Source organism: Brassica rapa, chromosome A09, assembly GCF_000309985.2.
Source record: "Brassica rapa cultivar Chiifu-401-42 chromosome A09, CAAS_Brap_v3.01, whole genome shotgun sequence".
Lineage (NCBI taxonomy): Eukaryota > Viridiplantae > Streptophyta > Magnoliopsida > Brassicales > Brassicaceae > Brassica > Brassica rapa.
Window position 1 is genome coordinate 29,750,028 of NC_024803.2, and position 116,017 is coordinate 29,866,044.

The 116,017-nt window shown below is 35.4% G+C and overlaps 12 protein-coding genes, 3 long non-coding RNA genes, 1 other non-coding gene and 1 pseudogene across 23 annotated transcripts; 9 read left to right on the plus strand and 8 right to left on the minus strand.

Annotated features, from left to right (window-relative positions):
- Positions 1-5,130: 5,130 nt before the first annotated feature.
- Positions 5,131-10,927, minus strand: LOC103840551. Its single transcript, XR_004451383.1, has 2 exons — positions 6,469-10,927; positions 5,131-6,398 (listed from the first exon to the last, which is right to left on the minus strand). It is a non-coding gene; the product is annotated as an uncharacterized LOC103840551 (long non-coding RNA).
- A 1,487-nt stretch (positions 10,928-12,414) lies between these two features.
- On the plus strand, positions 12,415-16,357 carry LOC103840552 (WAT1-related protein At1g25270). Its single transcript, XM_033279999.1, has 8 exons — positions 12,415-12,565; positions 12,793-13,113; positions 13,534-13,596; positions 13,715-13,831; positions 14,178-14,436; positions 14,799-14,957; positions 15,056-15,207; positions 15,308-16,357. The coding sequence occupies exons 2-8, from the start codon at positions 12,884-12,886 to the stop codon at positions 15,474-15,476; spliced, it is 1,149 nt and encodes a 382-aa protein (XP_033135890.1). The 5' UTR covers positions 12,415-12,565; positions 12,793-12,883; the 3' UTR covers positions 15,477-16,357.
- A 4,062-nt stretch (positions 16,358-20,419) lies between these two features.
- On the minus strand, positions 20,420-29,581 carry LOC117128504. Its single transcript, XR_004451812.1, has 2 exons — positions 29,345-29,581; positions 20,420-22,324 (listed from the first exon to the last, which is right to left on the minus strand). It is a non-coding gene; the product is annotated as an uncharacterized LOC117128504 (long non-coding RNA).
- LOC117128626 lies at positions 24,455-24,561 on the minus strand. The gene has a single exon (XR_004452020.1). It is a non-coding gene; the product is annotated as a small nucleolar RNA R71 (small nucleolar RNA).
- An 8,394-nt stretch (positions 29,582-37,975) lies between the features above and the next one.
- On the plus strand, positions 37,976-40,897 carry LOC103840554 (tubby-like F-box protein 10). Of its 2 annotated transcripts, none has more exons than XM_033281030.1 (5): positions 37,976-38,286; positions 38,656-39,049; positions 39,126-39,213; positions 39,721-39,847; positions 39,921-40,897. In XM_033281030.1, exons 2-5 carry the CDS (start codon positions 38,696-38,698, stop codon positions 40,660-40,662), a joined length of 1,311 nt encoding a protein of 436 aa, XP_033136921.1. In that variant the 5' UTR covers positions 37,976-38,286; positions 38,656-38,695; the 3' UTR covers positions 40,663-40,897. The 2 variants fall into 2 exon arrangements, with proteins under 2 accessions (XP_033136921.1, XP_009115300.1); XM_009117052.3 differs by having other exon boundaries at positions 37,982-38,286; positions 39,715-39,847.
- LOC103840855 lies at positions 40,739-41,789 on the minus strand (annotated as a pseudogene).
- Positions 41,790-49,683: 7,894 nt separating this feature from the next.
- Positions 49,684-50,115, plus strand: LOC103840857. Its single transcript, XM_009117379.2, has one exon. The coding sequence runs from the start codon at positions 49,684-49,686 to the stop codon at positions 50,113-50,115; it is 432 nt and encodes a 143-aa protein (XP_009115627.2).
- A 2,017-nt stretch (positions 50,116-52,132) lies between these two features.
- On the plus strand, positions 52,133-52,954 carry LOC117127805. The gene has a single exon (XM_033278474.1). It carries the CDS (start codon positions 52,133-52,135, stop codon positions 52,952-52,954), a length of 822 nt encoding a protein of 273 aa, XP_033134365.1.
- A 3,239-nt stretch (positions 52,955-56,193) lies between these two features.
- On the plus strand, positions 56,194-59,629 carry LOC103840555 (receptor protein kinase-like protein ZAR1). The gene is made up of 2 exons (XM_009117053.3): positions 56,194-58,267; positions 58,811-59,629. The coding sequence occupies exons 1-2, from the start codon at positions 56,815-56,817 to the stop codon at positions 59,446-59,448; spliced, it is 2,091 nt and encodes a 696-aa protein (XP_009115301.2). The 5' UTR covers positions 56,194-56,814; the 3' UTR covers positions 59,449-59,629.
- Positions 59,630-62,505: 2,876 nt separating this feature from the next.
- Positions 62,506-69,304, plus strand: LOC103840557 (transcription factor MYB62). Its single transcript, XM_009117054.3, has 3 exons — positions 62,506-64,754; positions 64,926-65,055; positions 65,207-69,304. The coding sequence occupies exons 1-3, from the start codon at positions 64,616-64,618 to the stop codon at positions 65,769-65,771; spliced, it is 834 nt and encodes a 277-aa protein (XP_009115302.1). The 5' UTR covers positions 62,506-64,615; the 3' UTR covers positions 65,772-69,304.
- Positions 69,305-70,809: 1,505 nt separating this feature from the next.
- On the minus strand, positions 70,810-76,105 carry LOC103840558 (glutamine--tRNA ligase, cytoplasmic). 4 transcript variants are annotated; one of them, XM_033281026.1, is made up of 22 exons: positions 75,844-76,105; positions 75,558-75,608; positions 75,406-75,477; positions 75,174-75,273; positions 74,917-75,042; positions 74,728-74,789; positions 74,531-74,641; positions 74,367-74,459; positions 73,992-74,144; positions 73,835-73,890; positions 73,648-73,738; positions 73,475-73,561; positions 73,136-73,333; positions 72,951-73,049; positions 72,483-72,614; positions 72,265-72,401; positions 71,976-72,171; positions 71,786-71,886; positions 71,599-71,704; positions 71,441-71,530; positions 71,232-71,364; positions 70,810-71,095 (listed from the first exon to the last, which is right to left on the minus strand). In XM_033281026.1, exons 1-22 carry the CDS (start codon positions 75,964-75,966, stop codon positions 71,001-71,003), a joined length of 2,412 nt encoding a protein of 803 aa, XP_033136917.1. In that variant the 5' UTR covers positions 75,967-76,105; the 3' UTR covers positions 70,810-71,000. The 4 variants fall into 4 exon arrangements, with proteins under 4 accessions (XP_033136917.1, XP_009115303.1, XP_033136919.1 ...); XM_009117055.3 differs by having other exon boundaries at positions 74,917-75,012; positions 75,844-76,104; XM_033281028.1 differs by lacking the exon at positions 75,406-75,477 and having other exon boundaries at positions 74,917-75,012; positions 75,174-75,242; positions 75,844-76,103.
- Positions 75,624-99,097, plus strand: LOC117128503. Its single transcript, XR_004451811.1, has 3 exons — positions 75,624-75,715; positions 98,598-98,605; positions 99,087-99,097. It is a non-coding gene; the product is annotated as an uncharacterized LOC117128503 (long non-coding RNA).
- On the minus strand, positions 77,201-81,086 carry LOC103840559. The gene is made up of 3 exons (XM_009117056.3): positions 78,022-81,086; positions 77,855-77,920; positions 77,201-77,776 (listed from the first exon to the last, which is right to left on the minus strand). Exons 1-3 carry the CDS (start codon positions 78,793-78,795, stop codon positions 77,771-77,773), a joined length of 846 nt encoding a protein of 281 aa, XP_009115304.2. The 5' UTR covers positions 78,796-81,086; the 3' UTR covers positions 77,201-77,770.
- Positions 82,655-85,668, minus strand: LOC103840560. Its single transcript, XM_009117058.3, has 12 exons — positions 85,302-85,668; positions 85,069-85,216; positions 84,817-84,962; positions 84,562-84,744; positions 84,320-84,395; positions 84,153-84,224; positions 83,991-84,076; positions 83,811-83,884; positions 83,684-83,729; positions 83,336-83,445; positions 83,040-83,214; positions 82,655-82,943 (listed from the first exon to the last, which is right to left on the minus strand). The coding sequence occupies exons 1-12, from the start codon at positions 85,560-85,562 to the stop codon at positions 82,755-82,757; spliced, it is 1,566 nt and encodes a 521-aa protein (XP_009115306.1). The 5' UTR covers positions 85,563-85,668; the 3' UTR covers positions 82,655-82,754.
- Positions 92,828-95,448, plus strand: LOC103840561 (nicotinamide adenine dinucleotide transporter 2, mitochondrial). Its single transcript, XM_009117059.3, has 9 exons — positions 92,828-93,127; positions 93,224-93,319; positions 93,765-93,871; positions 93,986-94,034; positions 94,183-94,286; positions 94,382-94,476; positions 94,562-94,650; positions 94,747-94,841; positions 94,934-95,448. Exons 1-9 carry the CDS (start codon positions 93,046-93,048, stop codon positions 95,300-95,302), a joined length of 1,086 nt encoding a protein of 361 aa, XP_009115307.1. The 5' UTR covers positions 92,828-93,045; the 3' UTR covers positions 95,303-95,448.
- On the minus strand, positions 95,850-98,594 carry LOC103840562 (LEAF RUST 10 DISEASE-RESISTANCE LOCUS RECEPTOR-LIKE PROTEIN KINASE-like 1.1). Of its 4 annotated transcripts, none has more exons than XM_009117063.3 (5): positions 98,343-98,594; positions 97,594-98,277; positions 97,480-97,515; positions 97,142-97,384; positions 95,850-97,060 (listed from the first exon to the last, which is right to left on the minus strand). In XM_009117063.3, exons 2-5 carry the CDS (start codon positions 98,234-98,236, stop codon positions 96,087-96,089), a joined length of 1,896 nt encoding a protein of 631 aa, XP_009115311.1. In that variant the 5' UTR covers positions 98,237-98,277; positions 98,343-98,594; the 3' UTR covers positions 95,850-96,086. The 4 variants fall into 4 exon arrangements, with proteins under 4 accessions (XP_009115311.1, XP_033136920.1, XP_009115312.1 ...); XM_033281029.1 differs by having other exon boundaries at positions 97,594-98,271; positions 98,343-98,593; XM_009117064.3 differs by having other exon boundaries at positions 97,480-97,512; positions 97,594-98,594.
- A 441-nt stretch (positions 99,098-99,538) lies between the features above and the next one.
- On the plus strand, positions 99,539-101,522 carry LOC103853428. The gene is made up of 4 exons (XM_033281031.1): positions 99,539-99,741; positions 100,097-100,145; positions 100,242-100,532; positions 100,752-101,522. The coding sequence occupies exons 2-4, from the start codon at positions 100,134-100,136 to the stop codon at positions 101,391-101,393; spliced, it is 945 nt and encodes a 314-aa protein (XP_033136922.1). The 5' UTR covers positions 99,539-99,741; positions 100,097-100,133; the 3' UTR covers positions 101,394-101,522.
- Positions 101,523-116,017: the final 14,495 nt, after the last annotated feature.

Here is a 116,017-nt window from a genome sequence, read left to right on the forward strand (position 1 = left end):
TTTTGGTTACAAAGTAGATATAAATCAGATACATTTAAACTGAAGAACTGAATGGGACCCGAACCCGAAAGTACATCGGGTTATACCGGTTCTTTGAAGATTTACTAAACCCGACCCGAACCCGATAGAACCCGAACCGGTCCCGAACTGAATTTTCATATAACCCGAATGTGGTTGATTTTGATAAATCCGAAAAACCAAAACCCGATTGGACTAAACCGAAACCCGATTGGGACCCCGAATGCCTAGGCCTAAGTAAAACTATGTTATACATATGTATGATTATTCAATCTATTTTGTAAGCTGCTTAGCAGATTCCCCTTTTCGTATACCTGAATATTCTTAAATACAAAAAAATTGTACAGTTCATCAAGTTGTGTTACATGAACCGGATGCTAACCTTTGCACTTCATAGAAAAATTACGAAGATATTTATTCTTTTTACAGGGAAAGAAGACCAAAAATAACATGGAAAATTATTTTCCAAGGCTTCCTGTGTGGCTTATTCGGGTAAATAATTTTGAATTGTTCCATCTTTCAATTAACTCTAAGCTGAGGTATCTTAATTAATCTTGTAGACATATATGCATGCGGAGCTGTGCTTATTTTTGTGAGTGGATAAAACTTGCCTAAAACTTCTGTAATATATAAAATTTTATCAACAGGTCATAAAAGTTATTTTACTATTGCTCTTGCTGGGTATAACATATATGTTTCTATATATATGCTGCGTATTACTGCATATAACTGATCGTTGAAATAGAGAAATATACAAAAAAATGCTACTAGATCAAGAATATACAACGAACGGTAGAGATGGCAAAAGAAGAACCTGCCCGCGGGCCAGGCCCGTGTGAACTTGCTTCGGGTCGGGATTGGGTTCTAAGACACAGGCCCGAATTTTAAGCGGGCCTTGCGGATAAGGCTTCTGCGGTTTTGGGCCAGACGCGGGATTGGCTCGATGTGTACCGCGGGACGCGCGGGGCTCCGCCAAAGACGATCTCCTCCAGCTCGATCGGTGAGAGAGATGGCGATTGGAAAGCCGATCTCTTCTAGCTCTCACCGTGAGAGAAATGGCTTCTCCTCTTCTTTGATCCGTCACTAAGCTCCACTTCTCTATGCATGTTCTTCATCTTCTCGTTTGATCCATCTCTCATCTCTTCGCTGTTTCAGCTTAATTCTTTTCTTTTGAGCCACGATTTAAGAACTAAGGGCCTTTTGATGTTGCTGATGAACATCAATGCATTCAGGTAAGGATAAAGTTTTCGATTACATGTTCTTTTGCTCATTACCGTGATTTAATTTGTAAGGACAGATAAAAATTCATTCCCTAATTCTTTATTGTGGATTACATGATCTTTAGTGAAAGAAGAACAAGATATTGGGTCTGTTTTGTCTCTAATCAACCGGCTACACAATGACCAATCGTGTAAGTTGTCCTGTCTCATTGTTATCTCTTATCAAACAGCTTCTTATCGAGAATATATGGAGCTTCTTTTGCGATGTTTGCGTGAACAAGAATATTGTTGTTTGTTCTCATCATGAGTTAAACACAAGTGTTTGTAACAATCCAAAGATTTTGATGTTTGCGTGAACAAGAATATTGTTGTTTGTTCTCATCTTTTGCGATGTCTGCGTGAACAAAGAATATTGATGTTTGTTTTTATACTCTGTTTTCGCTCTGTTCGGTCTTGATATTGAAATCAGAAGTATGTTCGGCCTGTTGTTTCTTAATGTCCTTATCATATAAACTCAAGTGATTTTAGTCATCTATTTTCTAAAACTTTTTCTTTATAATGACATGTGGTGAGTGGGGGATTGTATTATGATCAAGGAGGAGAACGATATGAGAATGCAAAGGACACTTCACACTTGCATTCCGATCTATAAGGCAAAGGACCTCAGGTTAGTCTCCTGTTCTATTTTTTTTTTATGTCGTCTCCAGTTCTTATGATAAGAGCTGATAGAATTTAGATACTTGGTTACTAGTACATAGATCTCTTTGTTTCTTGTGTTGTTGTGTTCTTGTGTTCTTATAGCTGATAGAATTTAGGTAATAGGTTACTAGTACATAGATCTTTTTGTTTCTTGTGTTGTTGTGTTCTTCTGTTCTTATAGCTGATAGAATTTAGGTAATAGGTTACTACTTACTAGTACTTGATCGTCTATGCGTGGATGGTTGCTTGTTCTTGATCGTCTCTTACATATGATATGGTTGCTTGCTCTTGATTGTTTAGTTTGATAGTTTGATAGGACTTGAGTATGAGACTTGATCTTTACGTCTGATAGTTTAGATAATAAAAATTTCTTATAATGGTTGAGTCTCTGACCAATGAGAAATAAGAGAATAGTTGCTATAATTTTTAAAATTGCAAAAAAATAGAAACAGAACCCTAAACAATATTACCTAAACTCACGACCTAAGCAAAAAAAAAAACGACGCAGAAACCTAAACTCTATCTCTAAGTCTCTAACGAAGAAGAGAGAAAGAGATGACAGATGATGGTTCAAGTTTCGATCCAAATTTCACACCGTTGAATACAATGGATTTTGAGAGCCAGCGAGTCCTTGGAGTTATTTTGGCAGCTGATGAGGCTGATGATGGTTCATCTGATGGAGCAAAAAAGAAGCAAAGAAAGAAGAGAAGGCTTATTCAAGCTGATGATGATGAAGATGATAGTGATGTTGAAATCACTCCTCCACCAATACAAGCTACTACTCTGCGCAAACAAGCCACCTGCGGAACCGTGCGAGCCTTGAAATCAAAGAAACCAATGTTGCAGTCTACTCTAGACGGTGGCATTGGATCGTCTTCGTCTCCTAAGGCGAGTAAAAGGAAAACCAAAACCAAATCTATTCACTTTACCATCCGTGGGGGGAGAAAAAGCTCCAGGCCGACACAAGGTAATGGCAAGAATAAGAAGAAGATTCAAGAGGAGCAGCTTGATTCTGAAGGTGAATTTGAAGAGGACGAGATGGAGAACGAGATGGAGAACGAGAAGGAGGGTAGGCAGTGGTCTGATGTATGGCCCCATTTTACTAAGATTCGAAATTCCAATGGTGAGCAGAAAGCTAAATGCAATTATTGTAAGAATGACTATGCATGGACTTCCCACGGGCATGGAACAAGTGGTTTGAGAAGGCATCGTGACAGATGCAAACTCTTTCCAAGGAATCTCCGAACAAAAAAACTTGATGCTGAAGCCAAATTAGTATATGGCAAGTATGATCATGTTGTGTTCAAGCAGCTGGTAACCAAGACTATAATCCAGCATGACCTACCTTACTCATATGTTGAGTATGAGCAAGTCAGAGAAACTTGGAAGCACTTGAATCCTGACGTCAAATTCTTTTGTCGGAACACAGCTAAAGCAGAGGTCTATCGGTTTTATGAAAACGAGAGAGAGACATTGAAGAGGGAATTGGCTAGTCTTCCAGGAAGAGTAAGCTTCACTTCTGATTTGTGGTCATCACTGAAACGGGAGGGTTATATGTGTCTGACAGCACATTACATTGACCGAAATTGGAGGCTAAACAGTAAAATACTGACTTTTTGTGCTCTCCCACCGCCTCACACAGGTATGAATGTTGCTTTAAAGCTTCTTGAATCTGTGGAAGAGTGGGGACTAGAGAAAAAAATGTTCTCTCTCACATTAGACAATGCTACAAGTAATGATTCGATGCAAGATATAGTGAAAACTCAGGTGCTTTTGAGCAATGATTTGTTGTGTGGAGGTGAGTTTTTTCACGTCAGATGTGCAGCTCACATACTCAACCTCATTGTGCAAGATGGTTTGAAGGTTATTAAAGACTCTTTGCACAAAGTTAGAGAGAGTGTTAAGTATGTAACAGCGTCAGAAACGCGTGAGATGACGTTTGCAAAATGCGTGGATGCTGCTGGTATAAAGGAGAATGCTGGTTTGATAATGGATGTGCAGACAAGATGGAACTCGACATTCTATATGCTTGAAAGAGCCCTTCCGTACCGTGAAGCGTTTGTTAAGTTGGAGATATATGATAGGAGAAACTATAAGTTTTTGCCTACAGCTACAGAATGGAGCAGAGCTGCGAAAATATGTGTTTTCTTGGAGCCTTTTGCTAAGATTACTAGTTTGATGTCAGGTTCGAAATACCCAACATCGAACTTGTATTTCTATCAGGTATGGAAGATCCATAATTGGCTGCAGATAAATGAGGAAAGCGATGATGAGATTATCCGAGAGATGGTGATACCGATGAAAGAGAAGTTCGATAAGTACTGGGAAGAAGTCAGTGATCTTTTTGCAATGACAGCTGTCTTTGATCCACGCTTGAAGCTTCCAGTTGTAGAGTATTGTTTAGGGAGACTTGACATGAGTACACGTGATGCGAAAATGAAGAACTTGCGTCTGAAGCTGGAAACTTTGTTTCAATCATACGACAAAAAATCAAAGTCAACATCACCTTCTGCAGAGCCTCGTGAGATGGATCAACAAAATGTTCATGGAGGACCGAAAGGAACATTTGAGAACTATGGTGTAAGTCTCCTGTTTCGTTTTTTTTTTTTTTAAATTACTTATGAACCTGCGGTAGATATAGATAGCTTTGAAAGTTTTGATATTCCATCAAATTGTTTTTAAATTTTTTTTTAAACACTACAGGATTTTTTTGCGTTTCGCAAAAGTAGTGTTGCTGCGAGTGGAAAGACAGCTCTCCAAGCTTATTTGGATGAACCTGCACTAGATATGGATAGCTTTGAAAGTTTGGATATTCTCGACTGGTGGAAAGATAATACTCACAGGTTTGGTGATTTGCCAGCAATGGCTTGTGATCTGCTTAGCATTCCGATCACAACAGTGGCTTCAGAATCCTCCTTTAGCATCGGTTCGAGAGTTCTGAACAAATACAGGAGCCGTCTACTTCCCAAAAATGTGCAGGCTCTGATATGTAGTAGGAATTGGATAAAAGGATTCGAAGCTTATGAACATGGTAAATTATTCACTTTGTTATATATTTTAGGGTGTCATGTTCTTTAAATTTAATTAACTTCGATTTTTAATATCTACAGAAGATGAAATGGATGGTGAAGAAGAGATAGTTGAAGTTGAAGAAGAAGAAACTTGATTTTTATTTTGATCTGGTGTTTTTTCTTTATTCGCATTATGGATTTTGTGGCGCTCTTTTTCCCTTGTCGGGTTTTGTCCCAATGGGTTTTCTCGATAAGGTTTTTACCGAGGCCACGTTACATTGTTTGGATTTTGTTTGGGTGTTCATTTACATTACTTGGATATGATTACTTAGATTTGGTGTTGTTACTTAATGTCATTCTTATGCATACACATCAGTGCATACGCATCAAAGATTATTTCTGTTTTAGTTTCTTGTTGATACTACATGCCATTCAACACAAGAATAATGTTTTCCCGATAAGGTTCAATATGTTTGTATTGAACACAAGAGTAATGTTATGTAAGATACGTAGAGATGAAACGTATGATAGAGGTTCATATACTTCTTTTGTTGATCTGTATGACTGTATCGAGAAGCATTGACTCAAAAGCTATAGTTAAGCATCAAATGAGACGTTCAACTTCTGGATGGTGACCCGCGGGCCTACCCGCAAAGACCTGTGCACTAGGCGGGGCGGGATTGGACATTGCTTCTCGATACCGCATCCCGCGGCGGGCCAGCCCGCTGTGACCCGACTGAACTTGAGCCCGTGGCGGGGCGGGCCATTTGGTTGCGGGTGGGCTCGTTTGCCATCTCTAACGAACGGCGTCCAAAATTGTAGGGTGGCATCGAATCTGTACATCATTGTTATTAACTTTCTCATTGAGATCTCTACCTTATTTATAATTAAACACTAGGATAGTACCCGCGCTTTGAAAGCGCGGAATTATTTTTGTTAACAAATTTATTAATATGTTTAATTTGTTCAATAATATGTTTAAGTGCAGTCATCATTTTTTTATTCGCTTCCAAACTGTATTTTTTGGTTTTCAATTTGGTTTCGGTTTGGTTGTGGTTTTTGATTTTTATATGAAAAAATATAGGAATCATTCAATTATCTATAAATTTGGGTTTAGTTATTTTGGTTTTTGGATTGGTTCAAAAAAACAATTTTAGTATCTGCGATAAAATTTTGAGCGTGTTAGTATAAAATTTAAAATTTCTCTAGTATGTATTTATGCAATATGAACATGTCATCTGCTTTCTGAAATAGTAAGCCTTAAACTTTACTATAACAGCTACTCTGAGTAAACACATTACATCTCGGTCTTGTTGTTTACAACAACTATAGACAAACTTTTTAGAATCAGTAAGAATAATCCTGAAAATCCCATCAAGCTCATCTTGTATCTCACATGTATTTCATTGATTCAAACTCTTCTCAACATCTTCCCCATGTACACGCAATTCTATTCATATGAAAAACTGTTTTTAGTATGACCAAATATACCAAAGCATACAAATCTTGACATTTTTTACCTTCCAAGCATAGTCAAAGTAGCTTGTGGATTAGTCTGTGGAGAGATATTGAAAGTTGGAGCTCTGATGAAAATAGATCATAACAGTGACGCAAAGGAGATAACACTGGAAGTAGCCTTCAGAAAGCACCTTAGCCCAGTTTTATTTCATCTTTGTGTTTTGGATCTTCTTGCGCATAACCATTGCATGGATGTCTGAAGATCATCTTGCGACATGCCATCTTCCATTTTCAGTCTCCTACATCAATCTATCATTTAGAAAAAAATGCAGACAACTTTTTGTTATTGTAAATTAGAGTTTGTGTAAGCAGAAAGCAACCTGTATAATAATAGAGTATGGTGGTGCTTGACACTGATATCCTAACCTGCAACATTGGAAACCAATACAATCATTTATATATATATACTCGTTCTATAAACTCACAGATGATAGTGTTGCATATAGCATACCTGATGATTTTCTTTCGAGCTTGGGAAGAAACTTCTTCCCAGTAGCTGAAAGAGAAGGTCCCCCATCTCATTGTCTGTCACCAATAAACACTTGCAACTTTGAAACATATTCATGGGAATTTCCTCATCCTCTGAATCAAAGTCAGCAAGAACATAGAAAAAAGATTGGCTTCGATAAAACAAAATCATATTATTAAAACATTGACTCAAGAACTGGAACTCAATTCCAAAAAAAAAGAAAAAAGAAAGATCATAACCGGAACTCACCAGAGTTAAACTGCCCATCCATAGACACCGGTGGTTTAGCACTCGTGGGAGATCTAAAATTCTTGCTCGAACATGAGATTAAGAGAAACTCGAGGAATATTCTTAAAGAGGTTTCCGAGGAGAAGCTTTTGCATATTATCACCACCAACCTTCACAAATATCTGAACAATCTTATTCTCCCACTTTCTCGCCTCATCAAGTATAATCTGAGACAGAACACGCCACATCGATCAACACATATCATTGATACATAACACACTACCTACATAAGCACATATGTTAAACAAAAGTTCACAGACTATAATGTTTTGAAACTGAACAGGCTATTCAGTATTCACTTATCACCAAACCCAAAGCCCAATTCTAACAAAAGACAATGCTTAGAGAGAGGTTTCAATACAGAGAAAAGCAATACATGCATGAGCAATAAGGAAAAGTAAAGTCGTATCTACATTTAAATCTCACAACAAAAAGAATTATAAAACGATACTCATGGCAGGAACAGTCAAAAGAAGAGGCCACACAGGTGTTGGATAGAAGTTATAAAAGGTTATTTCCAGAAATACATCTCAAACTTCCACAGGTGGCGGCTTGAAGATGAAGAATACATTAGGGTTTAGGAATTGTTTGAAAATAAGTTAGGATGAATCCGATTTTTTTTTAAGATTATATGTTAATCTAAATATAAATCTAAATATAAATCTAAATACATTGGTGATCATATAAGATAGTTAAGTAGCGTGTCTTTTAATTATATTAAGTCACAACATTTTCAATAGGTCTAAAAAAAAATATGCCATGGTAAATTTCAAATAGGACTCTAATTTAATAGATTAGATGTGAATGACAATATTCTAAATTGATAGTAATAATAATCACTAATCTGTACCACTATAATTGATTACATGATATTAAGTATGCCAATTTTTATAATTGTGAACTTCATATATGTCATGACATTTTGTATATTTTCCAACTATAACTACGATTAGACATAAATACATATATATAAACTAATTAGACATAAATACATATGATATTGCAGAGAATCTCTAGGGCACCATCTATATATGAAAAGTATGGCACTAACGTCGGCTACATTCATAACTGCAATGGAAAATCTTATACCCGCCGTAACTTTTGTCATTGGCGTAATAGCAAGGTAATACAATATAACATCTATAAATTAATATTCGATAAATTAATAATCTCTATAAATTAATAAATTTTGCCGGACTCAATTTAGACCGGTTAAAAATTTGACATGAATCGATAAAATAACAAGATAATATTTTTTAGAAAATTCTATGTAAATATATGGTTCCATTAAAATTATTCACAATGAATTATCTTTATATTGTTTGTTTTATATTCACAATAAAATTATCTTTATATTTTTATATTGTTTGTTTTATATTCACAATGAAATTATCTTTATATTTTCTAACACTTAATATATTTTCGATGAGATTTAGTAATATTATATCTAAAACCACATTTAAGTTATACGCAATATATATTATATACACCGAATAATATAATAAAATTAATATAAATGTCAAATTTCAAAGAATAACAATTAATGTGTATACACTAAAATCAAATGATTTTCTTATCTTAGAATAAAGGTATCTTAGAATAAAAAAAACTAAATAAGAAAACTTTTATAAATTAATATCTCTATAAATTAATAAAATTCTAAAGTCACAACATTATTAATGTATAGAGGTTCTACTGTATATATATATATGATGTGTGTGTGTGTGTTTATTTGTATAACATACGTACATGTTATATCAAAGGTTGGAGAAATTAGAACAGCAGTAGGAAAAACAAAAGTATTCGGGACGTTAATGGGAATAGGTGGAGCGATGCTGTTAACCTTTTACAAAGGCTTTTCTATTGATTTTTTGAAGTCTGACATTAACCTTCTTTAGTAACATATACTATACATTATTGTTAGGGTCTTGTGTGTAAGCTGAACGATCTGGTCGGTCTAAGATGTGCGGTTATGAAAAGAGAATATATATATATATACACATCGAGTAATGAAAGGACATGTATGAGTTGTTTTTGGCACACAAATTTTTCAATACAGGCAAAGATGAGTGAAACATTTCCATGCCATTACGCGAGTACAGGATTGATGAGCTTAATGGCTTTCTTCCAATCGACTATATATGCATTGTGTGTGGAGAGGGATTGGACACAATGGAAGCTCGGCTGGGACATTAGGTTATGGACCGTTGCATATTTGGTATATATCCCATTTCCATTCTATGACATTTTTGGAATATAATATATGCTATCAAACCTCTTTATATTGAACTAACACTATTACCAAACGAATAAATATTGGAACTAAAACAACTAGGGAACAATGGGGGTCCACTCTTCGTAGCCGTCTTTAACCCCCTCCTGCTCGTGATTGTTGCGTTAGCTGGTAATTTGTTCTTGGACGAAAAGCTTTACTTAGGAAGGTAAAATGCAATATACATTTAGGAAGGTAAATGCAATATACATTTTGGAATTTAATTAGACATATATATATAGTAAAACGCATATACTAATTATATTTTCAAAATTTTAGTGTACTTGGAGCAATCTTGATTGTATGCGGGCTATATGTTGTGTTATGGGGAAAGCATAATGAGATGAAGAAAAAGCTAAATGGACTAGTTCCACTGGAGGAAAACGAAGTACAAAAATCAGTTAGGACTATTGTTGTCAGTGGTAACAACAGCAGCGGTTCTATAGAAATGAAAATGATGGAAAATAGCACAAGTGGAAGAAAAGAAGTGGCGATGGCGTCATGTCATTAATTAAGTGGATCACTTCTTAAACTTTTAACCCTTGTTCAAAAACTCGTCCACAGATCGAGCCGATTATTCGGCCGAGTATACGTGACGCAGTGGATCACTTCTTAAATTTTTAACCCTTGTTCAAAAACTCGTCCGCAGAGCCGATTACTCGGCCGAGTTTACGTGATGCATAGGTGGAACGTGGTGAATTGGGCAAAATCGGATGCTTTCTACACTTAGCCATGCACTAATGCTTGACTACGCTGAGCCGAGTACTCTCCGAATTTTCTTCGTGCTTTTAAATAAATCGCTAGACCTGTATGCACCGCATGCGTAGCGCATAGCGAGTTTCCGAACAAGGCTTTTAACTAATGCTTGACTATTTAGCTACTTTGTTAAGGGAAATTGGAGCTAGATGTTTTCATCAAATTGATATATATATATATATATATATAAAGCTTTTTTTTTGAAAATATAAAGCTTTTTGCACAGTTAAAAATCTACCAGTTATAAAAGTAACATTTATATTAGTGTACAGGACCCTTGAGTCAAGAGAAATGATGTTTTTACCATTAAAAGGAAAATTATATTTGTGCACAAACCCAAAACTTCTAAATTTGGATCAATACCAAGTGTACATGGCTTTACGAGTTGCTTATTGACGCAGGAGCGTTTTCCTCTATTTTGGAATTTTCTTGTGAATGATGTTTACAAGGTTGGCTTTCTTTGGTCTACCTAAAAACGGTTCTGAAGGAGAAAACTTTGTCAAAACGTTGAAATAAAAATCCAATGAAACTGTCAACTATCCAATATTTTAGTTGATTTAAATATAAAATATTATTAATATATAACAAAAATATTTTTTTAATTAGAGAATTTGTTGGTAGATGCTCATACCATGAGAACATGACCATTTAAATTTTCACTAAAAGAAGCTCACAATAATAGAAAAAATTAAATTAAAATAATTATTTTATTAGGTGGCAGATATTTTTAAATATTTCAAATGAAAATTTTCATATTGCAAAACAATTATTAATAAAATAAGATTTTTATTTATAAGATATTTTGGTAAGAAAAAAAGTACAGTAGAAATTATATAAATTGATACTCGATAAATTAATAAATAATATAATAAATAAATTTCGTCAGTTTTGAATTAAACCGGTTCAAAATATGACAAAAATCGATAAAATAATATTTTTAAAAAGATCAAATGTAAATATTTAGTCCTATTAAAATCATAAATTAATAACTTAGATATATAATTTATATAAGTATAAATAATATATTGTATTAATTTTTATATTTAGAATATATTTTATTTCTGTTTTTATCAAAATTTAATAATATTTTGATTGTACCTAATAAAGTTATATCTAAAAACACATTTAAATTGCATGAGGATTGAATTTATAAATTTTAATGAGTATGTAAACATGTGAATCAATTATTTTTATCATGCAAAAAAAATATTTTTTATAAATTAATAGCTCTATAAATTAATACAATTCTATAGTTATAACATTATTAATTTATAGAGTTCTTATTGTATTGTGTTCAGATAAAACTGGACAATCCATACACGAACATTTTGCTAATTAAATGAAACACACTATAAAAATGGAAGATAATCCAAATCCAAAACTAGGCATGGGCGTTTGGTGGTCCGTTGGGTTTCGGTTCGGGTGATTCGGATTTTTGGATTTTCGGTGTTATGCTCATAAGTACCATTCGGTTTTTACTAATTATCGGATCGGGTTCGGTTCGGTTTCTTTAGATTCGGTTCAGATCGGATTTAACCAATCTTTAAAATTGTATAAAAATATATTTTTAAAAACCTCGAAAATTGACTAAAAAAATTTCAAAATATATAAATTATTTACAAATATAATTAAAAATTAGTTAAACTATCTAAATTTACTTAAAAGTATTCAAAATAACAAATAAAACAAACTACAAAAATATTTTGAATACTCTAAAATATCTAAATCACCTTAATATATATAAAAATATTAACATATTTAATTAATTTTGGATATCTTTGAATCCTAATTCGGATTTCGGTTCGGTTCAGGTTATAACCAAAGTCCAAAATAGTAAGCTCATAAGTCCCATTCGGATATTTTTGTAAAACAGTTCGGATTCGGTTTCGGTTTTTCTGGTTCGGATTAAGGTCGATACTTCGGGTTGAGTTAAAAACGCCCACCCCTACCCAAAACTTCCAAATTTTGATCTTTACCAAGTGTACCAAGGCTTTTATCTCTTTCGGAATTCTCTCGTGTGGCAAGCCACGGAAGGGAACCATATATAGAGCATGCTTAGCACGTGTCAACATCAACCCAATATGTCGCTTTTATAATCTTTTTAAATTTACAACTAATGTTAATAAAACGAATTACCCTGAGCATGCATACAAATGTTTGCGGCACCAAGGCAATGTACATGTCCAATATTTTTTCTCTCTTTTCTTTTAATAAAAGATAAAAAGAAAGATGCTTTTGCAACGACTACAAAAAGATGCTTCTGCGAACGCTCTTAAGATCTCGTGGTCGTGGAGGTCCATTGATTTTAACGATAGTTAAATAGTTCTTTCTTTTATTATGCATAACCGCTTCACTTACGTATTCTATTTCCCTTTTTCATCATATATTTGTATACATAGCATCTCTTTCACACTCACTAAGCCTTCAAAGTTGTATCCTTAACAACTTTGCTACTTTGTTCACAAGTTTCCATAAACAAACACTTGAATTTCACATCTTCTTATATCACTTAATTTTTTTTCATGGTCTCTAAATTTTAAGTGGAGCACAATGGAAAAGGTATAGGAATATAATTAAAGACGAAGACACGTTGGCTAGATAAATAAGCTCATCCAACTACAAGGGATAGTTAATGGTTAGACTGGGTATCAAAGTACAATATAGAAGTTGTGGGCGAATTGGAGATATGTTGAAAGAAGTTAAAGCTATAAGTATAATGCTGGTGGTCCAGTTTATTTTCGCAGGAATGTACATTTTGTTTAAGCTAACGGTCGATGATGGTACAAATCTCAGAATCCTCGTGGCTTATCGTCTCTCCTTCGCCACCATTTCCATGCTTCCCCTCGCCCTCATCTTCCAGAGGTTTCCTTTTTGTTACATATTGTATATAATTGTTATTTTTGCATTATATTAAACCATATATTCTTATATATGCCAAACCGGATTTAAATACACTTTGGGTTACATATTCGCATCACGACAGTTCTTCAAATTTTAGGGGTGATAGACAAATTAAAAAGATTTTAGTTCAAAAATAATAATAATTTTCGGAGGCTATATTATGTAAATTATCTCTTAAAATTTGGTGTTTATAGTGAACAATGTTTTATTTGCTCATTTGACCATGACCGGCTCTGATTTGAATGACCATGTTGGAATCTGGCGTCCAACAGATCTACTACATTAAGTCATACATTTGTGTGTGTGTGTTCATATTCAATAAATTAAATACTCTGGTGTTATTTCAATCATTTTTTTTGTTTTTGGACTCTATGTGATCAGGGATAAGCGGCCAGAATTTACATGGAGACTGCTCTTTCTAGCCTTTCTTTCGGGGATGCTTGGGTACTTAGAACTTAGTACAGTAATTTCATTTGAACTGTTACTGACAATCATAAACTATTATAAATATATACATGGAATTTTATAGATGATGTGATTCATGTATTTGACTTCTTTACAGAGCGGCGATACCAAATTTTCTCTATTTGCCAGGACTTGCTCTTACATCAGCTACCTTTTCGACTGCGGCCAGCATCCTTGGTCCGTTGATCACCTTGGTATTGTCAGTCGCTTTTAGGTAAGGCACCGCACATCCAATGCTAAACAATAACCTTTTGGAAAAGTATGATATATTCATTTGGTTCCCAAAATTATACTCTCTCCTTTTCAAATATCTGAAATTTTAGAATTTTTTCTGTTAAAAATTAGATGAAGTTTTCAGTTTTCAATGTAAAACTTTTTTAAATTGTACAATATTTATTGGTATCTAATAAAAAATGGAAGGAGTATATTTTAGTTTTTTTTCGTGTTAGAATGGAACTTCTTAAAACTAAGAGAATATGAATCAAGGGGTTCATCTGCAAACTTGGCCTGTCGAGAAATGAAATGAAAAGGCTAACTAATGATTAATTCTCATTTAACAGGATAGAGACTCTTCGGCTGGGAACGAACGAAGGGAGGGCTAAGCTTGTGGGGACGTTGCTTGGTGCCGGTGGGGCTCTCGTATTTGTATTCTATAAAGGTGTTGAGATTCATATCTGGTCAACACACGTTGACTTACTTAAGAACTCGAACGCTGGTCAATCTTCTGGCCAAGCCACTGAGAACCACCACATCTCAATTCCAGGAGTTCTTATGGTTTTTGGATGTAACGTTTCCTTCTCACTTTGGTTAATATTGCAGGTAAGTGCTGCTTTTTCATATACCAAACGATTATCTTAAAACAAGAAAAAGAAATCTAACGTATTCGACATGTTTTATGTGTGATTGTGTTTCAAATCTGAATAGAAAATTACCATATTACTTCCTAGACATTTAATTTATATTAATAACTACAACTAAATACATATTCTTTGTGAAGAATACACATGTATTTTTATGTACCCATTAATATATATATATATATATATATATATATATATATATATATACAATATATAATTTAATATGTTGAAAAAGAACCTCTGTATATTGGTCAAGAATTTTCTTTCATGTTTTTGGCGTTGATATGATGTTTCAAGAGACGTAAATTTTTTTCTTTACAGGCAAAAATAGGCGATCAACTTGGAGGAAGTTATTGGAACGTAAGTCTGATGAATGCGATGGGAAGTTTGGTTTGCATGATTGTTGCTCTCTGTTCAGAACGTAACTGGAAACAATGGCGATTAGGATGGAACATCAGCCTTCTTGCTACGGTTTATTCGGTATAAAACAATCTACCCAATGATTAAGGATCATTTAAGACGTGTTTGTGTATACTTGATACACGTTTTTAATTGAATATCTTGTCCGTGACTTGTAGGGAGTCGTGGTCTCAGGAATGGTCATACCTCTTATTGCTTGGTGCATTAAAACAAAAGGACCGTTATATGTTACGATGTTTAGCCCTATAAGGCTTGTGATCGTAGCCCTCGCCGGATCATTTGCTTTAGAGGAAACGCTTCATTTGGGAAGGTACACCCAAATCATGCATGTGTTTCATCAAACTAATGTTTTGTGTATGATATATATAGTATGTAAATTTCATTCTCTTTTTATTTTGTGGAACGTACAGTATAATTGGTGCAATGATAATGGTGGGAGGTGTATACCTAGTTATATGGTGTAAAATGAAGGAAGCGAAGAGTGCCTCTGCTACATTGGACCACATTGAAACAAACAAGAATATCAAAGAAGTGAACCTTGGCAATCTCTCAGCAATAAATAATAGAGATGTCCCGTGAACCAACCATATAGCTACATCATCAAATAAAGTCCGTAGAAATGGAATATATATGGACTACTAGATGGAGAATTTGGACAATGTCTTTGATTTTTCACCCTGACTTCAATATTAAAACACTATCTATAACTTGCTACTTATATCTCTTAAAAAGCTATGTTCTATGTTATATCGTGAAAATTTCTGTCAACTAATTCAAATTGCTCATGATACAAATAGAGTCCTAAGTGTGTAGCTATTTTTAATCGGCTTAAATTTAAGAGCATCATTAACGATAAAACTTTGTAGAACCTTCTTTCACATGTATTATATTGATATACTCCTATATAACCTTTTTTATTAAACTTTAAAACAAAAAGAACTTAACCAATGAAACTGGAAAAGAACAAATGAAAAGAGAGTATCTCGAAAGTGGTTGAAAATCTCTCGCTCAAAAAACATTTCTTGTGATTTTCTGTCTTTCTCATTTTATGATTACTTTACCTGTTTGCCCGTTTTTCTTCTCTTTTATAGAAGACTTCCGACTTCTTTCAATGAATATGTAGCTTTTGCTATTTGTTCATCTTGTCATTTGGGAGTCGTCAGATAAAAGCAAGGTCTTCTCTGAATTTTCCTTAGAGACCAGTTCAATTCGGTTCATGGCATGGCTCCTATAGTGGAATTGGATTAGTGTGGTTTAGAGCCTTAATAAGAGTGTCATGTCTGGTCCTTCAATAATTTCAACTGTGGATGTTGACGTTCCTTTATGTCTTTTTATCATGTTTGGTTCTAAATTGTATTGTTAAGTTCTTAGCTTGTATATTTGTTTATGGTTTTGGGGACTTGCAGTTCATCCGCCGACTTAATCTCTAGGGAAGTTTTTTATTCGGATAGATGTTTATGGGGATTGTGTGTGTTCGATGGCTTTGTCATTCTACCTTGTAATGTTGTTATGATCAATGAAATTTACCAAAGAAAAAATGATTACTTTCCATCTGTAGTAAAGTTCTCTAATGTAATTGTCAAAAAGTCTAGTTATAAAAAAATTATCATTGTCTTCTTCCTATGATAGTTCAAAATTTCAGGTTTACGACTATGATTACTTTCCAACATGTAGTAAAGTTCTCTAATGTTATTATGACTATGATTACTCAAGTTATGTGACACGTCAATCCATTGGCATCTTAATAGTCTAGTTATAAAAGAGTTAAGATCAAAGGAGACTAAAAAAAATTTTCATGGTAACACGTATGGAAGATAGCATAAACGTAAATGATTTACCTTTTAAAGCTTACTCTTTTAATTTGCTTCTGCTTTAATAACAAGGGGATGTTGGAATATTTTTTAGGGGGTTCTCTCTCTTCTCTCTCTAAAAATCTTTCAGAGAGAGAACTGTTTGTGGATCAAGTCGCCGGTTCTTTTAACGGCAGTATCATTCCCAGGTTCGGGATCTGTTTCCGGTATAAGTGGTCTTGTTGACACTTTATACTCGGATTTTGTCTCCGGCGAAGCTCCATCTCGTTGGAGTTGCGGCCGGCTTTTGACTCTGGCGACGTCGACTTGCTTTCCGGTGGCGTCGGCCGGCTTCTTCTCCGGTTCTTTTCGGAGTTTGTTCTTTTGTTTAGATCCTCTCCTCTCTCTCCTCTTGTTAAAGTTTCAGCCCTCTTTTGATTTTGGATCCAATTGCTTCATCCTTTCCTTGTTAAGGCTTATCCATCTTCATGCTTCTTCTTATCTTTAAAGATGGCTTGTTTTAGATGCAGGATAATTGGATCTTTGAGATCGAATGGTTGCGGTTGATTTTTATTTCGTAGGTGAGGATTCAAGTTACGGTGTAGACGGTTAGTCTACTTGCTCTGATTCGAAATAGTGTTGTTGACGACGGTTCTTATTGTTGCTCCTGTTCCGGTAAGCTCCGGTGGACGGCGATTTGTTTTCCGGTCACGACTCTCAAGTCGGTGTAGTTTGGTGACGTCTCATCTCCTTCCGCCATATGTCCTGCTGTTGCTCAGAGTCTGACGCGTGGTTGTGTTTTGCTGGAGTTAGTCACCGCTCATCTTTGGGCTTTTATGTTTGGGCCAATAGTTTGGACCGTTTATGGCGTTCTCGTGTTGCTGTCCTGCTTGTTGGGCCATTCTCTTTATGTTTATGTTTTAACCATTTTCGTTTGGGCCTTGTTGTAAAATTTGTTCTTGTTCAATAAATTTCCGGTTGACAAAAAAAAAATAAGGGGATGTTGGAAAGCGGATCAAATTTACTTTCCTGCAAACTAGAAATTCTTTTAGTAAAAAATACGATTCACATAGTCTGCACAAAAAATATTGTACGTGTCTATTTAAATTGACGAGTGATCTAGGAAATCCGCATAATATTAATTCTAATAAGATAATTATTTATATATTTCTAATTATTTTTAGAAAACAAAATAGTTCTATATTTATAATTAAAATTAAATAAATATTTATAATTTTACAAAATATTTTTTAGATTTTTTTTAAAAGAAATTGTGGATTATCAGGTATCAACTGTTTAGTTCGACACGGTTGGTTCCACATAAAATAAATTTAATCCGTATCTTTATTTGCATCTCAAACATTTTAAGTTGGTCAGCGTGCATCTGCCTGCGGTAAATTAAATAGTAGGATCTTACTAACTAGTATGACTCAAATTTCCAACTGTAATTAATTGGTATCGGCAATGTTTTTAAACCCGACCCGGACACTGAACCGGACGACTTACCGGATCGCTGAGTCACTGGGTCGACCACGGGTGAACCGCGGGTTAATATATGAATTAATTTTATTATATAATAATATATTAGCTATGAAAATAAATATATAAAAACAAAAGTTTTATATTTTTTTAATGTTTTTTAAAACATAAAATAATAGTTTCGATATGTATATACTATGTTTAAAAAGTATTTAACAAATACTTAACTTTAGTTTTTATATTTTTATTTTCATTTGACATGCAAAATATAAAAAAAATAGTTTAGACTATTTAAAATTTTCTGTAACAAAGTAAGAGTTATGACATCTAAAAAAATCAAGATATAAAACTCACAAATATTTAAATATATAATTTGAATAATAAATTAACTTCAAATTCAAAATAAACTAAAAATAAAAGATCATTGCAATAAATTGTCAATAAAAGAAATAAACTAACACCAAATCACATCAATTAATTTTGGTTTTCTCTATCATCGTTCACTTCATTTTTTTTAGGTGGCATAGTGAAAAATCTTTTCAAAATCTAAAAATTACAAATATAAAACTGAAAAGGAAAAACCTAACTTTTTTTTTGTCAGCACTTAACTTTTTAATTGAAAACATAGAATATAAAACATAATCTAAAACTAAAAAAAGAGTAAAAGTTATTTATTGGTTCAACCGGCGGTTCAACCGGTATCGGGTTCTGGGGTTTATTGGGTTTTTGCGGGTTTTTACGGGTTTTTGCGGGTTTTTAAATATTGGGTTTTTCATAAAACCCAAACCGGATTTTTTCTGGGTCACCGGGTTTACCGGTTCAACTATGGGTCTGGGTCGGGTTTTAAAACACTGGGTATCGGTGAACCATTAATCTAAAATAGTGGAAGAAAATAAAAAGAAGTAGACACTTTTGCAGTAGTATTAAAGGGATCGATAACGTTAGGAGAGGAATATGCGCAGCACATGGACTAGCGGTCAAACCTGGCAACGGTGACATTTCTATAAACATTCACAAAAGCTCACATTAAAAGAGAGAGAGAGAAAGAAACCAGAAACAATAACAAAGAAGATCTAAAGAAAAATAAGAATGATGAAAAAGCAAGTGACAATAGTGGCGGCTCTTCTGATCATAATGGCTTTTTCTTTCAACTTAGATATGGTTGCGGAGGCTCAGTTAGGCCCCGGAGACTGCTACGATGGTTGCTCCACAGGCTGCGTCCAGCGCGACTGTGAGCACTTTCTTCTTTGTCAATAAGTTTTTCTTTCCCTTTATATGAATCCTAGATGCTATAAAACATCGAAGCTTAGTCTCAATTTTGATTCGAGATTTCTGGTTACAAAGGAAAAAAAAAACATAACCTTTTAATATTCTCTTTTCTGTCTCCAGCGAGAAAGATGGCCCGATGCGATCGCAAGTGCTCCATTCGGTGCGGCCCAGGTAAATTAATGAAACCGGATCCTTACCAGACCGGGTTGTGATATACTTTATATAGTCGATAGCAACCATAACCGAACCGGGTCGGTTAGGTTTGTAGATTATCATACATGTAATGTACTTAAAGACCATGTTGTCTAGCAGAATCGGATCATACGATGTGGCCCGCGGCATGAGTTTTTGGAGCTGAATGAAAACCAAAAGCGGACTTGGAACTAATGTGTTTTTTTTTGTAATTGCAGATGCTAAAAAGGCAAGAAAGACTGGTGCATAAATCTTTATATCCACTATGATCCAATTAGATTCAATGATGTTGTAATCTCCGTTTCATAACTGTATCGCTTCAAAACATATTTCGTATTGTGTGTTGTTATCGTAATCAGTCAATAAGGCAATACAGCTACAATGCTTGATTTCACTTCTAGTACAATAATGTATTAACAACTTTGAAATGTAATGAAAACCGGACCAACCGGTTTACTAAAAGGCTGTCAATCATAGGGATGGGCATTTCAGTTTAATTATGGTTCAGTTTGGTTTGGGTTATTCGGGTGTAAGAAATCTTGAACCAAAGTCAACCCAAATTAGTATGGTTTGGTTTAAATTTGGTTTGGTTCGGTTTTACTTCGGTCCGGTTTGTGTTCGATTCAGTTTTAATTTAGTTTGTTTTGTGTTTGGTTCGGTTTAATTTGGTTTAATTTGTGTTTTTCACTTCAACCGAATTAATTTTTTAGTTTTATTCTAGTTCAATTACAAAAATATGATCTATAAAAACATAAACAAATTATCATTTGATACTAAATCATTATTTCTTTCATATTTAAACGTAAAACCAAATATCACAATAAATATGTAGAAAATGTAATTCAATACTTTTATATTATTATCTTCAAACCTAGTATAAATATCATAAAATAACTTTTTCGTTTTGATGTTAATGTATGAGATTCATATTTCTTTTATTTTATTTTTAGTTGTGCTTATTATATTCACTTAAAAGTAAAATGTATAAATTATGTTTAGTTATTTATGCTAAATGGTTAAATACATTAAATCTTAATATTATTAGTATATGTAATTAATCTAATTAAAAAACACTTCGGTTTTTCGGTTTGGTTTTAAACCAAACCGAACCATTTAGTTTGATAAAATCTTGAACCAAACGAGTTACACATATACTTTGGTTTGGTTTAGATCGGTACGGGTTTGGTTGGGTCGGTTTGGTTTGGTTCGGTTCGGTTCGGGTTTTTTGCCCACCCCTAATCAATCATACGCTGTCTACTATATTTTCCCATTTTCGGCTAAATCTATGCATCTACTAGTTTATCTCCTTTTCACTGAAACTGAAACTAATATTTTAAAATGAGGGAGAGTAGTTTAAGCTTGTACTTTTCATTAACATCAAAGTATCAATTAAGCTAAAGAGAAAAGGACGTCCTTTTCGTTAAGTGGTTTTTCCTTTCTCAAGTAGGATTGTTTATCTATATATGTTTTAACGATTGTGTGTATTAGTGTAGATAACCATGTAATCAATGTTGGTTTAATGAGGTTTAGCTATTATGTCATGTAAACTAGAGATAAACTCATTATATAAAAACAATGTTGTACTCATTTACGGATAAGATGAATGAGGAAGTGCGTCAGAGAGAGAGTTAAAAGAAGAGAGAGAGAGAGAGAGAGAGAGCAGAGAGAGTCGCGTGTAAGGTAGCTCCGGCGTCCGGCTGCGCGTCTGAGCGCGTGCCGGCGCCGGTGGCTCTCTTCCTTCTCATTTCGGTCATTTCTTCATGCGGTAGGCTCGGATCTGTGGTTTCTCTCCGACATGCTGGTGGATCTGGGTTAGGGTTTTGTTCCGGGAAGAGCTCCGCTCTTGGCAACTCGTCTTCCTCTAGATTCACGGCGAGGATGAAGGATTATCAGATCTTCAGTTCAGGTTCTGTCTGTTCCGGATGTGGAGGCTCCCGTAGCTCTAGCATCGCCGATAAAGATCCCGGGTTGGTGAAGGCTTCTTCAGCTTTGCGGCGCCGGCTAAGCTTCCGGAACGTGGAGGCTCCTACAGTTCCAACGTTGTCGGCTTTGACTCCAGGGGGTGAAGGCGTCATGTGCCTTGCGTCGCCGGCTCTGGTTCCTTGGTTCGCTCTAGGATTTAGTTTCACTTTTTTAGATTGTCTTGTTATGGTCTAGTTAAGTGTTTTCGGTGCGGTTGCGGTGGATGAGACCTCGTCGGAGGACGAGTGAAGCTCTCCGATGAAAGGGGTGATGTTTGCGCGAAGCCTTCTCTTTGATGTCTGTGCGGATCGATGGTGGATGAGATCTCGAAGATTCGATTGATTCTCTCCGATTTAGAAGCATGCGAGAGTTTGACGGTCGTGGTTAAGATAGTATGGAGTGGAAGAGTTCCGGTGTGGCTCGGTGAATCGGTGGGTGGTTCTCCGGAGGTGAGCGAGGCGGAGGTGATGCTGCGGTTCGCAATGGAAGAAGGCCGACATCACCTTCTATTGGGCCTAGGGCTCCTTTTTTGAGCTTGTGCCTGTTGTGTTTTTTAAGTTAGCCCGTTCAAAATTTGGGCTTTTGTAAGACTGTGGGCATGGCCCTATTATCAAATAAAATCTTGGGGAAAAAAAAAAGTGAACGAGGAAGTGTGTTATACTTTTTCTTCCTCCAGTTCATCAACTGTACTAACGTTAAGGTTCAAACCTCCAATCGACCTTTTTTGCTTTTGACCTAGTGATATCTTGCATATTTGCATTGTTTTATCCATTCATCCATTAGCATTTTCATCATATAGATTAGGATTTAACCATGCCTAGGTTGCATTTTGCATTCATTGTCCTCATTAGGTGTTGGAGTGCCACATGGAGTTCTTGGGGACATTTGGATGCATTTGGAGCTTAAAGGACGTGAAACAGGTGATCATTGGACGAGCAGAGCATGGGAGCGAGGTTCCGCAGCGACGTCATGAGGTCACTCCAAAGCACCTCTCAGAGCGACCTAGCTAGAGCGACCCCGTGAAGTCGCTCGCCATATTCATCCCGTTGGAAGCCCAGAGCGACTTGCCCAAAGCGACGCACCGAGGTCGCTCGCATCTCACACCCCTCTCGGAGCGACCTCCCAAAGCGACACCCCGAGGTCGCTCGCGTCTCTATGGCGAGACGACAAGAAGCGAAGCCCGGAGTGACCTCTCAGAGCGACCCACTGAGGTCGCTCCCGAAGGCCGGAGCGACTTGTCGGAGCGACATGCCGAGGTCGCTCCGCGTCTATTGTTGGGTCGATTTCTATTTTACTTAAGGGCCTTTTGGTCATTTCATTATGCACGTTTTACATTTCTAAAACCTATGTTTTAAACATCTTTTGTAGCCACCAGAGGCAGATTATCTTTTATCTTTTGATCTATTGAGAAATACACAAGAACTCTCTTGAGAAGTTCATCTCTTGGGTTTTGATTTGTTATGTTCTTGTGTTGATTTCTTATCTATTTCTTTACATGATTAATCTGAAATCCAATATGGGTTTAAGAGGAATCATGGAGATTAGTGAGTAATCACCTTTTGAATTCATGGGTTAGGGAGATTAAGGGTGATTAGGTTAGAGCTAGGATGTTTTAGTGTAGATCATTCATATTTCCTTGCTAGTAGAGTAATCATAATGCATCTTCTGAGTTGGCCACTCAGTTGTTGATCCTTAGGCATTTCTCACCCGAAAGGTGTTCGATGAAATGCCCGAGACAACTCTCCTAGGCTTTTAGTATACTTTGCCAAAGACATTTGTTGTTAAAGGTGCTAAGATAGCTAATAGACTTGTTAGTAATGATTGCTTTCATATTATTCAACCAAAGACATTTGATGTTTGAGATGTGTTAGCAAATGAGCATTCATCTAGACATAGAGCTTGCTTAGAATTGTGTCTAGGCTTAAGGTTGATAGTTTGATTGATCATTTGCCATCCTTAGTTCGATACTTGATCACCCAAGGTCTAATCCCTATGCCCATGAATTCTCTTTTCCCTTAGTCAAGAAAGTATCATTCTGTTATTGCTTTTTAGTTTTAGTCATAGCTTAAAACCCATCTAAATCATTGGTTGCACTTAGATTAAGTGAGTACTTGCATTCTCAGTGCTTTGATATCCCTCAGAACTGGTTCGACAATCTTCTATACTACAACATTTGTCTTAGGAGCCTTGAAAACTCCTAACATCAAATTGGCGCCGTTGCCAAATTCTGAGTAGATTTAAACATTGAGATTTAGTCACTTGCTTGAGACTAAGTCATTTTTATTTTCTTTTGTTATTGATTCTCTTTCTTCACCTCCCTTTAATCTACAGGTGTATGAACTTGAGGAGCAGGGGTCCATCAAACCTAGTTCCAAGAGCTGCAGACATCAGAGCTTTAGAGAGAGAGTGTGCTAGAAAGAGAAGAGAAGAAGAGCAACAGGCTCACTTGCAGAGATTGGATACTGATATGGGAGACATACCTCAAAACCAACAGCGAGCAGCTCGACCCATTGGCACTTACGACCGCCCCAACATTCATGGTCATAGATTGGGAATCCGAGCACCCGCTGTGGCAGCCAACAACTTTGAGATCAAATCAGGACTCCTCAACGTGATCGAGAACAACAAGTATCATGGCTTGGCTCTAGAGGATCCATTTGATCACTTGGACAGGTTGACAGCTACTGTGGGTTGTCAAAAACCAATGGTGTGTCCGAAGATGCCTTAAAGCTCAAGCTATTCCCTTTCTCTTTGGGGGATAAGGCACGTCAGTGGGAGAAGTCTCTACCCAGCGACTCCATCACCACTTGGGATGACTGCAAGAAAGCATTCTTGGAGAAGTTCTTCTCTACTTCAAGAACTGCTAAGCTGAGAAACGAGATTTCCAGCTTTCAACAGAAGAACTTGGAAGGCTTCAGTGAAGCCTGGGAGAGATTCAAGGGCTACCAAGCTCAATGCCCACACCATGGCTTTCTAAGGAGAGCTTGCTGAGCACATTCTACCGTGGTGCTCTTCCTAAGTACAGAGCCAGACTGGATACAGCTAGCAATGGGTTCTTCTTGGGGAGAACTGAGGAGGATGCAGAAGAGCTGGTTGACAACATGGTAAAGAGTGATGCAGTCTACAGTGGAGACCACGACAGAGGCAGTAGAACAGATGATAAGCAGACGAGGAAAGAGATCAAAGCTTTGGAAGACAAGATCGACCTACTCATTGCTGAAAAAGCCACCCAAGAGCAGCTGAAGTTTGTTGGTAACTCCAAGCAGGAAGATCCACTTGCTGTCAATGAGGTTGAGGGTTTGGAAGGTCAAGGAGTTGTGTTTCATTAACAACAATGGTAGCTGGTACAAAAAGGAGCCCAACTTTCAGTACAACAACTACCAACAGAAATCCTATCCAAACAACCAACAGAGTGGCTATCCGCCAAGAAACAACCAGCAAGGCAGCTATCAGCCTCAGCAAAACCCCTCGTCTGGTTCCTCTGCTCCTCAAGAGAGCAGCACTGATACCTTACTGAAACAAATCTTGGAGTCTCAGACTAGAAGTGAGAAGCATGTTGGTTATGAGTTGAAGAACCTTCATTACCAAGATTGATGGGAGCTACAATGAGCTCAACAACAAATTCTCACACCTTGCTTCTACAGTCAGGAATTTAGAGAATCAGTTTGCTTCCATGAACACTCACCAGAATCGCCAGCAAGGATCTCTACCTGGAAAGTCTGACCAAAACCCAAGGAGGCCAAAGCTATCACCCTTAGGAGTGGTAAGCAGTTACCTCCTAGAACCCTCACCAAGGATGCTGAGAAACTAGGTGAGGGGGTTGCCATCAACATAGATGATGAAGTGGTGATTGTTGATGAGAAGATCAATGACGAGATCTTGGAGAAGATAGTGGAAGCCAAAGGTAAAGGAAAGGTTGGGAAGAGAAGAAGACAGTAAAGGATGGTGAAGTTGTTACTCCAGCAAGTGAAAGTTCTTTTGTTCCTCCTCCCTATGAACCCAAACTTCCATTCCCTGGTAGATTCAAGAAGCAGCTGCTAGAGAAGTACAAGGCTCTGTTTGAGAAGCAAATGAGTGAAGCTCAGGTTGCAATGCCCATCATCGATGCTTTCATGTTGATTCCTCAATACAACAAGTTCCTGAAAGATGTTGTAGCTGCAAAGAAGAAGGAGATGGAAGGCATGATGATTCTTACCCATGAGTGCAATGCCATCATCCAGAGGCTTGATGTTCCAGAGAAATTAGAGGATCCAGGAAGCTTCACACTACCTTGTGCTCTTGGACCTATGGTATTTGAGAAAAGTCTCTGCGATTTGGGAGCTAGTGTCAGCTTGATGCCTTTGTCTGTTGCAAAGAAGCTTGGATTCACTCAGTACAAGAAGTGTAGACTCTCTCTGGTGTTAGCTGATCGTTCAGTGAAGTATCCTGTGGGCATCTTAGAGGACCTCCCTGTGAAGATTGGAAGGTATGAGATACCTACAGATTTTGTGGTGCTTGAGATGGGTGAGGAGGCTCAAGACCCATTGATTCTAGGAAGGCCATTCTTAGCTACAGCAGGAGCTATTGTTAATGTGAAGGAAGGCACGATTGATCTCCATTTGGGTAAAGAGAACATCCTCCACTTTGACATCAAAGGGAAAATGAGGAAACCAACTGTGTTCGGGCAAGCCTTCTACATTGAAGAGATGGCCACTCCTGCTGATGAGCACCTTGAAGAGTTACCACCTGAAGACGATGAGGAGGGAGCATCTCCCTCTACTCATTCCCCATAGAAGGTAACCCACCACACTCCCCTGTATATACCTTTTTATTTTTGCATATTAGTCTTCTTTTCGGTATCTCTCTCTCTACTTGACAACACAGAGACTGTGTAACTCAAGTTTGGGGGAGGTACCAAGTATTTGATCATGTTTGCTTTGATGTTGTTTCATTGAGTCATGCATGGCATACCTATTTGCATAGATAAAAAAAAAATCAATCATTTAGTTTGCATCATTTGCATTTTTAGGAGAGTCTAGAGCATATAGGTTGCATTCACTTGCATTGGGAGCAATGATTTTGAATGCCTTGTAAAGAACACTACGTTGCACCTGAGTAGCTTTTGCACCTCTCAAAAAGACTTGTATGTTTCGAGCCTTGAAAACTCTTCCTGAAACTTGTTGATTGCTGAAACTCAGTCTTTGAAGCCAACTACAACCTTATTTGAACTGAACGAACTTAATGCTTCTTGCTCATGGTCCCTTGTGTACTGAGTCATGGCTATATACACTTGAGTTGTCACATCTTTTATACCAATTTTTTTTGACAAACTCTAGTGGTAGACCACTCCCAAAACCTTTTCCTCCTTTTAAGCTTTCATTGTTTGATGAGTGAGGCCTTTTTCGGAAAGTCTTACATGTGCATAATGTTGAGAGTATCGGGAACGACAATGCTTGATCTTCATTCTTGCTAGATTGGGCACTCTATTGTCTAGCTATAGGTGGGGGTGAGTGTTGTGATTATGACTTGGGAGAAATGAAAAAGGAAAAGAATAGACTCTTTGTGCTTAAGTGAATTGTTCTATTGGGACCAGTATAGAAGCCTCTAGCTCAAGTTTTGAAAAGTCTTGGCCCCCAGCCTAAAAAAAAAAGGGAAAAAGAAAAACGAAAAAAAAAAAAAGAGAAAAGAAAAAAAAAAGAAAAAAAAGAAAAGAAAAAGGGGGCTAGCAAAGTTGTTAGGAGCTAAGAAATGTTTTGAGGTTGTGAAAAATCCCTTGTAGATTTCAAAGAGAAGAAGTTAAAGTTCTTAGGATCTTTTGGTGAGAGATGTGAGTTGGGTTTGACATTTGGGAATGATTGTGTAATTGTATGTTTGGGAAAAGGGTAGAACAATGGAGATTGAGCATTGTATGCATGAGTTGGTCCATTTCTTAGATATATTATGTGCAATGTCAAGGCTACTTGTTTTGAGAGTAAACCACCTTAAAGATCATATGTTTTGAACCTCTTGAATCACTTGAATAAAAGCTTTCCCTTATCCAACCAAATGACTTGGACCAACTGACCATTTGCAAGAATTCACCTGATGTTTTGTGCTTAATGAATGTGAGAGTTGGTTGATTTGAATGTGTGGATGCTTGATGATGAGTGTAAGAACAAAAAGAGTTAAGATAGGCCTAGAGAAGCTAGAGTGTAATAAGAGAGTGTGCTAGTTGTGTTTCTTTTGGCTATGTGCTCCCTCCTTCAACCTCTCTCCCTATGAGTTCTAGAAAGTTCACTTGTGGACAAGTAAAAGAACAAGTTTGGGGGAGTTGATATCTTGCATATTTGCATTGTTTTATCCATTCATCCATTAGCATTTTCATCATATAGATTAGGATTTAGCCATGTCTAGGTTGCATTTTGCATTCATTGTCCTCATTAGGTGTTGGAGTGCCACATGGAGTTCTTGGGGACATTTGGATGCATTTGGAGCTTAAAGGACGTGAAACAGGTGATCATTGGACGAGCAGAGCATGGGAGCGAGGTTCCGCAGCGACATCATGAGGTCGCTCCAAAGCACCTCTCAGAGCGACCTAGCTAGAGCGACCCCGTGAAGTCGCTCGCCATATTCATCCCGTTGGAAGCCCAGAGCGACTTGCCCAAAGCGACGCACCGAGGTCGTTCGCATCTCACACCCCTCTCGGAGCGACCTCCCAAAGCGACACCCCGAGGTCGCTCGCGTCTCTATGGCGAGACGACAAGAAGCGAAGCCCGGAGTGACCTCTCAGAGCGACCCACTGAGGTCGCTCCCGAAGGCCGGAGCGACTTGTCGGAGCGACATGCCGAGGTCGCTCCGCGTCTATTGTTGGGTCGATTTCTATTTTACTTAAGGGCCTTTTGGTCATTTCATTATGCACGTTTTACATTTCTAAAACCTATGTTTTAAACATCTTTTGTAGCCACCAGAGGCAGATTATCTTTTATCTTTTGATCTATTGAGAAATACACAAGAACTCTCTTGAGAAGTTCATCTCTTGGGTTTTGATTTGTTATGTTCTTGTGTTGATTTCTTATCTATTTCTTACATGATTAATCTGAAATCCAATATGGGTTTAAGAGGAATCATGGAGATTAGTGAGTAATCACCTTTTGAATTCATGGGTTAGGGAGATTAAGGGTGATTAGGTTAGAGCTAGGATGTTTTAGTGTAGATCATTCATATTTCCTTGCTAGTAGAGTAATCATAATGCATCTTCTGAGTTGGCCACTCAGTTGTTGATCCTTAGGCATTTCTCACCCGAAAGGTGTTCGATGAAATGCCCGAGACAACTCTCCTAGGCTTTTAGTATACTTTGCCAAAGACATTTGTTGTTAAAGTGCTAAGATAGCTAATAGACTTGTTAGTAATGATTGCTTTCATATTATTCAACCAAAGACATTTGATGTTTGAGATGTGTTAGCAAATGAGCATTCATCTAGACATAGAGCTTGCTTAGAATTGTGTCTAGGCTTAAGGTTGATAGTTTGATTGATCATTTGCCATCCTTAGTTCGATACTTGATCACCAAGGTCTAATCCCTATGCCCATGAGTTCTCTTTTCCCTTAGTCAAGAAAGTATCATTCTGTTATTGCTTTTTAGTTTTAGTCATAGCTTAAAACCCATCTAAATCATTGGTTGCACTTAGATTAAGTGAGTACTTGCATTCTCAGTGCTTTGATATCCCTCAGAACTGGTTCGACAATCTTCTATACTACAACATTTGTCTTAGGAGCCTTGAAAACTCCTAACATCACCTAGATTAATCGGTAAGTTTCTCGATTAATTCTTCTTAGCTTGGTGAGAGTCCTTCCGCAATTCCATCAAAACTCGGTTTAAATCACGAACAAATGATCGACATTCATAGTGTGTGTATACTCGTCTGGGGTATCTGTTTTTGTTAGGCTGGTCTGAGTAGAAGTTAAATAAAAGCGGTTGATATATTCCCTCTGATTTTTTTGGTATGATGTTTTAGAAGATAGTTTTGTTTCTATTTGTACGATGTTTTGGAATTTTCGATCTACCAAAAAAAAATGTTTTGGAATTTTCTATGCAAAACTATTTTAACAATTGATTAAAATATTTAAAGTTAATATGTAGTTTTTGTTTGTTCAGTATAACAATGATTAACTATTTTTAGTTACTTTTTTATTGTAATCAAGTAATTTTATCGAAAGTAAAAATTTTCTTAATTTATGTGTTTATGCTAAAACATCTTTAAAAAAAAAGAAGTATAATTTTGCTATTAATATTGTGAACAATGCTGATAGATAAGAGCATCTCCAATGGTGTTACCACTATTAGAGTCCTGAGCATAATTAAACTATTTTTTTCTAATTTTTTTTTGTTTGAATAGTTAAGGACTCTAATCAAAATTGTATGTCCAATGGTATTTTCTAATTTCGAGTTCTTAGGAATTAAAAAATATTAAATTTTAAAACATGTGAAATTAAAATTTTTATTTATTACATGATTAAATATAAAGATATAATAAAATATTAAGATAAAATATTAAATTTTAAAATTTTGGTGAATGTTAAATAGATTTAACTCCATTAAATTTTTTATTTATTACTTGATTTAATATAAAGATACACGATTAAATATAAAGATAAAATTTTAAATTTTAAAATATGTGAAATTAAAATTTCTATCGACCCAATGGCACGATGCCACGTCTTTAAAGACCAAATCCTTAGGGCATCATTATTGGTGTCCCTTAAATTGGGTCCTTAAGCGTAGGGTCCTTTAGCTTTTAACTAAAAAAGTTAAAGAACAGCCTTTAAATAAGGGACTTGAGAGAAGTCCCTTAACATTTTTAGTTAAAAGTTAAGAGACCCTACGTTTAAGGACCTCAACCTAAGGGACACCAATAATGATACCCTTATAATCCTTAATTAAAGACCAATTCTTAGCTAACATAAGTTTTATAATATTATTGTATTCATATTAACCTAGGATTTTGTGCTAAAGACTTGTGATAAACTTCCATTGCGGATGCTCTAACACTAGGTGACAATAATGACACATGTACATGTACTAGTGGTCAAACCTGGCGACATGTACATTCTATAAATACCCACGAAGGCAAATACAGAAAAAGTAAGAAAGGAACTCGGAGAGAGAAAAACATGAAGACGCAAGTTATGATAGTGGTAGCTCTTCTGATTCTGGTGGCTTTATCTTCCAACTCGGACATGGTGGTGGAGGCTCAGTTAGGCCCCGGCGACTGCTACGACTGTTGCGCCACCGGCTGCGTCCAGCGTGACCGTGAGTATATACTCTCTTCTTTCTTAATTGCCACACACACATATTCCATTTCTATAAATCTTTTTAATACTATTTCATTTTCAGCCAAAAAAACGTCCAAATGCGAATATCAATGCGCCAAACGCTGCGGCCGAGGTAAATATACTTTATAACACTAGTTAGAAGAATAATGAAACCGGTACCATGTAATGAAACTTTTACGGTGTATGTCTACTAAGCCGATCATATATAAGTTGATTTTGTTTTCCAACTGGGTGAAACCAAAAAGGGTTTTGGAACTGATGTTGGTGTACTTTTTTATTGCAGGTGGTAAAAGAGCAAGTGGTTAGTCTGGTGCTTAAACTTTGTATTCACTAAGATCTATATATACAATATGTTGAATCGTATCTCTTTAAAACATAGTATGCAATATCGTAATCAATAAATCAAGTGGTTGTGGTTCACTGTTGAGTTAGAATGGTAAAAGATTTGTCTATATATGGGTCAAAGCCTCATACCAACTATGGACCTCCCTTGTTGGGTTTCTAAACAGTCTACGTAAACCGTAAACGCTTTGAGAAGCAAAAGGCATGCGTTTCTACATGCTTCTGGGATTATCACAAATTAGCATATAATCCAGTTCGGCTATAATAGCTACAATGTTTGTGTTGGAGATAAGCTTGAAGAAAGCTTGAGGAGCAAGTAATCTATTTCCTATTTGGTTTATGATCCATTTGAGATAAGGATCATAATATGATTTGTGTTTATCTATTAGGAATAGGAATTATGAGTTATATATAAAGCAATGCCGAATGAGACATATAGCTACGATTATTGTGATTGAGTTTGTGAGTTGTGATATTGAGCTTTGAGGTGATTGAATAAAGAAGAGGGACTTCCCATTGTGATTTACTGTGTTGCTAGCTTGATCTTCTGTTTCTATATTTGGTATCAGAGCCAGACATTGAAAGCATAAGATTATAATGGCAGACATAAAAGATGAACACGAACTTGGCAACAAAGAGGCTCGATCCTCATCCATTAAGTTTACAATGTTAACATCTACAAACTATACGGTGTGGGCTATGAGAATGAAGATTCCGTTGAAGGTTCACAAGGTTTGGGAAGTTATCGATCCTGGAAACAAATCCGAAGAAAAAATTAACTTAGCTATCGCACTCTTGTTTCAATCAATTCCGGAGGCATTGACTTTACAAGTAGGAGATCTAGACACGGCAAAAGCCGTGTGGGACGCTATCAAAGCTCGCCATATAGGAGCTGAGAGAGTACGAGAAGCTAGGTTACAAACACTGATGGCAGAATTTGAAAGAATCAAGATGAAAGATGGTGATACGATTGATATGTTCGTTGGAAGATTGTCTGAAATAACTTCAAAATCTGCATCTCTGGGAGAAGTCATTGAGGAACCAAAGCTGGTAAAGAAGTTTCTGAAAAGCTTGCCGAGAAAGAAATATATACACATGGTTGCTTCTTTAGAACAAGTCCTGGACCTTAATGAAACAAGTTTCGAGGACATTGTTGGTAGAATGAAAGCGTATGAGGAGAGAGTTGCTGAAGATGAAGAAGACGACATAGCAGTTGATCAAGAGAAACTGATGTACGCAAACATGGACTATAGTCAAGACGGCAATAGCGGGAACTATGGCAGAGGCAGAGGACGAGGTGGTCGCGGCTCATGGAAAGGAAGAGGTCGTGGCCGCTCTGGATCTTTTCATCAACAGAGAGATGCATACAAACAAGGAAAAGGTCGTGATCTCTCTCATATTACATGTTTTCAGTGTGATAAACAGGGCCACTATGCGACTGAGTGTCCAAACAAAGTACTAAAACTTCAAGAGACCACTGAGAAGAAGGATGAAGAAACTCAAGAAGCATATGAACTAATGATGAATGAAGTTGTCTTTCTCAATGAAAACAGAGTGAACCCTAATATTTTTGAGGCTGAGACTGATTCAAGTAATGTTTGGTATCTCGACAATGGAGCGAGTAACCATATGAGTGGTAATCGTCACTTCTTTTCAGAGCTGGATGAGACTGTTACTGGTAAAGTACGGTTTGGCGACGACTCCAGAATAAATATAGAAGGAAAAGGCGCAGTATGTTTTATCTTCGATGGAGGGGAGATGAAGATACTAAATAATGTTTACTACATTCCTAAACTTAAGAGCAACATTGTGAGTCTAGGCCAAGCTACTGAGGTAGGCTGTGAGGTACGAATGAAAAATAATACACTGCTACTCTATGACCGCGTGGGACAACTAATGGTAAGGACAACTAGGTCAAAGAATAGGCTATACAAGGTCAATCTACAAGTCGACCTTATTCGTTGTCTTCAAGTAAAGTCTACAACAGATTCAACTAAATGGCATGCTCGGTTGGGTCATATTAATAAAGAAACGATGAAGATGATGGTGAGCAAGGATCTTGTTGTTGGGATACCGGAGATTAAAGTTAATAAAGAAATGTGTGTGTCTTGCTTGCGGGGAAAACAAACTAGAATGCCATTCCCACGAGCAACGTCCTTTCGAGCAACTGATCTACTTGAGCTGATTCATGGGGATTTGTGTGGGCCTATTACAGCAGCAACACCAGCGCACAAACGGTACATATTCGTACTCATTGATGATCACTCCCGTTACATGTGGACTGTTTTGTTAGGTGAAAAAAGCGAAGCCTTTGAAAAATTCAAAACATTCAGATCGCTTGTTGAACAAGAAACAAAGACAACGATAAAAACGCTCCGTACAGACAGGGGAGGTGAGTTTACCTCCCACGAGTTTCAAGCGTACTGTGATAAGAATGGGATTAATAGAAACTTGACGGCTCCCTACTCACCTCAACAAAACGGAGTTGTGGAGCGACGTAACTGCACGTTGTTGGAGATGACAAGAAGCTTGCTGAAACACATGAACATGCCAAATGCATTGTGGGGTGAAGCAACGAGACACGCTACCTACTTGATTAACAGAGTGGCAATGAGATCATTAGAAGGAAAAACGCCATACGAGGTCTTGAGAAGTCGAAAGCCTAATCTATCTCACTTAAGAGTATTTGGTTGTGTGTGTTATGCGAAAACAGATACTGCAGGACGAAAGAAACTCGATGACAGGACGAGGATACTTGTTCATCTTGGAACAGAACCTGGATCAAAGGTGTATCGCCTAGTTGATCCGGTAAGCAAACGAGTTGTAGTAAGCCAGGATGTTCTCTTCGATGAGGAAAAGGAATGGAGCTGGAGTCATGGAATAAACTCGTTAAACACTGATCTAGGAGAGTTTAGAGTTAACTTAAAACAGTTGAGTAATGGTGAAGAAACTCCAGTGGAGTTGACTGATAATGGTGAAGAAGATGAAGAGGAACAGAGCAACAGCGATGAAGAAGAAAGCGTGAATCAACCAAGAAGATCATCTCGTGTAACCACTAAACCTTCTTACCTTGATGATTACGTTATGCTTGCAGAAATCGAAGGTGAACGTTTGTTGGTGATCATAAATAATGAGCCGTGGGACTTTAGTGAGGCTAAAAGTTTGAAAGTCTGGATTGAGGCTTGTGAGGATGAGCTTTACTCGATAGAAAAAAATAATACATGGACTCTTGTGGATCTACCCGAAGGAGTGAAGCCAATCGGATTAAAATGGGTATTTAAAATCAAACGTAATGCAGATGGAAGCATCAGTAAGTATAAAGCTCGCTTAGTAGCTAAGGGGTACGTCCAGAGGCATGGTGTGGACTTTGATGAAGTATTCACTCCAGTAGCTCGTATTGAAACCATAAGATTGATCATTGCACTTGCAGCCTCGAGTGGATGGGAGATACATCATCTCGATGTAAAAACGGCCTTTATCCATGGAGATCTAAAGGAAGAGGTATATGTTAATCAACCTGAGGGTTTCGTTGTTGCAGGACACGAAAAGAAAGTTTACAAGCTCAAGAAAGCTTTATATGGCTTGCGTCAAGCTCCTAGGGCCTGGAACATTAAGTTGAACCAGAGCCTACGCGGACTAAACTTCGAGCGATGCTCGAAGGAACCATCACTCTACCGAAAGGTAGTGAGTAAGGAGCTTCTTGTTGTAGTAGTGTACGTAGACGACCTGCTTATCACTGGATCCTCGCTGAAACTAATTCATGAGTTTAAACTTGAGATGGCGGCTAAGTTCGAGATGAGTGATCTTGGTAAATTAACATATTACTTGGGTATTGAGGTTCATCAACATGAGGGAGACATCATACTAAAACAAGACCGTTATGCACAAAGAATACTTGAGAAAACTGGTATGAGTTCTTGTAATCCGACACATGTGCCGATGGAGATGAATGCAAGATTCTCTAGAGCGCTTAAAGAGAAGAGCATTGGAGAAACAGAGTATCGCCGCAGCATTGGTTGTCTCAGGTACCTACTACATACTCGGCCTGATCTATCATATTCTGTTGGGGTCCTTAGTAGATATATGCAAGATCCAAGGGACTCGCATGGCGCAGCCTTAAAACAGGTTTTAAGGTATCTACGGGGAACATGTTCGCTTGGCCTACACTTCAAACGCAACCTGAGTGTGAAGTTAACAGGGTTTAGTGACAGTTCTCATAATGTTGATGAGGATGATGGAAAGAGCACAACTGGCCACATCTTTTATCTTGGAGAGAGCCCTATCACCTGGTGTTCGACCAAGCAAGAGATAGTAGCATTGTCCTCTTGTGAAGCTGAGTTTATGGCTGCAACTGAAGCAGCTAAGCAGGCCATTTGGCTCCAAGATCTCTTAAGTGAAACCGTAGGAGAAAGAAGCAAGCGTGTGGTTATAAAAGTTGATAACAAATCAGCAATTGCATTGACAAAAAATCCAGTCTTTCACAGACGGAGTAAACACATACACCGAAGGTTTCACTTTATTAGAGAGTGTGTTGAGAATGAACAAGTGGAGGTGGAGCATGTACCTGGAAGTGAACAGCGAGCTGACATACTGACGAAATCTTTTGGAAGGATAAAATTCAAGAAAATGAGAGGCATGATCGGAGTGAAGGATGTGAATGAAATTGAGTTCAAGCTTAAGGGGGAGATTGTTGGAGATAAGCTTGAAGAAATCTTGAGGAGCAAGTAATCTATTTCCTATTTGGTTTATGATCCATTTGAGATAAGGATCATAATATAATTTGTGTTTATCTATTAGGAATAGGAATTATGAGTTATATATAAAGCAATGTCGAATGAGACATATAGCTACGATTATTGTGATTGAGTTTGTGAGTTGTGATATTGAGCTTTGAGGTGATTGAATAAAGAAGAGGGACTTCCCGTTGTGATTTACTGTGTTGCTAGCTTGATCTTCTGTTTCTATAGTTTGATTAAAAGTTACTTCCCGGTTGTTTTAACTTTTTCTTTTTTGACGAACGGTTATGTTAACTCGTAGCCAATATAACTCAAAGCCCATGTTAGAATCACGTCTATTTCACGTCTTGTCTTCTCTTTCTTCAATAGATACAGTTCTAGAGTATGCCAAGCAGAAAGGCACATGGTGTATTTTCAAATTTACAATATTATTCCAACAAATAGACCTAAAATTCTGTGCATGTATTGTCAAATGACTTCAAAACTTTCACTAGAATTTGATGTCAGATTGACCTAGCGGTTTATTAGATGGGTAGATGACTCCCTAAGTTGGAAAAGGCAACAGAATGAGTTCCACCATCTACACAAATTGTTTACTTTTTGCCACTTTGAACACTTTTTTTTTGTGCACCAATGTTTTCATTAAGAGATTCAAACCTTTACAAGAATAAAAACAACATCGTACAAACCACGATGTGTGAACTGATCAAATAAAACCCCGACATTTAGTTCAAAGAAGTACAAAGATAGAGACACAAACTTCAAAAAGTTTGATAAAGCATGAAAGATATATAAGTTGCCACCTACGATCAAATCTAAGGAAGACTCAAACCGCAGTTCTAAATGTTCAAGTAATACACGATTAATCACAATAGCATATGACGTCGCAACATCATCCTTAATCACAATAGCATATGACGTCGCAACACCATCCAAAACCTCGACTCTAGTTTGAGTTTCATCCTGGGATCTCTCCCTATTGTTAAATATACTTCATATAATTAAAATTAAGCCAGGTCAGATCTTAGTTATTGACAATTTAAGTGAAATTTGAACTGTGAAAGTAATTTTGTGAGGTAAGGGATCTCAGAGATACATGGAAGAATAAAACATGCATGCAACAGGTTTTAAAAAGAACGGATAACATAATTTTGAAACAAATATATTACATTTCTAGATCTAGTCTCATTTGCTAGTGACTCCGCACATCTTTTTTTTGCTCTCAAAAATATATATTAAGCTCAAATACTTAAATTGTCCTACAAAAGATGAAACGAAACTATTTGTGAGATTCCTGACTGAGTGATTTTTAAGCCTTTTATTAATACAATCTTTAAGATGTATTTATTTCATCAAAGTGTTAAACAGAAGGTTTTTGAACTAAAAAAACAAATATCCTTGTAAGCTCACGTCAAACTACTTTTGAAGATGAAAATGCTTTTCTTAGACGAGTTACATGTGGATAGGTTTGCATTTCATTTTTCATAGTGTATCCAAAAAGATGATGTGGAGCTTCAGATTGCTTCTTGGATTCTGGCTTGCATGTTTATTCTGGAGAAGGATCAATGAAGGCATAGACAATTAAACATACTTTTACCAACCATCCAAAAAATATTTTTTTCTGAAGAAACTTTAACAAATATTTGTTAGTTTAAGATTTATATACTGTAAAAACAAATATATATAACACCACCCAAGTGATTTGTATTCAGTGATAAGACTCAAAGTTTAGCGGTGTTAAATCTCTTTCAATAACGATTTGGTTAAAACTTAAAAGGTTTAAAAAGTTCAAAAAACGAAACAGAAAAGGTGAAGAAAGTCAAATGATAGTTGGGTCTTTGCTTAATGCGAGGCGTAGATCGAGCGGCCTCGTGGACAATAATGCTTCACAATGTCCACTTCTTACGACCCCCTCTTTAAAAACAAATATAAAAATGGTCATATAAATTTGATAGTAAAAAAAAAAAACTCTATTCTTTAATTATTTTATTGCTGCCTCGTGAACTATTAAAGAAAAATCAAGAAACGCTCCTGAGTCCTGAGTAGTACTGGAAAACAAAGCAGAGAGGAAAAGAGAAACCAATCAAAAGAAGACTTTATCTTTCTTTCTTTTTTTGTTGCTCTTTTGACTTTTATGGGTTGTTCTGTTTTAGATTTAGTCACCCACGGATCTGCTTAAATCCTTGTGATCTCCGGAGAGTTGGAGTTCTTGAACCAGACCAGATTCTGTTCTACTTTTTGCTGAGCTTCTGGGTTTGGTCGGAGAATCTTGAAGTTTGGTGGATTTTGTGATTTAAGCTTCTGGGTTATCACCTACTTGTCTGAAAGGTTCATCCTTTTACCCTGTCTCCTTCTCTTATTTACCAACTACTCAGTTATCTGATCTGGATGTTGCATTTGGTGAACTGATGTCAGTTTCTCTTTGATAATTAATTATTGTCATAACTAAAGAAAAAAAAGGTTTGTGCTTGAGTAAAAGCTACTATGTTAGGGACATGGCCTAGTTTCTTTATGGAGCATGTTGTGTAATCTTTTCTTTCCTTATGCTTTAGCCAAATCTTCTTTCTCTTTTGGCCTACACTTTTCTTTTATTTTGGGCTCTTTTTTACTTTAATTTCTTACTTGTTAAGAAGGTGACTCATAGTAGTTGCCTAGCTTTATAACCTTTTTCTTCTTCTTATGGACTCTCTTTTTCAGATTTAGGCAATTGGAGTTGAGCTTAACAAACAAAGAGAATATGTCTTTTAGGAGCATTGTTCAAGATTTGAGAGATGGGCTTGGGAGCTTGTCCAAGAGGAGTTTCGATTTCAGGCTTCATCACAAAGGGAAATCTCAGGGCTCTTGTGAGTATTCGTCTTCACGTGACCTCTTGTCACCTTTGATAGTTCAGACAAGCAGATGGGCTAATCTCCCTCCAGAGCTTCTCTTGGATGTGATCAAAAGACTTGAGGAGAGTGAGAGTAACTGGCCTGCAAGGAAACATGTAGTGGCTTGTGCTTCCGTTTGTCGGTCTTGGAGAGCTATGTGCCAAGAGATCGTCTTATGTCCTGAAATCTCTGGGAAGCTCACTTTCCCCGTTTCCCTCAAACAGGTTCTCTTCCCCCTCAACCTTGTAAATGTGATGTTGTTAAGTTCAAACTACTGATGAAAGAAGTTTCTTTTTCCAGCCAGGGCCACGTGATACGATGATTCAGTGTTTCATCAAAAGGGATAAATCAAAGCTAACGTTTCATCTTTATCTTTGTTTAAGTCCTGGTAACCTTTCTTGTTAACTCAGGAATAGCTGTTTGTTCTTGAATACAATTTAGTTTAGCCCAGGGCATTTTGAGTATGGGTTCGGGTATTTTGGGTATCAGATAGTTCAGGTAAGGGAATAATTACCCATAATATCCGGAAAACTGAGTTAACAAAAAAAATTAGGAATATTTTGGATATTCAGGATAAAAATATCCGTATGCTTTGGATAGTTTCAGGTAATTTGGATATTTTTTTGATAATTTTTATTTTGGATATTTTCAGATATTTTTAACAGTTTAAATAATATATATTTGGTTATATTATATATATAAATAATGTTTTATATATTGGAGGAGTTCTTCGGTTTGGTTATTTTGGATATAGAAAATTAGAAACTGACTGGGTATGAAATGGTTTTGGTCGGTAATTTCGGTTCCGGTTTTTGGTTCGGTTTTTTCCCATTGTTACTTTAGTTCATGGCTTAAGACTAAGTTGTGCATAATGTTTTTTTTGTTCAAGCTCTAGTTGTGGAGAATGGGAAGTTTCTTCTTTCAGCTAAACGAACTCGTAGAACTACTAAAACCGAGTACATTATCTCCATGGATGCTGATAACATCTCAAGATCAAGCAACTCATACCTCGGGAAGCTCAGGTTCGTTTTGATCTCTCTTAAACAGTTTTGCTACTTTCGTATATTCGCTTACTGAAAGTTTCTATCCCTACAGATCAAACTTTCTTGGAACAAAGTTCGTGGTTTACGACACACAACCACCACAAAACACACCATCATCTTCAAGTGCACTCATCACTGACCAAACAAGCAGAAGCATGTTCCACTCCAAAAGAGTATCTCCCAAACTCCCATCAGGAAGCTACAACATAGCTCAAATCACATACGAGCTCAACGTGCTGGGCACGCGCGGGCCACGGAGAATGCACTGCGTCATGAACTCCATCCCAACTTCATCTCTCGAACCGGGCGGATCTGTCCCAAACCAACCGGATAAACTCCTCCCAGGCCCTCTCGACGAGTCTTTCCGCAGTAACATCTCGTTCTCCAAGTCATCACTGGACTACCGTTCAGTAGATTTCAGCAGCTCTAGATTCTCGGAGTTGGGAGTAGTAGCACCATGCGAGGAGGAACAAGAAGAGACGAGTTTCAGACCGTTGGTGTTGAAGAACAAGCAGCCGAGGTGGCACGAACAGTTGCAGTGCTGGTGTTTGAACTTCCGCGGACGTGTGACGGTTGCGTCCGTTAAGAATTTTCAGCTTGTCGCCGCGAGACAGCCGCCGACACAAGGAGCAGCGGCGGCTGCACCGTCTCATCCAGAGCAAGAGAAAGTGATCTTGCAGTTTGGCAAAGTGGGGAAAGATATGTTCACGATGGATTATAGGTATCCGTTGTCAGCGTTTCAAGCGTTTGCGATTTGCTTAAGCAGCTTTGACACGAAGCTCGCTTGTGAATGAATAAAGAAGAAACGCTCATCTTCTAAGCATTCATGCTAATCCTTGTTAATCTATGCTTTGGCAAAAGATTAGTGTCTTAATAGTGAGAGTGAGACATCAATTCAACATTTAACGGTTGGGTACATGTATAATCAGCCATTGACAAAACAATTTCACCCGTCGAAATCACTCCAACCACGGAGGCATAATGGGGGAAAAGGTTTATCACCCTCAAAGTGTAGGAATATTTCGACCATTATTCCTGTTTATCAATTCACAAAAGCTATACCCGCAACTCTACAGCATCATAGTGAGATCATCATAGTAAATCACACCCAACTTACCATTATAGTTTATCAATTCACAAAAGCTTTCCGGATAAAGAAACTTGAACTTCTCAGACCGAATATCAAAGCAAGCTATTGCAAAACTAGACTTCTCCCTAATCTTTTCCTTACACTCAGACGTGTCACCTAAGTAATACAAAACCCCATTAATGCATACCCCTTCACTCAGATTCTCAAGTCTTAATGAACAATGGATCTTTCTCCACCTCATTCCTCTAGTTCCTAATGTCATAACTCTGTGATCATTAGGACCATATGGATAAGCCATGTGCAATACCTTGTATTGCTTTTCAACCGGATCAAACCCAAAAAAAACTATACGACCTTCTGTACCTTGAAATATAAGGTAAGGTCTCGTACCGTCCAGTTTTAGGTTACATATCACTGGCACTTCATTTTATCGGTCCACATACCGTAGAAATAGATCAAACCAGAGGCATATATAGCCACATGCGAATTGTCGGTTATCACTACGAAAGATCCACATATCGTCTGGAGGGAACTTCATATGAAATTCGGGGGTTACTACAAGAGACGATGAATGCTTCTCGTATGGTGTCAAATGCTGAGACAACGAGAAGATGCTCCACACACCATTTTCTTTGATGGCGAATATGAGACGAGGATGAGACAACGAGGAGTTGGTCAGGAACAAGTCTTTCAATTGTCGAAGATCAACTATATTGATGCCCATTGCTTGGACACACTGCGAAACCTAGCGATTGATTTTGCTGGCAATCTTGACAATATCTTGAGGTTGAGTTCCGTAGGGATATCATCTGAAACCATGATCGTTTTAGTTGCTGAGAGAGAGAGAGAGAGAGAGAGAGAGAGAGAGGGGTGTTGTTGAAGGTTATTTTTTAAAGACCTAGCTAGCTACCAAAGCGGCGGAGAACATAAAAAATAAAAAATTAGGGCACCGGTAAATTGCTAATTTTTACGTAAGGGGATTTTCTTTTCTTGGTATTTTTCTTTAATGACACTCGTCTTTCTATGTAATGAAGCTAACATTTCATGAAATCGTTAGCTTGTGGAATATAATTATATAAACGTTTTCTAGTATATATGTAGAGTTTTCATGATACCATAGACTCATTCTATTCAATGGATCTTAGCTTTCTCCAGTTTAGAGCTGATAGGGTCATCATCTTCATCATTCATATGCTACTACAGATAGGAAAAATCATGTCTTTTGGTTTGATATTTTGCATTTAAACGATGCTTGACAATTATGAGTTAAAAGGGAGGCTTAAAAGTTTCATATTCATATCAGGATGTATATAGCACAAGTTGCATCTAATTAATGGTTAAACTATTTCTCTTTTGTTTAGATAAATTGCTACTCTTTGAATTCTATTGGACCAACTGCTGAGAGATTAGGTGGCCCAAAGAGATTTCTTGCCGTTTACTTGACATTCGCCGCTGTTGCAAGTAATTAAATGGCTCATCGACTTGCTTTGATGTGGATTATTACATTTCTCTGTTTCGAGTTTCCTCACTTACAGAAACCATCTTAAGAGTTCTAGGTTCAACAATGAGCTACTTGTTCAACGAAGCGTCATCAATTGGTGCTTCCGGTGCAATTTTTGGAGTGGTAAGTCCCTTGGAGCCATAAGCCGTTTGTTTCAGACTCATCTCATAGAAATGATGTTTGTTAAATGGTACCTATGATGCACGGGGACGGCATATCGTTGACGTCTCGCGTACCAGCGGCGTTTCAGGGACGGGGACGGCGCGGGGACGGTGTGGGGACGTTTCCGAAACGTTTCAGAGAGGCTGGGGACGGCAAAGGTTTCTGGGGACGGCATGGTTAGGTTTTGGAAACGTTTCCGAAACGTTTCGGATGTATAGTCGACATAATTTTGTAAAAGTTTGATTATTTACTTTTTCATACTCTTTTTATTTGGATAACAATTGAAAAAAAAAGGAAACGCGTCTTCTTAGGATAGTTGGTTAATACCGGTTTAATGTTAGTTACATAATTGATCCGGTTTATGTGTGTACCGGCTTATTATATATATACGTGTACATACACTTGTAAAGTTAAGTTTGATGTGAATAACAAACTATACAGTTCATCATCTCTACTCTCTCGAAGCTCTCTTTCATCATCTTCAATCAAGCTTGAATCGAACCTTAATATGGTATCAGAGCTCTTTCTTTGATCTTCCGCGTCGTTCGATTTTGAATCATGAGTGCTCCATTGATGCAAATCTCGCGATTCGTTTGCTTGTTGATTTTCGCCATTGCTGAGTTGTTTCGAGGAGTGCTGAGCTGTTTTCTCTTCCTTTTTCTCTTTGTTTCTCTTTGATTGACCTATAACGAACGATTTCTCTTTCTTTCATCGTCTCGTTTTGCTTTTCCCTGTGATCTGGAATCTTGTTTGTTCTTATGGCGAATCTGGATTCTTCGGGGGAGACGGCGTCGTTGCAAGCTGAAACTTCTCGTTTCCAGGTCGATCAGTATGAAAATCCATATTATCTTCACAATACTGATCACCCTGGCCTTGTTCTAGTTTCAGATCGATTGACAACGGCATCGGAGTTTCATTCTTGGCGTAGATCTGTGCGTATGGCCTTGAATGTTCGCAACAAATTGGGCTTTATCGATGGTACGATTCAACGTCCTCTTCCTACTCACAAAGATTATGGCGTTTGGTCTCGATGCAATGATATTGTGGCGACTTGGTTGATGAATTCTGTTTCCAAGAAGATTGGACAGAGTCTCTTGTTCATCTCCACGGCTGAAGGCATTTGGAACAATTTGATCTCGCGTTTCAAGCAAGAAGATGCGCCTCGTGTCTACGATCTTGAGCAAAAGTTGAGTAAGATTGAACAAGGATCGTTGGATGTTACGACGTATTATACGGAGTTGGTCACATTGTGGGAGGAGCATAAGAACTATGTGGAGCTTCATGTCTGCACATGTGGTCGTTGTGAGTGTGATGCTGCTAATCTTTGGGAGAAATTGCAGCAGAGGAGTCGGGTAACGAAGTTTCTGATGGGGTTGAATGAGTCGTATGAACAGTCTCGGCGTCATATTCTCATGTTGAAGCCAATACCAACCATTGAAGAGGCTTTTAACATCGTCACCCAAGATGAGAGACAACGTGCCATTAAGCCTTCGACAAAGGTTGATAGTGTTGCTTTTCAGACTATGGCAACTCCGCCTACTGATTCTTCCTTGATGACATTGGAGAACAATGCTTATATTGCAGCTTATAACACTCTTCGTCAGCAGAATCCACGACCAGTGTGTACTCATTGTGGGAAGAATGGACACACAGTTCAGAAATGTTTCAGGCTGATTGGATTTCCTCCAGGGTATAAGACGAATGGTTCTGGTTATGGAGCAAGGAACCAGTATCCTCAGAAGAATCAGCAGTCACAGTCTCGCTCTGCTCAACAACAAATGCAACTTCCGAGTCCTCCGGTTGCTATTACTCAGCAGGCTAATGCTATTGCCAATGTTCATTCAGATATGAATACTGCTAAGTATCAGTATACTCAACCGGGAGTTCCGCATATCACGAGTGGTGGCAATAATATGATTCTTCAGGAGTTTACACCTCAGCAGATTCAGCATTTGATTTCACAGTTTAATTCTCAGGTTCGAGTTCAAGAGTCTCCGGTTACTGCTTCTAGGGCTACGATTACAGAACATGGTGCCATAGGCTTTGCTTCTTCTTCTGGTATATTTCCTTTTCCGTCTACTACACTTAAATATGAACACGCTGTTCTCACTTTTAGAGATCATTGCCTTTCCACTATCCATTCTTTTTTGCCACATGATGCTTGGATTATAGATAGTGGGGCTTCAAGCCATGTTTGTTCAGACTTAGCGATGTTCACAGAGCTTACACCGGTTCATAATGTCACTGTTACATTACCTAACGGAACTAGAGTGCCCATTACTCATACTGGTGTTATACATATTAATGATGCATTAGTTTTGCATAATGTTTTACATGTTCCTGACTTTCAGTTCAATCTCATTAGTGTCAGTTGTCTTTTGCGAACTTTGTCTTGTTCTGCACATTTCTTTTCTGATGTTTGTTTGCTACAGGAACTTACACGGGGATCGATGATTGGGAGGGGTAATCTTTACAACAATCTTTATATTCTGGAGACATCTTCCCTCTCATCATCATCTCCTACTGCGTTTTTTTGTGGATCTTTGTTGATTGATGCTCAAGTGTGGCATCATCGTCTAGGTCATCCTTCGTCTGGTGTTTTTCAACAATTGTTACAAGATTTACCAAGTTTGAAGTCAGTATCTTCCTCTACAGAGTCTCATTGTGCAGTTTGTCCTTTAGCTAAACAGAAAAGGTTAGCGTATGTTTCTCATAACAACTTGTCGCCTCATCCTTTTGATTTGATACATCTAGATGTTTGGGGTCCATTTAGCACAGAGTCTGTTGAAGGTTTTCGTTATTTCTTTACTTTAGTTGATGATTGTACAAGAATGACTTGGGTTTACATGATGAGAAATAAAAGTGATGTTTCAACCATTTTTCTAGCATTTCTAAAACTTGTTTTTACTCAGTTCAATGCAAAAGTTAAAGCTATACGTTCTGACAATGCTCCTGAATTGGCTTTCTCTGACCTTATTAAGGAAAATGGTATGTTACACTTCTATTCTTGTGCTTATACACCTCAACAAAATTCGGTGGTTGAGCGGAAACATCAACATTTACTTAATGTGGCACGTGCTCTCTTGTTTCAATCTCAGGTTCCTTTGGCATATTGGAGTGATTGTGTTTTAACTGCAGTCTTTTTGATCAATAGATTGCCTTCTCCGTTGTTAGATTTCAAGTCTCCTTTTCAACTATTGCTTGGTAAGAAACCTGATTACTCTATGTTGAAAGTCTTTGGTTCGTTGTGCTATGTTTCTACGCTTTTGAAGGATAGGAATAAATTTTCTCCAAGGGCTACACCTTGTGTGTTTTTGGGTTATCCTCTGGGTTACAAGGGATATAAAGTTCTTGATTTAGAGTCACGTTCTGTCTCGATATCGCGAAATGTTGTTTTTCATGAAAAGGATTTTCCGTTTAAGACTAGTGATTTAGTGTCGACTGCTGCTGATATGTTTCCCAATACCATTTTGCCTTTACCGGTTCCATTTCATTTTGTTGAAACTTTTCCATTACCGGAACATTTGCATTCTGATTGTTCTCATCCTATGCCTCCTTCTGATGATATTGCGAGTTCGCATAGATCTGTTTCCTCTGCTCCTATTTTAGGTAGTAATCTTGCATCATCTTCTAATGGGCATACTAGGACTGTTACACCTTCTATAGTTGACAATGGTACTGGTGTGAGCTCTACTGATGTTGCTAGGCCTAGACGCTCGGTAAAGCCTCCTAGCTATCTTTCTGAATATCATTGTGCAGCACTTCCCTTTACCTCTTTTTCCTCCATAAACACTCCCACTGAACAGAAAACACCATATCCTATTTCTTCCGTTTTATGTTACGACAATCTCAGTCCTCATTTTCAATCTTCTGTTCTTGCTTATACCATTGAAACTGAACCCAAAACCTTTAAACAAGCTATGGCATTTGAGATGTGGCGTGGTTCTGTTAATGCGGAATTTGAGGCTCTTGAGCAAAACAGAACTTGGGATATTGAGAGTCTTCCTGCTGGAAAGAATGTTGTTGGCTGTAAGTGGGTACATACTATCAAATATAATGCAGATGGAACAGTTGAGAGACCGAAATCTCGTTTGGTAGCTCAGGGATTTACTCAACAGGAGGGTCTTGATTACATTGATACTTTCTCTCCTGTGGCCAAGTTAACAAGTGTGAAGTTGTTATTGGCATTGTCTGCCGCAAAAGGTTGGTCTTTAAACCAGATGGACGTCTCTAATGCTTTTTTACACGGGGACTTGGACGAGGCGCTTATCTCAGGGTTATACTCCTCCTGAAGGTACTGTTCTTCCTCCTGATCCTGTATGTCGGCTTCAGAAGTCATTGTATGGCCTAAAACAGGCTTCACGACAATGGTACAAACGGTTTTCCTCTGTTTTGCTGGGAGCTAATTTTGTTCAATCACCAGCTGATAATACATTGTTTGTGAAGACAACTGTGACTTCCTTCATTGCCGTGCTTGTGTATGTGGATGACATACTGATTGCGAGTAATAACACGGCTGATCTTTCAGCACTACAGGCTTTGTTGCGTTCTGAATTCAAGATTAAGGATCTTGGCAATGCTCGTTTTTTTCTCGGCCTTGAGATTGCTCGATCTTCGAGTGGTATTGCTGTTTGTCAGAGGAAGTACACATTAAATTTGCTTGAGGATTCTGGCTTACTTGGCTGTAAACCGAGCACGATACCGATGGATCCGTCTTTACACTTGTCTAAAGATTCAGGAACGCCTTTGTCTAATCCTACGACCTACCGTGAGCTCATTGGACGACTCCTTTACTTGACCATTACTCGTGTGGATATTACTTTTGCGGTTCATCAACTGAGCCAGTTCTTGTCTGCACCTACTGACGTTCATCTACAAGCTGCTCATAAGGTGTTGCGATATCTGAAAGGAAACCCCGCTCTTGGTCTTTTTTATCCAGCTGATACGGAGCTTTGTCTTAATGCGTTTGCGGATGCAGACTGGGCGGCTTGTAAGGATACTCGACGTTCTGTCACTGGATTCTCAGTCTTCTTAGGTACTTCGTTGGTTTCTTGGAAGTCGAAGAAGCAATCTGTTGTGAGTAGAAGCAGTACTGAAGCGGAATATAGGAGTTTGGCTCTTGCGACGTGTGAGCTGATTTGGCTTCAACAATTGCTTAAGGATCTTCATGTCTCGGTCACCTCCATTGCGAAGCTCTTTTGTGATAATAAATCTGCTATCCATATTGCCATGAATCCTGTCTTCCATGAGCGTACTAAACATATTGATATAGACTGTCATACAGTTCGAGATCAGTTGAAGGCAGGACGGTTGCAGACGCTTCACGTGTCTACGGGTAACCAACTTGCAGATATTCTGACTAAGGCTCTGCATCCAGGTCCTTTCCACTCTCTCCTAAGCCGGTTCTCTATGTCAAGTCTTTATCTTCAACCAGACACAGAAGCTAAAGACTTGAGGGGGGCGTCTTAGGATAGTTGGTTAATACCGGTTTAATGTTAGTTACATAATTGATCCGGTTTATGTGTGTACCGGCTTATTATATATATACGTGTACATACACTTGTAAAGTTAAGTTTGATGTGAATAACAAACTATACAGTTCATCATCTCTACTCTCTCGAAGCTCTCTTTCATCATCTTCAATCAAGCTTGAATCGGACCTTAATACGTCTTGTATAATACAATTAGGGTTATAAACTTTTAATCCAAGCTCTTATTCTTCATCTTTCTCACATCTAAACATCTAAGAAAAACACAGTAAGCATATCCCAAACTCTGGTTTTGGTTTTTTAATGCTCATGTAAAAGAAAGTCTTAGACAATATTAATATTATTAAGGATGGGTACGTATTTGTCATGGGTACGTCCATAAAGTCTTAGACAATATTAATATTATTAAGGATGGGTACGTATTTGTCATGGGTACCCAATATCAATTCCATTTTCCTTCTTTGTAGGTTGGATAGGTTGCTGTATTTGTCATCAGACACAAAAAGATGGTCAGAGATGGCAATGAAAATCTAAGGCAGATAGCTCTAAGTTATTGCCCTGAACATGGCAAGTAATATACAACATTTTAAATTTGTATAAAATTTTCTCAAGTTCTAACAATCTTTGAATATGCAGACATTAGGTGTAGTGTCCAGAGGCATAGATAGCTGGGGACATGTAAGTAAACCAGTTAAATCATGCCTTTAAAATGTATTAAACCAGTCTGGTTTTTCTAGGATCAGTAGGGGTCTGATTACATCTTTGGTGAATTCAGATTGGTGGCTTTCTTAGTTAACCGCAATGGCATGGCTCGTTGTACCACATTAGAAGTGTGAGTCCACCACAAGAGACGGTCGCAGAGTCTTCATGGACATGGCTCCTCTTCCGCTTCTTTTGTGGTGTAGAAACAAACAGCTAATGCTTTGATTCAATAACCGACGAAGCTTACTTTTCTTTCTTAAGGATGTCTGAATATAGGAATTGACCGGAGCTTTTGGTCTGATGATGATTAATTCGAGGGCAAAGCCCAATACGATAAAGCTACCAAAGTTCGAGTCTTGGGAATTAACATTTTAGTATCGCCGGAACAGGGGATCTAACACATCGCCGGGACAGGGGACCTAAACATGGACTGAACCCACTTCTGTGGAGGCTAGGATACTCATGTATAATTCAAAAAAAAAATGAATATAGGAATTGAATATCTTTTTTTTTCTTTTTTGGGATAAATATAGGGATTGGATATCTTTAGACTGCGTACCACGCATACATCATTTAATGTTTACTTGAACAAATGCACATTAACTATGCTTTGTTAATATGTTGAAAACTCTTCTTAAAGGAACACATTTCCTTGGAGATCTTCTTTAAGCAATCAACACTCTTTAGTAACTCAAAACTATCTCGTGCACGTAAACTAAACACGAACATATTAATTATCAATTCATATCATATGTTAGTCATTCATTCGATCTTATATATAAACAACCGTTTCCACTTTCCATATGCTTCTTTCCCACAAAAACCCAAAACTCTTCTATAAAACAGATTCAAAACTCAGAAGGAAAAAGAAATGGCGAAATCAAATGCTTACCTCATCTCCATACTTATCATCATATCTTCACTCTCTTCCCCTTCCCAGGGCCTTACAATCGCTGGCTACACCATTAACCAAGTCATAATTGACGATGTCGTGTACTGTAGATTCAACGGAACGCCCAACCCTGTCTCGAATGCCACTGTATACCTAACATGTGGCGGCTCAACCACCAGACTCGTTGAAGTACTGACGGATACATACGGTGCATTTCGAATAGTGCTCAACGTCTTACAAACAGTTTTGCTTAGCTCTAGTACATGCGGTCTTGGAGTTAATGTTCCAGAGGGATATTGTGCTCTTGTCGCACCCGAAAACGTCCTCTACGCCCCACTAATGCTGCTCAACATCGTCAGGAACGGTACCATAACTACCGCTTATTACACCGCCAACCTAATTTTCGGATAATATTCTTGCATGGAAAGGAGACTTTTATGCAATATAATATAGTCTTGTATATCTTTTACATTGAGGCATTATTTGATATTAATGGTCATATTTTTTCCCTACATTTGAGGCGTTGCGTAGAGAAATTAGTGTCTTTATGCGCCACAAAGAAACCAATCTTTTATACTACCAGATAGATTCCCATACATATAGGTTATACATCAGATACTTGCAAAGTAAACTAGAGAAATTATAGATAGATTGTGAACTGAAGTATTTCATCAACATGTTGGTTAATTGAGAACTCTCAGGTGGCCTAGTGGCAGTACTGAAGGGATTCTCACACACGACTACCCGAAGTCGCCAGTTCGATACTTGGGGACAGCGGGGTGGTACTGGGTTAGCTAAAAAAATCCCGTACTCGCAGATGGTCTGGGCCTAAGGTCCTAGAGGTTTCTCGGGTGCGCCTTGGGGATTTCTGGCGAGATGGCCCTTCGGGGTGAGCCCAGTCACTATAAAAAGTTCAACTTACACAGTTTTGTACTAATTAGTTTATCACAAGGTTGACAAAAAAAATTAGCAACGCGCCCCCAATTGAGCGAACGTAAAGGCGAAAACCTAAAACTTCTGAAACTGAAATTCGACGCTTCCACCGGTGTTAGTCGTCGCCGGTAGGTCTTGCCTTCTCGTGGTGACCTGCCTCTCTCTCTCTCTCTCTCTCTCTCTCTCTCTCTCTCTCTCTCTCTCTCTCTCTCTCTCTCTCTCTCTCTCTCTCTCTCTCTCTCTCTCTCTCTCTCTCTCTCTCTCTCTCTCTCTCTCTCTCTCAGCCATGGATTTGTTGGATGGCTTCTCAGCTCCGCCGTCATCAACGGATGCATCTCCTCCTTGTACGAATCTGTCTCTCACTTCGGATTTAGTTGCAGCTCCTCTCCCTACGTCATCTCCACAATTTCCTCCCTCTTCGTCACCGGAATTACCCGTGAGTACTCCGTCTACGGTTCCAGAAGGTCCCAATGGTACGGTTCCTTGCGTTTCTGATTGTGTCAATGGTACGGGTCCTCATGGAAGTGATGTGGTGACCTGTGACAATCAATCTCCTCCTGATACTGGTGCTACCGCCTCTGCTTCTCACGACTCAGGCATAAGTGCAACAATGGAAAAGCTTCTACGGTTTGCACAAATGCTCTTTTGTCAATCACGGTCCCGCTTCAGTCTTCCTCATATCCCATTGCTCCTCCGGATCCCGTGAGTTTTGTTCCGTCTTTGGGTTCATGGGCTAAGCCGCTTTACTTCAAGCCTTCTGCTACCCCACCGGAACCAAGCACTCCGTCTGGCTACGATCCTGCTATTGTTGGGATCCAATTAGCGGTTATGTGGCCATCGCTTAATGACGAGATTTTGAACAAGCCATTGAAGGGCAAGCAATCATCTCGTTCTCTGCAGCCTCCGATAGAGAAGCTGCCACTGAACTCAAAGCTGATGGAACTTTAAGATTCCCGTGGGCTGCAAGACTAAGTCCTCAATCGCGTAATCTCTACCGGGTAGCTACGCCAACTTACAGACTCGATGGTACACCAGAAGTATATATCCCTTCTAAAGTGCTTAGACTAGGACCTGGGAACAAGGATGAATATATCATAGGAAAGTTCCATAGGTGTTCTTTACCTCCGGGCGGTCTTGTACATGCTGTAGTAAACAAGATTTGGGGCAGGAGTTGTAAGATTACTTGTAAGAAGGTTGGGGATTCATCTTTTATGTTCCATATCCCTCACCAACCCACTCGTCAATGGATCATTCAAAGAGGAGTTTGGCATATTGATGATTGCCTACTCTTTATACTTCCGTGGATCCCAGAGGGTTCTTTCAAAATTCCAGAAATCTCCACTCATCCAGTTTGGGTCACTCTGAAGAACATACCCGACTGCTGCTACTCCAGATTAGGAATAAGCCACGTCGCCTCAGGTCTTGGAGAGCCTATTTTAACCCATAAGCCTCGTCTAGACCCTACTAGTATGGGAGAAGCTAAAGTGTTAGTAGAATGGAGTTGGATAAGGTTTTTCCGAAGCTTATTGCCCTTGATGATAAACAAGGCAGCATTTTCTTGGTTAATGTGGACTATACGTGGATTCCATCAACTTGTGAAAGATGTGGAAACTTAGGCCATAAAGCGAAGAGATGTCTTCTCCCTTCTAAGCCTCAACATGATCCAAACTTGCAGCAAAAAGAAAAGGATAAAATTAATGATGAGGTTCCTGTTGTGGATATTGATCTCATCTTACAGCAAAGAGAAAAGGATACTTCCTCTTCAGCAGATATCTATCTAAACAACCCATTGATTAATGGTGCTTCCCTGACTGCTGTTTCAGCACATGATATTCCTCTACTTCATCAAATGAAAGAGCTCAATGTCCCTTCTGTAGTTTCAGCCGCTGAAATAAGCCAATCCTTGCAATCTGATTTGGAGGTAGCTCCTCCTCTCTTTACGGTTTCTTCTGATGTTTCTGTGGATTGCCAAAGTACATCAAACAACACTTTATCTCCATTAGTAGATTCTCAATCTACTCCCATTACCGCAGCCATTATGGATTCAGTTCCATCAAACATTATCAACAAGGAAGTCCAAACACCATCCATTGTTGATATTTTAACCACATCACTTCAAGTTAGTGAATTTGAGAGTCCTTCTCGTTTCACTGTGCTAGAAGAAGTGGATGAAGTTGAATCAGAGCATATGAGCTCCCTCAGCTTGACAAGGGGTGGGAGAGAGACAAAACCTCCTATCAAATTTCAAGACTTGGAATGGAAGACAATGCAAGGGAAAGGTAAACGTGGCCGATGTGGTCGTGGATCTTCTCATTAGCTACTCTCTTTCATTTCTTTGGTTCTTTCTAGTTTCGGCCTAATAGCATTTGATTTGAGACTTAACTTATCATGAAATGTGTTTCATGCAAACTTTATCAAATTCTAAGATTTTATAACCTTACCTTGTAATCGTTTATGTTTTTAATTGAAAGCCTTTAGTCAAAAAAAACATGTTGGTTAATATATATACAAGATATGGTTAGATAGATCATATGAGATCTTAGCTACATAAGTACAACATAAGCTATGAACTTATCTAAATATATTCTCTTAGAGATAATCACAATCTATACCAATAGAAATCATTTTTTTTTGTAACACAGAAATAATATATATTCTAATATATATATGAAATATCTGATAGTACTATAGACAGAAATGTAACGTGTTCATTTTTATTACTCAAGTCATAGGTTTCTGACAAATTAGAGATTTTGGAGTAGATGAAATGTACAGAAAGTTTACGACATTAGGACCTTACGGTCACGAGGCGCTTGGACTCATTCACTCAGAATCCCAGTCGCATCAAAATTTTTCAGCGTATAACCAAATATTTAAATAAATAACATAGTAACGTGAATTTTGATATTAGAAGGGTTCAAGATAAACCTTCCGGTTTGCTAAAATAGTTTGGTAGCTCTTAGCCTCTGAGAAGTTCGGTCCGGTTTAAGAAATTTCAAACGGTGAAAAGTTTGGCTAACCAGGTTCGAGGATGTTTTTTTTTTTGAAAATATGTTCGAGGATGTTTGCGAGGGATTTAATCATGACGAAGATATGTACATCGTAGTTTATGGAAGGCGTAATTTAGTAATAATGTTCTTAGGTGGTCGACGGCAACGGCTAGCGCCTTCACGCACACACGCTCCTAATTTTGCATGTGCCAAACTCGGAGCCTGCGCTTACACCTTTCTCTAATATACTCACATTTGGCTGCTCCATGCATGGGACACACTATAAAGTGCTTTTTACTGATACAAAAATAGTAGTCAAATATTTATTCAAACAAATTACGTTCTTATATTCTTAAAGACTGATAGTATTAGTTTCATATACTATAAATTTATAGTGTTGGTGGTATAGATGATTGAGATGATAAGAAAGCAAAGCATGATATAACACAGGTCCAGGCATGTCTGTTCAATGTATGATATCTCTTTTAGCAACACTTTTCTTCAATCATACTGGAATTGTTATAACTTTTCTGGTGTCATTCATGTGATTAATTATCTGAAAAACTTTTAGTTAATTATAAAAAGAAGTGCTGTTCAAAAAAAAAAATACTAAAAGAAGTTTCTTATATCTCAGCCTCCATGATTTCATATAATTCATCACCATAAAAATTTAACCTTGAAACATTATTAGTTGTGATTGTGATTTACGTTCGGGGGAGCTAGACAGCTATAAACACAATGATTCACTCTTTTCTATGAGTTGATCAATTGAATATACATGTTAACGGCTGGAAAAATACAAAGAGGGACATCATAGTTCATAAAGGTGTTCCCTTTTGTTGTTTATACAGAGAATGTGGGATCATCATGGAGGCGTACTAATCACTCTACTACTTTCGATACGAATAAAGTATAAGTAGGGTTAATTAATTAGAGACTTTCTCTCATGCATCTTACTCCTTACTCCTGTCTACTGCAACTAAGTTTAATTTGACTAACCGTTAAGAATCATATTCTCTACTTTAAAATATATATGTATATACTAACCGTTAAGGAATAAGGATCATGAACCCCTAGCCTTCACTCGAACCACGTGCCTCACTCGTGACTGAGAATGGCCGAGCCGAAAGAAAGACTACTCAAGCCACCTGATTCCAGCGAATCATGCCCAGTGTCCCACCACCTTATCTAATTACCTAATGCAAAATGACAAATCCTATACAACCATGTGGATGATTTGGTTATATGTAGTTATAAAAATATTACTGTATTTAATCTGTATAATTTTTTATGTAGTCTGATGTATCTGTAGAAATCAAATGAAAAAAATATATTCCTATAACAAATCTTTTTTTCTATAACTCAGTAAATAATATTTTTGAAGATATGGCTTCTACAACAATTTCTTTATATTTCTCTATTTTGTTTTTTTGTCATCATATTTCTCTATTTAGTTTTAAAAAAAAACTAAATAAATCATGGTTGGTAAATTTTAGGGCTGTAGAAATTAACTAAAGCTATATACACTAAAAGAAAACCATTATATTGAACTAAATATGATAAAATTATTTTAAATTGATAAGTTAATATATTTTATTTTCATAAATATAAAATATTTTATGCTAAAATATAATATGTTGGTAGAACAGTTTAACATCAGTAAACTATATAATGCATGTATAAAAATTAACTTATCTTAAAATTGTATATATACAATAATTAATTATCTAAAATATATAAACATAAAAAATTGCTTTCTTTGAATTACGGATCAGGATCATAAAAAATTAATTACAAAATAATTTTTGAATATGTTTATATCGTGCATAAAAAATTTGGTTTTATAATCAAACACAAAATCAATATGAAAAATATATAATAAAAAGCAATATATATATATATATGTGATGATTTGAAATAATTAATTTACAGCAACAAAATTTAAAATTATTGTATTTTAAAAAAATGTATACATATTCAAATATATAAATAACCTAAAAAATATATACTCCCTCCGTTCCTTAATATTATATATTCTAGGAAAAATAATTGTTTTAGAAAGATCCATTTTTTACATTTTCAATACATGTTTTATTACCTAATTGCAAATTTCAAAAAACTTAATTGCACTTACTGAATTTTTATTGGTTTAAAATTATGGAACAAAGATAAAAACAGAAAATTATACAAATTTAATGTGTTTTATTAAAATGTGTAAAAAAACTAGGATATGTAACGTTAAGAAACAGAGAGAGTACTAATTATATAAACTAATATATATATATAAACTTGAAAATAAATACCCGCACGGTTGTGCGGATCCAGATCTAGTTCATCTTATTTCTTTAACTGCTATCATTCCATTTGTTTGTATTCCATTTTTCTTAATTCATCTCATTCCACATATTCCTATAAACTAAAACCAGTTACAGCCTAGGTACATCTCAACAAAGCACACTCTATAAATATATAAGTTTACAACTGATATTTCCTTTATTTCGAAATTATAAAAATTTCAGATTTCTTATATATTAAGAAAACGAATTAAAATTTAATTAGAAATATAGCATTTCTATATAACTACTATAATAATTACAACCTAATAGTAATTCAATATATTTATTTTAAAGTATAAAATTTATCATTATTAACTTATAAAATATATTCAAAATTCAAAAGATATATTTTTAACAATTTTGTGCACGATATTTTTGGAAGGGAGTAGTAAATATGCATGATTTTAGGGCCATATAAATACTGAATTTTAAAAGTTTCTTGAAAAATTGAAGAAATATAATGCAGAAAAGAAGTGCATGAATATCTCCGCAAGACTTTCTCTTTTGTACATTTGTCATCATTATTCTCAAGTTTTGTTTTTCTCCATCGTTCTCTTTATACCTTAAACAATTCAGCATTGATTTATAATTTACTTTACCGACAAATACAACACATCTTTACGCTTAATAATAAACAAAAATAACTAAAAATGTGGATATATTAATAGGCAGAAGAAACCAGAGTCCAAATGGTCCAGGTGTGGAAGCCGAATCTCATTTTCAACGACTCTCCACTCTCTCCTATGCTTTCACACTCTCACTTCTCTCTCTCTCTCTCTCTCTCTCAATCAATCTCCCCAAACTCTCCTCTCCTTCCTCTCTCTCTCAAGAACACTTAACTTCTTGTCTAAATGTCGGTGGGATCGCTGCTACTCTTGCTTCTCCTAACCTTGAACTTCAACGGCGAATTGAACGCTTTAAACGACGAAGGGTACGCTCTTTTAGCTCTCAAACAATCAATCTCCCGAGATCCAGACGGGTCTTTAACCAACTGGGACTCAGAGAATCAAACCCCCTGTTCTTGGAACGGAGTCACGTGCGACGATCACAGCCTCGTCGTCTCTCTCAGCATCCCAAAGAAGAAACTTTCAGGCCACCTTCCTTCCTCTCTCGGCTCGCTCTCTAACCTCCGCCACTTAAACCTCAGAAGCAACGACCTCACCGGGACCTTACCTCTCGAGCTCTTCCGCGCTCAGCGCCTCCAAAGTTTGGTCCTTTACGGAAACTCCTTATCCGGGTCGATCCCAAAAGAGGTCGGCGACCTCAAGCTCCTCCAAAGTTTGGATCTTTCGCGTAATGGGCTTGATGGGCCGATCCCGGATTCGATTCTGGAGTGCAAGAGGCTTAGAAGCTTGGGTTTGAGCCAGAACAACCTCACCGGTTCTGTCCCTAGTGGGTTTGGTCGTGCTTTGGGTTTGTTGCAGAAGCTTGACCTTTCTTACAACAACTTTACCGGTCTCATCCCTGATGATCTTGGTAACTTGAGTAGACTGCAAGGAACTCTTGATCTGTCTCACAACTCGTTTAGCGGCTCGATCCCGGCGAGCTTGGGGAGCTTGCCTGAGAAAGTGTACGTTGATCTAGCTCACAACAACCTGAGTGGACCGATCCCGCAAACCGGAGCTCTGGTTAACAGAGGACCAACAGCTTTCTTGGGGAACCCGAGGCTGTGTGGTCCTCCTTTGAAGGATCCTTGCTTGCCAGAAGACTCTCCAACATCTCACCCTTTTGTACCAGAAGGAGACTCCAAGAAAGGAGGTTTAAGCAAGTCTGCTGTTATTGCAATTGTGGTGTGTGACGTCATTGGTATCTGCATCGTTGGCTTTCTCTTCTCCTGCTGCTACTTAAAGCTCTGCTCCCGTAATAACACTGTGGACGAGGAAGGCCACGTGTTGGAGAAAGAATGTAAAGAAAAGAAAGGAGGTTCCTCCTTTTGTTTCAGGAGAGATGGTTCAGAGTCGCCTTCTTCTGAGAATCTCGAGACGCAGCACGATCTTGTTCTGTTGGATAAACACATGGCGTTGGATTTGGATGAGCTGCTTAAGGCTTCGGCTTTCGTGCTTGGGAAAGGCGGGAACGGGATTGTGTATAAAGTTGTGCTGGAAGATGGGCTTACCGTTGCTGTTAGGAGATTGGGAGAAGGAGGATCGCAGAGATGTAAGGAGTTTCAGACGGAAGTGGAAGCTATTGGGAAGCTGAGGCATCCGAATATAGTTAGCCTTAAGGCTTATTATTGGTCTGTGGAGGAGAAGCTTCTCATCTATGACTACATTCCTAACGGAAGTCTTGCCAATGCACTCCACGGTAAGTGTACATACCTTTATGACAATTAGTACTAGGCCTGCAGATTTTGTCCAAACCAGCCTAACGTAACTGAACCAAAAATTTTGGTTTTTTTGGTTCGGTTTGGTTTGGTAGGGTTTTGAAAAATGATTTCGTTTTGGTTCAGTTTTTTATTAGGTTTTCGGGTTCGGTTTTTGATTTGGTTTTTGGTTTTTGGTTTGGTTCGATTTTGCATTTTTTTCTGAAAATAAAAATAACCAAAATTACCGAACTAACCAAAAATATCTGAAAATTTTCAGTTTTTAGATAATTATTCAGAATTTTAACCACAAACACAAAATCGGTTATTCTCATAAATAGAATTAAAAACCAAAATTAACCAAAAACCGAACGAATCGATTTTTATTGGTTCACTTCGGTGGGATTGTGGCCGTACCGAAATAACCAAAAATACCTGAACCAAAATAATCGAACAAACCGAAACTACAGGCCTAGACAAAACTCACAGATCGTTTCTATGTGTTAGAACTGAGAACTCAACTTTTGCTTTTGTTTGGTGGCTAGGCAATCCAAGTATGGTGTCATTCAAGCCTCTGGCTTGGGACGTTCGGTTAAAGATAATGAGAGGAATCGCTAGAGGGTTGTTGTATCTTCACGAGTTTAGCCCCAAGAAGTACGTCCATGGATCTCTCAAACTCAGCAATATACTACTGGGACAAGACATGGAGCCTCACATCTCGGACTTTGGACTCATGCACCTCTCTAGCATCGCAGGAACGTTGGAAACAAACACAAATGACCATCCACCATCCAACAAGAGCGCCTCATCGATTGGTCCACTTGCAAACTTGAGCTCCTTCTACCAGGCTCCTGAAGCCATGAAGGCAACGGTGAAGCCGTCTCAGAAATGGGACGTGTACTCATTCGGAGTCATCTTGCTGGAGATGATAACGGGAAGGTTACCGATTGTTTTTGTTGGTAAGATGGAGATGGAGATAGTGAAGTGGATACAGATGTGTATCGATGAGAAGAAAGAGATGTCAGACATTTTGGATCCTTATTTGGTGCCTGAAGACACAGAGATTGAAGAAGAGGTCATTGCTGTGCTAAAGGTTGCAATGGCTTGTGTTAGTATTAGTCCCGAGAAACGACCAGCGATGAAGCATGTCGCTGATGCTTTGAACCAGATTTTCCTTCAGTGACTTTACAACAATGTTGTTGCAAAGTTAAAAAAGTGTGAGTATATGTTTGAGGTAAATGTCTTGTTTGTGATTGTTTGTGTTCTTCATGTTATATCAAAATCTTGTGTTATTTCAAAGTAGAGTTTCCTTGTAAGTTGTAACCAACCTGTATATATTTTGCTTAATCATGTTTCTTCACATCCTTAGGCGTTGTGATAAAACCATTGATGCATCGCCCTATAGCTGTAGGGTAATAAGGTGGTGCGGTCACTTCATTGCGAGATACTACTTCTGCAACTGTTATAACTTATGCACTAGAAAACTATGATACTGCTCAGGAGACGACACCATGGCCAATGCTTTGAATTGATCATCAGCATGACCATATATATCCAAGGATGTGCGTGCTCCAGATAGTGACTTTCCCCGTGCTAAGGTTTTATATAGTGAACTGAACACCATGACAACAATGGACAAAGCAAGAATCAATGTAATTTAAGTCTTAAGCATCATATATATACACATAATCTCCTCTAATTCACCTAAACCCAAATGTTAAAAAGAAAATACACACTAATTTCCATGAAAACACAAATGCACGTATAGGAATCATAACAATGCCTGAATGCAAGTTTTAAAACTAAAATAAGCTAAAAATATGTAGGTAAAACCATAAAATACTACAAGACATCAAGTATGCACAACTAAAATCAACAGCCTTGTAACTTTGTAATTTTAATCTTTAAAGCTCTTTACTAAGAGCTTGATTGGTTTCCCCGCTACCACCCGCAAACGCAGCTTTTGCGGTTGGTAGCGGTTGACAGCGTTTCGAAACAATCATACAAACCGCTATAAATCGCTTCAAACCGCTCCGAACCTCTTAAATTCAAAAGCTGGTTCCAGCTAGCGTTTGCGGTTGCGGGCGGTTGCGGGAGGATAATTTTTTTTTCTTTTTTTTTAAAAACCATATAAATACAAAAATAAAATATTCAATAAATTTTTAAAAATGAAATTATAAAAATACTAAAATATATCTATGATATTTTAATTAATATTATAAAATTTTAAAATAAAAATATTTTCTATAATTTTTAAAATTTAAAACTATAACTTTGAAAATATAATTTATATATTTGTTATAATATTATGATTTTTGATATTTTTATAATTATATAAAATGTAAATATTGTTAATTTATTATTTAACCGCTGCTGTATCTAGTAGTTAACCAGTCATAAGTATCCCGCAAACGCACCAATTTTTAACCGCAGAACCAGTCATACAAATCTCTTAAAACCGCTAGAAACCGCAACCACCCGCATCCGCAAACGTCCGCAACCGCAACCGCAACCGCTGCGTTTGAACCAGTCAGGCCCTAAATCAAACTAACAATATAAGTGTTTTATTGAGAATATGCTATTAACTTAGTTGTCTGTAAGTGTCAGTCATCGGATCAAGTCGGCTAAATAGGCAAATGAATTGTCCCAGCTTTAAATATATCTTTCAATTAATCACCAATGGGTTTCCAGAAAAAGAAACTGATGGGCACAATCTACCATTAATAACTTACTAAATTTGGAAATCATAATTGTGTTTCTCCACCTCCTCTTGTTCCTTTCTTCATTCCATGTGTTTCTCTATCTTTTCACTTTTGTTCTGTCCCACTAAACTTATCTTCAAACAAGAGGCTGTGTGATTGTGTTATTTACAAATATTTAAAAAGTTTTGTAAACCAATTATGCAGAATTTGAGAAGGAATAGTCCCCAAAGAGACACGTATCTTTTTGAGTATCTTCATACGACTTGCTGACTACGTAGATTCCTCTGGTACCATACTGCCATGATTGATTGATTTTAAATACGTCAAAATTACATGCGTGAACCTTTATACAATTTGTAAATCATGTCCCTTATTACTTACATAATTACTGAAGTTTAGATAATTATTTTTGTTCATCTGACCATTAAGTTCCGAGTTTTTGTTGTATAGTCTCTCTAGACTTGAACTAACCCGGGCCAGTTTTTGATGATATTTGTGGCTAGTTGATGTCCTTTTCTTCTAAACTCTAATATCCATTTGTAGATCTAGTTTTGGATATAGCTTTACTGTTTCAATCAAAAAGTCATCGACTATTATAATGAATGAGACTACACCAAAACTATATTTTTTATTAATTTATTGAGTAATTTATTTATCGATATATTAATTGAACCAAAAACTCAATTTGGGATTATAAAATTATATTATTTTATAGAGATTTTTAGTGTATATTAATTTATAGAGTATTAATTTAAAGAGGTTACTTGATCTCGATCCATGCAACCGCGCGGATTTTTGTTTTCATTTATTTTTATATAAATATTTTGTTTTCAATTCTAAATTGGTATATATTATAATATATGTGTCTATCAATTTTTAAAACATAATAAGTTTATGGTATATTTTTCATTGAATAGATTGTTTTAAACTTTCACATGTATTTGTATCTTCTTCTATATATATATATTTTCGGATTATTATTTTATTATTAAAATTGTAACTATATATATAAAGATTAGTAAAATATTGTTTTATTGTCATATTCAAATATATTGTAACATTTCAAAAATTTAGAAAGTTTAAAAAAAAAATAAACTTTTCGCTTCATAGGTTTATATTATCGAGTAAATAATTAAATATTTAGTTTTTGTTTAATTTTTAAAATAAGCTATATAGTTTAAAATTTGTTTTCATTGGTTCACGGTAGTAAAGATTAATCATTGTTAGATAATATGATTTTTTTATTTTAAAAAAACATCTTTACAGTTTTAAAAGTTAATATTGACAAATATTTAAATATTTAACATATGGAGGTATAGTATTACAACATTAAATTATATCTATTTAATTTATACTATCTATAAATACAATAGATCATCTATTCTTTAAATCCAATTATTGATAGTCCAAACAAAATTTCTGGTAGACCCAAAATTTAAAAGATAAGATTAGAGACTAAATGTAACATGACTTTCTAGGAATAGGTCTATTAGGTCCATTTTTAAAAAAAAAAATCACACATGAATCAAGGTTGTGACTTCTGTTTTAATATATAAGATATTGTATTTTTGTTTTAAAATTTTAAATTCAATAATACTCAAAAATAATAAAAGGGAAAAAAAGAATACGCAAAAACATCAAAAACTTAATTCTTTTTTTATTATTCTTACTACTAAGAGAAAAGAATTCTTAAAAAAATCTACTTATTAAAGGTTGTTGGACCCGTTAATTAACTAGCAATAGATTTGGTCTTACAATAATATTTGACTAACAATATGTAAGCTAAAATTTCTCTAACAATAATTGATTACACCACTTTTTTTTTAGCATGACAAAGTTATACAACAAATAAACTTGTATTTATTAGACCATATCACATGACAATGATATACACAAATGTAGTTTTTATACTTTATTATACTCTTTTCAAAACATACAATATAGTTTATATACTTTATTACACTCTTTCCTAAACATCTATATAGTTCCAAATATTTACAAAATCAAATTTAATACAAACACTTTAACAAACCATATGTAAAAAATAAAACTATATATTTTACGTTAAATTATTTTTTATAGTTTAAAATAAAATTTGTAATTTAATATAATATTAAAAATTATTTAAAAAAAATTACAAATCTATACTACTAAATTAGCCAAAATCAACCAAGTAAATCTTAAGTCTCACAAGTTCAACAAATGTAACTCTTATAAAATGCACACAAAATATAATGTGGGAGAGTAGTATGGGCATCGGGTCTTCTGGTTGAATACCGATCGGTTCTTTTCGGTCTAAGTTTTTTGGATTCTAAACATTTAGGTATTTAAAATTTTCTGGTTCGGATTCGGGTCGATTTTTTTGGGATCAAGGTCCACAATTTAAATACCTACAAAATACCTATAAATTTTGGGTACGTAACGAACCAAATTGGTTTGGGGTTTTTAGGACTCGAAAAATATTCGAAGTACCCAAAAATTAAAAAATACTGAAACCCAAAAAATATCCGAAAACACAAATAAATTCCTGAAAAATATTTAAATTACCAAAAAACCCAAAGTTTACGATAAATATGACATGAGGAACCTAAAATACCTAAAAAACATTTCTTTATACCCAAAATATTTTTTTATTTGAATTTTACCCGAAACTATAATCAGAACTCTGGATCCGAAACTTAAAAAACTATTCATAATACTGAAAACACATTCGAAATACCAAATACATATCTGAAAAACTCAAATATACCTAATATACATAAAGCATTTAATATACTTTGAATACCCAACTGGGTCTCGGATAGGACCCGTAATCGAACAGAAACCGCAAGTCGACAAAAAAATCAAATATGTACTTTGTCCTAGATCCAAACCCAAACCACAACTATATTTCTTGGTTGATTTTGGTTTGGTTTTTCGGATCCGGTAAAATATCTAAGACTAAAAAGAGTTATATAAAAGTGTACATACAAAATCTTATATATACAAATTCACAAATTATATAATTTTAAACAAGTGAGTGCCCTTCTTCGATATAATGACTTTGTAACAGAATAATGTACGCCAATTCTAAAATACTGATTCGCAAATTTTGTTTATAATCCAAAGAAAAACCCGCACTTTCGAAGCGCAGATCAAAATCTAGTTTTCCTTATAGATAAACACGATATCTTAACATGTAATGCTGTAAACATAAATATAAACCCGGAAAAGAAAAATCCAACAAGCCTATATTTACAGACTATTTACATGTAGCCTTCCTGCCTTAGTCTCTTGACTAAAACATTGAGAATCTTCAAATGTGTTTGGAGAAATTACATTGTTTTATTTTATTATGTATATCAATGTTTAATAATTCCAAATGCACCAACACTTAACTATTCTAGGGGTTGAATAAATCAATGATTTTAAGAATTTTCATTGTTCAAGTTCGGTGTGTGCTATCTATATGTATAAAACAAAGTACGAACATTATCCAATACCACGAGTCTATAAATCCTCCACAACCATTGATTGAATCCCCTTGCACTTCTCAGAAAACCCTCTCTCTTAATTAGTCTTTATCTCATCTCTATCTCTATCTCCCTCTAATATATACACACAACTAAATAAAGCTTAGGAACTGAAATATATCTAATCATAAAAGGAATGAAGAAGAGGTGTAATGAAAATGAAGAAGGTATAGAGCAGAGAAAAGGGCCTTGGACGCTTGAGGAAGACACTATTCTCACCAATTACATTTCCCATAACGGTGAAGGCCGATGGAATGTACTCGCTAAATCTTCTGGTAATATTCTTGTTCTTTTACATTTTCTTGTTTTTCCAGAAAAAAATGTAAAATTGCACTTCATGTGTGCATGATACTTAGTTATTCTAGAATCAATATGTAGTTTATTGCCACTTCATATACGCAGTTTGCATTGAAAATTGATCTCTTTCTTACAAAAAAAAAAAACAGGGCTAAAGAGAAAAGGAAAAAGTTGCAGATTACGATGGTTAAATTACCTCAAACCCGACATAAAGCGAGGGAATCTCACTCCTCAAGAACAACTCTTAATCCTCGAACTCCATTGTCAATGGGGTAATAGGTATGTTCTAATGTATTAGTTTTGTAGACTTTTATTCTTTGATGATATGATGTTTTGGTTAAAAATTTACACAATATATATATATATATATATATATATACCTTTTACTTATAAACAACATGTTAATCTAATATGTTAACATGGTTTTTAGGTGGTCCAAAATTGCGCAGTATTTACCGGGAAGAACGGACAACGAGATCAAAAACTATTGGAGAACTAGAGTTCAGAAACAAGCACGCCAGCTCAACATCGATTCCAGCAGCCACCAGTTCTTGGAAGCTGTACGTAGCTTCTGGGTTCCAAGATTAATACACAAGATGAAAGATAACTCAAACACCAACACTAAAACTCCTCATCCGGATTCACTTGGACCCGTCTCTCACGATTCAGGTTTCAACATGGGTTGTTCCACTTCCATGTCTCAAGAACTCACCGAAATGTCACAATTCATTGATTTATCTGATCTTGAAACCACAAACTTAATGTCCTTGAAAGGATCACGAGGGAGTAGTAATCAATGTGTGAGTGAAGAATATTATAGTTCCCTCCCTTGCCTGGAGGAAGAGTACATGGTGCCCACCATGGGCAACTCGGACATTTTACCATTTAAGGATTGTCACGTAGCCGATTCGAGTTACGAGGAGGATGTGACACAAGATCCAATGTGGAACATGGATGATATTTGGCAGTTTGAGGAGTACGCACACTTTAACTAGGATGTGGAGCCAGTGGATAAAGATGGTCTTACAACCTTAAATTAAAATTATAATTACCAAGAAAACTTTCAATATGTTAAAGGAGAGTTTTTAAGTATTGTATCATCTTTCTTATATTTTTTTGGCTTGTTAAAGCTTATAGTTAAATTATGAAGTAATTGAAATAAAAGTCAAAGAGAGCTAATGCAAAACTGAGCGGTAATACTAGGTAAATAAATAAAAAAATTATAATATATAATTATTCAACTTCCTTTTCCTCATTTTCTGCATCTGTATTTCTCTTTTGTTGTAATGCGTTTTTTTAAACGATGCTTCTGTAGAACGTAGAAGAATTAGTTCGAGCAATTAATATAAATGCTGACTAATCATGAAGAGGTGACAACTGAAAGAATAATCTTTGAATATCAAATCATTCTCATTTTCGTTAATTTGGATCTTCTGAATTAGGAGAACAAATCTAATATCACCTCTTACATGTGAAAGAGTCCAAGGGCTTATATATATAATATTAAATCCAAGAAAATGACGGTGAGAAATTAAGTTCAAGAAAATAATTGATGAATTGTCTCCTCGGAAAATTAGACGTGTGCATGGTAAATAAGTCGACGGAAAGTCGATATACGTTTGGCATTATGTGTTTTTTTTGGGTCTAATTGGCATTATGTGTTTATTTTGATTTAAACTACACGATACGATCATTGATGTGCTATACCCTGACTGGCGAGGCTTCTTCTAAACGAGTGGAGTAGTTTAAGTGAACATCTTCTTCAATAAACATTTGAATCTTGAAGAAACAATTGAATCTAAAATAATATCTACAAATTATTTAAAATACTTTGTAAGAAAATTTACTTAAAACGATTTGGGATCATATGTATAGAATTATAGATTTCTGTTTTTCGTTTCTTTTCTTTTCTTTTCGAGGTGTATAAATTTATAAATCTCATTGAAGATTCGAACCAAAAACATTGATAACACGATAAATAATTACTTAAATTTTAAATCCTACTCTTTTGTATGCTTTGACCAAAAACAACAAACCGTCTGTAAATCCGTAAATTAATTCAATCTCTTTCAATTTGACATGATACGTATATATAGTCCATTGCATATAGCCATTTATATTTTGGAGGAGCTTGATATCACCATCGATTGACTCCTATACGTGGCTTTAAAAAGAAACTAAATACAAAATTCGTAGAAGATACCTATATAGTCCCACAAGAGCTTCAATTTGATTGAGGAAGGTAGTTTTATTTTCACTAATGATGTGTATAATCATGAATTACCTGGATGTAATTACTTTCAATGGAAAGTTTTAAGTCCTAGACTTTTTTGGAGGTCAGTTCATGGAAACTTTAGAATGATTTTGACCCAAATGTATTATAAAGTTGCAATAAACTGTTCTAAGTAATTTTCAAGAGGTCAGAGAGGCAATTGTACACACACACGCTATATATATATATTTCATTACTTTCTTGGGTAGAATGTTAAATCATTTATTTCATTACTTTTGACAGAAATGAAAGTCTTTGCATGCGCTGTCTCCTTTTCATCTCCAATAATTCAAGTTTTCTATGGATCATTCGTATATCAGACATAGGTATATATTTATACATTATTTTTAACGACTTATCTTAATCTTAGGAATACTAAGAAGAAGAAAAACGTGTAAAAAACGTGTTAAAAACGTGTATGTAGATACTTAGTCGTTGTTTACTTTAGATATGCATCTAGACATGTCAGCTAAGATCGATCTCGTCCATCTTTATAAATTACTGGAGTTGAGTTTAGACGTTATGTATTACAAAATTGGGTTTCCGGACTTATCATATTTAAGCTTTAGATGTTTTTGACTTTTGAGTTTAATCCCATTTGGGTTAAGATCAGTCCAAACATAAAAAAAAACCTAAACTTTACCACCTTGTTCAAAAAACATTTCCTTGCGATTACAACTAGTTTTAATATTAATATATTATTTTAATATTTAGACTTAAACTCTAACAAAGCAAATATAAAAGTTATGAATACACACTTTACTATTTAATCATTAAAAGTTATATTCTAAATTTGAAAAATGTGCCTTTTTCTTTATATATATCACTAGGTGATTTTTCCGAACTCATGCATGGGTATAAATATTATAAAATAAATATATTATAATAATAATTTATTAATGTTTTAGTTTTAGTTATTCTATTATTTATATTGTAATAAATATGAATGGTTTTAAATAACATTATGTTATTTTTATTAGACATATAATTTTGGATATATAATATCTCGACTGTTTGGTTATTATTTGGATATATTTGATAATATTTACTTTTCCGATTCAACTATAATTTATTTTTGTACAGCTTAAAATTTTGATTAATTTGTTATTTTGACGTAGTTTGATTCTTGTCATAAATTTGTAAACATATTTTAGTAAGATTATGTATAATTCAATATATGTTGTTTTGAAAATCAAATAGTAAAAGTAAACTAAAGTGTTGACGATTCAAAGTTACATAAATAAATATAACAATGATAGTCCTTTGAAACCTTGTGCATATATATATATATATATATATATATATATATATATATATATATATACATAAATTATACAAAATACTTAATTGTAATAGTTGGTTAATATATATATTATAATATTATTTGAAAATTTCATAATTATCTGTAATATGTTGAGCCATTCTATAATTTATATATATAAATGTTACTATAAATAAAAAATATTATTTTTATTTAATGTTTGACATTGTATAAAATTTTTGAATTGGTCTAGTTACTCTTTTGTGGGTATATTGTGTTACATATATCTGTCAAATTAAATTATAACTATTTCTATTCATTGTATTAGTTTGGTTGTTCATCTTAGATGTGTAAAGATATTTTGATTTTTTAGCAATTTAGTATATGTTAATTTGGAAAAATAAAATTATAAAAATAAGAGGATGATAAATACAAAGTTACATAAAAACATAACCGAAAAATTTTAAAATGGAAGATTATTTCTTTACTTTGATATCAAGATTTTTTTTTAACCTTTCCTTTTTATGAAATCACATTTTATATATAAAATATATATTGTTCTTAAATTTTATTAATTTATTTATCATATATGTTAATTTGAAAAATAGAAAAGGGAACTTAAATTAAAAAAAAGATTAAATTAAATTTTATTCATCAAATATATCTTAATTTGTGTTATTAAATTACTTTGTAATAATTTGAGAAATAGATTGATTTAAATAAAATGCTTAATACTTTTAAAGTATATATTATGTTTTTTAAGATTATCTTTTAAAAGGGAAGATTATTTCTTTACTTTGAAATGAAGATTATTTTGTGAACTTTCCTTATTATAAATTACACTTATATATAAAGGATATTTTTGTTTTTAAAATTTAAAATTTTTCTTTATTATATTGGTTTTTGAAAAAATAAAGAAAAAGAAAACCTAAATAAAAAAAGAAAAAAATAGAATAAATATTTAATAATGATAATTAGATATATTTATTCATTAACGGTATCATCATAATCAACTACCGTGAGAGTTAACGTGAACGCGACACGTAGGAAACTGACTTCTCAAATACTATTATAGATATTTTTTCTAAAATAGAAAGTATAGCATACGTTGTTCTTTAATTTATGTTTAATTATTTGAAATTTGTTAAGTTTAGTTTGTTTATAATATAGTTTTACACTATGAAAAATATTTTTGTTAAAGAAGAAAAATTTAAACTGATTTTGTATTTGAAGAAGGAAAGTTGAAACTAATGTAATTTTATGAATACTTAGATGTTTTAAATGGTAAATTGGAACGATAAAACCTTATAATAAAACTATTCCAAAAAGCTAGAAAAGTCTGAAAAACCCTATAACCTATTAAATCAGTCCATACGTTAAATATAGATCCAAAATACTTTCCGATCGGATCGGACCGGACTTACAGATTTTGGACCAGACCAGACTAGTCCAGTTGACATCTCTGCATGCATCTTCGCTATTTTAGTCTACTACAACAACATCACGACCGTCAGTTCCGGGTAATCCAAACGAAATGGAAATTTGAGAAACATTGGCCGTAAACTGTTAGATGGTCAAAGTTGTTCGAAGATGTTGTTGGAATAGTGTAACCCAGTCAAACTTACACACCAACGATCTCTGTTGTAAGTTGTAACTAGTAATTATCAACATAAGAATCACCTAATAACTCCAATTCCATGAAACAGTGTTTTTGGGATCAGATCACTCAAAGACACCTCCTCTAGTAAAAACCAATAATCACGGAACCTTGGACTGTCATATCACGTAGCTATAGTTTTGAATTAATCGGACGAACACATGTTTTAAGGAAAAAAGGGAAACTTAAAAGCTTTGCTGTAATTAGACTTTTCTTTTAAAAAATATTTAACCAACAAAATTAGTTTACTAAAGTAAGTAAAGAATCGTGTTGTTTATGTGTGTTTAGATAGTTTATGTGAACTTTGGACTAGTTTGTTATAGAATTATAGTTTTAATGCCAGAATTAGCAATTGCAATTTCATATCCGAAACATTGTGATAAACCTTCTTTTCCAAAAGCAATTTTTTAAAAAGATTTGTGACATACCAAAAGAGAAGATGATAGTTCATACTTCTAATCAACTTTACTGCATGAATCATTGTCCTAAGTTGCCCTTACCGTAAAAGCATCTTGTTCCTTATTCCTTAATATTCGATCCTCGTACTTGGCAACTATTATTCCTTGTGTAATTCACATGCAGGTAAAGTTGTGCTTCCATAGGAATTAAGAACCAATTTTAAAGCTTTTAATGTTGTTAAGAGGATAACAAAACTGAATGATGTGTGTAGTAGAAGCAGCACACGTTAAACGAAACAAATCACAATCCCATCAAAGTAGTGCATTTTCAACTTCTAGTGAATCAGAGTTCACATGCGTAAAAACACTAAACTCTGTCCCTTTGTTCAATCTGGCATAAGAGCTTTCTGCAACTTTTTGCGCCACTAATATCGACATCATTTTCTGAAGATTAGAAAAAGTTCCTTTTCTTGTTCAGAAAGATGAAAACTAAACATAACAATGTTCACCATTCACTTGGAAACAAACTCAAGAAACGAAAATAAAACCACAACGTGTGCGTATCAAACAAAGTTTTGATCTACTGTTTAAATAAAGTTTTGACCAACAAAGTGTGTTAATATGTTTGTAATCTTTTTACTTCCCACCTTTCCCATAACTGTCTCTGAGTGTGACCGTCCTGTTGAACACAAGCTTTCCAGGCTCAGAGTCCTTGTCCACCGCAAAATAACCTAAAGTATCACAAGTTATGGTTGAAACTTGTATCAGTGTTGGTTTTCAAGATTAGACAGAAAAAATAAATGCAGCTTGTTGCTCATCTAAGGATTGCAAGCCCTTTTACGATCATGAAACAGAAAAAAAAAGTACCTAGCCTCTCGAACTGGAACTTGTCCCCGACGGCAGCATCTTTAAGGATTGACACAGCGTAGGCATCAGAAACCACCACTTTGGAGTTTGGGTTGATGTCAGTAAGCCAATCATCATTGAGTTCAGCCGGGTTCTGTTATGATTAATCACAATTTAAGCTCAGAGAAAAATCGTTGTTACTATAACAAAAGCTAGAGAAGGATACATACCTCGGAGTTAAAGAGTTTCTCAAATAACCGGACTTCAACCTTTATAGGCTCCTTTCCTGGAGAAGATTCAGCAACCCAGTGTAGAACACCCTGCAGAAAAAGGGTCTGGTTAATAAGAGACGCTGGAATTACATATATTTTAATGATGGTTAACGAACCTTTGGCTTTGTCTTTTTCTCAGGGTCATACTCTGCATGGATCTCACGAATGGTTTCATTGTCATCAGCAAAGACAACGTTGGTGCACTTGATTGGGAAACCATATCTGCAAAACGGAAGGAAGTACATATAGTCACAGATGAACCAAATTCAACGCCAACGTAGTAAAGTGTCCCTTTCTATATACCTTAGCAAAACTGATTTACCAGGGGCGAGCCCATAGTAATCTTTTGAATCCTTCATTCGGAAGTCAGATTGATCAATGTACACAACTCTAGAGAATGGAACCTAGATCAAAAACCCCAAAAGAAAGATCAGGAGAACAGAAAAATGTTCCATTGCGTGTAGATTTCTAATATATGTGGAACACAGTTCACCTTGTAGAATGCAGAGGGGTCATCGTTCTGAGCATCAGGCCACCTTTTGGCATCAAGCTCCATAACCTTGTCTGATTCCAAATTAGTGATGACCACCTTCAGAGGATTAAGCACCACCATAGTGCGGGGAGCCGTTTTATTCAACTCTTCTCTGATATGATGCTCAAGACGACTCACATGTATCATGCTACCATCACTTCAATATCCAACAACAGGCAGCAGATTCAATGAATAAGATTAAGATAGGCCAAATCTTATGACGGACTTGTGATTTAGATAAATAGCAAACCTTCTGGTAATTCCCATTCCTCGTACAAAAGCATTGATCGCAGTAGGAGTCACACCCCTTCGTCTCAGACCAGCAAGTGTCAAAAGACGTGGATCATCCCAACCATCAACATGATTGTTTGTCACAATGTAATTCAACTGCAGTGAGAGAAGAAAAAAATTAACAGCCAGTATATGATATTCAAAGTTGTTCACTAGCAAGTTGAGTATTCTACCAACCTTACGCTTGGACATTACAGTGTTTGTGATATTCAGCCGTGAATATTCCCACACATACGGCATGTAGAGGTCCAGGGAATGTAAAAGCCAGTAATATGACGCCCGTCGGGTTTCGAATTCAAGAGTACAGAGCTACGTTTTATGGAGATAAAAAAGAAAAAGTTAGAACAACACAACACATTGTAGATCAACAAAGATACAGATACATAATAGGCTGTATAGTATTGGAAACGAATAATGGGTCACAAATGTAATAGCCAGTAATATGAAGCCCGTCGGGTTTCGAATTCAAGAGTACAGAGCTACGTTTTATGGAGATAAAAAAGAAAAAGTTAGAACAACACAACAGACTGTAGATCAACAAAGATACAGATACATAATAGGCTGTATAGTATTGGAAACGGATAATGGGTCACAAATGAAGCATTTAATGTTGCAAAAAGCCAAAAGACCTAGCCAGGGACATACCGAATGTGTTATATTCTCGAGAGAGTCAACAGTGCAGTGGGCAAAATCATAGCTCGGATAGATGCACCATTTGTCACCAGCATGAGGATGAGGTGTGAACTGCAAAGCATATAAACAAATAAGATATCCAAAGAATGGGGAGAATACATTCTTCTGCAACCAAAGATAATGTTTGTTTCACTTGCCTTTATACGGTAGGCAATAAGGTCATACATATTGCAATTATCATTCTGCATATCCTGCTTCATTCGCAGTGTTGCTTTCCCTTCCTCAATCATTCCTCGTCTCATTTCGTCAAAAAGTCTAAGAGATTCTTCAATCGGCCTGTCCCTCCAGGGGCTATTCATTTTCTTCTCTCTGTACTCTTTTATCTCTTCAGCATTCTGTAATTAAAAAAATCAATAATGTAGAGAGAATGAGTTCTGTGTGGAGTAAGTCGCAGTGCAGCTTAAAACTAACACATTAAAGTTGACTGAAAAAGGTAAGAGGAATCCATAAATTTGAAGGTCAAAAACCGATTCAACCTGATGATCAACATAAGCATGACCTCTCCGAATCAATTCGACTGCCAAATCATACAATTCTTGGAAATAATCACTGGTGTACGTAATCTAGAAGAAAACGATAGAATGTATTAGATAGATATAAGAACACATAATTTATAATAAAGGTTATTCGTACTTAAAAGTAAGAATACCTTGAAGGGTTCCCAACCCATCCAGTTAACAATTTCTTCAATGTGGTTAATGTACTCTTTCTTTTCTGCTTCGGGATTAGTATCATCATATCTGGACAATATCAGATGTTTAAAAGAATCCTAACTATGTCGTTATACGAGAAACAATGATTGATATATAGACGTAAAAGTAAATAAGGATTCTTACCTTAGATAACAGCAACCTCCTCGCTCCTTTGCAAGACCAAAATCGACAAACATAGCCTGAAAGAACAAACATTGGAAATGAAAAGAAAAAGAGATGTCTTACCAATCATATACCATCATGCAAAGTATCTGACAGCCACATTTTATGTCAATCTTACCTTTGCATGTCCAATATGTAGATATCCATTTGGTTCAGGTGGGAACCTGGTATAGACCTTCCCTCCAGTCACCTTGAGATGTTTATCAAGCACTTCCTTCTTATTGTTACATTTGAGCACAGAGCCATCGCTATAAAAGACTTCTGTGTGAACCTGAGAATATATATTAATTAATGGTAAATCAAGATTGCTGACCAGCGAATCCCTATGAGCATATGTTACATGACAATGCTATGAATTCCCCATGAAGAAACGAGAATATCACATTAAACATATTGGCATCATACATTTGCTTCAAAAGCTATATTTTTAGAACGTGGACTTGAATATTTCAATAAACCAAATTATCGGAAACAAACAAAAAGCTCTGCGTACCATCAAATTTTGCTCTGGCTGAGGGAATATAGAATATGGATTAAGCTCCTCTTCTGATGGCTCTGGGGTAGCTTCTACAGCAGCTTTCTTTTCCTACAAATATGCCACAAATATGAAGAACTAATGAACACAAAAGAAAACACATTACAAAAAGTTCCAATTACCTCAGCTTTGGCAGCAGGTTTCTCCTTCTTTTCCTTCTTTTTTGTAGGTTTTTCATTGTCCGCAGCAGTTCTCTCACCAAGCAGTTCATACATTTTTCTGTCTATGACGTCCTATTACAGAAGTACGACAAAATAAGAAAACTAAGATTTCGTTTGTGGCTAGCAAAGAAGGCAGTGTGATAAAAAGGGTAGCTCACCTTTACAATCTTAGGATCTGCCCATGGCAAACTTTTCCGGACATGTCCAAGCAATTGACCCACTACACAACACAAATACATCAAAAGTTCAACCAAGAAACATAATAATTTGGTTATGTGAAAAACAATATAGAGAAATGCACAGAAGTATATGCCTCGGAAAAAAACAGGTAAAGCGCACAGACTAACCATTAGTTCGGTAGCGCTGCTCCACTATTGCACTCTTATTCTCTTCAAAAACTTTTTCAGCTGCTTTCTCAATATCTTCTGCAGAAACTTCAACCCCTGTTTCAAAAAAAATAATGAAGATCTCATCTCCAAATCCACAGAAAACACAACAATATATAACCTCTAAGCACCATTTTAATAAAGAAAACAGAAACCCTATACATGCTAGCATTACGAAATAAATATAATCCCGGCTAGTAAAACCCAAACGCTCTTACCAACACCACATGCCTCCTCAAATTCATTTAGCTTGAAGTCCTCAGCAGCGTGATTGTCAAAAAACGAAACTGCAGCATCCAATTGTGCTGGAGTTTTAATCTGCAGATTCATCACACAGAGAGGATCAAAACAACATTCGCCAGTTTCCCCATCAACAAAACAGAACCAAACCCCACAAAAGGGATAACACTCCAGCTGCAGAGACTATCAATACAGGTGTCATAAGCTAACCTTGGAGGAAACAATGTAATCGAACAATGTAGGACGATGCAGAAGAAGATTTGAATGGTGCTTAGTAGCGACCTGATTCACATAAAAACCCTCAATAAGCTTCTCTCCAGCACTGATACAAATTCAAAACCGTTAATCAGAACAAATCTCACCGTGTACAACAGGTTTCCAGTAGTTCGATCGCATCCGTCAGTTACACCAGCCTATACACAAGATAAGGAAGCAAGCCATGTGATCAAATTACATCAGATGCATACATGCAAAGAATCCAAATCATCAATCAAACTACGAATTTCGAATTGAGTTCACAGTCAACAGCGGAAAAGGTAAAACGATACTTAGTCATCTTTCAATCCAATTTCATCAGAATAGATAACGATTGCGAATACAACAGTAGCGAGGGGGGGAAGGATGAGGAGGAGAGACTAGAAACGATACCTCGTGGATAACGGCGGTGAGATTAGCGGTGACCTTGGGGTTGTTGATGGTAGTGGCGGCGGTTTTCTCGTCGAGGCCGATGCTGAGGAAGAGCTTCACAGATTCATCGGCGTTGGGAGCCATGGCGCCGAAACTGACAAAAGTAACAGACTATGGGGAAGGAAACGACGACTTAGCTCTAGGGTTTTGATGATGTGGCCGAGAGAGACGTTCCTTTCTTTCTTCTCCGGTTTTATCAAATCTCTTTGGTTTGCTCAAAACCGAAGATGGCTAATATAAAAAGAAGTACTACGCTCTTGGACGTTGTTCGTATACCATCGGGTTTATCGGTTTTAGACTTTTAGGAATCCAACTTCATAAACCTAATCTGACTTTTATTATGATTTATTAGGTCTGATTCAACTAATACTATTTTAATTCAAATAGATTTTATACCTTTATTTTTTAAAAAATATCTTGTTTTTGAATTCCTTTTAGATTCTGTTAATAATAATATTGGAGTATTTTTACTCTTGAATTAAAATAAACTAGGTGTTTTGTCTGCAGATGCGGACCTATTTTGTGTGAAGATTTATTAGTTTTTGTTTTATTAATTAAAAAATCAAAATGATAATTTTTTATTTATATTTTTTTAAAAATTAAATCAAACATCAAATTATTTATATATGACAAATATTTTTATTTATACAAATGCTTTTTTATTAATATTTAATTAAAAATAATTTATATCTTAATTTTCAATTTTTAAATATATTTTTAGATTTTGGATAATTCTTAGTTTTAATCACTTATATTATTAAAAAATCAAACTCGTTTTTATTTTTTATTAATTTATATATTTAATTTATTAAGGGTAAGATAGATATTAACCGTTCTAACTTTTAACGTGAGAGCTCTGTTGCAAAAATTTACTTCGCAAATAATAGTATAGATATAGATATAAAATTAAGTATTTGAAATATTTATTTAAATTTTAAATACTTATCTTTAAATAAATAACTAGTTTGAATATTAATCCATTTTTGAAGTTTTTTTGAATCTATTAAAATTCGAACTGGATTCTAATGATAGAACAATACCCACAAATTCAAGTGGGCATCTTAACAGATCAGAGTTTGTCATACTTTCTTTATGTGTTGCTTCAAATTAGTAAAGAAGTTGGCCATAAACCCATCAGTAAGCAAACCAGAGCCCACCTTCGAAGAGTCAGGTCAAGCACGGCGACTGCTTAACCAGACTTTAACCTGGTTAAACCAAACCAGGAAGATGTTAACCGGCAAGAACGAGTCAAAGCACTATAAACTCCGGAAAGCGGAATCGAAGCCGACGCGGGAAATAAAGTTAAGCCCCACCACACCAAAACCAATTGGTACTCTCAACTTGTCCTAGGAATCAAAATAAAATACACTTGCAGCCTTTTTCAAGTTTAACGATCTGCGTTTCATCCAAGCATAGAAGCTAAAGGAAACACCTTGCACAGACTCAAAGAACATTGAGCCAGGAAACTCTCTTCTTCCTTCACACTGACACACATCAAGCTGTTCCTAGATATCTCACAAAACATTTTTGTTTCCTCTGTCGGTGCTAAGCGATAGATGAAGCATGTGATAAATCTGAGATCTAGAGAGAACGCTCAAAATTCAAAGAGAAAAAAGGTACTTAACAGCATTTAAAACATCTATGAAGCTATTGTTTCTTGGTCTGAGATTTTTTTGTGAAATGAAACTTCATTATGTAAATTTAATCAACAGGAACCTACACGTTCTCCATAGCTTTTTTGTACAGTTTATTCAGAACAACTTGAGAAGAACGAAGAATCACTGAGAAAACGAAAAGCAGCTTCAAGACTTTATCCAATTTTTCAAATATTTGACAACTCCTTGAAACTTCAACGGCAACTGAGTTACACAATCATCATTCATCATCATCATCTCTGCATATTAAGAAAACGCAAAGAGATTAAGAACTCTTTCAAAACATAACAACAAAGCCTTGATAATCATCATCATACCTTGGTTTCTTCCACCTTATAATCATCAAGCGTCACTTCAGTCAAATAAAACGCAGGATGCAAGCTCTGTAACCACCGGGAAACAAACAAAGAGACCAAAATTTCAATCAGATCAAGAAACTGAATCAAAAGTTTTAATCAAAATCTGCGAAAGCCCAAGACTTTACATCGAGCTTTTTCTGAACGGTCCTTGGCCGCTTCTTAGGCCGGCGCGGTGGTCGGTGACCCACAACCGCCATGAAATCCTCCTCGATTTCCTTCTTCGACAGCTTCACGAAAAACTTGGGCCGCACCATCATCTCCTTCGCCGCCGTCTCGGCTTCCACCGCTCCGCATCTCTCCTTCACAACCCTCGTCGGGTCGTTTCTCGACGGCGGCGGCGACGGATTCACTATCCTCCCCTCAGCTGGTTCCTTGCACGCCGCTCTTCGTTTCCTCAGATTCCACGGCTTCACCGGAGAAACCTCTTTCTCCTCCTGACCGGAGCCGGAGCCATCGGTTCTCCGTTGTTCTTCGTCTCGCTCCCCGAGAGCATACATCGATTGCGTGATCTTATCCCTCACCGTCTTCAGATCCGACATGATCTTCACCCTGAACTCCTCGATCCCTTCCTCTTCCTCCTCCTCGCCGCCGTCATCCACAGATTTCAACGGCGCGTTCCTCGGCCGGCGATGCTGGCTGTTTCTGTTGCTGCTCCTGCTCCGATGTTCAGACTCGCCGGAGGCGGGGATCGCGACGGAGGAATCAGAGAATCTCAGAGGCGGAGATCGGCGTCGGAGACGGGGATCGCCGGAACCGCTTCCGCTGCTCGTAGATTCGATCTTCGTGCACGTGAGATGTCGCTGACTCCCCCACTTCAAGCTCGGGAGCGTGAAGTTATGGAGAGTCTTGGGTCGCTCCGGTCTCGTCGTCGTCGTCGTCATCTCACCGCGAAATACCATTGATCGGTGCACTCTAGAACCGATTCAATCTCTTTCTCTTTCCCTGGCTTTCTCGACTCTTTCCAAGATCGCCGGAAAATTTTACCGGCGGTGAGGTTTTTTTTTCTCGGCTTTTGTTAAGGATACCGTCAGAGAATGGCCAAAGCTTTGTTTATATATACGGGGGAAGGAGGAAGATTGTAAATCAATGGTTGATCGGAGGGTATTTTCGGAAATATCAATGATGGTTCGCTACAATGCGCATGTATGTACTCGGGGTTTACATTTTCCCGGGTTCAGAAGAGTTTCATTTTTAAGTGAATGATGAATTAATAGCCGTCGGATTGTATTCTGTCTTTCATATTAGCCGTTTATTTTAACCCACCGCACCATATCAGTCGGAATCATTCCTATCTTCTTTTTCTCTTCCTCTCCTCCGTTTCCAAAATCATATGATCGGGGCTAATCCACTTTTACTAGGTCAATTTCATATTTTAATATGTTACCAAATTTAGTTTTAGTAATTTTTTAATGAAGAAATTAATGGCTTATAGGACTTGATGATCTGGTTACTAAAAACTCTAGGATTTTTGATACTAATTTATTATTGTTTAAAAAAATATATATTACGATTATATAAACTATGAAAAAAATTCTTATGGTTTTATTTGCATTATCTTAGACGTTCTATAAAATTTGATGATTTTACTTGCCCATTGCTAAAATTTCTTATAAATTGTTCTCCGTTAATTTATATGCATAGATTATTTATGAAATTATAACCCCAAACTTTCTTGCATGCAAACATTAATAGTAATCTACCTATTAAGATCTTTCTAATTTTTTTTCTTTTTTGGTTGAATTAATTTGTTCTATGATTTTTATTGGATGGAAAATAATTTAATTAAAAATTGAATATAGCTTTCAAGAAATGAATATATGCATAACTTGAATTTGATTATATGTTCACAATATTAAAAATGACATACTTAGTAACATACACAAGAAAAATTTTATGATACAAATTTTCTAAGGAATTTCAAATTTAACGTAACTGCAGTTATATGTCACGCGTTGATGAGTTCATGTGGCTTTTTCCGAATTGGTCTCTGGGTCTATGTTAGATAAAATGCTTCTTCAGTTTAATGTATCATCAGGTTTACTAAGCTGGAACATGCCCTGCTCTAGAAACAAATCTCTAAACACTTCTCTTTTATTAAAACAGAATCCAACCATCGGATCTAACCTTTCTTTTGTAAAATTTTAAATTAAATACACTATTTTATTATATACAGTAAAACCTCTATCAATTAGTAATATTGGGACTACACCAAAACTATATTTTTTATTAATTTATAGAAGTTATTAATTTATCAATATATTAATTGAACCAAAAACTTAATTTGGAACTATAAAATTATATTATTTTATAGAAGTTTTTAGTGTATATTAATTTATAGATTATTAATTTAAAAAGGTTATACTGTAGTTAAATTCACTCTTCTAATCATAGTAACATTATATTAATAAATTTATTTCCAAACAATACAATAACTAATCTTATGTCCAAACAATATAAAACATAATGTCGTACATTTTTAATAATTTTTTTATCTTCTTTTAAATTATTTGATTTAAAATTACTCAAATATTTTATAGAAGTTAAAAATAAATATAACTATTTTTGAGGGTTTAGATACATAGAAAAATCATTTAATATGAAATTAATTAAATTAATAGACTATTTTTTGTATTTTCATAAAAAAATCACATTTCTTTAAACTTAATAAATATTAGTTTATTTTTTAGATTCTTATTTTTAAATCATTTTTATTCTTCAGAACATATAACTATATATGCGAGATTATGCTTGGTTTAAGTTAAATCAAATAGGTTTTACAAATAAAATGTTAGAGTTAATAAATTAACATCAAACAGGTTTTATAATTAAAAATTTATCAAATAAGTATATATCACAAATTTAGCCAAAACAATTACATATATTTTATTAAAACTTAGTAATGAAACGGGTTGAAGTAATTAAAATCAAAATTAAATAATATCTAAAATAATTTTCCTATTTAATATAACCTAGACTATGATCCGCGCTTAAAGCGAAGAAATATTTTTTAACAAAATATAATTTACAATATCAATAGCTTTTAACATTTTTTATAACTAATATATATATATATACATATATATTTTTAGTGTACTTTAGAACCATATCCTACCCTTGGACTCAACCTTACTTATAATTATATGGTTTTAAATTACACTAAAATAAAAATGCTAAAACATTTGTAAATTATATTTTGTTAAAAAATAATGAAGAACACGGACTATCTATACTATTATCTATGAAGTGATTTAGCTTATTTGTTATGATTTTCATGATTTTAGGTAATTTTGCTTAATTGTCATGGTTTCCATGATTTTAGTCAATTTTGTTTATTTGTCTTGTTTTTATTAGGTTTTAGCTTAGTCATTGATTTATTAATAATTTTTAGCTGAATCACTAATTTATTAATTAAAAAAATATTTGTAATGAATTTTATATATAATTAAAACGAATTTTTATTTAATAATATTTAAATCTATATGTTATATTAAAATTCTTATTTTCTTATTTGTCATATTTTATTAGGTTTTAAGCTTTTATATAGATCATTAATTTATTATTAGTTTTTAACTGAGTATTTATTAATTTTCACAAAACCCGTAATGAATTTTATATATAATAAAACACCCATTTTATTTTAATAATATTAAATTTATATGTTATATTAAATAATTAATTATAAACTAATATAATAAAATTGTGAAAGTATATTTAAAAATTAAGAGAATTCTTATATATATTTTGTTGCTATCTGTAAACAATATTTTTTATTATAAAGTTAAAAAACTAAGATATAAAACAGTTTATAATTAAATATTAACAAAAATATTTATATAAAGATATTTTCTAAACTATTTCTAATATATGAGTGTCTTAAAACTTTTAACACAATAATAAGTACATAGTTTGATGAACGTTTTTTTGACATATATAAATAATTTGATGTTTGATTTAACTATTTAAAATCATAAATAATAACTTAACTTATGACTGAGTTAAATACATTTTTTGCTTTTACTTTAAACCAGTTTAAGTTTAATCCGTGAAACACTATAGCTTCAGTTGGTGACCACTAGAAGAATGAAAAAAATAAACAAAATAAAAAAATAAAATTTTGGAATTGAAAAAATAAAAAAAAAATATGATTTTTTGTTCAATTTGTTCCTTATCAAAATTGCATAGGAAAATTTGTTCTTATAAATTCATTCTTCCATAGAGAATTTAGAAGAAAAAAATGAGATTTACCTTTCAATAATTTGACTAAAATTTTAACAAAACTAGTATAAATTTTGAGGAACAAAGAATTGACCATAATTTGTTTCCTTCAACATGTTCACCAATTAGAGTTTTATAATGCCGATTTTTAGATTAATAAGACATAAAATAATAAGTATTCGTAAGACGATTTTGCCCGCATATGCGGGCAAAACACCTAGTACTCTAGTTAAATCTTATATTTGATGTGGGTCATAAACATGTATTAAGAATATATATAATTTTAAAAATAATTTGAAAAGTTTTCATATGTATCCAAAAGGTTAGTTTAGAATTATGACTACTTAACAATTAGAGAGATAGAATTTATAGTCAACTTTCCATTTTTTTTTGTTTTTAGTGTTTTGTATTACTCTAGTAAAGAAGTCGAAGATAACGAGGGATATATTAACAACACTACTTAACTTTTACAAGCTTCTCAGAAATAGAAATATGAATTCAAAGATAAGACTCTAGATGTAACTTTTGGTATAACATAAAGTATTGGCCATCTCATTGGTATTTCATATTTATCAAAAGGTCTTCTCATTCTGCCAAAGGAGCACACATGGATAAATAAGCTCTGGCCACAGGCCTTCACTAATCAAGATTCAATAGTGTTCTTCTTTTTGCAAGTGTAGAGAAGAAAATAACCAGCTCCTGCAGCTATCACTGACATAATTAAACCTGGCTTATTGATCTTGAATGGAATCCGGCTACCGATATAACCCGCAGCCCACCGTACCACAAAACTAAATCCGCAACTTGCTTTAAACTTCTGGATTGAGAATCCCTGAATCAAAATCAAACATAAGCAGTAGTAACAAGGTTAAGAACGCAAACACATATTGTATGCATTTTCATTTGGATTAAAGAAGAGTATAATTACCTCTGGTAATTTGTTTTCTACAGCTAGGTTGTCGATATGCAGCCTCACGTTTGACGCTGCAGCCAACCAGAAACTGCGATCCACTTTTGAGTACACATTGGAAACTATGTCAAACAATGTCTGAGCTCCATCCTCAGTGGCCTTTAGGATTGATTCTTCTCTGCTCCTGCGGTTTCTGTAAAACAACATCACTTCTCCCATCAAAATTCCTTATCAATAGCTTATCAAGTTTCCTCAGTTATATATCCACAGGTTTTCAGAAAGTCAGATTCTAATCTACAACAGCATATTCATACTTGAGATATCCGCAGAGCATGTGTTTTGGCCACAGATTGACCCTTCCATGCATGGGAATGACTACATGTGGAGAAAGCTCCAGGAACTTATATGTCGTTTGAAAGTATTCCTGCAAATGAAAAAAATGGAAACTGAGGAAGTTGTGCTACTTACATTTGATACTATGACTAAACAAAACTTTCGAACAAACTGTCTCTTCTAATATTGAAGCATCAAATCTGGAAAAGAAAAACACAACTAGGAAACATGCCAGCCTATAGCAGGTTAACCTTTTCCATTCAACAATTCGAAATAGAAAACAGCGTGGGCATACACGACCAAGCTTTCAAAGGCTACTTAGCACTTACCGTCATGTTCCCACCTGACCTTATGTCCAAGAAAGCACTTCCTTTACTGAAACAACGCAAATTGATCATTAACATTTTCTTGAGTCACTCATAGCAACAGAGATTTGGTGAAGTTGCCTCGTCTTACCCAACACAATGATCACCAACAATCAGAGAACGAGTGGAGTTATGAAGTAGTGCCATATGGCCATCTGTGTGTCCCTGGGAGAGTATGTTTTCTTGGTTAATAGTTTACTAAACCGTATACTTTCCAACATAGCTGCAATTCTAAGGATTACGCAAGATTTCAAAGTAGCTGGTTAGGTACCGGAGCAAAAATGACGGTCAAACTCTGACCATTGACATAGATGTTTTCTCCACCAGAAACTGGGGTATAGTTACCAGACCAACCATCTGAAATCACAAAAGTATTCGAAGATAAGACGAAGTTAGGTTTACAAGAATGAAACATAACAGTGAAGAATGATACCAATGCGATTCCTAGTTTTGACATGTGCCACTAGAATAGCATCAGGATTGCTTTCTTGTATAGCAGAAAGACCTGAAACATGGATGAAGAGTCAATAAAGATATCTGAGTTACATTTTCAAAGAGAGAGAGAGGGAGAGTAGGAAGGAAAACAAGAGAGATTCATACCACCAATGTGATCACGATGGTGATGTGTAACAAAGACAATTAGCTTTCTAGGTAAAGCATCAGCAATTTTCTTGAGCTGGATCAAGACAAAGCAATGCAGTTATGAATAGTTTGTAATGATAAACGTACACACCAGATCTTTGAAGATGGTGAGAAGAGTTTGTGAATACATTCCTAACTCCTAAGGAAACAAAGGATATATGATACGAAGAGAAAAAACTACACATGGATTTGTGACAAACCTCAATGTGGAGTTTGTAGTGGCATCCAGGATCCACAATCAACGCATCCCCATGAATTACAAAATCTCTCTCTTGATCGTCCACTGAAACATTTTCAGGAGCAAACACAACCAGATTAGTAGTCGTGAAAGGTTTCAATGTCCGGCTACGCATTGGCACAATCATAACACCGGGTGGATATTCCTGAGATACAAAAAAAGACATGAAAGTAAGATTCTAATTAAATATTCATACGATGTCTAGTAACAAACAGACCTGGACAGGTAGAGAAGGTGCCAACTTCTGCTTCATGGAACCATCCCCAAGCCCGAGTAGCACTAATGGTCCAACACGATCACCACCCGGTTTTGCATCTAAAAGACAGTCAAAGCAAGCTTCCATGGACATCCACTTACAGTTGTCTGCACTACAACACAATAAACGAGTGAGTTTACTTATCCAGATTCAAGTTCTCTATCTCCAAAACCTCAAGAAAGAAACAAAACACTATCGGAAAAAAGGGACAACCTTGTAAACTCTTGTCTGTATCCAACAGCTTCCCGGAGAGAAAACAAGTAGGGACGCATGAGTCAGGTCCAAACTCAGGCTCCACTACATACCTGACGAAACTCCACTCTCCCACATCGCTAAACTCAATCCCTAAACTCGCCAACAGCTGCATTTACTCAGGGAGCAAATGAGAAAACGCGAGAAAGAGAGAGAGAGAGAGAGAGAGAGTAGTGTAGAATTACAACACTTACTCGAATCAGGGTAGAGTCTAAGTCGAAATTCTTCAAATCGATCTCTTCTGAGCATGATTCAGCTATAGAGAGAGCATTTACGGACCTTGTTCCGTCTTCTAGAGACGGTAGATCTGCTGATGGGAGGTCCCAGAGATTGGAATCGACGTAGGAGTCGTAAGCTTCGTCCCCAAATTTTGGCGGCTGTTTTTGCTTCTCGAGGAGGAACTGGGCGGAGTCTCCAGGGTTCTTGATGATCACCGCGAGATTGAGATTGCCCATTTTCCGCGGAACCTGAATCCGAAAGTGGTTGAAGCTTTAAATTCCACTCTTGATATGTAAATGACTGATCTTTTATACATCACACTAATGACCCCTTCTTTGATTTTCAATTTTGCTTCTTTTTATACATCACTAATGTTTCTCTTTCAGTTTGAACTTGAAGCTTGACGATTCAAATTAGCTGACTGTCTTGGCTTCGATTGGGGATTAGACTTTGAATTCTTTGAAATTAATTAAAATTTCTAAAGCCAAATATTTTACCATTCACATTTTTGCTTTCTTAGAACTTTTCAAAGTCGATCATTTAAAGTTTAACTTCTCATTTCTTTTGTATATTATTGAATTCCAAATTATAATTTTTAAGTTCTGTTTTTTTTTTTTTTTTTTGGTCAAACAAGATTTTATATATAACTAGTCTCCATTAGAGGAGAAATTGTTTACAAAGATGATAACAAAGCCATACTGGCTAACAACTTTGCTGCAACAAAAGGCAAGCAAAAACACAAAGATAGAAGCAATCATTATACATAAACAACTAACATTGCAGAGACGTCCTCGTATCTTGCCAACACTAGGCTTAAGCAGTGGAATGATACTGTGGGAAACAAAGAACACGATCAGTGATCTAATGCTTGTGATTGGTTCTGCAACTAGTGCATGAATAACAATCTTAACGATGGCTACAATAGCAGAGGCGATGTAACACCAAAATGCCGAGCCTTTGAACAGTACAGAGAACAAATCATCTGTAGAGCAATCTTCCAAACCAAAGGTTGACCTTGCAACACATGAGAAGCAACGATACAAAAGCCATGGTAATAGGAAGGTTGAAGTTGGTTTCAAAAGAGTGTTGATAAACAAGATCTGAAACCACAACCAAGCTAAAAATCTGCAATTTAACATTGAGTATTCCACTCTAAAGGAAGTTAAACAGATCTGAAACCAGGAAGTAATAGGAAACGGACACTCTATAGCAGAGTAGAAGGAAGTAACAGGTAAGGAACACTCTATAACAGAGTAGAGGATGGACTCAACTATCGTAAAGGAATCAATAGTTGGATGGAAATTACCACACAGAGAAGGATAAGATAACAATGGTGTCTCTGGCGGGGGAAGTCGAGCGGCAGCCACATACTTGGCAGTGATGGAGCAGAGGCAAGTTACATCCAGAGGGTCTGGTGGTTCCGGAGGGTCTGGTGGTTCCGACGGCTTGAGGGGAGAGAGAAATCCAAGCGGGAGGGACTTACACGGTGGTGGATCCGGAGGAGACCTGAACCGTGGCGGGAGAGGAACAGTCAGCATCGGAAACATGAAAGAGGGAGCTTCTTCAGAGGGGGAAAGCTAAACGGCGGTGGTGGAGCAGAGCAGATCCATCCGAGCGGCGCACATCGGGAACCGGGCCTGGGAGGTTTCTTCTAGGGCGAACTTTTTGATTATAATTTTTAAGTTCTGTTTTGTGTTTTTTTTTGGCTAGAATTTGATGCAATCTCTGTTTTGTGTTGCTTTGTGAAATGTGTAATATATAAAGCTCTGAAAATATTCTGAAAACTCTGATCTTATTCATCAATAGCAAATGGTTTTATATAGCCTTCAAGGTTAACAAACGACTCCTACTTTTACGTTAACACACGAGCTAACAACTAACACAACTTGAGCCTAAAGACTCGGTTGATTATTAACCAAATCAAACAACTAAGACACGTTCAAACTCCATCATCTCCTTTATTCTCGTTTTTCAATTTGCTCCAACAAACCCTCCCTAAGCTAAGCTTGTCCCACAAGGCTTAACTTATCAGCTACTGAGCAAATTCCAAGCTTGCTCCTCAGGTTCTCGAACACTTCACGTCTCAAAGGCTTTGTAAGAATGTCAGCTATCTGCTCCTGTGATCCGCAATGCTCCAAACTTATCTCCCCATTGTTAACCAACTCTCGCAGGAAGTGAAAACGAACTCCAATGTGCTTGCACCTTCCATCAAATACCTGATTCTTTGACAACTTGATTGTTGAAGTGTTGTCGCACCAAATTGTTGTCCCTCCTAGTATGTGATGTCCCAACTCCTCCAATATCCTCTTGAACCATACAGCTTGGCAAGCGCAGACTGATGCAGCAACATATTCAGCTTCTGTTGTTGAGAGGGTGACGATTGGCTGCTTCTTTGAAAGCCAAGAAACTGCAGCATTATCCATAAGAAAGACGTAACCAGAAGTACTCTTTCTGCTCTCAACGTCCCCAGCAAAATCACTGTCCGTGTAGACTTGTAGCTCACCGTTTCCTCCTCTCTTGTACCAGATTCCAAAGTCCACCGTTCCTCTCAGATATCTCAATACTCTTTTAGCTGCTTGAACATGAAGTTGTGTAGGTTTTGACATGAAGCGACTGAGAAGACTTACTGAAAATTGCAGGTCTGGTCTTGTATTAGTGATGTACATGAGGCTTCCGATGATCTGTTTGTAGAAGGTCTCATCAACTCGTTCTCCTCCTTCATCCATATCCATCTTGCTCCCAGGGGCCATCGGATTGCTCACTGAGTTGCAATTCTCCATGTCAAAACGCTTCAAGATCTCCAGAGCATACTTTGATTGACAGATGTGAATGCCGTGTGATGTCTGTAGTACTTCAAAGCCCAAGAAGTACCTCATTTTCCCTAGATCAGTCATGTCAAACTCCCTTTGCATAGACTTCTTGAATTCTTCCATCATCTTGAGATCATTCCCTGTGTAAATGAGATCATCGACATAAACACTCACGATCAAAGTATTACCATGTTCTGTTTTTAGAAACAGAGTTTCTTCATTTGGTGACTTCGTGAATCCATCCTTGACAAAGTAGTCTTCAATTCGACTGAACCAGGCCCTTGGCGCCTGTTTTAGTCCATACAACGCCTTGTGAAGCTTGTACACTTTGTCTTCCTCCCCCTCAACCTCATACCCTTTCGGCTGTTGCACATACTTCTTCTCCGAGGACTCCATAGAGGAATGCAGACTTTACATCTAACTGATGCACCTCCCAAGTTCTCTGCGCGGCTGTGGCAAGAATGGTTTTGATGGTATCCATTGTAGCAACAGGAGCATAAACCTCTATGTAATCTATCCCATGCTCTTGAGAATATTCTTTTGCCACCAAGCGAGCTTTGAACTTGCTTACCTCACCATTTTCGTTGAATTTTGTTTTGTATAGCCACTTCACACCGATGCATTTGGCTTTGTCTGGTAAGTCTGCAAGCTCCCACGTCTGGTTCTTTACTATCGAGTTCATCTCCTCATCCATGGCTTTTCTCCACTTTAGGCTTTTTTCTGCTTCTTCAAAAGTAGATGGATCCGTAGCGTTATGTTCCACCATGTTGACCATGTGAACTTCATCTTCATCATCAATCATCACACTTCCAGTGACGTAGTCATTCAGGTAGCGTGGGCGTCTTACTCTTCTACCCTCCCGGGTTTGTACTGCTTGCTCGTTGTGAACTTCCTCTGCCACCTCAACGGGTTGTTCTGGTTCGTTGGCTTGTTCTGGTGCAGCTACCGGAGCCTCATCATTGTTTGCAGCTACTGGAACCTCATCATCACTTGCTTCTTCTTCACTGTCCTCCCAGCTTACATTGTCATCGTTCCAAGTGAGATCAGACTCTATCTGATAGTCTTATTCTTCTTCCCAGTTCCAACCCTTCTTCTCCTCAAATACACCATCTCCGCTTACTACAATTCTTTTTGTCTTTGGATTGTAGAACCTATACGCCTTTGACTCTTCAGAGAATCCAATTAGAACACATACCATGCTTTTGTCGTCAAGCTTGGTTCGTTTTGCATCAGATACATGGACATGACTGAGACTTCCCCACACTCGAAAGTGATCCACACGTGGCTTAACTCCACTCCACGCTTCTTGAGGCGTGATGTTCTTCACAGCAAGAGTGGGGCAGCGGTTTAGGACGTAGAATGTCCAGTTCGCAGCTTCAGGCCAGAAGCACTTTGGAGCTTTCTTGGCCGAGAGTAATGATCTGACCATATTCATTACCGTTTGATTCTTCCTCTCTGCAATGCCGTTTTGCTGTGGAGTGTAAGGCGCGGTCAGTTGTCGTCGGATCCCATGCTCTTTGCAGAAGTCTGAGAACTCCTGAGACGTGTATTCTCCTCCTCTGTCGGTTCGCAGGCCTCTTATGCTTTTACCAGTCTCAGTCTCAACCTTCTTCTTAAACAATTTGAACTGGGTGAATGCGTCTGACTTTTCACTTAAGAAATACGCCCATGCCTTGCGGCTGAAGTCATCAATGAAGCATAGTATGTACCTCTTTCCGTTAGAAGACGTAGGACTGATGGGCCCACAGATGTCAGAGTGAAGCAACTCAAGTGTTTCTTTAGCTCTCCATGTACTCTTCTTAGGGATGGGATTTCTTGATTGCTTCCCCACCAAGCAATCTGAGCATGTGAAGCTCTGAGTGTCAAATACCGGAAGTCCTCGCACCATCTCTTTGCTCTGCAACGTCTTCATCCCACGATGACTGAGATGACCGTAGCGTTCATGCCACAGTTTTGGCATATCTTCTGTGACTGTCTGGAAGCAATGTTGCGTTGATCTCTCAGCTTCACTGGTTTGGTCCGTCAGTATAAACATCCTGTTTATGCTCATCTTGCTCTCCGCCAACAGACCTCTTTCATCATGATAGATTTTGCACATCCCCTTCTGAATGATGACAGTGATGTTCTTCTCTTGCAACTGTCCCAGACTGAGAAGGTTGTTCTTGAGCTCTGGAATGTAGAAAACATCGCTTATGGTGTAAGCCGTGTTTCTAAGCACAATCTTCACGTTTCCCTTTCCAACAACCTCCATTTTTTTGTTGTTCCCAAGCTTGACTGAGTGCTTGAACTTCCCATCCATTGTAGAGAATAGCTCTCGATCACCACTCATGTGATTTGAGCACCCTGAGTCTAGGAACCATGACGTCCTTCTTGCTGTCTCTCGTGCTTCTGAGTGAGTCATCAGCACCAAGTCAGTGATGATCTCTTCATCAGTCTCTTCTTCTTCAACGTAGGCCATGAGCAACATGTCTTCGGTCTCCTCAGCATAGTTTGCTTCCTCCTCCCACTTTGGACACTCATATTGAAAGTGTCCAAGTCTATGGCACTTGTAACACTCAACAGTGCTTTTGTTGGTGAAGCCTCGACCACGTCCTCTTCCATTGAACCCTCTTCCTCTGCTTCCCGAACCTCTTCCTTGTGTCACAATCAACAGCTTGTCTTCTTCCTTTTCTGGCTTTCTGAACTTTTGTTCGTGAACCACCAGAGAACTTTGCAGTTCTTCCACCGTGATGTTTTCTATCTCCTTTGACTCTTCTATGGAGACTACCACGTACATGAACTTCTCGCTTAGGGTTCTGAGAATTTTCTCTACTACCTTCTGGTCTGGCATCTCTTCTCCATTGCTTCTCATCTGGTTTGTGATGGCTAGAACTCTTGTAAAGTATTCTTCCACCTTCTCAGTCTCCTTCATTTCCAATAACTCAAAGTCCCTCCTGAGTTTTTGTAGCAGCGACCTCTTCACACGATCATTTCCACCAAACTTCCTCTTCATGGAGTCCCAAATGACCTTAGATGTCTTTCTATCCAAGATCTGTTCAAGCGTTACCCTATCGATGGACTGATAGAGGTAGTGCTTGACCTTGTGATCGTTTGTCTTGGCGTTGTCCATCTGCTCCCTCTGCTCGGCTGTCAAGATGGTTGTGATCGTTGGTTCCTCGTATCCGGTTTCAATGACTCTCCACAGTCCCTTGGCACGGAAGAAGTTCTCCATCACTTCGCTCCAATGATCCCAGTGCCCATCGAACTGCGGCAGTTTCATCTTATCATCTCCCATCTCTCACAATTTGTTTGAAAAGCTGCGGCTTTTGAGTTAGAGAACAGAGCTCTGATACCAATTTGTAATATATAAAGCTCTGAAAATATTCTGAAAACTCTGATCTTATTCATCAATAGCAAATGGCTTTATATAGCCTTCAAGGTTAACAAACGACTCCTACTTTTACGTTAACACACGAGCTAACAACTAACACAACTTGAGCCTAAAGACTCGGTTGATTATTAACCAAATCAAACAACTAAGACACGTTCAAACTCCATCATCTCCTTTATTCTCGTTCTTCAATTTGCTCCAACAAAATGTACCACGAGAGGATGCGAAGTGAAAGTTCTCTCTTTTGTGTTGCTTTGTGAAATGTACCACAAGAGGATGTGAAGTGAAAGTTCTCTGTTTTGTGTTGTTTTGTTTATTGTACATTCCTAGTTGTCATTGAAACATAAGTCCAATGATAAAAAATTATGATGCAAAAGGGTAAAAGAAACAAAACAGCAAATTGACTCAAATGACATACATACAAGGTAAGTAAGAAGAAAACTAATGAACCAAATACCTATTCTGAAATTATGTTGTTTTCTCCAACAACACATACTCTGTTTAAAACATTTAAATAGCTAAAATCGATGGTATAAAATCGACAAAAATCTTATATATTAAAAGAGAAGTCACAACCTTTATTCATGTGTGACTTTTTTTTTAAAAAAATAGACCTAATAAACCTATTACTATAAAGTTATGTTACATTTAATTTCTAATCTTATCATTCTTATAGATCTAAATAACTCACTTTCTAGATTATATGAACTAAATAATATGTCTACTACATTATATGAACTAAATAATTATCCTTAATTAATATATAGGAGACTAAAAAAAATCCTCACGGTCGTGCAGGTCAATCTAGTTATTGTTTAAAAAAAAAATTACAAACTTTTAATTTCAATGGACTTTGTTCATTGTTTGTAGAATATGTTAGAGCACAAAATTAGATAACAGATCCTTACATTATGAGAATTATTCTAGATAAGATGAGAAAACATATTTTATCCTGTTAACATAGACATAAAACTATATCTAGATATCGAAGGATCTTCACACTCTGTAGCATGTAACGAAGTTTCACATTCTTCATGCAAAAGTGTTTTTTTTTCTCTGTTGTCTTATATTCCTCGTTTCCATCATTGGGTCTAATTTTACAAAGTGAGATTAATATTCTAATTTTTGTCTATTTAATTAACTCCTTTTTTTTTAATTTACTGTAAAAACAAGGAAAGAGATTAGCAGAGGCCGAAAGTGTTAAACTTTCTTCTTGAATTGTGTGTTGATGCCAAAGTAACAAACTGCGGAATCAAATCTACCAGATCTGTTTTCCAAACGTTATAAGAAGGAAAAAAAAAACGACCCTTTCTTTTGTGTTTAACATTAAACGCCTAAAACATACGCGACCCCCTGTTTTAGGAGAAGGGCACAAAGTCTCTTCCTTTACCATCCCGCACGTTCCGCCCCGGGTCGGGTCAATGTCAATAACGACGGGAACTGTTTATAATCATCCAAGTTCACACCAACTACTTGAGAGATCTCTTAATTCAAACTGTTGAGATACATTTTTAGGGTTTTAATCAAAATCACGTGGAGATGATTGAGAATGAGAGCTCTTCCTTTGATTACCGGAGCATTCGAGAAGTCGCTTGCAACGCCGCCGCCGGAGCCACCGCAGGTTCAGTTTCGATGATCTTTGTTTCTGTTTTTTCTTTCAGTTTCTTTCTCTTGAGTCTCGGTGGTGAGTTTATTTGGTTTGTGGAACTTTTTTCAGGGGCGATCGCGGCGACTTTTGTTTGTCCATTGGATGTGATCAAAACGAGGTTACAGGTTGTTGGTCTCCCGGAAGCTCCAGCCTCGGGGAAGAGAGGTAACTTAGTTTGCTTCACAATGTTAACAAGGGTGTAGATCTTATGTGATGATGAATGATGACATGTGATTTTGTATGTTTAATCAAGACTCTCTCCTGAGCTGTGCTTAGAGATGCTAACAGTATGAAGCTTAGTTTGCTTTAGAATGTTAAAAAAAGTATATGTTAGCTGTAAATCTTATTGTGTGATGACGATATGTGATCTTTGTATGCAATTTTTTTGTTTGTTTGTTGCATGTTTGATCTACACTCTCTCTCTCTCTCTCTGGAGCTATGCTTATAGGTGCTAACAATTTGAAGCTTAGTTTGCATAAGAATGTTAATAGGTAGATCTTGTTTATGTGATGATGATATGTGTATGCAATTTTTCCGTTTTTTTTTGTTTTGTTGAAGTTTGTTGCATGTTGATCAAGACTCTCTCTCTCTGGATCTGTTGATATATCAGGTAGCGTGATCATTACAAGCCTACAGGGTATAGTTAAGAAGGACGGTTTTAGGGGAATGTATCGAGGTCTTTCACCAACCATCATTGCTCTCCTTCCCAATTGGGCTGTAAGCGCTTCTTTTCTTCTCTGCTGGCCTTTGTTTTTTCAGTAATTTCCCAACATTCTCCTACGGATCTGCTATGTCTTTCCTTGTAATCAAGATATTCTGAAACATGCGCAGGTTTACTTCTCTGTTTATGGGAAGCTAAAGGATGTACTTCAGTCAAGTGGTTTGTTCTCATCATTAACAAATGACAAATCTTTTTGTGCTTTATATTTTGCTTATGCAGCGCTGGAAGAGTATTGTTGTCCAGTGATTTCGTAATTTGGTTTTCTTTTTACCTAATTCTTTTGGATCGTTCGGTCTTTTCATGATAGATGGCAAGCTTAGTGTTGGGGCAAACATGGTAGCGGCTGCTGGTGCCGGAGCTGCCACTTCTATTGCAACTAATCCACTTTGGGTTGTCAAGACAAGACTAATGGTAGAGCTTTTGTTCGCTTTCTTTGGTTTCAGCATTACTTTACATTCTAGATTGTTTTCTTCTTATTGTGTGTTTATTCTCACACTTTGATTCAGACACAAGGAATTAGGACGGATGTGGTACCTTACAAAAGCATTATATCTGCTTTTAGTAGGATTTGTCATGAAGAAGGATTGCGAGGGCTTTACAGGTCACTATTGGCAATGAAACTCAGTCACTTTGAAACCCTTTTTCTTGTGACTTATATCAGTTATATTTTTCCTGTGTTGGAACAGTGGCATTTTACCTTCTTTGGCGGGGATTAGCCATGTTGCAATCCAGTTTCCAGCATATGAAAAGATCAAGCAATACATGGCAAACATAGGTAAAACATGATTCCTCCACTAAATTACATAATCTATTTCATATGCTGTTCCCAAATCCCAACTGGTTTCTGATCATATCTAGTTAAAGCTCTCAGATAATACATCCGTCGATAATCTAAGTCCTGGCAGTGTAGCTATTGCCTCTTCAATCGCGAAAGTACTCGCCTCTGTTTTGACTTACCCACACGAGGTCTCTCTCTCCTCCTGTTCCTCTATCAACCTCACTCTTAGGCTCATAACTAACTGATCCGGGACTAAGATAGGTTTATGTTACGTTAACAGGTAATTAGAGCCAAACTTCAAGAACAAGGGCAAATGAGAAACGCTGAGACTAAGTATTCCGGAGTTGTTGATTGCGTCAAGAAGGTGTTTAGAAGCGAAGGGATTCCTGGAATGTACCGTGGATGTGCCACTAATCTATTAAGGACAACTCCATCAGCAGTTATTACATTTACAACCTATGAGATGATGCTGAGATTTTTCCGACAAGTTGTGCCACCAGAGACTAATAAATCATACAATCACAATAGAGAAGAAGAAACGAAAAGTTTAGTTAGTCGACAGGGAGCAGAAGAAGAAGAGAGCTTGAGAGAATCACAAACTCAATCTAATAAGATCAACACTTCACCTATCCCTCTTGGAAGCAAATAAGGCTTGTTTTCAGACTGGAGACATGCTCATAGTCCTAAGTTTTCTTGTTTCAGTTGAGTGATTTTTCCCCTTGCGGTGATCAAGTTGTAACCTGATCTCGTCGTTCTAACAAATGTATAACCTATCAATACATACTTTTTTGGCCCTTCTGAGTTTAAATGATAAGAGAATATTTGAAGATCACACTCTATGTGCAAATTGCAGGTTGTGAGATGTATAGAAAGCGATTTGAGTATTTCAAATGTAGATGCTTTGGATGTAATTTTGTGGACTTTAATGATAGAGGCTGCAAGAAAAGGAAGAGGATTTGGTTTCCTTGTTCTTTCTCAGTACTGGGGGCGCTTCACCTACCACGAGGTAACAGAATCTTCTTATCGGGCTTTAAGCAGAACTAATGGAAGGCACCTGGTTCTGGTTAGAGAGATTTTTTTTACAGCCTTTGGAATCTTTTCTTTTATACCAATGATGCATGCAAATTAGTTTCTGGTTGACTCAGTAGATGCTATTGGCATCATTATGGAGCTGATTGGTGCGAGTAATCTTAGTCAAGCAAACTCTTAGTCAATTTTTTTTTTTTTTTTGTTCATTTGAGTTAATATTACATACAGATACAGTCACATATATTGAGTATGGTAGACAAAATTAGACATAGAAAATTCGTGATTAGTAGTTCAAGTTAAGTCACTATGTATATTTTCTCAATACCTGCAACTTCACAACTCTGTGTTTCATCTTATATCTTTCCACTGACACAAATGAGAAGAAAGCAAAACCTGATGGTACCTTAGCAACTGTAGGCACTGGTGTTCGGTGTGGTTGATTTACTGGTCCATTGTTCAGTCACAGAGATGGGTGATCGTGGGAATTTTTTATTCTCTATGAGCGAAGCTTCTCCCCAATCCGGTGGCGAAGGATGCGGAGTTACTGTCTCTTCTCTGTAGTTGTAGTATTGACATTTTTGCTCCCCGTTCTGGATCTCCTTTAGCTCTTTCACAACCTGTTCCATTGTAGGTCTCATTGTACCATCTTGCTGCAAGCACTGAAAAGCCAAACCTGCCACCATTGTAGTCATTTTCCTAACTCCTTCATTGGTTCCGTATCCAAGACTCTGATCAATCAGCTCGTGTGTCGCGTTGTTCTGTATCATGTTTATAGCTAAGCTTGATAGGTTGATCTCACTCTTGGACCTGTTTATATCAACAGCAGGCTTCGAGGATATCAGCTCGACAAGAACCACTCCGAAGCTGTATACATCGCTCTTGTCGGTTAGATGATAACAGGTATGATACTCAGGATCCACGTATCCCGCAGTGCCCTGAGGAGCAGTTGAAACATGAGTTGCATCAGTCGGGAACAACCTCGACAGTCCGAAATCCGCAACTTTGACTCCGTAGTTCCGGTCGAGGAGAATGTTTGTAGTCTTGACATCGCGGTGAATGATATCAGAAGCGTGAAGGTAAGCCAAAGCGGTCGCTGTTTCAATGGCGATGCTCATGCGCATCGACCATGTTAAAAAGCCTTGGTGTGTTGGGTTTTCAGTTTCACCGAAGAGATGATCTGCAACCGTGCCGTTTGGAATAAACTCGTAGACGAGGAGAAGCTCTCTGCTGCGACGTGAAGTGCATCCGTAGAGAGAGACTAGGTTCTTGTGATGGAGACGTGTGAGGATCTCTATCTCGTTCATGAACTGCTCGAGCCTTCTGTAGTTGTGCTCATAGAGACGCTTCACTGCAACTTCTCGTCCATCACGCACTTTTCCTGAGATTAGAGAAGGAAGTAAACATTGCTTAACAGAGAGATGTCACTTCCTATTAATGTTAGTGCTTTGATCAATCTTACCATAGTAGACAGTGCCAAAGCCTCCATCTCCTAGTAACCTGTCTTTACTGAAGTTGTCTGTGGCTTCTTGAAGTTCTTTATAGGAGAAGATTGGTATCTTAAAGAAGACATGACTAAACTCAACGTCAGAGTTCGAGTTGTATGTTGAGATGAGGTCTGAACTGGTTTTCCTTCTCCAATTCCTTTGGATGAAGATAAAGAGTGCAACCAAGCTGATTATCAAGATGAGAAATCCTCCGATTCCTGGACAATTGGGGAGGAAGTTGATTCAAATTGGAAAGTATGTGGAGAAAGATAAAGAAACTAATTGGGCTAAACAGAACAGCTCTCTTGTTTACCTAATCCTAGCTTTAACTTCACATCTTGGTAGTCTTCTACAACAAAGAAGAGGGAAATTAAATTATTGTCATCTGCATATGTTTCATTCATCATTCATGGTTCATTGTGCATACCTTTGCCTCCTCCACGGCAGTGAAACTTGTCTTTGATCATCGTACATTCTCCTCCTCGTCTATAGCAGTGACGGCAGGCTCGAGTCACGTTTGTACGAAGAGAGAAAGTAGCATTAAGAATAATAGACTGGTTCTTGTTTCTTGAAATATTCCAGCTCTCTGGAGTCTTGATAATTGAACACCCTGAATGATCTGTCAAATTGGAGTAGTACAAGCTGCTTCCTCCTCCTTTGCAATTTGCATAAGTGAAACCATTCTCCCTACTGTTGTTGCATTTGTACAAAGTGGTCAATTCGAGCCATGGAGAATCTGGAAGAGAGAAGTTTGACAAGTCAGTACATGATCCTGCTTCCAAGCTTTTGTTAAGCCTCGGGTCGGTGATAGTTATGGTGTTGGCTTGAGAGACGCTCTTCACTTTGTACCATTTCCCATTTTCCTCAAGCTGCATCTCTGAAATCTGGTGATCAGTGCACTTCAGCCTGAACAGACCGCATCGAGACCGCATGGTTGTGTTAAAGAAAGGGAACCTGAAGTCGAGGCTTCCACAAGAGAATGTCTTGGCACAATCTGTCATTTTCTTTCTCCTGGCTTCTGCGATGAGAAAGAAGAGGAAGAAGAAGACCAACACAGAGATAGTCTTCATTGGTGATGTGATTACAGACTTGTGATTCTTGATATCTAGATCTACAAAATATCAAGACTTATATTCCATTTTCTGAAGAAACTAGATTATATATTTCTCCTCCTACCCGTTTGTTATATGGTCCTTCTTTGAATGGTATTACGACAGGAGAGTTGACTTGTGCGGAAATTCAGACAGAACTGTAGAGGAAGAAGAGCATGGTTTATGAGGTTGCAAGAGAAGAAGATGAAGATATGTGGGGCAGCTTTGAAAAAAACTGTGCAATAGTCTTTGAAGCTTGCTGCTATATTGGAAAAAAAGAACGTATGAGATTGGTTTTGACCGGAGACTCTGGCGGAATGGGAAACTTTCAATTCAATAGAAATTTGGGTTTACCTTTTGGTCGAAATTGCATGTATCAGATTTGACCACACACCACTTATCTTAATATCTTCATGTCTTGTCAACCTCCTATCGAGTCTTCCATTATTAAAGCGTTAGAAGCACTGAAAGTGAGACTCTATGGTTTTGTTTGCTCTTTAGAGATCTTCTGAGTATGCTTTGCTTTAATATTTATAACCGGTTTAGGATATTACATAATGCATTGAAAAATCATGGAAAGTGATAAGATTAATTATATTTTAAAAATTGATAATGATGTCTTGCTAGACACCAAAGAAGACGAGAGTCTGATCATGATATTATTAAGATAGAAATAGCGAGCAACTTGCGGAAAAGAGAATATCTTAAAAAAAAGAGAGATTTGTATTGATGAAACACGTTCTATGTAGAATAAAGACGACACGAGGGCTACTGCATATTCATGTGTTCGACTAATTTGATTCTGTCGAGCTATAAATATATAATTAAGATTAGTCAAAAAAAATATAATTACCCTTTCCGAGATTCTTAGTGTTTTGAGTTAACTATATACTCTCTTTTAAAAATCACTGACGATGCATATAAGGGGTTATACGTTCAATCATTGATCAAAATGATCATAATTACATTGGCCCTGTTCGTTTGGAGGTCGCTAGCGTCAGCGACCAACCTGAGCGACTAAACGTTGTTCGTTTACCGGTCGCACGTTCAGCGACTGATCGCAGCGACCAGACGCTAGCGACCCGCGATTAAAAATTTTGATCGCCGAGAAATTCAGCGTTTGCGACCAAAACCTGCGATCAGAAAAAAAAAAAACTCAAAATACAAAAATACCCTCAATCTATCTTCAAAATTACAAAACAATACCATTAAACCTAAATCCTAAAATCTCTCTCGCTCTCTCTCTCTCTCTCTCTCTCTCTCTCTCTCTCTCTCTCTCTCTTCACCATCTCTCACGATCTCTCAGGCCTCGGCTCTCTCTCTCTCCCTTCACCATCTCTCACGCCTCTCTCACACCTCTCTTCACCATCTCTCACGATCTCTCATCTCCATCTCTCACACCTCTCTTCACCATCTCTCACGATCTCTCTCCACCATCTCTCACGCTTCTCTCCACCATCTCTCACGCCTTAGCTCTCTTAAAGGTCAGTCCCCTCTCTCTCTCTCTCTCTCTCTCTCTCTCTCTCTCTCTCTCTCTCTCTCTCTCTCTCTCTCTCTCTCTCTCTCTTTCTCTCTCTCTTCTGTTAGAATAATGGAACCTTTAGATTAATTAAGTTGGATGTTGGGTTTTTTGATTCTTGATATGGGTTACTTTTAGATTCAAGATTTTGATTATCAAATCTCTGTTTTTAATCTGATTATCAGACATGTGTTTTATGGGTTTGAGTTCCTGTGAATGTTTTCAGACATGGGTTTGAGTTCTTTTTGGTCTGTGACGTTTTGTTTAAGTCAAATTTATTGTTTATAGTTTGGTCACTTAGGTCTGTATTATCTTTTCAGGTTTGGACATAAATCACAACAAGATAAGACAAGAAGAATGGCTGATGACGTAAGTATTTTAGGCAGTTCTAGTTTCTTAGATTTTTTGTAATTGTTTTTTCTGCTAGTTTAGCTTGTTTGTCTATTGATGAGACTTGTTATTTAGAAATGGACCGATGAAGAAGTTAGGTATTTCTTTGCTCTTTATGCTGATGAGAAAAAGAAAGGGAACAGACCAAGGAGTGGCATGAATCTAGCTGGAAGAGAGTTCATCGTAAATAAGTTTGAAGAGAAATTTGGTAAGAGATGGATATGGGACAGGTTTAAGAACAAGGTTGATATTAGTAGAAAAGCATATGTCAAGTTTAAGAAGCTTACCCACAATAGAACCGGGCTTGTCTATGATGCTTTGGGAAGGTTGGAGATGCCGGATGCTTGGTGGGATCAACGCATTGCGGTAAGTATCTTTCTCTTAGTCTTCAGTGTATTAGAGTTCTCTTTCTGCATTTAAAAAATTTACTCACATCTATTGTTTTTGTAATGAGATTTATACTCTTATGCCTCTTGGATCTGTCTATAATTGATTTTAGCTGAGATGAATTAGTGGTCATTGACTGTTTAATATATCTTTTGTGAATATGCTTGAATGATGGAATATTTTAACTTTGATATGAAGTTCATATATGCTTATGTGGGTGTGCCGGGTAGAGCTCATGACACAAAGGTATTAACTTATTGTGCGAGGAATGAGCCTTTTTTTCCACATCCGCCAAATGGAAAGTATTATTTGGTTGATGCTGGATATCCCACAAGAACAGGGTATCTTGGTCCGTATCGTAGAGTTCGATATCATCTCGATCAGTTCAACAGAGGAGGACCACCAACGAACACTCGAGAGGTGTTCAACCGGAGACATTCAAGCTTGCGATCAGTGATTGAGCGGACATTTGGAGTGTGGAAAGCAAAATGGAGGATTCTTGACCGTAGGCATCCAAAATATGGTTTGATCAAATGGATAAAGCTAGTGACGGCAACGATGGCTCTACACAACTTCATACGTGATTCACATCGAGAAGATAATGATTTTGTGCATTGGCAGAGAAGAGAAGAATATCATACTCATGGTGATAATGATGAAGAAGAAAGAGATGAAGAGGAAGATGAAGATGAAGATGAAGATGAAGATGAAGAAGAAGAAGAAGATGGTGATGGTCATGGTGGACATATTCCATATGAGCCGACTGGTGATAGAGCCATGGAAGGTTTACGTGATCGTATTGGTAATGAGTTGAGTAGAGGATATCGATTACCTTACTAGTTTATTTGATTTGAGTTTGTACTGATTATTATTATAAGTTACTCGTATGATCACTTTTTTTTTATTATTTAGACTTTTTCAATATTCTAAGTTACAAGGAATAATATTCAAGTGTAGACTTTTTAATTAGAGTTATAGTTTATTAATGTGACAACTCATAAACAAAAGTGAACTTGTACAAGGAAAAATATAAGAAACTGAAACGATTAAACATATTGCATCCATGGTGTGATTTATTACACTTTACAGTTTTAATGATTTAGCCACGTTTTTGACGAAACCTAAGTACACAAGAGCAAATGTATGTCAAAAGTAAATATTTGATCGCCAGCGATACAGAAACGAACAGCATAGCGACAACCGCTGCGATCAATCGCGCGACATAGAAACGAACAACATAGCGACAACCGCTGCGATCAATCGCGCGACCTTCAAACGAACAACTATCAGCGACATCATGTCGCAGTCGCTGGTCGCTGACTCTGGTCGCTGACGCTGGCGACCACGAAACGAACAGGGCCAATAAGTGCATAGATTGACAGTTCAGCGACTAATCTTCGAACATATTTGCATAGAGGAAAAAATAAGTGGTAGAGAGAAAAGAGAGAGATTCTACATGTCGGTTTTATGATTGGTCGGAAGTCAATTTTGGGATGTTGAATCTTGGAGGCTCCTTTCATAAAACTCAAGTTGGCCAACTCTTTTTGCCCTTTTGTTACTCTCTGTAAGTACTTGATCTAATAGACTTCAAGGCTTCAATTCTAACCGCTCCGAAATACGCCTGAGAGCAAAACCAAAACTCTAATCGCTCCAAAAATGGTCTTAGAGCAAAACGTAGTATTTTATTTTTCTACATCTGAGTTTATGAGTTCATGAAGAGACATGAAGACAAACTCGTACCATTCTCCGAACCCAGATTTTTTTGTTTCAGGGAAAGCTTGTCGGTAGCATTCACATCGTTTGATCTCCTACTGGATGTGATCTTTGATGCATGTAACTCAACTAGACAAACACGTCATGAGAAAAAAAAAATAATAATAATTGCCACTACACCAAATATAAACTAGGGACCTATAAACTATCCAATATCCACCCAAAAGTATATAATACTAATTGTATCACTAATAAGACACTAACTATAGGTGCTAACGTTTAACATCCCCCGTAAATAAATCCTCAGACATTGGTTAAATGACAACTTTGAGAAATGTTTACATGTCAAGCCAAGAGCACTACTCAGCCTCTTTTATTTAATTGGACGAGCCTTACTAAAATTATTAAAAAATAGCATTAATGAACCACTCAATATTTTATTATATATCATTAAATTCTAATACGAAAAGAAATAACCATTTAATTATTTCCTCTGCTGTTTGGCCATTTAATGTATTAAGAAAACATAATTATTTTTTTTGGAAATGAAGATCAGAAAAATATGATGAAGCCGAAGGGATTCCGGCAAATTGTATACATACTAGGATAAGACCTGCGCCTTGCGCAGGGTGAGTTTATTTGTATATATTATCGATAGTTTCTTTTATACATTTGATCATTTTATTTATATATATAATATTTATTGTTGTTATTATATAATTTCTTTCCAATGAATCAGATCAATTTTTATTAAAAATAATGGAACAAAAGTATAATTAATACATCATGAGTTGATCGGATTGAACATTAAACAAATTATGACTTAAAACATTATTTTTTTCATCGAACACATTCTTGAAAAAAGTGAACAGTATTGTTTTCACAGTTGAATTATTTTGACTTTTATCTTCTATATGGTTTTGAAAACTTTCAAATCAACCATCGAATTGATACATGTCATTTTAATGTTTTTAGTCGTATACTTACGGAAAACTTACATTAATTTAAAATCGTTTTTAAAAAATCAAAATATAATATATAAGAAAAAATCTAACATATAAAAAAAATATAACATATAAGGTGTCCTCATTTTTGTATTTTAAATTCGTTTAAAAAAAATATAACATATATAAGGTTTCCTCATTTTTATAATTTAAAGTCATTTTAAGAAATTCAAAATATAACATATAAGAAAAAATCTAATTTTTTTATTATGTGGTTAATGTGATTGTTTATTTTTTTAATAATATAAAATTAAACAAAATGAAGAAGGATGCAAAAATTGTTATCAAATCTTTATTATTCATAATCATTAATTGCCATATATATGTAAATAATATTAGGTAATTTAGTAGCATTTATTTAGGGAAAGAATACACACATCTTATATTTTAGGTTAATATAATGTTCTCTAGTGGACATTAACCAAATTATGACATAAAAACCTTATTTTTCCCCTCGAACACATTCTTGAAAAAGTGAACAGTATTGTTTTCATATTTGAATTAATTTGACTTTTATCTTACATATGGTTTTGAAAACTTTCAAATCAACCAGCAAACTGATACATGTCATTTCAATGTTTTTAGTGGTATACTTAAGAAAAACTTACTTTTTTGTAATTTAAAGTCGTTTTAAAAAATTCAAAATATAACATATAAGAAAAATATAACATATAAGAAAAATATAACATATAAGGTGTCCTCATTTTTGTATTTTAAAGTCGTTTTAAAGAAATATATAACATATAAGGTTTCTTCATTTTTGTAATTTAAAATCATTTAAAAAAATTCAAAATATAACATATAAGAAAACATCTAATTTTTTAATTATATGGTTAATGTGATTGTTTATTTTTTTAAAAAATATAAAATTAAACAAAAATGAAGAAGGATGCAAAAATTGTTATCAAATCTTTATTATTCAAAATCATCAATTGTCATATATATGTAAATCATATTAGGTAATTCGGTAACTTTTATTTAAGGAAAGAATACACACTTCTTATATTTTAGGTTAATATAATGTTCTCTACTGAACATTAAACAAATTATGACATAAAAACCTGATTTTTTTCATCGAACACATTTTTGAAAAAAGTTAACAGTATTGTTTCCACAGTTAAATTATTTTGAATTTTATCTTGCATATGGTTTTGAAAGCTTTCAAATCAACCATCGAATTGATACATGTCATTTTAATGTTTTTAGTCGTTTATTTAAGGTAAACTTACATTTTTGTAATTTAAAGTCTTTTTAAAAAAATTTAAAATATAACATATAAGAAAATTCTAACATATAAGAAAAATATAACATATAAGGTGTCCTCATTTTTGTATTTTAAAGTCATTTAAAATATATATATATATAACATATAAGGTTTCCTCATTTTTGTAATTTAAAGTCATTTTAAAAAATTAAAAATATAACATATAAGAAAAAATCTAATTTTTTTATTATATGGTTAATGTGATTATTTAATTTTTTTTAATAATATAACTTTAAACAAAAATGAAGAATGATGCAAAAATTGTTATCAAATCTTCATTATTCATAATAATTAATTGCCATTATTCATAATAATTAATTGCCATATATATGTAAATCATATTAGGTAATTCCGTAGCCTTTATTTAAGGAAAGAATACACACTTTCTATATTTTAGGTTAATATAATGTTCTCTAGTGTTATATAATTATAAAATAATGTGACACTATTAGATTAAACTATACTTTATATTAGATGCTCTAGAATTCTTTGAAATAGAATTTAGAAGGCATTTAGAGTGCCACCTAGGATTTGGGGTTTTTTTTAATTAATACAAAATTAAGGTTCTAATTTTTCAAATGCTTCTCAATTAATATATAGGGGATTTGTATATATAACTAGGGTCGGCCCGCCCTACGGGCGGGATATTAGTTAATTTGATATTCACTAAATGCTTGAGTTGAAATTTGTTTTAAGATTCAAGAATTTGGTTATCTGTTATGTCTTACTTATTAGTATACGGTGGTATAGTTGTTTTTCGATTATTCTTGCTTTGGTATTGTATCAAATTAACTAATTGTCCAACTCATAATTATAGATGTACAAATGTGGATTTGTGATAAAGTTTGATGACAATACTGTTTTTTTTTAATTCTTATTCATAGTGGAGTGTGCATATGTCAGAAAGAGGCCTATAACAACTTTTATGTTTTTGTGTATGAATTTTAAATATATATTATTTTGTATAATGCATACTTGCTCTACAACATTTGCTTGTAGACTAAAAAAATTGTTTTCTATATTTTTAAAAGAGAAAATATTTAGTCTAGAATATAACATGGACATATGTATTGACTATATATAGAAGTTGGGTGTTATTTTAAAATGACATATGTATAGAGATTTTTCAACCATTACTTCACTGGCACAAAACATTTATAACTGTAAATACCTTCTTTTAAAAGCAAAACTAATAAAAGCGTGTACAACAAATGTATTTTGATATATATTATATGCATCAAGTTATAAAGGTTGGAAACATTGCAAAACTGTTTGGAGCAAAGTTTTTAACTTCGCGATCTTCATCTTGACGTCAGTTCAGTGTCGGCCCTGGTCACAAGCAGAAGAAGCATGGGCTTCCAGCTGACACGATAATAAGTATTTTCGCGGCCACATATTTATAAAAAGTGACTTTAGCCTAGTGGTTCTAAGAGAAATTACCAGTGCTAGAGGTGCTGGGTTCAATTACCCTTAACTGCATTTATTTATTTTGGCCCTAAATATGAAATGGGACACGTGTCACTCCCAGAACGCACGAATTGATGACGTGGCTTCACGGGAGAGAGGCGAACATTTCTTTATATATATAGATGTCACATAATAGTTTGAGCAAAATTTAGTTGCATAACCCTATTTTTCCTCTTTTTTTTTGCTATACCGACAGAGAAGATCTGAAAGAGAAGGTTATGTTTTTAGTTTAACCAATTTGAAAGAGTGAATTATAAGTCAGAATATGACAACCCAATATCAAAATCTTAACAACACATGGATGATTTAATGATAAGCGGATTCTGGAAAGTTAAATGATATGGGTTCGAAATAATCTCACAACTAGGTGATAACCCGCGTCATGCGCGGAGTGAATAAATTTAAGAGTTTAGTAATTTGAAGTAATCTATATTATAAAGGTACACTACAAAAAATGGTAAATATTCAAAAATAAAATGTTAGTCAAAATTGCGCGTTTCACTAACAAATTAATATTTTTTTTTAAACTTGTTTATATTTTAGATTATTTCTCCTATAAGTAGTGGAAGAGAGTCAATAAGAGTGATAAGAGTAAACAAAAAACTAATATAAATCAATTATGAATTAAAGATAAAAAGCAACATAAGCAATAATAATAAAACCCTGCAGAATCAAAATATAATTTAAAAAAAAAATTGAGGAAACATGACTGTTGTGATTGTTTGAATGCAGTGTGGTAAAGTAGTATTGAGAAGGAGATAATTGTGAGGATGTAGCTATGAGGCCAAGTATATATATATGCAAGGTGCCTAGGTCTAGGATAAACTCGACGCAATTAATAGCCACATTAAAATCATTATTATTCAAAATCGAGATCACAATATATTTGTTGCAAGGTTCCGAAAATTACACGATATGTATGTTGTATTTTAGGAAACAAACCTAGTACATGGATTCTAAATTAATATTTGAAAGCAATCAGTGATTATGTCACACGTGTCTTTCGAAATTTGAGTCACTTAGATTTTTAGTTTCCATTTTTTTTGTATGATTCTACTACTATGGTTTCCTAATACCATAAAAGCATTTTATTTGATACAAATATAAACAAATTATAGTCATTTACGCATTTAGATTCCTAATGTGTGATACATTGAGGAGATTGCCAATTAAAAACCACCAAGTAATCCGTGATTTACAGAGGATTTGATGTATTTTAAATAAATTTAGCGTATCAACAGAATAATTAAGGGAATCACACCCATATTGCAGGTTTCAACTATAACTACAATTATAAATTATAAATGACATAATCAACGTATGAAGATCACGTAAATCATGTGGGTTGTGATGGAAGTAAATCGGGATTGAGAATTCATATTTGATGTTTTAGGAAAATACATCAAGCGAATCAATGTCCAAATTATTGTGTTTGATTTTTTTCATATATTTAATATATTTCTACATGCATAATACACAAATAGACATAGTGTATTATATGGTTTTTAATATTTCTATATTTTTATATATGCGTAATACACAAATCGACACAGTCTATTTTGTCTTAACCCAAAATTTTAAATGGATTCTTATCAAATAAATTAACATCAAACTTGACTAACTTAAAACCAGTTCAAACGATCACTTCAATTTAGATTATAGTTTTCAATATTATATAAAGTAAAGTGATCGTTTGATGTTATCAAGCCAAATATATTTAATTGTATTTTCCCCTAAATATATAAAATATAATATGATTCGAAGTCTCAGATCTTTTTGATTTAATAAGATAGATGTCGAATGCTACATGATTAATATAAATGTAAATAGACTTTTAAACCTTCGATGAGTAAATCAAATGTTACATTTGCTATATTCCGTGTAATAAAACATGGAAAGTATTAATGCGCAAACATAAATCGTACACATTTTATATTGTAGTGACCAATGGCATATGTTGTAATAAGTCTAGTTAACCAAGGGTTTTTGAATATAGGTTGTGAGAGTGTTTGTGAAGCTGACACGGGAAATGACACTCTTGTAAATCACACATGAACTAAAGGTTATTTATTTTTAATGCTCCTCAAATAATATATAAGGAATACTAAACATGTGTAGCCACGTACATATGGAATCATGTTTTAAATTTTGTTTAATGAGAAATTCTGTACATTTACTGTTACTATCTTTAGGAATTAGTTTGTGCCCTTCCATAAAGAAATACTCCAAATAAATCAAAACAAAAATATCGAAAAATTTATTCTTCACAAATTGAAAACAGATCTGATCCCATATGGAAGGGATCTTAAATGTTAGAAGGAAATCTAGCACTCTCCATAGACTATAGAAGGACCCTTCCACCGACCAAAACCAGTTTAACCAATTATAATTAATTAGAATATTTAAATGTTTATATCGTCTTTTTTTGTCTAGACAGATTTTATTGATAGATCGAAGTTCAAATCGACACATAGAATCATATGCAAAGCAACAGAATACAAATTATTACATAAGAAGAAATATGCAACATATGCTGAAGACGAATCATTTGTAGAAGTAAAAATTGATGTGGCTTTCTTTTGCAGTAAGCTTTATATGCTAACAAAACATATGCTATGTTATTTTTCTTCTCCAGAACTTGTCTCACTCTAATACGATTGGTATGCCATTTTAGCATATTATTCTTTTTCCAAATCGTATAGAAAAACCCATTGCATCTAGGACATGCTTTGAAACGTCGACACAATACCAATTAGTTTGTATCTGTGTTCTTGGTAAGAAAATAGATTTTGTATAACCTTCCTTGCGACATCGATACCTTGACCATATAATCTTATGTGAAATCCATCTATATGATGGTGTAGATAGTAGTTTGGTTTGATTCCCTTTTTTTATAGAACTGTACCAAGGCGGTTTTCGTGGTGGTCTTCTCTTCCATAAGCATTGAAGCTCTAGAACGAAATCACTGTGCCATATACGACACTTACAAACATAGGTGGTAGTAGACTTCCATCAATGGAGGCCCACTCACAGAAGATAAACTCTTCTGGAGGAAGAGATACCACACATAAAACACACTATCCTATGTCCTTATCATTTTCTCCGAACAGGAACCAATTTTAATACACATAAATATTATTACAGTCAACACCAGGAAGAGGAAACGACAAGAGAACAATATCGACCAAAGACACAGTTTGGATGTTTCACCAAACCAGAACAAGAACACCGTAAATGCACCATATCTTCTGGTTTGAAGATATATGATCATCAGATCATCACAATCAATTATGACTCGGTAATAGAAGAAACGAACCGGTTTAAACATGAACCAACAACAGCCATGTGAAGAATTCTCCATAAGAAATAAGCCTACACATTCTTCTCTGAATAATCTGTGGAAGTTGGTGGTCGGCATTGAATATGAAGCATCAACAAAACCAACATGAAATTGATGATGATCATAATTCAATGATTTATTTGCTGTGGAATGAAGTAACAATGCACAAGATACTAAGGGCATGATTATTGGGAGTCCTTGCTTTTGGGTTCTTAATACACATATATTTGTATGTATATATTATATATGCGTATATAATTGTGGGTTAAAGATTTTACGGAAACCCAAACCGAAAGTTCTTTAATTAAGGAACTTTCGGTTTGGGTTTCCGTAAAGTCTTTAACCCATAATTATATACGCATATATATATATATATATATATATATAAATATAAATATATGTGTATTAAGGACTCAAGAGCAAGGACTCCCAATAATCATGCTCTAAGAAGAGTACGACCAACGTAGGAGTCTACGCTGGCCGGTGAAAGTGCGATGAAAGACGGTAGTTACAGAGATCACTCAGAATATCGAAGGAGAGAGAAATGGTTTACTATGATTTTTACTTTCTTTTCTCTAAACAATTACATTGTTTAGATAATAATCTAAGAGGCTGATTGATAAAAAAAAAAAAAAAAATCTAAGAGGCTGATTGTTTGTGGTTTTTGAAACAGTTTTTGGTTTTTGTTTTTTAAAAAACCATTTTTTTGCCAATCAAGATTTTGAGAAAATGGATTCCCTAAAATATAGGGAAACCAGATTTTGTGAATAACTACCTATTTTAAAGTAAAAACCAAAAACCAGATTTTCTTGGTTTTTCAACATTGTATGTGGGTTTTGTATTTCTTTTATTCTTATTAAAATATTTGTATATTTATGTATTAATATATTAACATGTTTATTATTTTTAAAGTCAAAATAAACTAATCTACATATTTTTATTAATAAAATATAAATAGTTAATTTTTTTATTTATTGATTCAGTAATGTCACATTTGCTTAAATAATTTAATTATAAATAATATTTAAAAGAAATAATTAGATAAACAACAAATAAAATTTAGAATCTAGCTATTACTTTGTATGTTATAATTATATAAATTTTATGCATTCTTACCATTTTAAAAAAGTATTTTAATTCTGTTGATATAAATCTAACTACTCATTGTCTAAGATTAAATATACTTTTAAATTCCGGATATTAATATTTATTTTGAAACTGTAATTTCATAAATTTTATTCATTCTTACCATATTTTATAAAATATAATTAAGTTTTTTTTGTATGTTTAATTTAGTTATCTATTTACCTATAGATATAAAATTGTGTAGCTAGTTGTTTTTATTTTATAACAGTTTATTTTTGTTTTTTATTTTAAAATTTTTTTTTAATATAATTATTTATTTTTAGTGATAATAGTAATTTTTTTAAAAAATTTTGTTTATTATTCTTTATTTTACTTTTTAAAAAAACCAAAATCTAAAAGAACTATTCAAGTTTTTCAAAAAAACAAAAGCTACTGCAAAATCAAGAACCAAAAACTAAAAACAAAAAACCAAAAGCCAAAAACTAAAAACTAAAATCTAAAAACTAACTAAACAATCATCACCTAAGTCTCATACTCTTTTTGTTTTTCTTTTTAAATATCATTTTAACTTCTTTTTTTGTTATACAAAAATTTTTAGTTTAAAGTTCTAATGCATATAACAATATGGTTTTTAATATTTCTATATTTTTATATATGCGTAATACACAAATCGACACAGTCTATTTTGTCTTAACCCAAAATTTTAAATGGATTCTTATCAAATAAATTAACATCAAACTTGACTAACTTAAAACCAGTTCAAACGATCACTTCAATTTAGATTATAGTTTTCAATATTATATAAAGTAAAGTGATCGTTTGATGTTATCAAGCCAAATATATTTAATTGTATTTTCCCCTAAATATATAAAATATAATATGATTCGAAGTCTCAGATCTTTTTGATTTAATAAGATAGATGTCGAATGCTACATGATTAATATAAATGTAAATAGACTTTTAAACCTTCGATGAATAAATCAAATGTTACATTTGCTATATTCCGTGTAATAAAACATGGAAAGTATTAATGCGCAAACATAAATCGTACACATTTTATATTGTAGTGACCAATGGCATATGTTGTAATAAGTCTAGTTAACCAAGGGTTTTTGAATATAGGTTGTGAGAGTGTTTGTGAAGCTGACACGGGAAATGACACTCTTGTAAATCACACATGAACTAAAGGTTATTTATTTTTAATGCTCCTCAAATAATATATAAGGGATACTAAACATGTGTAGCCACGTACATATGGAATCATGTTTTAAATTTTGTTTAATGAGAAATTCTGTAGATTTACTGTTACTATCTTTAGGAATTAGTTTGTGCCCTTCCATAAAGAAATACTCCAAATAAATCAAAACAAAAATATCAAAAAATTTATTCTTCACAAATTGAAAACAGATCTGATCCCATATGGAAGGGATCTTAAATGTTAGAAGGAAATCTAGCACTCTCCATAGACTATAGAAGGACACTTCCACCGACCAAAACCAGTTTAACCAATTATAATTAATTAGAATATTTAAATGTTTATATCGTCTTTTTTTGTCTAGACAGATTTTATTGATAGATCGAAGTTCAAATCGACACATAGAATCATATGCAAAGCAACAGAATACAAATTATTACATAAGAAGAAATATGCAACATATGCTGAAGACGAATCATTTGTAGAAGTAAAAATTGATGTGGCTTTCTTTTGCAGTAAGCTTTATATGCTAACAAAACATATGCTATGTTATTTTTCTTCTCCAGAACTTGTCTCACTCTAATACGATTGGTATGCCATTTTAGCATATTATTCTTTTTCCAAATCGTATAGAAAAACCCATTGCATCTAGGACATGCTTTGAAACGTCGACACAATACCAATTAGTTTGTATCTGTGTTCTTGGTAAGAAAATAGATTTTGTATAACCTTCCTTGCGACATCGATACCTTGACCATATAATCTTATGTGAAATCCATCTATATGATGGTGTAGATAGTAGTTTGGTTTGATTCCCTTTTTTTATAGAACTGTACCAAGGCGGTTTTCGTGGTGGTCTTCTCTTCCATAAGCATTGAAGCTCTAGAACGAAATCACTGTGCCATATACGACACTTACAAACATAGGTGGTAGTAGACTTCCATCAATGGAGGCCCACTCACAGAAGATAAACTCTTCTGGAGGAAGAGATACCACACATAAAACACACTATCCTATGTCCTTATCATTTTCTCCGAACAGGAACCAATTTTAATACACATAAATATTATTACAGTCAACACCAGGAAGAGGAAACGACAAGAGAACAATATCGACCAAAGACACAGTTTGGATGTTTCACCAAACCAGAACAAGAACACCGTAAATGCACCATATCTTCTGGTTTGAAGATATATGATCATCAGATCATCACAATCAATTATGACTCGGTAATAGAAGAAACGAACCGGTTTAAACATGAACCAACAACAGCCATGTGAAGAATTCTCCATAAGAAATAAGCCTACACATTCTTCTCTGAATAATCTGTGGAAGTTGGTGGTCGGCATTGAATATGAAGCATCAACAAAACCAACATGAAATTGATGATGATCATAATTCAATGATTTATTTGCTGTGGAATGAAGTAACAATGCACAAGATACTAAGGGCATGATTATTGGGAGTCCTTGCTTTTGGGTTCTTAATACACATATATTTGTATGTATATATTATATATGCGTATATAATTGTGGGTTAAAGATTTTACGGAAACCCAAACCGAAAGTTCTTTAATTAAGGAACTTTCGGTTTGGGTTTCCGTAAAGTCTTTAACCCATAATTATATACGCATATATAATATATATATATATATATATAAATATAAATATATGTGTATTAAGGACTCAAGAGCAAGGACTCCCAATAATCATGCTCTAAGAAGAGTACGACCAACGTAGGAGTCTACGCTGGCCGGTGAAAGTGCGATGAAAGACGGTAGTTACAGAGATCACTCAGAATATCGAAGGAGAGAGAAATGGTTTACTATGATTTTTACTTTCTTTTCTCTAAACAATTACATTGTTTAGATAATAATCTAAGAGGCTGATTGATAAAAAAAAAAAAAAATCTAAGAGGCTGATTGTTTGTGGTTTTTGAAACAGTTTTTGGTTTTTGTTTTTTAAAAAACCATTTTTTTGCCAATCAAGATTTTGAGAAAATGGATTCCCTAAAATATAGGGAAACCAGATTTTGTGAATAACTACCTATTTTAAAGTAAAAACCAAAAACCAGATTTTCTTGGTTTTTCAACATTGTATGTGGGTTTTGTATTTCTTTTATTCTTATTAAAATATTTGTATATTTATGTATTAATATATTAACATGATTATTATTTTTAAAGTCAAAATAAACTAATCTACATATTTTTATTAATAAAATATAAATAGTTAATTTTTTTATTTATTGATTCAGTAATGTCACATTTGCTTAAATAATTTAATTATAAATAATATTTAAAAGAAATAATTAGATAAACAACAAATAAAATTTAGAATCTAGCTATTACTTTGTATGTTATAATTATATAAATTTTATGCATTCTTACCATTTTAAAAAAGTATTTTAATTCTGTTGATATAAATCTAACTACTCATTGTCTAAGATTAAATATACTTTTAAATTCCGGATATTAATATTTATTTTGAAACTGTAATTTCATAAATTTTATTCATTCTTACCATATTTTATAAAATATAATTAAGTTTTTTTTTGTATGTTTAATTTAGTTATCTATTTACCTATAGATATAAAATTGTGTAGCTAGTTGTTTTTATTTTATAACAGTTTATTTTTGTTGTTTATTTTAAAAAATTTTTTTAATATAATTATTTATTTTTAGTGATAATAGTAATTTTTTTAAAAAATTTTGTTTATTATTCTTTATTTTACTTTTTTAAAAAACCAAAATCTAAAAGAACTATTCAAGTTTTTCAAAAAAACAAAAGCTACTGCAAAATCAAGAACCAAAAACTAAAAACAAAAAACCAAAAGCCAAAAACTAAAAACTAAAATCTAAAAACTAACTAAACAATCATCACCTAAGTCTCATACTCTTTTTGTTTTTCTTTTTAAATGTCATTTTAACTTCTTTTTTTGTTATACAAAAATTTTTAGTTTAAAGTTCTAATGCATATAACATTTACTTTTACCTTATTACTAGGTGATTTTCCCGTGCTCATGCACGGGTATAAATACTTATAAAATAAATATATTATAATAATTGATTGTTATCTATTTTTAATTTTAAATTAATTTATAATTTGTTTGCATAATTTATATTAATAATATTATATTACTTTAATTAGATATATGATTTTAGATATGTTATATCTAGTCGGTTTTGTTATTTTTATAGTTGATTTAGTTATCATTTGGGTATATTAGATTGCATATTTTTCTCTAAATTCAATTATAATATTTTTTATTTTAAATATACTAAAATTATGATTAATTTTCTTATTTGCATTTACGTTGATTGTTGTCTTAGATTTGTAAATATATTTGAGGAAGATTATGTATAACTTAAGATATATTGTGCTTACAATGAAATATAAAATAAAGTAAAGTGTCTGATTCTAAATTACGTAAATTAATATAACGATAATATTCTACAGTCTCATTCATATATATAAATTTTACAAAAGAACTAAATTATAACAATTGATTAATATTTTATTTTCATTTGTTGATATGTTTTGAGTCATCCTATTGTTTACATTTATAAAGTAAATTATTATTATAAAATTATATATTCTGATTGTAGTTAAATCTATGCTTTTAGATATAAGTTGGATTAGTCGAGTCACTCATATTGTGAGTATATTGAGTGACATATATTCTTTGAAATTGAAACTACAGTATAATTATTTTTTATTATAATTTAGTAAAAGCAAATTAATTTTATTTATCGTTTAAATATGAATGTAGTTTCATAATATTTATCAAATTATGTGTTATTTGTTTAAAAAAAAATCAGAAACTAAAGTGATGATCAATTTATATGAAGTTACATACATAAGTAACTAATACATTTTTTGAATTTGAAAGAATAATTTGGAAGCTCGTGTACACATATCAATATTTTACAATAATTAAATTATTTTATAAATTTTAAATAATTTTATGCCTTAGATTTATTACCCGATAAACTGAGATTTATTTTAAAGAATCTTAAAATGAGATTCAGATTTGCTTTGGTATTTTAATTATAGTCATATAAAATTCCACAAACATAAAAACATATATTTTAAAAGTAAATTTAATATTATGAAAACAATTAATTTTAATAATGATAAAATAAAATATATCTAGCTCGTTATGTTATTTTAAATTATTTTGTAATTATTTGATCAAAAGATATTTGTTGTTAATTCTTTTTATTTTTTAACATCTCTTAAAAAATAAGCAGTTAAAAACAATTGTGTGATTGTATTTGCAAAATTATATTATATCAGTAAAATATAATGTATACATTTTTTACCGTAATTTAAAGATATTATAGGCAACTAAATATATGAAAAATAAATAAAACATTTCAGTAATACTAATTATAAA

What these genes read in the sequence shown, in the direction of transcription:
- LOC103840552 (XM_033279999.1), top strand. Translation starts at nt 12,884, where the DNA reads ATGGTTAGACTGGGTATCAAAGTACAATATAGAAGTTGTGGGCGAATT. An exon ending in CACTTTGGTTAATATTGCAG is followed by an intron (nt 14,437 to 14,798) that starts GTAAGTGCTGCT and finishes TTTTCTTTACAG; the next exon opens with GCAAAAATAGGCGATCAACT. An exon ending in TTCTTGCTACGGTTTATTCG is followed by an intron (nt 14,958 to 15,055) that starts GTATAAAACAAT and finishes CGTGACTTGTAG; the next exon opens with GGAGTCGTGGTCTCAGGAAT.
- LOC103840554 (XM_009117052.3), top strand. Translation starts at nt 38,696, where the DNA reads ATGTCTTTTAGGAGCATTGTTCAAGATTTGAGAGATGGGCTTGGGAGC. An exon ending in TCCCCGTTTCCCTCAAACAG is followed by an intron (nt 39,050 to 39,125) that starts GTTCTCTTCCCC and finishes TTCTTTTTCCAG; the next exon opens with CCAGGGCCACGTGATACGAT. An exon ending in TCATACCTCGGGAAGCTCAG is followed by an intron (nt 39,848 to 39,920) that starts GTTCGTTTTGAT and finishes CTATCCCTACAG; the next exon opens with ATCAAACTTTCTTGGAACAA.
- LOC103840857 (XM_009117379.2), top strand. Translation starts at nt 49,684, where the DNA reads ATGGCGAAATCAAATGCTTACCTCATCTCCATACTTATCATCATATCT.
- LOC117127805 (XM_033278474.1), top strand. Translation starts at nt 52,133, where the DNA reads ATGGAGTTGGATAAGGTTTTTCCGAAGCTTATTGCCCTTGATGATAAA.
- LOC103840555 (XM_009117053.3), top strand. Translation starts at nt 56,815, where the DNA reads ATGTCGGTGGGATCGCTGCTACTCTTGCTTCTCCTAACCTTGAACTTC. An exon ending in TCTTGCCAATGCACTCCACG is followed by an intron (nt 58,268 to 58,810) that starts GTAAGTGTACAT and finishes TTTGGTGGCTAG; the next exon opens with GCAATCCAAGTATGGTGTCA.
- LOC103840557 (XM_009117054.3), top strand. Translation starts at nt 64,616, where the DNA reads ATGAAGAAGAGGTGTAATGAAAATGAAGAAGGTATAGAGCAGAGAAAA. An exon ending in TGTACTCGCTAAATCTTCTG is followed by an intron (nt 64,755 to 64,925) that starts GTAATATTCTTG and finishes AAAAAAAAACAG; the next exon opens with GGCTAAAGAGAAAAGGAAAA. An exon ending in CATTGTCAATGGGGTAATAG is followed by an intron (nt 65,056 to 65,206) that starts GTATGTTCTAAT and finishes CATGGTTTTTAG; the next exon opens with GTGGTCCAAAATTGCGCAGT.
- LOC103840558 (XM_033281026.1), bottom strand. Translation starts at nt 75,966, where the DNA reads ATGGCTCCCAACGCCGATGAATCTGTGAAGCTCTTCCTCAGCATCGGC. An exon ending in TACATATTGGACATGCAAAG is followed by an intron (nt 73,891 to 73,991) that starts GTAAGATTGACA and finishes TTGTTCTTTCAG; the next exon opens with GCTATGTTTGTCGATTTTGG. An exon ending in TCGAGAATATAACACATTCG is followed by an intron (nt 72,615 to 72,950) that starts GTATGTCCCTGG and finishes CATAAAACGTAG; the next exon opens with CTCTGTACTCTTGAATTCGA.
- LOC103840559 (XM_009117056.3), bottom strand. Translation starts at nt 78,795, where the DNA reads ATGGTATTTCGCGGTGAGATGACGACGACGACGACGAGACCGGAGCGA. An exon ending in CCGTTCAGAAAAAGCTCGAT is followed by an intron (nt 77,921 to 78,021) that starts GTAAAGTCTTGG and finishes CGGTGGTTACAG; the next exon opens with AGCTTGCATCCTGCGTTTTA.
- LOC103840560 (XM_009117058.3), bottom strand. Translation starts at nt 85,562, where the DNA reads ATGGGCAATCTCAATCTCGCGGTGATCATCAAGAACCCTGGAGACTCC. An exon ending in GGTCAGGTGGGAACATGACG is followed by an intron (nt 83,446 to 83,683) that starts GTAAGTGCTAAG and finishes TTTCATTTGCAG; the next exon opens with GAATACTTTCAAACGACATA. An exon ending in ATGCTCTGCGGATATCTCAA is followed by an intron (nt 83,215 to 83,335) that starts GTATGAATATGC and finishes GTTGTTTTACAG; the next exon opens with AAACCGCAGGAGCAGAGAAG.
- LOC103840561 (XM_009117059.3), top strand. Translation starts at nt 93,046, where the DNA reads ATGATTGAGAATGAGAGCTCTTCCTTTGATTACCGGAGCATTCGAGAA. An exon ending in TCCAGCCTCGGGGAAGAGAG is followed by an intron (nt 93,320 to 93,764) that starts GTAACTTAGTTT and finishes TTGATATATCAG; the next exon opens with GTAGCGTGATCATTACAAGC. An exon ending in GCAATACATGGCAAACATAG is followed by an intron (nt 94,651 to 94,746) that starts GTAAAACATGAT and finishes TAAAGCTCTCAG; the next exon opens with ATAATACATCCGTCGATAAT.
- LOC103840562 (XM_009117063.3), bottom strand. Translation starts at nt 98,236, where the DNA reads ATGAAGACTATCTCTGTGTTGGTCTTCTTCTTCCTCTTCTTTCTCATC. An exon ending in CTGCCGTGGAGGAGGCAAAG is followed by an intron (nt 97,516 to 97,593) that starts GTATGCACAATG and finishes TCTTTGTTGTAG; the next exon opens with AAGACTACCAAGATGTGAAG. An exon ending in GAAGTTAAAGCTAGGATTAG is followed by an intron (nt 97,385 to 97,479) that starts GTAAACAAGAGA and finishes CCAATTGTCCAG; the next exon opens with GAATCGGAGGATTTCTCATC.
- LOC103853428 (XM_033281031.1), top strand. An exon ending in GGTGGGATCAACGCATTGCG is followed by an intron (nt 100,533 to 100,751) that starts GTAAGTATCTTT and finishes TTTGATATGAAG; the next exon opens with TTCATATATGCTTATGTGGG.